Here is a 142005-nt window from a genome sequence, read left to right as displayed (position 1 = left end):
GAAGCAACCCCCCTCCCCCAGACGAATGAAAATAGACTGAGCCATGGACAGAATTTGAAAATAGTAAATCCAAACAAGTCATGACTGTGGTAATGTTCCCTTCAAAACTAAAAAAAATAGCCATTATGCTTGCAGTGCTTACTTTTATAAAAAGTGCAAATATTATGCTCGTTTTCCAAATTATGCTAGCTCAATCGATAAGGGTCTTGATAAGTGAAAGGCCACTGGTCTCCCAGGCTAGGTGGGGGATTGGTGAGATGCCACGGGTCTCCCCAGAGAGGTAGGTGGAGGGGGGATAGGTGAGAGACGGTGGGTGGGGGAATAGGTTAGAGACCATGGGTCGAATGCAGTTTACCATGTGATAAAATTAAAAGAAAAAAAGACCGAAATTTACAAATATCAAAAATCCAAAAACTTTACAGGAATATGTCGATATTGCGACATATTATATTATATGCATATAGAAATTATCATTGGAGAAGATCCTGAGTATTACGGAAGAATTGCAAAGCAGTGAAAGTTTTCGCATGCAAGAGGAAAGTTTTATGAATGTATCATAACTTATTTTGTAAATTCAATTTGCCCTTGAACGACAATTCCGGCTTCCCTGCCAGCAAACACAAGACAATCGAAGTCATCCAGAGTTTGTTTGCTTGAATGTGTACATTACTGATTAAACACGGAAAGAGCTCTTTATATTTTTCACTAAAACAACACTTTAATCGAACCTTAAAGAATTGCAGTCGTCAGATATTTCTATTTGTAATAAATGACAATATCGTTTTGTCTTCCTGAGGATTATCTTTCCGACATTTGAAGAACATGCTTTTACCAAGTTGTTTTCCTATGCTAAAACGTGTTGACGTTGTGGTTACGAGCGTTCTTCTGGTTAGATAATAGCCCCCACTGTGTAAATAGCTCACATTGAACTGAAACTATACCGCTTCGTTTCTGAGGAAACGAAGCAAAAACACTAGTGCTAAAGCTTTAGTTTACTTTTATTATAGTTAATGCTCATTTTTTTCTGGGAGTGATCCAATTAGTTACAACTTACCCAGAAAAGGTGGCACTAATCGTTAAATATAAAAAATGTATTGGTCATTTTGTCAAATTTGTCATTCGTATAAATCTGTCTAAATCTTCCACATAGTCGTGTATTTTCTTATTTTTCTATTATAGGAAACTATTGAAGAACTTCCCCAATATTTTAAAAACTTGCATCAGATAGATCAAAGCTTTTGCCAAGGAAAGCATCTGCTCAAGTATTTTTAAACCTTTCTCTTGTGTTTGCATTTTTTTTGCCATTTCTTTTAGATAAGCTGGCTTTTCTCTTTTTTTCTTCACATCTAATCCTCGAGCGGTGGAAAAGCCTGGTTGCAGGTTAATGTATCTTTCAAACGTCAAAGGCATTGACTGCAATTAATTCATGTGCAAAACGTAACGGAACAAATACAAAACTCCCATACCAAAAACATTAGTTATCTTTTGAAAATTAATGGGTATTGGAAAACCCTGCCTATCTTCATTTCCGTCGTACTAGCCTTGCAGTTAAAGTTCAAGTTATTTCTACCTTACAGGTACTTATATAAATGTAAGAAATTGATATTTGCGAGTCATTCCGCCATTGTCCAAATGAAAAATAAACAGGAAATATTTCAAAAATTTACAAATTATCTAAAAATGCCGTTTTGTTTACTTTCTTGATACCCGTGACTATATGAATTAAAATGTTTTGTTCTTTGCATTTCATTATACATGCAGGCGTCTACTATTTGTTTTTCTCCGGTGAATTGTTCATTACAAAAGAAAAGCAAAAGAAAGAAGGTTGAGACCACCAAAAGGTGAGTGTGACCAAGAACATTAAAATAACCACGAATTTACGCAAACAAAATGATCAACAGAAAAACATGAAAACGATGCCAAAAATTTATACAAAGTGAAGGAAGCTGTTCGACTAATATTTTTTTTATAAATTGCAACAAGGCATAACATCGGATATAGTCTTTTCTGCCTCGGATGTCAAAAGCCAAACTTATGAATGAGAAAGTTAGAAAAATATATATTTTTAGAGTTTCTTCACAGAAACGCAAACATAAGGGTTATAGATCTCGCCGAAGTTAGAAAGACTCTTAAATGTTTGCATAACAGTCAAGCCTCGAACGTTTGTGCTATTTTGATGTCCGAAATGTGGGTTTCGCTTGGATGAAATTCTAAAGTGTAACAGTTGTTTCCCTCCTTCTTATTTTAATGTTTTTTAAATAACTAACATAGAAACGATGTTTTACGACCTTCGAAAAACAATTGAAATTCATCAGTGTGCAATAGTCGCTCTAGAGACCAGCATGCCATTAAAAATAACCATCTATAACTAATTGATGAACTTAGTTTCGTTAATGTCCTTAAAAGTTTTAATTTTGATTTTAATATGTCTCTCCATACAGTTACAAAAGATCAAGAAAATGCTGTGGACTGTTCCTTGTTTGCTCATGTTCGGTTCGATAATGAACTTCGTAACTGCTGATGATCGATGCAGAACAGAAGTTAACATACCTGGCATGGCTCTCAAGGGTTTCGTCTTTAAAAAGATGACAGTAACAGCCCCTCACAAATGTGACGTCAGATGCGAAGGAGAAATCACCTGCCAGAGTTACAATTACGACAGAGAGGAAAACTTGTGCGAACTGAATAATCGCACCAAGGAGGCAAGACCCGAGAATTTCCGTTCAGACCCTGCACGGTTTTACATCAGACGCTTGAACGGCAGGGGTATGTACTCAGTTTTAGATACATATTACTGGTCCAAGTTTCTGTAATTTTACTGAACTGTTATTTCGTAAAAGATATATGAGTATTTTTTTTATTTTCTTTAAAACAAAAGTTAATAGTATCATCTACGTGACTCACCTGCGATATTTTTGCAACAATTTTACAAAATGTATACTCAGAGTTACCGTAAAGTTCGCAAACAAACGATTTCCCAGAATAAGGTATTCAGCGCTCGATGCAATCGATATAGAGATTCAATCGGCATATAGAAATTAATTTCAGAACTTAATCGAACAATCAGTAGTGAAAAGCAACCATAACGAACCACTGGATTATGCTTAAAACATAAGCCTGCTCTCTCTCGGTTTCCGTGTCGGCATGCCAACTATCACCCATTACATTGGGGAGCAGGGATAGCGTAGTTGTGATAGCGCTTGCCTCCCACCACTGTGGCCCGGGTTCGATTCCCGCACCCGGCGTCATATGTGGGTTGGGTTTGTTGTTGGTTCTCGTCCCTGCCCAAGGGTATTTATCTGGGTTATCCGTTTTCCCCCCCCCCCCCCCCCCCACAAAAAACACACTACTAAATTCCAATTCGATCCGGAACAGTTGGACGTAGAGCCACTCTGTGGAAGTGCCACGACAAATTCCCATTTATTATTTTCATTATTATTTACAAACTATTCTTAGACATTTACGAATAATTTTTAGATAAATTTCTCATTTTCTTATCAAAGCTCCTCTGGGTTCCATTCCTGAGCTACCGGCGCAGTCGTGTCAGGAAATTAAGGCAAGCGAAGGCAAAGACACCATTAGCAGCAAGTACTGGCTGGATCCAACTGGGACTGGAATGGCAGTTTTGGTTTATTGTGACATGAACGTGGAAGGTTAATAATTAGCTTAGTAATGTCAGTTCTGCGTTGTTTTAAGATTTTGTTTTGTTGCTGTTATTGTTGTAATTTTTTTCAAAAAGAATTCTGGATTTCTTTTTGAGTATCCGGTCTTCTGATTTTCAAAGGTTTAAAGCGTGTAATGTTTTCTATTCCATTTGTTATGTAGATGTCGATGAATGCATCACTGGTAACCACGACTGTGACGTGAATGCAAACTGTACCAACACTGTTGGTGGACATAACTGCACGTGCAAGGAAGGATATACTGGAGATGGACGCTCGTGTTCAGGTAAATTTACCTTACCGTAAATGATGGATTAGCACCGCCACTCGAATAATCACCGCACCCTTACCAAAAACAATTTAATAAGCGCCGCTCTCGAATAGGCGCCGCGGCGCTAATTTGGGTATTTACAAAAAGACTGTGAAACTGCGTTACACACTGTGTGAGAAAGTAATGTCGTTTTTGACTTACGTTCAAGATTTCTTTATTTTCAAACGAGGGCCGGGTCTATTATAAAAAAACTTGAATTAATTCAAAAATCCTATTTTTACAGAGCCCTTTGTTTCTCGTGCCAACGGCCTGCCGGCTAAGAGTAACGTAAAGGGCTATGGAGAGGAGAATGGAAGCAAGCCAGTAAGTCAGCTCTTCGGTGACGTCACTGCTCACGATAGAGCCCAGACTCCCTTAAGTCGAGACCGCCCGGCTGGCTGTTCCGTCTCCCGCCCAGCGCCCTGCCCCGCTAAACTGTCATGTTCTGATTCTTAATAAATGTTTCACGGGTAGCCATGATAGCATGTCACGTGAATGTCGTTGTAGCTGTAGTGTACATAATTGTAGCTGTTCGGCCAAAATGTACACTACTTTAGCAAGCAACAGCGTAACGTAACTGAAACGTTAAACCTGTGTAAATAAGAGGGTTGATCTGGACGCTAAAAAAGAAAAGGCGGCGAAACGCTCCCTGATCTCATTAACAATGTGCGATTTCTCCACCAACCATCGATTCCGACTTGCAACCATGCTTTGAATTTTGCTGCAGTCAAGGGCTCTCGACCCAGTCCTACTTCGCATCACACATCGCTCAAGAGAACAGGGCGCGTTTCGCTGCCCTCCCTTTTTACGCCCTAGGTATAATTGAACTCACTTTAGCGTATTAAATCACCTGATTTAAAATAAACTACTTTAATCTCTTGTGTATCCATTGTTATTGTAGTTATCGATGAATGCAGCAATGGCAGCCATAAATGCGATGTGAATGCACACTGCACTGACACTGTTGGCGGACATAATTGTACATGCAAGGAAGGATTTACTGGAGATGGACACTCGTGTCCAGGTATAATGACTTTACTGGAGCGTGTTAAAACGACAACTGACATCTGTACTTCCCTAAAATGTCAAAATTAAAACGGTTTCTCTTGTGTATCCCTTGTTACTGTAGATATCGATGAATGCAGCAATGGCAGCCATAAATGTGACGTGAATGCAAACTGTACCAACACTGTCGGCGGACATAATTGTACGTGCAAGGAAGGCTATTACTGGAGATGGACGCTCGTGTTCGGGTAAATTGAATATCCCCTTTCAGCGTATTAAAGCAACTGATAACTGGAGTTCCCTGAGCCGAGTTTCAAACTTTAAAACGGTTTGTCTTTTGTATCCCTTGTTACTGTAGATATCAATGAATGCAGCAATGGCAGCCATAAATGCGACGTGAATGCAAACTGCACTAACACTGTTGGCGGACATAACTGCACGTGCAAGGAAGGATTTTACGGAGATGGTCGCTCGTGTTCAGGTAAACTGACTTAACTCCTGGTTCAGCTTAATAAAGCAACTGTCAACTGGAGTACTCTGAGTGTCAAACTTTAAAACGGGAAGATGCGATGGATGGATGGAAGAAATCTTTTGGATAGGAGAAAGATTTAACACATGAAAGATCATACCCACAGCCTCTTCGTTACCAGTGCAGTTCTCTTTACAGCTGTAATGTCAAACCAAGTAGCAGCTGGTCACTCTAATTTGTGGATTCGTGATATACCCGTTGAAGATAAAGATGTGAAAGAAAGTATATGAAATGTCAACGGGATAAAAACACTTCGAACCCATGACCTCTGCGGTACTAGGGCAGCTAGTACCGACTAATTACCAATGGAGCTATCAAGTCAACTGGGAGCTGGTCAAAAAACATAACTGCGATGATATCTTTTTTAATTTCTTCCTCCCTTATTATTATATATTTTTTTTTTTTTTTTTTTTTTTTTTTTTTTTTACTGCCCCCAACCCCCCCCTCTCCTTTTTTTTTTTATAGGTAAAAAAAAGAGATATTTAAACCCCCTTATATAAAAAAAAAATTCCGTCGCAAAACAGCACTGACTTCGAAATACACAAGCAGTCTAGCGTAAAGAACGATGCTACATTTGTAGAATTATGCTACGTACGTAGATAACGTTACGTAAGATGTAGGGTATAAATGAAAGTGAACTGTTCCAATAAAGTTTTCTTTATTTTTCGTAACTAGAGCGCACGAAAAGCACTGTTCACTGGTTTGGTGAAAAGCAATTAATGACGCGTCATATTTTAATCATGTTTTATTTCCAGCATTCTTTTCATGATTGCTGTTTTCTCCTGCAGACAAGAATTGCGCTGACATCTACAAATCTGGTGAAAGAAGAGACGGTGTGTATACAATCAAACCTGACAACTTGTCTGCATTTGATGTGTTTTGTGACCAAACAACAGCCGGTGGAGGGTGGACAGTGTTCCAAAAGAGACTGGACGGGTCGGTAGATTTCTACCTTAACTGGAGCGACTACAAACATGGCTTCGGCAACCTGAGTGGCGAGTTTTGGCTTGGGTTGGAAAAGATTCATCGCCTGACCGCATGTGAAAACGACACACTGCGTATCGACATGGCTGACTTTGAAGAAAATACTCGTTATGCCGAGTACAACAAGTTTGGTGTTACGAATGAGAATGACAAATACAAGCTGATCCTCGGCAATTACTCAGGTATAAAGCTTTTTCATTCATGTTGCACTGTTAAAAGTGGTGCACGTCTATGGGAAATAACTTCCAAGAAAATTTCGTTTATAGAGAACACAATCTTCTTAGGTTTGGGTGGCTTTGTACAGATCAATTCCAACATTGCTCTAAACGTTTATCGTGCAAAACAGGTTTTTTGTGCAGCTTTAATTTATAGAAATTAGACGATAAATGAGTGTTCTGTCACTACTACCATTGTTCAAATATCTAATATTGACAAAGCGGTAAAATTTGTTTACTTGAGATTTTTATGTACGCCAGATTGTGCCTGGTGTTAAATACAGCGAGTTCATTACCGTGTGAAAATATCAAACACGACAGAAGGGTCTAAATTATAGGTAGTGAATGTTTTAGTTTGATTGGTCTGTTTTATTTGTTTTAGTATAAATTGTTTTGCTCACAAATGGTAGTCTAGCCTGTTTACAGCCGCCTATTTCTCTTCAAAAAAAAATCTTGAGAAGAGCGACTGGCTATACAGAGGCTGATTATTGGTTTCTTTTTTTAAACTAAATGTTTCAGGAACTGCTGGTGACTCTCTCACTTTTCATCGCGGTCAGAATTTTTCAACTCAGGATCAGGATAATGATAACGATTTGGATGAAAACTGTGCCAGCAGCTGGCATGGAGCCTGGTGGTACACCAACTGTCACTATTCCAACCTGAATGGAATCTATCGTCTCGAAAATCGATCCTTCCGCGAGGGTGATGGTGTGAACTGGTATCACTGGAAGGGATATGAATACTCCCTGAAGAGGACCGAGATGAAAATAAGACCAGTGGATTTCTGATGGAACTGATCTTTATGTTCGCTTTTAAAAATAGTTGAACAGATAATAACGAGTTTAAAAGAAATTCTAAACGCCCGGGTAAACGTACATTACTAAAAGATTTGTAAGAATCAGGTTAAATTTATTAGTATAATAAAATAAGTGACCATCAAATGTACCCAGTGTAAATTCATTTTAAGCAAGTTTGAATAACTTCAGAGAACCAGAGCAGTAAAATTAGAGAAATGTTTGATTAACGGCTCTGTATTGTGCCACATGCAAGTTGCGACGAGCAAACTGTCAATTAATATTGGTACATTGCGCCGCAACATTGCAGAGTTCCCATCAAAAAAACACCCGGTTGACTGTAAGCTCGGTCACGTGTCGTTTCTGACCGGTCAAAATATATTAAAAATTGTAATTTTAAACAACCACTCGTGTTTGCTGTTCGTTCAATAGTCTTCGTTTGCGTGAAATAACAAGACCCGCTAAGTCTTCACTGTTTTTAATTTGCTGCAAGATTCTTGAATAAATGGCTTCTCGATGTTCTTGTTAGACGTGATAGATATGATATTCTTTCTGAATCCGTTTTTTCCAAAATTATTGACCTTCTAAACCTCGAGGTGACGAGTCGTTAGAATTAAATTTATCGCTTAAAATTTTAATTCGTATCAAAAATGTTATTTCTTTTTTCCGTCATCAGTAATTATTTTAAAAAACCATGTACCTGACCAGTCAAAATTATCGGCAAACCGAAACTTTGTCCGGACAAAAAGGCCAACTGGACCGGACATTTTCTACGCTTTGACCGGCCGTTATTTTGAACTGTTTTTGAGCCCTGGACGCTAAAATACGTGCGATAACACATTTTCCTTTAATAGAGTTTCCGCCCCTACAACCACTACGGCCATTTGTGTGTCAGCGCCAGCTGGAATATACACATTTTTTTTTCTTAGACTTCGTCAACTCGACATTTGTTGGTACGATTAATATGCTTAAAATCTTTCTTCCCTGGAACGTTCATCGTTCTAACATTCCAGGCTGCAACTACCTTTCTACTCCAGCCGTCATTAAAATAAACGAAACATTCTCATTCCGTGTCGCCATTCTGTGACAGATATCGATGTCTTTGTTGGAGATATGCATGCTGAGAACATTTCCGAGTTTGATGATTTTTTCGGGAATATTTTCTCGGAAATACCATTTATTATATGGCTACAATAGTACGCGCGCTCTGATTGGCTGCTGAGCGGGCATTATTTTCTTGTAATGACCGGGCATTATGAAAATTTTTCTCGGCTCGATGGTTTTTGAGTTGTGAGTAAAAGCTACTAGCAAGGGGGCAAAAACAACAAAAAATGCCGACAAAATATAGCTATCTTTTCAATAACTGAAAAGCATACCGATACTACTTTGGTGTGCATATGAGCGACGAAGAGAGCCACCGAGAGCGAGAGCGGGTTTTACCTCCATTGTTCTTTCCCATGATTATGCTCTTTTTTTGAATAGTGCTTAAAGGCCATATAATAAATAACTTATTAACCTCGTCCGTTCGGTCATTACAGGGGAATCTCAGACCTCGACCTTGATGTATTGACCTCGCTGTCGCTCGGTCAATACATCAAGGCCTCGGTCTGAGATTCCCCTGTAATGACCTCACTCTCGGTTAATAAGTAGTATGTATTTCTAGATTGTGCTTTCTTGTGTATTGTTCTAGATCATCTGTTTGGTTGATTGCTGCACCTAGGTCTTTATTTAGACTATCCATTTAGGTCAGCAATTAGATCCTTGGCACTACGCACTGCAAGTTTGAGTGAGATCGCTTCTTTCTTCAGCGCTTTGTTCTCTGTTTCTAATTTCTCTACTTGGTTGATGTGAAATTCTAACGACTTTTCTAGATCGTCGTAACGAGTTCTGAGAGCGCGGTTTCCTTTAAGTAGCTCGTCCGTGTTACTTTGAATTCTGTTGAGCGCAATCCATATGCTTGACAAATCAGTTTTAGTTGGCGAACTGCTGTTTCTAGGTCTCTCGCCTCGCTTTCTCCCAACAACAAGAGGTGCTTCATCACCTTTGACTTCTTCTTTTTCAGTCATTACGTTATGGCGCGGAGCGAACCTGCTGCCGAGCATGTTGGCTCTGTCCCCGACGCTACTTGCTTTTGTATTGAGAACGGTAATTTAAATGAATTTATATTAAGCTAAATCCCGCTAGACTGTTTGCACGTTTCGTACATCACGGCTTTCAGTTGCTTTCAGAGTCTGGAGTGTTTTTCACATCAACCGCAAGATTAATTAACTGAATCAACAATTTCGAAAATACTGATTTCGTTCAAATCGATTTTCTACCTATGCAGAGCTTACTTCTTTTAACTTTGCAAAGTTTAACTATAGCGGTGCCTTTCCATCGGCAAGACCGAGCAAAATTCACTGACACACAAGTTTCAAAAGTCCATTTATCTGTTCGTCGAAAAGAAATAAAGGGAAATCACTGTCAGTCGGAACTCTCGCCAAAGTCGGCAATAATGTAAGTTTATTTTACATGAATACTTTGTTTCATCGTATTCATTTTCCTCATTTTGTAAAATGATTTTCAGTTTCACGATATGCTATGACAATAATGAAGGTCCCTATTCGGCGGGATTGAGGCATGTTGAATTGCATGCACAGAGTTTCAAATGACGTAGTAACGTGCGTGACGAAAATCACTGTGTGACTGAAAAAAAAATGAGAAAAAGGTTGAAGACAGTTACCGTGACAATGTTTACAGCTAATAAAAAGCACAAACGTGCACGTGACAAGACCGAAAGGTGGTCTGGGTATTCACTTGAATTTTGCATATTGGCCAAGAGGAAATGTACAAGTTTGTATTTTTACATGTGAAGATTTTGTTTTTCCTCTCAGGAGGCCTTTTTCTGTAGCTTTACTTTTACTGTCGCATGTCTTTGAGTTTTGAAAATTCTTCTAGAATTCTTTCCTTATGTCTGAAGTGCAAGAAAACGTGCAAACTCGCGTTTGTCATAGGCCGTTTTACGGATACGGCATTTTGCCCCCTTCGCATCCTATAATGCTTATAAAAATGATTTATTCTTTTATTGTGATATTCCGCTTACCATAATAAAAGAAAAATTATATATAGGTTGCGAAGGGGGCGTCCCGTACGGCCTATGTCGCCATCTTATTAGTATTCGCACGTGGTTGCTCTCTCCTTCCACCCTCCTTTCGTCTTTCGCTGCATTTTGTGCAATTTTCTGACAACCTTTCTCGAATTAGCTGTATACGTTTTATCACAACCCTATTTTTACTGTCTAAGATGTGCTGAATTGCGTTTTAAAATACCTTTTTGTCAGCACGTATATACCGGGCAGCTTTGTACAATGCGAATCATAGGAAGTTACACGTTTCAACCCTTATGGGTTTCTGGTAGTACTCTACTGATAAACAGTGTGTTTCAATGCTGTATATCAATCAATTTAGATGCAAAGACAAGTTTGGGCCTCATTTTAGTTACCGGACACTTCAAGCTGTCAGTGGAGTCATAAAAGTGACGCCATAGTGGTGACCTGAAACCCTGTTAAACCACCGTTACGTTGCACGGAGCTTTCTTTTCAGCGTTCTGTCTCGCGGCAAGATTTGTTTTGATGTGTCCCATATTATAAGCGTGCGCAAGGATACTGTCGGCCCAGGCCATCACTTTTCGAAGTGAGTTATAGCGAAAGGGCAGACCCTTCGCTACGTGTAACATTTCGACTCAGAAGCGTTGCGTTGATTTTCCGGCGTTTTGCGATACTATCATCGTTTAGTCGCTTCGGATCTTGCAAAAATAGTTCTCTTAAAGTTGTTTCCTCAGTTTTTGGACATTGCGAGCCGGGTCCCTCTTCCCACTTTTTGCTCGGCGGCGAGCAAGGTGTTCAGAAAACTTTTAAACTAATTTTAACGACCCAAGTGAAATCCGACAATACGACGTTAGATATTACACACAAAAGTGATGTCGTGGCATAATCTGGCAGAAAGATTTTAATTGATCAAATGGAATGCTGGAATGCGCGTCGTTTTACAATTTTTTTCGACTTTGATTAATAAAATCGTTCGCAAATTAGTAAAGTTACAGAAAGTCTTCATTGAAATAATCTGATATCCAGTGGATAAAAGTGTATTTGGGCCTCTAAAAATGAATTATGTTTCAATGAAGCTTAGCAATTGTTTTCCTGTCTAAAGCATGGTAAACGTTCATAAAAAAACGCTCGCTTAACAATTTTCTTTTCAAACGCGTAACCGTTTGATTTAACAAAATCTATCCTAGACGCGCCGTCAGCAGTTGTTATAACTCGTCTTTAACATTATCCGGCCTATGGTAATCCACGCCATAAACTTCCTTCAGCCGTTTTCTAAACGCCTCCATAGCATAAGATGGAACATCTAAACTATCAAGGATGGCTTTACGTTGATGCTCAAAATCTGAAGAGCGCATCGCGTACTCGTAAAATTGCACGGTTTTTCTAACTGCATGGTCAAGCATATGCGGATTCCAGCGAAGATATTTATCCGCCATAGAAATATCCAACGGGCCGCGCTTTACCGAGGGGTAATAGCGGGTACCCCTGTTGTTAGATTTATCAAACTTGACCTCAGGGACACCAAGATGCTTGGCCATGGTTTGAAGGAATTCTTCAAGTGTCACCGTTTCTCGGAAAGCAAGGTTGTACGCAAAATTGAACACGTTGTCGCCATACTCTGGTAGGACTACCAAGAGGTTCGCTACATCTTCAGCGTAGACAAAGCTCAGGGTTCTATTGTGGAGGCTTGGCGGCAGAGCGAGTGGTCGATCAAAGATGTCGTGAAATCTTATCCACAGAAGGTAATGCCAGAATCGATTGGTGTTATCCCGGAGCCCAATGACGTCAGGCAGGCGCAGTATCATGTAAGGGATGTTCCATAGTTCATTTTCTCTCTTTATAACCTCTTCACCTACAAGAGGAATGACCCCTTATTTAGCCGGTTGACAACTCGGAAGTGGGTTATTGCTTTTTATTCCTCGCTGTCTCAAGGTTAGATCTCTATATAAACTCTAAAGACCTCAGTCTAAAGCCAATGATACACAGTTCAACATTTGTTGAGAAACATGCAAATGTTGCGACTGCTGTTCAACAAATGTTGAACAGTGTATTATGTGATGTTAAATGTTGAAATATGCCATTCAACATGTTGAACGTCGTTGACTGAACGGTATAGAGCCTGGCTCTATTCCGTTCAATAAGTTCAGTGAAGCATTTGTTGTCGCAGCATTGTCAGCATTTGTTGCTCAACAAATGCTGAATAATGAACCTTGTGTCATTTGGCTTAATATTGGCAAAACTATAGCGACCTAAACCAACGAGAATCGCAGGATCGGTTGTAGTAAAAACTTTGGATAATAAGTATAATCGGAAAACTGATCCTCACGGCAGGAATAAAATATCTATACTCGTTTGTTCGTGTTAAATCTTTTTGTGATCTCATGTCGGATAACTAGGACGTTTTCACAGAGATAATTTATCAGCCTCAGGGTAGTACCAATTTCACCAGGGAGGGCGAAAAGCTCATCAGGCCCTGCTTCACCAGCTCTTTAACATCAGGGACGGCTTCACTAGCTCTTGACTTTCCACTGATGAAGGGCTTAGCCCGAAACGTATGGAACTGTGAACTGTTTCATAGGCACTTACTATTCATACTTTTCTTAATTTTGTACTTTTACAAGTTTAACGCATCACACGGAAATTAATTTTTCCATTTATCATTGATCTTTTTACTGACACTGCTATTTTTTGCAGTCTTTTTCGCGGTCATTCGGGGACATATTAAATCTAAAGTAGTCAGGTGTTACTTACAGTCCAACTTGGCACTGCCGTATAGGTCCTTCTGAGCATAGGCCTCTCTTGTGTTAGGATCCTCTGGGCGCACAGCGTCCTCCTCAAGCGTGGGCCCATCGTGAGAAGGCTCCTTGCAAACCTCGTACACCGAATCAGTACTGATGTAGATGTATCGTCGAATCTTGCTTCGCATCTTGCGCATAAAATCCTGCGGAGATTAACCATTACCTTTAGTCAGTGGAAAGACGAGAATTGGTTCCCTTATTTCTTAGCCGAATTTTTGCGGACTCGTATCAATCTTGAAGCGGCTAAATGGACATATCCGGCCACAGGTATCCCAAGGTCCTTGAGAGCCGTGAAGGGTGTCGCACGTTAAGAAAATTCTGGCACGATTGAGAGATTTTTGGTATTGAAACGAATGGGAAGATTCCCGGTAAAAAAATAATTGTTAGCAAATGTAACAAACTGTTTGTAGAAGAACAGTAAAGTGCTCTACATTCTGTTTAACAAAATGTGTCCATTCATTTTAGGATGACCGAGTTAAATGGTCTATAGAGATCAGCTTAAACAGAATGTGACTAAGTTGGGATCGCAAAATTTACATTTACACAAAAGTGACTTAGATGGGGTCTATAATTGGCCAAATAATAAACTATAATGGGGTAGGCGCTCTGAGAGACCAGCGGCACATACCTAGCAAAAATTTACCAAAGAACACCCATCCCCCCCTCCCCCCCGGATATGGGAAATATGTAACGATCGTACACAGGACCGGGTTCAAAACTTCTGTTTGTTACTTGTGTTTTCGTGGCGTTTTGGGGCCGTTTTAAAGTGATTCCGGCGAGTGGCGAGTTTTAGTTCCGCAGTTTTAACCTCCTTATATCATTCCTTTTGGCCCCTGAACGCCACGGAAACACATTTAACACGCAGAAGAGGAAAAGTAAGTCATTTTTATTGAATTTCTTATCCATATTTTGAACTGCTATGTACGATCGTTTACGATCGTTTGGGGTCTGAAACACCGCGGTTTCACGAAAAAAATAGACATTTCCACAATTCGCATGGGGAAAAAGACTTTTCACGGATCACGAAAACACCGTTTAGCACCCTGTCAATGACGGACTGTGTTTGTCTGTCACACAACTGCAATCGAATTCTTGCAGACGGCCCGGGTTAGCTAAAATAACATTGACTTCTTTTCGGAGACAACGCGAAACTGAAAAGTTCAGATCAAATCAATATAAGTTTGCTTTACGTGAGCTCTCGCACGAGCGTTGCCCAGATTATGTCTAGACAATCAACAAACTGATATTGTACAGTGTATGCAACAAAGGAGCTCTGTTTACCTTGATATTGCTTGGTTTGTAGCCACTGAAGTCGATCACCGCATCAAACATGCCTTTTTCGCGTGCAATATCCCCCAGCTTATCAGCACAGTCGTTAAAGCGTTCCCGATCGCACTGGATAAAGTTGACCCATGGCTTGATTCTAAGCGCGGAGTCCCAGTACCACGTCCCTCGATTCACAACTGTGATGTCGTGTCCTCTAAGCTTCAAACGAGCTACTGTTTCGCTTCCTAACATGCCATCTCCTCCAAGGACGAGGATTCTCTGTTGATAGCGCGATTGTGCTACGCTGGTTGTAACAAGGCTAAGGCAAAACAGAAACAACACTGCTTGAGAACACATGGCCACGGATGCCGAGAATGTCTGATTGCAGAAGATGTCCACGCGACACTTCCGAGTCACAGAAGGGGCTCTATGAGCTGGCATATTTTCGACTGTCACACAACTTCCGGTGCTAATACTGTGATAAGTGTGCGCTGACCAAATCTGTCCGCAAAGCAGTTGAGCTGGTAACATAAATACAGTGTCATGTTGAGTTGCGCGCAACATTATGTGCGCAAATTTCCGTCTTTTTAATAGCCTGATAGGTCACTCTGCGAGGAAAACCGACAAATGATGACGTTCTGCCTTCTTGGCTATGCTCTGTCACGCTGCGCGCAATCAGAAGCCATGCATAATCCTTCAGGGATTATCCCTTCTGGTTTAATACATTCTCGTCATTGTTCAGCGTAAGGTCAAAACTTGCAGGAGTATATTTTTGTTGCGCATGTTCTGTTAGACTACTCTTTCCTTTGCAAGCTATCCAGACTCTGTTTTAAATCTGTGTCTGCATAACTGGCATAGTTCGGACATAGTTTTAGGGCGAGATATAGTACTGATAGTGCATAGAAAACACAGAAAACACAGGGAAACCAGACTCACAACAGTGCCAGGCTCGTTGGATTGGAGAGGAGTTTGCAACCTATAAACAACGAATATAGGTAGTAAAGATAGCTCTAGAAATGTTAACTTTACTGTCCTTTTATCTTGAGTAAATTGACGATTCTCATCGCGCGCTCGCAAGAGACCTCGACATACATTTTTATAGGAGTTTTATAGCCATCCGTATTCCAGTTGTCTTTGTGGCTACCAGCATAGTAGCCAGCCTCTATGACTTGTTAAACAAGTTATCGCTTTGGAAAAGCGAAAAAAAAGTAAACCAACAGGGTCTGACCCAGGAAATTAATTTGAACAAAATAAATAAACTCCCAATATATGTCAAGTAGGCCAAAAAAGTAATCGAGATCGAATTTAAAAGCTTTTCACAATGGAAAGTTTCCTGAATGGTATCGGAGAAAGTTACCAAAGACGATATCATCTAAAGCCGCTCCAACGAAGCACTTCGTTCGACTTCTGATCCCGAGCTTCGGATCACTTTCGTAAAGCACGCTTCGAGTAGTTGGGATAATTTGTGTCGTGTATATGAAGTATATATTTCTGTAGGAGTGGCGCTGTGCAAAACTGTTGTCGGCTCGTAAAAACATCTGCCATTTTCAGTCGTCAGCTTCTTGCAGTTCTTTCCTTCCTCGTCTGACCGTCTGGCCGACCTCCTCGCCCTTCCACTAGACTCGTAGTAAATGATATGGTTGCTCGATTTGTAGCTGCTGCGTGGAGCAATGTGACATAATGTTCTTCAGAGCATGTCTTTCTCTAGTCAGAGCAGTCAAAAGTAGCAGTGGGATCGTTTTTGCGAGAAGTCATTCAGGGGTAAGTGTTCGCTGTAGTTGTTAATTGGATAATAGTAAGGTAATCCCGCTGGGATTATCAACGTCCCAGCGGGGCGGACCCCGTTTTCTCGGTTTGTTTCACTGCCTGCGAGTTTTCGACCGGGTCATCTCTTCCCGCGTGCTCGACTCGTTCACTCTGTCATCCGACCACTCTCTGTTCCGGCCGTGCGGCTGCGTCTCGCGCCACGGGCGGCACCTGCGGTTCGACTGGTCACTCTCTTCCCCGCGTCGTCCTCCCGTCATCTTCCTGCGTGCCGCTCGGGTTTGTCTTTTGTCCTTTTCCTCTCTCTCTCGCCTTCTCGTCCTTTGTCGGCCCACTTTCTCCTGTGGTTCACTAGTTGGATCAGTAGGTTCCCGCTGGGATTATCAACGTGCCAGCAGGGGGCAGGATATCGTCTGCTTGTTTCCTTTCAATTTGCTTGTTTCAGGCTTTTCCATGATATTTTTGTGTGTTTCTTATAATTTACAAATGAACAATTAAATATGAAGGCGTTTGAATATTGTTTTATACAATTAAATACAAAACAATCCGAAATGTGTAACAGTAACAAAATTTAATAAAATTTAAAAGTTTAAATTTCTCGTTTAAGTGCTGCATTTTCGACCCCTTATGAAGTAATTGCAGTCTTGCCCAGAGTTAATATCTATTTTTTTTGCCAAATTAATATTGTACCACCACCAAAATTTGATCCAAGTTTTTCTGAGTTTTGCTCATGAGGTGCAGAGCCAAAGATTTATAACCTGCGAATACCTCATCATTTTCCAAAGCAATGTCATTTAGTGATTTCACAGCTTCGTTTTTTAAACCTCCAAATCTTAGTTTATGTGCAACTTCTATGGCCCGATTCCTAATTTACACGATGAAGTTGTCCACTGCAAACATGCTGAAATGTTTGCACTCAATCAATGCATTATTTTATGAATCTCCTAATTAGCAATGAGCACAATTAATCTAGCTCACGAATATAGGTGCCTTCCATCGTGCCCAACTTGCAGTGTCATTATTAGTCATTATTAGGGATAAACACAGATGTTGTCATTAGTCCGGAAATCCAATAAATTAGTGGATAACTAACGTCACTCATCAATATGGATTTTTTGGCTGTAAATCGCTAGCTTTCTCATGCCAAACCGAGTTGGAGTGATAAGAGGTGGCTGACTATTCACACTCGGGCGAAAAGACTTTCAGAAATGTTTAAAGAATAATGAAGATGTCACAGAACAGAACAAAAACATGATACAACTGTATTTAATATCTCCCTTTGTGGTGAAATTCAGGATTAATAAATTAACAAAATTGACATCTCAGAGTTTTTTATTTAGCTAACTTGAGTTTATAGATGCAATGTTAAATTGGCAGTTAAAATTATCATTAAAGCTATTTAATATTAACTTTATTAAACTGCCAGTTAAATGTAATGAACTGATTAATCAGATAATTAATTAGTGTACTAAATATGCACAGCAAAAACTTACTAAATCAGTGAGATGTGCTTAACTTTTCAGGGTACTGTTCATGCTGCAGTGATATTCTCCTCACTTGACAAGAAAGCAACTAAAAGGATAGAGGGTAACAATACATTGTATTTCTAATAATCTTACATTAAACCACACCATAAAAATAATTGTGGATGAAATTGACACACTTTAAGATTTCAAAGAAATTTTTGTGCTGTTTAATAATTTATCAGCTAAGAGTGATGTGTTCTAGCAAACATGCACTAGCAAGGCATGACTTTTACAGCAAGGCGCCCAAATGTGTGACCACTTTTAATTTATTCACATTCTTTCGTGCAGATTTAATCCAATCAGAAGTCAACTGCAAGCTATCCACGGCTTTTGATTGGATTAAATCTGCACGAAAGAATGTGAATAAATTAAAAGTGGTCACACATTTGGGCGCCTTGCTGTAAGTTACCTGCTGGTCATTGAGAATAAGGGTCCAATAAGTTGTTAAAGTATACACTGCAAAAACAGTAGCTTAAACAAGAATAAATTAAAAGGGAAATTGATTTGCTATCATCCACAGTTCTGCACATCAACTCCTCAGGAAACCTGGTGATCCTATTCTAGTGCAGTCTGAACACATTCTGATTGGAAAGATTGCAGTGCTCGAAGCTAACGGTTGTTCACTCACCAAAAACGAGTTAAATTTCCCAGGGGACAAGTGAAATTTCCACTAACTCTTAATTTGCTCGTGGACGAGTACACTGTTCCTTCCCTTCATTACTGTTTGTTTTTGTATATCTTTATTTTCCTTATTGTGTTCTTTGTAAATTAAAGCAAGTTATTAATTATGGGACCAGTTAAGTTTCCTCTAGGTCCAATATAAACTTCCGAGTCAGTTCACTTGTCCATGGAAGACCACTCACAAAAGTTAGTTTCGAGCACTGGATTGCATTTAAAAAATTAAATTTATAAGTCACTACCAAATCGTTCTGTATGTTAATAGTTGGAGGAACTTCATTATTTTTTTTAAATCTGATCTTGTATCTTATTATTATTTTTTGGTTATTTTCTTGTTGTCTCAAGTTGTACAAAATGACTTGACAAAGGAAAATGTTGATGCCATTGTGAATGCAGCAAACTCTTGGTTGAAACATGGTGGAGGGGTAAGTATTTGATTTATTTTTAACATTTCAGGCCCAGATAGGAGTGCAAAAGAGAAGGGGTCTATACAATTTCTATACAAAGTCAAGATAAATACAGTACTTACCCGCTTATAAGAACCCATTTTTTCAAATTTAGCCTAAACAGGTTTTTAGGTAAATGGTACTTAGTGGAATTTTAGGCTACGCAGGTTCTTAAATAGGTTCTTATTTAATGGGAAATATATTATACACCTGTGAATGGTAGAAAGGTGGCATGTATATTAATTTAATGCCAAAACAGGCCTGGCCTTTAGACAGTACAGTTTGTGGCCATGACCCATTTTAGTAGATATTTTAATTCTCAGTATCAGGCTAAAAGTTGATTTAATGATATGAAATATATATATATATGAAGATTTTTTTAGGTTAATTTGTATAAGAACCTTTCGCCTGTTTCAAATAGGCTAAATAGGTTCTTATGTAATTGGGGTCTAAATTGATATTTTTAGGCTAACAGGTTCTTAAATTGCAGGTTCTTATAAGCGGGTAAGTACTGTAATTCAAATCTGGTGCCAAGTTTCAATTACTTTGCTTTAGTATTTACAGAGATACTACTGATTTTGTGTTTTTACACCAATTACTGTCAAACTTATGACGTCATCAGTTATCTAATTTGCATAATACAAAATCGTTAATATCTCTGGAACGAGAAAAGATATCAGGAAAAGGAAAACACCATCTTTCTTCAATTTGAAAGGCCTTTCATATGAGTTCAACTTGGTTTTCATTTCATAGGCACTTTAAAACTTTTTATACTGTCATCACACTTTTCTAACCATTTCAAAACACCCAAAATTAATTTTCTCCAACAGGCTTGCACTGAAACATTCAGTGTTTTTACTGTTACCATTACAACTAGAACCATAAGCAGGGAATGTGTGCAGTCAGGGTTAGGCATCACGAAACTTGGAAACAAAATTGGGCTTATGAGAAGTTTATTGGATTTTTGTTACACAAATTTCTTCCCATTTTTAAAATCCGTATGCATGGTATGCTATACCCTGTTCAGTACCACATATTGCAGATTGAGGCCCTCTTAGGGGTTATCGGGATACTGGATACTGTCTAGGTTAAAAACAAATAGGGATACGGGACATTTTGGGAAAAATTATAGGGATACGGGACATTTTGGGAAAAATTATAGGGATACGGGACATTTAAAAAAGTGAAAAAAGAGAGATATCAAACATCAAAGTTAAGGATACAAACCACAGAAATCAACGGGATACATAATATTTAGGCAAAAAAAATAATGGTATACATGATACTCAGACCTCCCCTAATGGGGCCTCCAGATTCGCTGCTCATTTCCCTTGAAGCTTTACCCCTCTGCCACTGCACAAGGGGAAATTTCCGCCAGCTCTGCAGGCCCTGCTTCCTCCACAGGCTTTCAACAAGCAAGCGTTAACTTGCCACAAGCGACCCACGTGTTTTCAAAATAAAAAAAAGAGCGAAGAAAGCCTTTTTGAAAGTCTAGCGAAGCGTGAGCGGTGGGTGATGGGAAGGGTAACTAGCATTTCCCCCAACGGTAGTTAGAACGGTGCACCAGGCAAAATATATACAGGACTTATTTATCATTATATTATTTACTTCATTACTTTACCAGGTAGCTGGAGCAATTGTTAAAAATGGTGGAAATCAAATCCAAATTGAGAGTGACGAGTTTGTGGCTAAGAACGGTCCGGTGAAGACTGGAGAGATTGCAGTTACTGGCTCTGGAAGTCTTTCGTGTAAAATTATTATCCACGCAGTAGGTAGGATATCATGTTTTATAAAAAAAAAAAAAAAAAAAAAACCAAAGCGATAACTAGTATTTATTGACTTTCTTGGCTTTGAGTAGAATTGAGTGAAAAGAAGAAAGATTAAATTTGCCTTGAGAAATCCTCAATTTTGTTCTCCAGAAATGTTTTGCACCACCAGACTTGAGAATTTTTCGCCATTCTTTTGTCGACTAAAGTTGAGATTAAATTTGACCTCCGCGGGTAAAAGCCAACGCCATATAAGGTCTATAAGTTCACATAAGGTCATAATAAGTTTTGACTGACGTGAGCCTATCACTTCTATCGCCAACTGCTCCTAAGAGTTTTGATTCAAAAATTCGGGTTTTACTGAAATTGATGGTAATTATTTGGAGCATGGCTCATTCGCCTGCCATTGTTTTAGCATGTTTCCCCAAGACAGTCTGCATGTTATAGGCTGCAGCAGGGCGCTAAAAAGAAGGGAACCTAAACTACATGTACTGAACTCTGATTTTTGTTAGGCCCAGTATGGGAAGGAGGCCAGAAGGACGAAGATAACAGCCTGCACTCGGCCATGTACAATTCCCTGTCTGAGTGTCACTCAAGGCTTCTCAGCAGCGTGGCTGTTCCCGCCATAAGCAGCGGGATCTTTGGCTTTCCGAAGGCGCGTTGCGCCAAGATTTTGTTCTCAGCCGCGCTGGAATTTTTCCGCGCAGAGCCCAAGAGTTCTGTTGAACTCGTTCGTCTTACAAACTTTGACAAAGCCACTGTAGAAGTGTTCAAGGAAGCTGCGGCTAATCTTAACGATGAACCAGATGTCAGAGTTCAGTTTGGACAAATATCCTGATGTGTTATTGTTTTGTTTGTTCTGCACACTTCCCAAACTTTCCCGCCCTTTTTTTGAAGCCGTCCGCCTTGCGTGCAAGCGAACGACTTTTTATCCAATCAGCAGCTTAGAATCTAATGACGTATTTCAAAATTCGCGCCCTTTTCGTTTTTTCAAGAACGAGGTAATAAGAGCAGCGAGGAGATGTGGGCTTTTGTTACAGGCTCACACTGCCAAAGGAACGTTCAGTTCAGCTAATTTTTTCTGTTCCTAGTTTCATGTTGTCGGTGCTATTCAAGTGTACCTTAATTCGCAATTGGTCGAAACATATGTATTGCTGGAGAGCGTTGCTCTAGGTTAATTTATTTTTATGTGTTTTTGTATAGACGATCATGATATACTCTTTCAAGAAACCTTTCTGTTCCGTAGCTCTTAGTTACGCTAAATTTTAATAGATATGTAATATATTTTTCTAAGAACCATGTTGGTTATTAAATGGTGACATAAGCATTGTAGTAACCCGCCACGCAATTTGAACAGCGAAATTAAAAGTCTGTTTTCAAGCAAATGTCTGTTTACAGAATTTCAATCTTTTTTTTTTTCTGTGGGCGTTTTTGTTAGAGTTAAATACACGCTTCCGAGATTCACCCACGTATGGCAGGTGTAGCAGCGAAAATTTTATTCGAGAGCTTGAACAGTAATGTGGGAGGAAATTTTTCTACGAAAAGAGACCATTTCCAAGACAACTATTTGTTACTCTCTCCGTTTTCTAGCGACCAATTCTTTTACTCCAACAACTAAGCAGTCAAACAGTCGGAGCATTTAGTTTTCTATCATCGTGAATGTTTGCGGCGCCTTTTGCATGTAGATGTCTTGGAATTGTTTGTTTTAACCCGTAGGCGAAGTGTAAACGGCCAGTATGACTTGTATGGCCTTTTGATTTCAGTTATACACGGTTTCAAGTCCTTCATGAGTCAAATATGAAGGCTCAAAAGTGGGTAACTTTTTTCAGATGCTTTTTTAATTACAAGAAAAGCTTTTACTTTACTAAACCACTTCTATGGAAATTTAGTCGCATTTGAGCCACGGTTTATGTCACGAAAGATAATGACATAAAATCGCCATGTTTGCTGCGTGCGGGGGAAATTAAAACAGATATGCGGTATTTGCTTGGTAAAGCATTATTACATGTCGTGTCAGCTAAAAAAAAGCAACTGTAACTCTACTAAAGGTTTGATATCATAACTATTTAAGTCGTACTGATGGCTTTTCAGTTGCGTGTTGTTAATATTTTCTAACCGCAGGCATGAAATGGGAGGAATATAATATTTTCTTAGAACAAAAAGACAAAGTAATTTTACTAGAGAAATATTAATATATGCCGGGTAGTTCAAAGCCTCGCTTTTATCACAAAGTGTGGGTTTGCCTCCACGTTATGTACACAGAATTTCTTTTTGTTTGAAAAGTGACGCTTTTTAAGCAAAAGGTGTTCAAACATCGGTACGTTTTCCGACGTTATATTAAAAATTTTTAATTACAATTTGTATATGAAGGGTTTTACTTCATGTAAAAAACGTCTACTTCTGACGCTTAGATTATAAAAAAAATGAATTTATTTGGGTATTCTTTGAAAATAAAAATAAAGTTGCAGTTGTTAATAGCTGTCAACATCTTTTTGTTTTTACTTTTCAAAACATCCGTGTGGTTTAACCGTGTATATCTTTTGCAAATAACAATAGTGTCTCCACCGTATGGTAATATATTCTAATTTAGTTGTGTATTGTTGTTCCTTGCCCCATTTATCGACCCTCGACTTTGTTTTTATTTAATTTCGGATATTTTTGTATTCGAATGAAAACTGTATCCCTATTCTTTCTGTCTTGGTCTCTATCTTGTTCCCTGAAGCGGAACTTAAGCGGTACTGGAAAAACCAGTGAGGGATTTTCTGGCAAATGGAACAGTAGAATTTTCCAACAAACACAACTGTACTAGCTTGCGTTGCAGACGAACTAAAACCCCGGTATAGTCTGTCGGACTATACCGGGGTTTTAGGGCCTAATTACATGGCGAATTTCAGCCCGTGCTGAAATCTCAGCCCGGTTTTCCGGGCAAACGGGCTGAAAAACCTCTTGTAATCGCATTCAAATTTCAGCCCGGGCTGAAAAGTGAGTTACGGATGCGCAGTGAGGTTTTCAACGAAAGAAAATGGCAGCCACGATGATTTTTCAGTTTTCAAAGTGTTCAACCCGGGCTGAAATTCGCCATGTAATCGCAACAAAATTCCAGCCAGGCAAACCGGGCTGAAATTCGTCATGTAATCAGGCCCTTAGTTTGTCTGCAACGCAGGCTAAATTGTGCGGGGCGAATATGTACCATTTGAAAACTTCCCAGTGGAAAGGGACTTTCCATTTCATTTCCCATCGGAACAGCCGGCTTATTTCATCGAGAAGCATGGTAATTAATTAAATTATTGCGGTAACAGCAAAACTGAGAAGCAAAATGGTACAGTAATAATATTCCGATCGAGCATTCCGGTAAAAACGAGAAAAGAGGAATACCTCTGAAAGTATTCCACTGTTTCCGGAAAATTTTTTTGGTGGGAGAGACCGTTCCATCTTATTTTTCACGTTCGAAACAACTGGTTTCTACGTACAAATGAAAAGCACGGCAGGTTTGCCCTAAGATTTCGCCGGTACCCATACTAGGTTGGGGGAAGAGAAAGCCCTAAAGCCCCCGTTCATGATACAGTCGAACCTCTCCGTACGGACAGCTCTCTAAAACGGCCACCTCTCTAATACGGACAATCTCCGATCTCCCAACAAAATTCTCATATATTTTCTTCGGAAAAAACCCTCTATAATACGGACCCTCTCTAATACTGGCAACGGACATTAAATCTCGGCCCCAGGGAACAAATTCATATAAAGTTAACCTCTTTACAACGGGCACTCCAGTGATCAGGTGATGATATTCTGTGTTGGTGATGAAATTTTTCTTGTTTGTGGTTACAAAAACAACAACGTTACACTTTATTCTTCTTAGATGTTTTCGGATTTGTGCTATAACAGGGCTATAAGTGTAAATTTTTACCTGCAGCATTGCGTTACAGAACATTTTGAGTTACTATATACTTAAAGCTGTCAATAAAGTCAAAATTGACGTCGTAGTGGGGATCTTCGGTGTCCGTATTAGAGAGGTTCAACTGTATAAAAATTCAAAGGCATCACTGAGGCTGTCTGCCCAATAATTTATATTTGTTTTTGTTTTTTTTTTGTATCAAGTCTCTTGTGATAATTAACAGACGAAGGAATATTTAAAATTTGCATTTTTAGTCGGAAAGCCTCGGAGTCATGTTAGAATTTTGATATATCGACCCAGGGGTGTACAAGGCTCGATCGAACGTGACTCTCGATCCGTCAAATACCACAGTTAATGTAATGTGGTCTTCGACATGACCGTGATACTTGGCCGGTATCAGTAAAGACATGAAGTCATCAAGTTGCGATAACAGCAGGGAGCCAAAAGGGGGTGGGGATTTAATTTTTATTTTATTTTATGATCTTTCGAATTTTCCCGGTGAAGACCACCAAATAACAATTTCTGCAACTCATGGCAAACTAAAAACTTGAGTTTTGTTTCACGGCTACTTATCAAGGTAAATCACGCCCCAGGCTTTTTATCATATTCACATAGAAAAAAACACAGTCATTGCCATTTCAAGCTAAAAACTATAGTCCATTTTATTTTACGACTCACAAAAATAATCTCAAAAGAGTCAAAAGAGCGCGATAGCGAACTGAAAGAAATTCTTTCGCTATTTACCGACCAGAATAAGGGTTAGACTACAGAGATGATATAAACAACCGAATATCTCAGCCGATCGCGAAGCTTCGTTTTTAGCTATATAGAGTTAGTTTTTAAACTACAATGAGAAAAGACTGAAGATTTTAAAAAAGATGCCCACTTAGTTAGTATGCGGCCGCCCTGTTAGCGTCAAATAGCTTTTGTCTTACAATATTAACATGTGGTGTTCAGCAGATTTGGTAATATCGTTAGCTCTCGCTTTGGAACTCACTTGTTATCACTCATAAATTTTTTGCCATGTCTAAAAATATAAAAATAGTACTTAGATATTGGTACTTGATACCATACTGAGTCATGCCTTTATAGTTTTCAAGTTGTTTTTTTCCTAAAAAACAAGGCCACTGCGACGACACGGAAATTTGCATGCACAAAAGTACAGGTTAATTTCTGGAATTATTAGCCAGTTGTTTTTTGTGTAGAATTTTGAGAGTTCTTGACTCTACTTATCAGATCCTGAATTCTCCAATTTCGCTAAGCTTTGTAAACGGATCAAACCGACCTTGGCAGAGGCAACGGGGATTTCTCTATGCGATTCTTGTATGCGTACCGTGTTTTACCCTGTTTTCGTTTCTTCAGTAGCCCGTAACGTGATTGGTCAATAGACTATAAAATAATTCTGAGTCAGCTAGATTAAACCTTAAGTACTTTGTTTTGAACGAGTTCAAGTTGTTTTTGTGGTTATATGTTGTTCTATGTTACTTCCGTACCATGCAACACGCAACAGAAGATTGAAGACTGACCTCGGAACAAATGTTCACAGTTAGGGAGTTACGTATGTCAATTGAGCAGAACCTTTTATAGTTTCAAAAACAAACAGGTTTATTTTTGAAATTCATGGACTTTGGACCATTTCGAGAATTTTGCCTGACTCAATTACTCTTGTTTGTCACTGACTCGTCATTTCACATATTACTTATGAACCCGCGTACATGAAAAACATCTGTGCAAGCGTTTCACTTTTCGCTTCTGTTGCGATGTATAAATGCGAAAGTTTATCGATGAAAGAGACGTTTTATACGGGCGTTCTTTCAGCTCTTGGTGACCTTGGCTGAATAAAAAAGTTGTTTTGTTTTGATTCTATATTTTACCTATTATTCAGAGAACGGTAATTTACAGGGGAGGGGCTAGTCTAAACGCCGCAGGCAAAAATAACAGTTACAGTGCAAAAACACGAAAACACGAAATAAAACACCGGATATCTCTTAACCGGCCTTTGAGTTGCCCTTTGGAAATGTTTAAACGCGCTTGTTCGTGTAAAACACAATATTTATAGAGCCGATGAGGTCAAACCCATTCAAGCGTACGGTTTGTCGCGTGATTTTTAACTTAAAATTTCTGTAGTGTACCTTGTTCGATATTCCGAGAGGAATTTTTTATTTGCTAACCTACGAATTTTAATAGTAGCATACAGTGTCCGTTGCTGTAAACGGATAATTTATGGTTTATTTTCGAGGGCAGAACTGAGGTTTTTGTGGCTGCGTGACTTGTCGTTGCTATTGACGGCGCGCCAAAGAACTGGAACTAGCGTCTCCCACCCTCACAACACGACAACAGCATGCGAGGTGAAAAACAATAGCAGTCCGTTGACAAACAACTAGTACTTTTCAAGGTTTCGCCTCGAACAGGCTGCTTAACGATGTTTACGTACAGTTCCACGTCTTGTTACTCAAGGGAGTAGATTGCCAACACTTTTTGCCTCTTCTTAACGCGTTTCGATGCTCACGGGGAAATTTTCGGACGCCAGTGTAATTTGTGGAAGATGAAAGTTAACATGGCGAGTTACGTGGAGGATTTGGTCAAGTGTGGCTTTCTGGAGATGAAGTTGCCGCGAAAACAGAGAAAGCTCACACACAAGGCAAGTTATGATAATTAAGAATTTTTTCTGTCGTTGATAGCATCTGATAAACTGTTTCTTTCAAAAGAAAGTCAGGCGAGTGTTTTTAATATATTCTGTTCACGTACAAGCGAATGAATGACTGCATAAGTAATGGCTACTGTTTACTCTGATTTGTGTCAAGCACTGCACATTTAGTTCGTCTTCTTGTGCATCTAATTCAAAGCAATGCCTGTTCTAATAGATAAAAGCAAAATACACGGGTCAATTCTTGTTTGCAAATAGCAGCCAAAAATAGAGAGAATCGGCTACTCTTTTAGCCCTCACTCGACGCGTTTTGCTGGTAAACAAGTTGTTCAGCTGCTGGGACGCATTGTAAATTCATCGACATTTGAAATTTAATATTGCTAGTTTTTACTTTGATTAGTTAGGTTCAGTAATCGTTTGAGTCAAAGCATTCAAGACTGATTTCGAAATTTTGGAGTCGACTTTTTTTCTTGTTGAAATTCTGACTTAAAAATTGACAACTTTGATTAAAATGGTACAAGATCTTTTATCGTGAGATAAGCTTACTTCTGCGAAAACTGCTTTTAGAATCCTGGAGAACAACTTGCAGAACTCTTAAATGTTATTTCTAAACTATAGTTAATGGGATCCATGAATGAATTCGCTTGCTTTCGTTTCAAAGGCGATAAGTTTCGGCGTGTTCGTAAACAAGTGCAGACTAAACCTTGGCGGAGGTCGAGATTTATAACCTCTCGATATCAAAATTCCTGTTGGAAATTTAAGCTTATTGTTCCAGTCGTAATAAACAAAATTCGGTTTTCATGATAAAGACGAAGCAAAAATTTCCTCCGAGTTGTAAGCCTTTAGGCGCATTTGTTTTTGTGTGTGTGGAAGACCTGTACAGTTGACATATATCTTGAATGAAAAATGCATGCGCTTCGTGAACAAAAGTTCGGAAAGCGTAAACATCGTAAAAAGAATGCACTTTAATCTATATTGGGCTTTCAAAAGATTTCCTTTCGTTTACGTATGAGAAGTACACAGATTTTTTTTAGTCTACGTACATGCATGAAACAGATGAAAGGTTGCGACACCGCTTAAAGCTATTTTTTGGTACAGAAATACACAGAAAATTGATATCTTTTACATGTCTAGGTGTTGATGTATTTCGCTAGCTAGTCGCCAGCTCGCATGCAAAATTTTCAGTCACATATATCATTCGGCACAAAAATATTTAATTACAATTTTCAATAAACAACCTCAGCTTTCCTGTTGACTTCACAGTTTCTGAAATTTACGCTGGATTTAAGTTATGAGTAATTTCCTTTAATTTTCTTCTCAGGAGGTGGGGGGTAAAAAAACAAGTTTGAACAAACAAAATAACACTAAAAACAATATTCGTAAAGCATGTGTGAGAGCTATGTTTTTGTATCATTTTAGCGTCGAATTTATTATGGCTAAGACTGTTTTTTTTTTTACAGTAGATATTTTTTGACAACTAATCGTTTCAAGGTTTAACTTGCAAATTTAAAATTGTAACTGGTGACCACTTTTGCTTCCAGGTTTAAACTCTTTATTTTCAAGACTGATTGACAGTCAATATCTCTTAATAATATTTATTAAATTGTCATCTAACAAAACGAAACGTGATAATTATGGGATATTGTCTTGATGTTCAAGCAAATAATTCTTAGAACTAACCAACATTCACAAGAAATATATTCTAAGGAGAACTGTAATATTTCAAGGTAGGAGCTAAATGAATTAATTTACTCTTCAAAAGAACAAAAATATCTGTCATTGAAATTGTAACTCTCCAATTAGTGCACACAGTTGTTGTTTATTGTCGGCAGGTTGTTGGCTGGTGCTTGCGCCATGTTTTTATCTTACACCTGGCCTCATCTACTTGTTGTTTTCTATATTAGATTGGCAAAGTGCCATTTGTGCACATGTTTATTGTTTGGAATAAGCCAAGACATCTGTTTTGTCAAGGGGTTAGGTCACATGCTATTTAAAGATACCTAAATTACAATGAATTAATAAATGAAAAACAAAAAAGAAATTTATTTATTACACTAACAGACAACTTTATGACGTCTCCAACAGATGGCAACGTTAATAAGGGGTGTCTTATGGTAAATTCTAGACTTGCAAAACAGAAAGATTGATATCTTTTCCATGAGCTTAAGGCCCAGGTTGCACTTCAGATTTCATCATGACATGTTTGTCTTAATAACCAATAAAGATTCCTGTCATGATTCCTGACATCAAATCTTTAAAGGGGCCATCGTCCTGCTTCAAAGCAGGTCTTTTTACGAACAGCAAAGTTTAACAAAAAAGTTCTTCTTGTGATACTGTACATGTAAGTGTCAATCAGTTCAACCGAATATTTCCATCCGTTGGGAAATCAGCTCTCACCAAGATAATTCAAATGAAAAGAAAGATCAATATAGGCCAGGGCAACTGTTGTGTAGCCTCTGCAGTCTGAATCATAATGCACATGCAGCATTTTGCTCATAATTTCCCGCTAATGGCAGTGCCCTTTCAACATGTCCTGTCAGTGTTCGGTGACGTACATGTACAACCCACCTTCTAGGAACTTCCACATCGTTTCCAACACTTGCATTAAGAAGGTAAATACAGAAATTTGTGTTGATTCGATTAAATGCAACCCGGTCTTCTCTCCCTTAATTGAATATTATTTTTACAGTGATGGGTAATTTTGTGTCCGAGTGCCACTCCAAATACAATGTTTCAGATTGTCTCAGACAAGGTCAAGAAAAACATTGTCCACAACATCCTGTTTGTCCCAAGTGCCATCCAGGGCCATGACTTTCCAACCCTTGCAAAAGAAACTAAAACTCTGATATTAAAGGCAACCCCAAAGATTTTGATAAGACAAGACCCATGAAATTGGCTAAAATTCTGTGAGGCTACATGATTGTATTTTGTTGAATCCATTATAAAGTGTTTTTTGTTTTTATTTTGATTTGGTTTCTTTGTACAATGTCAAACTATAATTTTGTCGGGCAATTCAGTTAAACAAATGGTTGGATCTTAATGTTTTTTTGGTACATTATTTATGTGTCTATGTTCAAGGTCAGATAAATAATATACATGTATATTATTGACAATTAATTCTCTTTTATTTAACTTTTAATTAAAACTTTGTTCTCTGTTTTAGATTTGGAAAAGAAAATGGTTTGTTTTGAGACGGAAGTCTCCTCGAGGACAACCTCGTTTGGAATATTATCTGACAGAAAAAGCTTGCTCCGAGGGTAAACATCGCACAAGCATTTCACTGGAAGATTTAACTTCAGTGTCACAAGCACATTCAAGGACTCATAGTTATAGCTTCTTACTTGTGGGAATAGAAATCAAACTTTTTTTGAGTGCAGATACAGAAAAGGAAACACTCGAATGGATTCAACTTATTAAAGAACTTGTACTTCCTGAACCAAAACTTTACCCATCTGTGCAAGCTGGAGATATTTATGGTGGGTATATACTTTACATGTAATTACACTGTATTATAAGTAGTTTTCCAAGCCTTTTTGCTATCATTTTCCAGCATCACATTTTTTCCTTGTCAAATCTTTTACAAGTTAATTCTCCCAGTTCCTGCAATGTTGAGAATCCTGCTTCCTGCCTTCTCTTCTCCCACTTCCCATAGACTTCCCATTTTAAGGGGCCCAAACCAAAAAAAAAAAAAAAAAAAAAAAAAAAAAAAAAAAAAAAAAAAAAAAAAAAAAAAAAAAAAAAAAAAAGAAAAAAAAAAAAAAAAAAAAAAAAAAAAAAGAATACAAAAAATAAAAAAAAAAAAAAAAAAAAAAAAAAAAAAAATATAAAAAAGAGGAAGATCTTTACTTATCCCCTGAGTTCCCTCCCTCCAGTTCCCCCTTAATTTATACCCGGTACTTAATGATAACTAGGGGTAACCACAGGTTAGGAAGTACACCTGGGCCTTGATATGATAATGTGACTGAAAAGTTGTCTTGTGAGGGGTCATGAAAGGAGAGGAAGTACTCGAGCGAGTTTGCACGCTTTTGAGATTGGACCAGAAGCAGGATCCAATTTCATTTTTAAAGCAAACCCTAAATTGGCGATATCTCAAAAAAGTGAAGTTACAAATGGCTAAATAATAATTGACAACGTAATAATTGTCAAAACAGGATAACCCATCAGTGCAAAGAACACTGTTTTAAAGGGGTGCTGTTTAACAATTAAGTAAATAGAGATAAACAAAGATTAATCTTACCTTTGGTAATTGTCATGTCTTTGATAATTAAAGTATCAGTAGTGACCATTTTGAATTTTGAAAACCAGCTCTTTATGACCATTGGTGGTTAATGATTTTTTGCAAATGTGGTTTTTAAACCAAGTTGAACGTAAACAGACAATACTATGATGGCATGTATATAGTAATTCAATGCAAAATCTTGTTTCTTTCACAGGACTTTATGAAGTAAATGTTATTCCTACAGAGGACTCAGATAAACTTGAACTTACAGGCAACTATCTTATGACAGTTCGCAAGGAATATTTATGCCTTCATAGTGCGAAAACAGGAGAAAGAGTATTAGAATGGGAGTTGGATCATCTTCCACGATTTAGACTTCAAAGACTTTCCCATCTTCAAGATATAGACAAAGTGTTAACATTTCAAGCAGCCAGGTAAGAGAGTTGCCATTTTGTCTGGAACTTAACCTGATAAACGGTGAAAGTAAACATACTAATAACACAGTTTATAAGCTAAGAACCTGAGTCAGTCCTGCCTGGGTGCTCTCTGTAACTGTTTGGCACTATGGGGGGGGGGGGGGTGTTTGCCATAACTTTTGGAGATAGAAAGTTGTGTTTGGTACCAGACCCGTAAGGTGTTCCACAATTTCAAATTTTTACATTTGCTACAATAATGCCTCCTAAGGGAGTTAGTACATGTACATGTACCCCTCAGTCCAGGTCAAAGTGAACTTTAGCCACACCCAACCCTCCCCCCCCCCCCCCCCCTCAAAAAAAGAAAGAAATTTTTAGACCAGTATCCACACCGCTTTTATAAAAAATATGCTAGTCTATGGCCAGCATACTTACAGAAAGTTTAGAACGATGTTCATGGTGAATTGAGTTGTACTTGATCAACACGACATGGTACTGTAGAAACAGCCCTTGCTAGGTGATGTGTCTGATACATGTAGAGGCAATTTTCTGTGCATTCCGGCTGACTCCAAGACCTTTTTGCTTTGTTCTTTTAGAGGCTGTAAAACAGGTGAAGGCCATTTTCAATTCCTGACCCAACAGGGGCGGGAAATCTTGGAATGCGTCAAACTGCAAACTCAAAAACTTGCCAGCATAAGGCACCTTCAGCATGAGAGACACAGGAGACCTTCCTTGGACTCTGTACCCTGTACAAGATCGTCTGAAAATGAGACTGTGGATAGTCTGACTAGTAACTCATTCTCGTGATGGTCACTGCAGTATGGCAATTAAGCTACCAGTCAAAAGAGATATGTGTCTCAGGAAAGGCAAGGTCAAAATTAATGACCCAGCAACACCAGCATCGATAGAAGCAAGTTTGTTCCTGGAACAAAGAAAACCTTGGCATAATGTTTCAGTGCTTTTAAATGTTTCTACCATCCTGTGCTGCAAGTTCTGAGTTGCTTTAAGCAAAAACGACGTTCTCCCACGTACCCAATTCTTGCTCAAGACACATTTGGGATCCTTGTAATGTCTCTGATTGGTATTTTCTTGCACATGAAAACTTCAATCGTGCAACAACCAATCAGAAAGAGGGGATGCTTTTAAAGTTTCCAGCTGTGTGATGGACGGCTTGTCTGTCTGTCTTTACAAATTACAGCATTTGAGTAATGAGGTGCATTCGCAAATAAGAAATAATTAAACTAAATATTGGCAAAAACATTTCAAACTGGACTGATCGAACAGCGTCTGCAGTTGCGCAAAAAAGAGGCTGGATAAAAATTTCTCTCTGTACTGTTGAAGTGTTTTAGAGCATTTAAAAATGTTCTGCAGCCACTGGTTCGGTGAGGTGATGCCTTTGATAAATAAAACCTGTGAATAATTTTGAAGTAAACTTTTTGAAAACTGCTTTTTTCAATGCAGCTGAAATTATTTCTTTGATCTGCACGCCTGGAAAAAATTGCTCGTGATTAACGATAAGAAAAAAGTCCTGAACGAACTAATTCAGTTGGGTTCAAATTCATTATGTGACAGCAGGATGGTTGTCCTGTGCTTTCATCCACTTGGTCATACTGCAACTAACTCACAAGTCGTTCAAAGTTGTTTTACATGACAAATTATTTAAATAGTTTTTAACCTTGTATATATTTATTTTAATTGTCATTCAGTTTTTGCAGTCTGGGTTTTCAATACCTTTGATTGTGTTCGTCACATGAAATGTGTTGTAAAGTTACGTGCAACTTACGTGGAGAGAAGAACTTTTACAAATAAAAGTGAAAAAATCGGAGTAATTTTCCCAGCCTCCTTGATCGTACCCTGGGCGCCAGAGGTTTTTCTTGCACGGTTTCCAGCGTCGGTCATGTCTCGCCGAGTTCCACCCGCGCGGAAATTCCTCTGGTCCTGGGTACCTCATACCAAAATATTTAAAATGGTTGAAAGACCGGAACGGGCTTCAAGGTTAACGTACCGTTGTTTTTATAGCGTGTGAAAATATTTTTTCTTTGTCCCACGTCGCTAGTGGCAACTAAATTCACATCGTTTACAATAAAATTTCTGAACGAAAAATATACACTTGGCGCCCCATAACCCGGAGTGTACCCGAGTGAAAACACTTCACATTTTGAACTGGAGTTCACGACTCCTTTAGTGATAAGGCGTTGGCGATGCTAATCACGAGTTCACGGCGGACTAGGACTCAGTTTTACTCGTGTTTCGTGATCATATTTTGCCAGCTACAATAGCTCCTGGTTTCAATGAAAGATTCAAACATTTGATTGTCAACTCTTACATTATACGAAGGGCATTGCTAAAAATCTGGAAAAAGGACTTATTTGGAAGCCATTTCTACAGGTAATATCCTGAGCAAGGGACAAAGACAAAGCAGGCATTTTCTCTCAACTTGTAAACGGTCATTCAAGGGAATGCACACAGGTGAGGCGAGCAATATAAGCAAACAGTGACGTGCTTGCGCTGATAAGTTTTGCGAAAACGTTTGCCCAGTATTAACTCTGGTTTGCCACAGCCAATGCGTGTAACTTTTTAGTCTGCGTAGCGGAGCAAGTGTTCCTGTTTGGCGCGCGAAAATACCAGGTGGGTGAGTTCTTTATAAACATCCTGGGCGAGGCGCGGAACAGGAAACAAGAATTTAAAGTAAATGATCGGTTCAGTAGGTCATATTAAAATTGTGACCGATTGTTCGTAAGTAAGGGCGAGTTTTTTCTTACTTGTAGCGGTTTTCTTGTAGGGAAAAGGGATCTTTTTTGTCATCGCGAAAAAGGCATTTTTCATGTTTTGCGCTTCCTTCCGTACTCGATGAAAAACGTTGATCTCATTTTTTACTTAAAACATACACTTTCCAAACGCTTTCCAAGCAGTGCAAATGGCAGTGTTTTAGAAACGAAATTTTTCTTCCTTTCGTGCGGGACGCCAAATCTGTTGTTAAAAACGGTGATGGTGACATTGAATTCCGACGCCGGATTCGATTCGCCGCCAGGCTGTGCTACCAGACAGCAAGAGATCGGACTGTCTAGCTAGTAAATCAGACTACATACAAAAATAGACATAATGCATTGTTACTCAGGCATGTACACGAGTAAATACGACACCAAACACCGATCTTCTGTTTTCCATAGCGTTAAATTATAGGTTTTCAAATATCTCCGTTTTTGCATGACGTGGATGTAGTTAAATCGATCCCTATAGTTCATCACTTTTATTGAATTTACCGGTAATAATCGAAAACGCACTCTCAGTCGCAACATATATTAAGCCGCCGCGGGCGGGTTATTTCTTATCAAGACCATTTTCATTGGGGGGAGGGGTGGGGCGGAACCTTACTTCGAAAAATTTTTGTTAGAGCACATATGAATCAAATAATGGGGGAATTTTTATAAATGTGTTTAGTGCTGTTTAGTAACGCACTTTCACAAAATACTAATTATGAAAAGGAAATGTGGTGGATGGATAACAAAGATGTGAAGTTATCTTGTTTTCTTATTTATAAATTGTCATCATCTCTACTATCCAGAGGGAAGGGCAGGGGGATAAAACGGGGGGGGGAGGGAGGTGTTAAAAAAACTATAACTGGCTTTCAGACGAGGGCTAAAAGAAAAGGGGTGGCTTAATAGAGCATTCTGGAAATCAATTACTGAAGTAAGAGAGTTTCGCCGGAAATAAGAGCGGTGACTGACTAACATAGCTATAATAACGTGGGAAAAATCTTATTTTAAACTGCCCTAGATATTGCATTGCTAGATATTGTTTTCAGTGACTTGAACTGAGTTTGGAATAAGCACTATCAAGTGCTCTTTAAGTTCCATATTTAGTTTTTTGAATGTAAACAGATATTGTCATATTGATGTACACTTAAGTTAAAAGGAACACTTCTCACTTGAAATATGGTGAACATTTTTTTATTTCAGTACATATTGCTTCGGCAAAGCATCTAAATCTGAATTGTCCATGTGTACATTAAATACACTTTGCCATCGATCAATCCACTCCTGCAATGTATGCTACGTTACAAAGAACGCCATGAAGGGCCAGACGTCTGCCAAATTCAGATGTAATCAGTTCAATTTATCAGCCAATGTTGTCCATGCGTGCCTGAACAGGTTGGTCCTATCCAAACTATAATCTCCAAATTTGTTGATGTTGTCCCCAGCGATCAATAAACTAATCCGGCTGGAAGAGTTTTGTCGCCGCCCTTATATATAGACACACGTTTATTGGACTTCTGAAACACGTGAATACAGAAAAAAAAAATTCTCGAGTGCAAACGGCCGGGAAATACTACAGGCTTAAATTTCTTCGTTTTTGAATTCTTTCCTGTCCATTTTTTTTTATTGCGACCGCTACGCACGCAAGCTGCTAAACTGCAGGCATTTGTGAACTGAATTGAAGACAAGTGAAAACGGGCTGAGCTTCAAGCTAAGGCAAAATAAGACAAAATAACGGTATGTGCACAGATTGCTTGTACTAACTTCAGGTGCAACTATGCAAGACTAAACGCTCGAACCGGCAAGGGTGTACTTACAGGTCCCCGCCCAACACAAATGATCCAAAAGGACATCAAATTGAATTCATATCTTACTAGACATTTCAGTTTGTAGTATCATTGTATATTTTAACGAGTCTTGCGGTATTTTCAGTATTTTGGCGAGCCCGTTGGGTTGAGTCGAAATACAAATTTGTATACAAATGACGAGTAAAAATGTACAGCGACACTAAACACAAGAATTGAAAAAGCGCACCCGTTTTCTTTTTCCATGGCAACGAGACAACTAACTGTTCAAAATAGCAAGCTATACAATATCGCAGGGTATTTGTGTTCAGTTCGCACGTTATTTCAACTCTGTTTAATGCTGTTGGGTTATAAAATCAGTTATCAATATTTACTCACAACGGAAATATTTTATCTTTTTTTTTTTTTTTCTGTAAAAGGTATATGCAAGAATCAAAAGGTGCGAAGACTAAACTATTTTTTGTTTCATCTAATTTCTTTGAGCGCAGGTAGCTAAAGATCAAGAGGCATAATCTTCGACTACAGTCGCAGTTTCGTGATCAGGCCAAGTTTGATCGTCTGGTGAAATTCCGTTTGATATTTTTCAATTAGTGAAAGGGTCATTTTGTTGATGATAAAACAATATCAAAATCAAATAACTTTCCAACTGCCTAAACACAACAAACTCGGGAAAACGGAACTGTGATTTTAGAAAACCACTTTTAAATGATTGTTGACAAGCACATTAATATTAACAATACTTTATTCTTGTTGACGTTGTTTTTTGAATTTGAGAAAGAGCTTCCATTTATTGACAGTACAATACTGTTAAGTCTTAAAAGAATTCTACATTAAAACTAACAAACACAAGTATAGAGGCAAAGTCGATCGCTATCATGACCTGAACAGAACTCTACACGAACTTATATCTTAGTAAAAACAGAAGATTCGTTTGTCTTTACTTAATAAATAATGCTTTAAATTTAAAGACAGTGCATATAAATATTACTATACATTCAAAACAACTGTGTTTGAAAGTACGTGCAGAAAATTTAGATGGATATTTAATAACAGTAAAAAGCCAATTATAAATAAAACGGTACGCTGAAGAGCGCTACTTTTGAAGTAGACATCTAGAAAATTCTGAATCGAGATCACAAAATATTAACACAATAAAACCCAATTCATGGCGATAAAATTGTCTTTTCTTGACGATGGACTTTTCTTCTTTAGAATTATCGTACAATCCTATGTATTATACAATCTATTCAGAAAATAACTGATTTACGTGTAAATAGCTACTCTCTTAAAAATGAAGGCATGATTTTTTTTAATGTCTATTTCTTAATAAAACTTTATTTATTTAACAGGCTCTTGTGAATGGAATAAATATTCTACTATTGAGCAATAAGAAATAGATACATGTACTATTAATTTCAAAGAGCCTTAAGAGTTTCGCAAAAATAGGATTCTGGGCTACTTCTTGAGCCCTGGCATAAAATTGTTCGATATTTTCGTAATTCTAAATACCTAGCTAAAACGGCAATTTTATCGATAAGTATGTAGTGAGTGGGATAGCCAGGGAATTTCTCTTTAAAACTTGTAAAACAAGAACTGCAAGCAGTTTATAATCGTGCGGGTAATGTTTGACCACCTGACCTCTTTCAGTGCTTTGGCTTTAAGGCACGGCGCTGCACAGTAAAATCTTTAGAAAAGCAGTCACTTGAGAAACACACAAGTCGTGTTTGCGTTAGTCACGGAGTGAACGTGACATGAAGTTCCTTTACCACATCATCTTTTGCTTTTTAAAACCACATGCCGGCCTAGCCGGAAAAATGCCTGCTTACGCATGCAAATATTTATTTTGTTCCGAATGTTCAATAAAATAAACCCAAACCAGTTCATTTAAAAGAAAGCCAAATCACGTCAAAATAAAGAGTAGACTAAGGCCATCCTACTGTGTTTCTCCGTTGAGTGTCTTTCGACAGGCTTTTGGTAATTCCCCTGGCGCGATGACGTGTATCCCGTGCTTTGACATATTCTTGCTGAGCTTGCAACTTACGTTTCGATTCTCAAAATACCGTAAACTCAAAACAAAAATTGGGATATCCAGAAAATAAGTCGTCGTTTTGCAATATTTAACACGTTCCGGGTAAATTGTACGACTTGTACTAGCTCCGAGCCAAACGCTTGAGTAACACAACAATAAATATTTCACACAAACAGAGCGCAGAGTATTCAAACAGAAAATAGGTGAATGATTATTTATAGCTACAAGCGAGAGATCGCGTGACATGGGTCTGACATAGTGGTAGTTTTAAATAGCTTGAACATGTCCAAGCGGTCTTTGTTTTCGCTATGTGATTATATTCAACCCTCTCTTCTTGTAAAATATGGAATGGAACAAAATTATACATTTCAGAGAGCAGAGTGTTCATGTTAAACGCGAGTGATCGGCTGATTGCTTATGCTATTAAATATTAAATCTTGCGTGACTGTTACAGAAGAGCCGGCTGGGCCGCGTGGGTCTGGATCGATTTACCGACAAAACAAAAAAATTTGACACAGATTATGAATCGGGCCCAGGCCCCGCCCGATTAATAAAGTTAAAATATACCTTAAGATCGCCTAGTAGTTCATTTATGTACACTCAGTGTACACCAACAGTCATTTGATGGCTGAGATGTTTTCCTTTCCATGAAAATTTTTTAATTTAATTCTATAGGACCATCTCTGTCCTAATCTTCAAGTTGTAAAGGCGGCAGAGGCCGCCTTGCAGGGCGAGTTATAACAGGAGGCAAGCTCTCTGGCGCAGAGCTTTTAGCCTTTTTCTTCTTCTTTTTCCTCGGAATTGCAGCGTCTACATTATCTTGTCCATTATTTACATGTCCTTGTGTGCTACCTTTAGTAACAACCTCAACGAGTTCGCACTCTTCAATGTTTCCAGTCCCTGTGTTCAATCCCTCGTCGACTCGAACCTTCCTCTTTTTCTTTTTCCGAGGACTGGGAACGAGTTCTTCGCCATCGTCTTCAAACGTCACCCCACTAGGCCCCGGTCGGGCTGATGACGTGTTAACACTGGATTGGTCGATGGGAATTCCCGCGTGTCGCTCCAGCGTGGAAGCCATGCCCCCGCTTGCTGGCTGTTGAATGACAATCCGAGGGGTGGTGGGTGTAATTTCTTTCAGGGACTCTTCTGAAGAGGCCGGTTCGGTGATGCCTTGAGGCGAATAGCCTTTTATGACCGAGGGTTGTTTAGATGGTGAATCCTGGCTTTGTGACGGTTCTTGTTCCGTGCTGGATTTGTGCTGTTTAGCAGCGGCCTGGTGTGAAATAAAGAGAGATATGTGAGTCCTTGTTTCAAGAAGGAAACGCAAACATTTCAGTCTTCCGGGAGAAAAATCAAGTAGTGTGCACATGGAAGAAACAATAATACTGTAAGCCAGGGTCGTAACCAGGTATATGGGATCAGGGATCACAGCCTTGGGATCGGGATCACAACCTCGGGATCGGGATCATGGACCCAGGATCCCGGGTCACAAGTCATGGGATCTGGATCGGCCAATCAGATGGGATCAGAATGGAATCAGGGATCAAATGTTGCCACATTTTGGGGATCAGGGATCAAAATTCAGAGCTAAAATTTGGGATCAGCGATGAAAAAATATACCTGGTTACGACCCTGGTAAGCACCCAGGGAAGCTTAATTCCCTTCAAAAACTTTGGTGGTGAGAGAAGGCTTATCAAAGGCGGGGGTATTACCTAGCGCACTTGACATTAAGTTTTATTTCTGTTCAATAGCGCATCTCCACAGGTGTATTAAACAGTAAAAAAAAAAAAAAAAAAAATCGGCGGGGTGGGGGGAAGCGGGGCTTAACAGAAGGGGGACTTACTGAAAAATTGAAGTTTGAGAGAAAAGCATTAGACAGAGGGGAAATGTAAAATGTACTTTTCCGGTAGGCAGCTATCTATAAATCGTCTTTTGCCCAGGCAACATTTGGAAACGGGGCAAAGTGGTACCTCGAAAATGGGACATTCTTGATAACTACATATTGAGCCGGTTTTGCTATTGTTGATCAACTCAAATAAAAGTAACCAATACGTGGATGTTTAATTCTGAAGTGGCAAATAAATGATGATAATGATGATGTTGATGAAAAAAAATTAGCGTGGGAGGTGAAGTATTCAACCAATCCATTGAAGTTGTTGTTGTTTGCTAGCTCCCTGAGTATGAACTTTAAGAAACTAACAAATACGACAAAACATTGTCAAAACTGAACCAAACATTTCAGCGAGTGGCGATGAGACAAGAAAGCTAACTACATGTACGTACATACAAGCACTACGACCTTTCTATTAGGTAAGAGAACACATTTTTCAGCTTGCAACCAAGAAACATACCTTAGAACTGACTTCACTTATAAACTTCACAGTTGTCTCGTTGGGAAGGGTGTCCTCGGATCCCTCTGATCTGCCGTTATCACTTATTTCAAACCTGGAAAAAATTGCATTGAAGAAAAAAATGAAAATGAAATAATAAGAGCCCTAAAAATAAAATGGTTAATTGTTGTTGTTGTAGCTTAACCTTCTTAATATTAAGGGGTTCCTTTAACATATATGCTGACCACACAAGTGGTATCTGAAATAATAAATAATAATAATACTTTATTCAAAACACACAAATGGTATCACACAAGTGGTATCTGAAAAGGCGGACCATGAGGTCATCCCTATTTAGGTCCCCTAACTAATATTACAATCTAAATTTAAAATTTAAAATATCTACTTCGTAAATAATTAACAATCTAAAGGTTTTCACTGCATGGAGCAGGCGAAAGAAGTGCAGTGGAAGCAAAACAGTGAGCGTAAACGAGGAAATAGTACTTGCATGGGCATGCACACCTGTTGACATAAATTCTCCATAAACTACATTGTAAGTCACACTCACCTAACAGGTTCAACACTTTCTCTTCTGTCTTCTTCAGGTTTTACTTTATTCTATAAAGGAATAAATTGAGACAAACTATAAGCTCACTGAATAGCTGATATATGCAAAGTACTACAAAAATTTCTGATTTATTATTAAATCGGAGGGGTCATCACAAAGAACAAGGGAAGCGAGGCGTGCGATCCATTCGAGTTAGCCTAAATAGCAATTTGGTTAGCTTAAATGGCACAACAGTAAGCCTAAATAGCACCCTGGTTAGCTTACAGTTAGCTTAGGTAGCTTACATATCTCTGAAGCAAACAATACCTTAAATAATTTTCTACTTGCTGGAGACTTGCTGCCTGCTTTAACATCAGAAAGATTAGGTCTGCTGTCTCTTGAACTGACTATGAATTCATATGTAGATATTTTATGACACACTGTTGAAAAGAGAGATAAAAAGAAACATTTTTAAAAAACATATATATACGTTTACTTTCTCCCTCTTGATACTTAATGAGGTGTGGTGAATGGTCTTTTACATGTATGAGTACTGCTCAAATGTAAGTAGACAGGCCCTTGAGCCTCCAGAGTTAAGGATAATTGAGTTTGTGTTTTTAGTCTTGGGACAAAATCATTATTGTATTTTCTTAATAAAACGTTGGGTCCCGAATAAATGCTGGGACTCAGTAAGGTGGAGTAGTCATAAATGAGCCCCTCAAACATTTATTCGAGGTATAATAAGTTGCAGGTACAATGGAAAGATACATGTCTGTCAAAAATAATGACTAAAAACCGTTACTAAATAAATACCGGGCAAGAATTATCTGCAGAGTCAAATTAACACTAGGTCCACCAGGTCAAGTTTGAAATAAACGCTGCTATCAGCTGTAATGCCAGCAAAACGTTTGTGCATAATTAGTTTTCATCCCTTTGGGAGTGACTTCTCACATGATCTATAAACATTTGATGCTGATACTATGGATTTATGGATGAGTTGATGGATGGAAGAATGGACGTATCCATGGGTGGATAGATAGATCAATCAATCAGTAAGTCAATCAATCAAATTTGTTTCACTTGGAATTTGAACTAACATACTTTATGTTGTTATATACCGGCGAAGAGGAGTACTTACTTAAATAAATATGAAATCCTAGGAGATGCCCTAGAAGAGCTATAGAAAGAAGCAACAACGCCACTACAACTCCAGCGTATGTCACAAATGCAACATCTGACGTGATGGGTACAAAAACTTTGAATTGTCCTCCTGAAAGATAAAAAAAAATAAACTTAGTAAATATGATTACAATAATTATAGCACAAAAATTAATAAAAAAATAATGCTATACTGTACATCCACCTGAAGTTTTGATATTTGCTATATAATAAACATAATTTTGTAAAAACAAAATGTCAGATTGGAGAGGTCCTAAATGGCATCCATATCATGAACGTAAAAGTTCATGTCTTATCACTAGCTATTTCTTTTAGTATTGTTAGCATCACAATCACAGTAATTAACCAACCTTGCTTCATGGAGTCCAAGTTCAAGGCCCTTAATATTATATAATATAATATTCATATAGAACTATATATATACATGTATAGCACAATTTCCAGGGGATTCATTAAGGATTGGAGCAGATATAGGCATCAGGGTTTTGCACTCGGGCAAAGTATCAGCAAACAACAACAATACAACAACAATACTTAATTTAACCATGCGACACCCAGGAGTGCAAGCGCTCGTTAAAATGTGTGCGTGAACGCAAAATTGTATAAAAGAAAAAAAGAAAATTATATAATTATCTAATATGTAAATATGTATTATATAATAGGCGCCTAAAAGGCCCTTCCCTCTTTGGTAAACTCAAGTCGGTTCAGATGTTGGGCAAAGAAGTGTTCACAGCTGGTCAATTTGCCGGAGCCTGCCCCATGAATTTTACAACATACATTAATCATGGTAATTTAGCTGTACCTGTTAAGGACTTCAAACTGTCTCTGTCTACAAAGTACATGATAAAGATATAAAGAGTAATTGCAAATACCAATAATGCCAAAACAAAGGCACTGGCAATGCAACCAATAAACAATCTGTAAAGCAAAGAAGAGGAGGAGCATAAATAAGGAAAATTTTTTTTTACATTTTTTTTATATTTAATGTTTTCCAATATTATTAAATATAAACGCTTTCCATAATACTATACCCTAAAACTCTGGTCAATGCCCCTTCCTCCACTCCATGCCCCCACTGACTGCCCCAATTAAAAATTATTAGGGGTAGTGAATAAGAGTACTATTCTTTCTGTGAGCCCAACACTTTCTTAGCCTTGCAAAAGAAATTGAAACTCTATGAAGGCATCACGAAAAATCCACATATTTGTTGAAAGAACAAAATCAATGCCCATTGGCTCCATGTTGCATGTTTGGTCATTGTATATCTGTCAACTCTCACGCCTTAGACGTGAGTCTCACGTCTGCAAGTAGAAAACTTTGATTTCACCCCAACTTATGCTTACATGTATGAACCAATTTCTCATGTCTAGTCGAAAAATGTGAGTTATTACAACCATAACCGACCCACTTTCCAAAAAATGTGTACTAAACTCAAACCAAACGTGAGAATGAAAAATTCATGTATACTAAATGAGTAAATGACGATACTTTCCCCGAAATCTCAGAGTTTTGACACGAAAAGTATTGGGAAGGAAGATGTGTTTAGCAAAACACGTTCACGCACTGGGATCGGGATATGTTCAGAACATCTGGTCGTATCGTCCTTGGAAATCCTGGCACTCTTTGGATAAAAATCTCACGCCTTTGGCAGGTATATCATTGTTGGGTGTTTAAAAAACAGTTAAATTGGTACATCCCAGTTCCAGTTTAACAACTACTGTCAACATTGACCAAAGAAACAGTTTGCTTACCTATAATTCTGGCCTCCAACACAGTTGTTGAGCCATTTACAATGATGATCAAAATCAGATACACACTTGTTACAGACAGAACAATGTTTGCTTTTGGGGCCACTGTTGAACAAAGATATAATTTTAATAAAGAAATGATTTCGATTTAAAACATACAACTTTGAATAAGACTTTTGCTTTGGAATACAAGTGATATTCAGGGTATCTGTTTTCAACCACAGGTAATCTTTGCTTACTAGGCCATGCTCGCTCACTTATTGTTTTTACATGTATGGTTAACAATGCATGGGTAATTTAAATCTCGAGAGAAGTTAGAGCCGTGAACTTGCAGTTTTTTTAAGCGTCTTGCGAGACGAGTGTCTCGTCTCGCGAGAGGGTGGTAACTTACTTTTGAGCGGTACTGAACTGTATAGGGTTTAAACTTAAATATGTATACAATCTGTTAAAAGAATCCCAATTTTTAAAACCTCTAAAGAAATGAAAATTTGTTTCAAATATATATATCAGGTAGGGGGACATTTGACTGTATTCAGGTAAAGTGCATTTCGACTGACTGTGTCGAGTGGTGGCTTTATGTTGCATTCTTGGGCTGAAGACGCTTTTACTATCATTATTATGCTCCATCACAATGAAAAATTGGATACTAGCAAAACATTAGGAGAAACCTGACATAAGAATTATTATTAGAATTTTAAAAACATATCTGTGTCATTTTAACTATCTATCGATATATCTATTTTTATAATATTAGTATTTTTATATTTTATATATATTTATCTATTTATATAATATTAGTGTTCTTATATTTTATATTTTATATCTATTTATATAATATTAGTATTTTTATATTTTATATTTTGTAAATTTATTTTAGTGTCCCCAATAAGCTCTTTAGCAAAATACCATTGACACTTAAATAAAGTTTATGTATGTATGTACAAATACAGTGTATGTATGGTGAGGTTAATGAGCACAAAATAAACAAGGAAGTGTCCACTTACTTGGATGGGAGGATATTTGAGATGTACAGTACACAAAGTACTGTTTGTGTCAGGGTTATATGAGGCCCTGCCAGGCTAAATTCCAACGACAACCCTTGCGGAAAAACTTACATTCCGACAAGGACAAGAAATTTTCCTTCAATTTTACTACCCACAGCGACGCGAAGTTTGATAAAACAGTGACACGGCGCATTTTTAAATTTAGACAAGCGACACGGGAATTACCCCCTTGGCAAGGCCTCTTATATCGTTGAACTTATAAACTTTCGGGAGGTGTGCATTAGCAACGGATTGGATGTAGTCAGAATGTTTTTTGAACAATTACATTGTGAATGAAATCTGACGCAGTCACATAACAAAGGTGACTGGTAGATTGTCATTCACCCAAATGATAAAAGATCGATCTTCTGTCATATAGAACAAGAAGTGCATTTCTATGATCAAGTAAAAAACTTACACATCTGCTTGGCAAATATAACAATGGCAATTCTCAATGACATGTTGATGTTGGCTTCTGTCAAAAATTGCTTTAGTTTTCTTTGTACCGCCTCTGATGTTAGGATCTGCCGGGTCAAATGTCAGTGCCATCAGGTGATATATGATGTGTATAGCACAGATGCCACCTGGAATCTAAACTCACTGGTCAAGAAATATAATTATTACCCTTTTTCTCCTAAAAAGATCTGTTGCTCCCTGACAACTTTTTACTTTTTATGAATTTTCAACCAGCTTAGTCTCGATCATGCATCTGTCATTTTGTTTGTGTCAATTAACAATCTGCAGTACTTAGTACTTCCCTAATGCTGATTACTTTTTAAACGGAATGATTGGGTTTTCAATTTTAGTAAATTAATACTATAACATTTATTTCTTACAAATTAGATTCACTAATAAAATTTATAGATTCACCAATAAAATTTATTAGAGCTTCAAATTTGGCCAGGATCATCAATGTACATGTTTCCCAAATAGTAAATTTAATTTGTATGTATTGTGCAATTATTACCAATTGAAACCAATATTTTTGCATTATTTTTTAAATTTACAGGAAATGATGAGAATGGGAAAGTAATGAGTTCTATACTGAAAACTAACGTCAATGTTAGAAGACAATTGATCTTATATTGAACTTATGTACACAAAATTTTAAATTAACATAACATATTAACATCCTGCAGTGCTAATGTTAAGCAGTTCTGTTTCAAACAAAAGTAAATTTTCAAGCTTACAGATTTCTTATAACATTGATGCAAATAACTGCAACAATGTAACTGCAACAATGTTGGCAATGAATCTTATTCCCACATCCTTTTGAAATTAAAAATGTATTTAAGGGAGCTAGCTAGCTGGTATCATTAATTAGAAATTATTACTAGTACATTATTTTTTACTTGTACAGTAATACCTTTTCTTACCAGGGCGGTCATTAAGAGGGATGTTATTTAAATGGTAAATGCGAGACTTTTCGGGACGGCGAACCTTGACATCTTTTTTACGAGCCAGAAACAACTGAGGTTTCACTGTATATGTCTTGGTCAATCTTACTTTTTGGCCATTTGCATTGGCAAGCACTCTACTACTACTACTACTGAGTAAAAATAATAAACCACCTGAAAAAAAATCTATCAGAAATGATTTATTATACATTAACTATTGAAAAGTTATGCAAATGTTAAAAACTGAGCTTCTCATGTACATGTACAGTGTACATGTGCACAGTCTTGTTTCAGAGCACCGACATCCAACAGAATCTAGCACTGACAGGGTGTATGCATTGTATTTGTGTCAGCGATAACATTTTCCTCACCAAATAGGCAACAAGTGGCTTTGAAATGAGCGAAAAAAGGGACATCAGACAACCCCTTGGAAGGCCTCTTATACTGTATGGTATCAGCTGATAAAAACCCTGAGCTTGCAGTCTAAGTCAAAACTGTAGGATATAACTTATCTTCGATTCTGGTTCTACAAACATCCAGAATCCCATACCATTTCCTTTACCTTGCGTGTGTGTCTGTATGTGTGGTCTACCATTGATTCAGCTTATTTTTTAATATTTCCTTTTTCAGGATGTTCATTACTAGTACGTATCAAATAACATTATAAATGCCCAATGTACTTAAGCTTCAGTTCATTTAAAAAGTTATGTTCACACCTAAAAACACAGTGTTACAAGCGGAGGAAAGTGACTTATCGCCAAAACATAATTTTTAAGCATAAAAAATATTTTTCTTTCTTTTTATACATGTAGTTTTAGCTTGTAAAGCTAAACATCAAGTTGACACAAAAACATACGAGGAATACCAGTCTTTACACAGTTTATAAACGCGAATGATCAAGAAGAAAGATCAATTTTACATCACGAAAACATGTTCGAAACCAAAACATAAGATTACTTCATGGAAATAAACTGAAAAGTCATTGTTTTAAACATATGAATACATGTACATAAATGGTGTCTTACATTCATCATGGTCATTAATGACTCTGTTATATTGATTCCTTATTCCAGCTTTTCAGAAAGTCGAGAGAAAAATTAGTGTACCTATGTGCTACATAACGTCCATCTACATGTAAAACTAACTTCTTGATGTGCAGACATGTATAAAAAACTTCACGATCAGTCATAAGCTTGAAAGTTAGAACAATCTTACTTATAAGCTTTTAAAAATAACATGGGCAAGAAAATCAATGGATTTTATTATGATTCACGCCAACATATTTAAATCGTTTTTAAACTTTCATTTATCATCTTCGTGGCAAAAAGCGCACATTGCAGACTGATCACAGTCGCAAAAAGGCTGCGAAATTAAAATCTAACATCACAAAAGGATACAATGATTCCAGCTGCTTGCCACTCTTTCGGGAGATAGAAGACAAACACGCCGAAGTGAGATACAGAGAAAGCGAAAAGGAAAAACCAAGCAACGAACTGTAAAGGATGCCATGGACATGACCAGCCATTTATCCGTTCCTTCTGGTTCATAACAACTGTCGACGAAGCCCTTGACGAAGTTGCCGTCCCGTTCGCTCCGTGAACAGGGGTCATTATATTATCCACGATCTGCAATGAAAGAGAAAATCGGAAAATCGCACCTTCGTGTCTGGTTTAAATCAGATACAATCGAATTTTCACGGCCTAGATTATCGAAAGGCATCTTCTATGAAATAAAGCAAGAGTTTGGATACTTTGTCAATGAAACTTACAAAATATATCGAAGATCGGCGTCCGTTATCGTCTACAAAAGCTAACTAATTTTCGCTAAATGAACCAAGCCGCCGATCGCCATTGTCACCATGGATGTTTATCTGCGAAGAGGGGGTGGACGAGGGGGAATGGACCTTTGTTGCTATGGAGATTGATAAATAGAAAAGGAAGCCATTTTGACGTATTTGTGACGTCAATAACGGCATCATCGAAAGAACGAAAATACGCAACCTTACAACAAAAAAAAAATAACATAAAAACTATGTAGAAACTTTTATTTCCGAAATTTTTGAGACCAAGCGAACTCAGAGTTGTTTGTTTTTTAATTTAGCGCTCGATAAAGACAAAATACCGTAAAAAGCTCTGTAAGTCCCCAGGGGGCTTATTACTTTCCAAGACCTAATAAAAATAAAGAAATTAAGTGGGTTTTTTTCGTGTTTTAGTGCTGTCTAGTAACATATTTTCACAAAGTAGTAAGTATAGAAAGTAAATGAAGTGGATAAATAACTTTTAAAATATAACGTTACCTTGTTTTCTTGTTGCCGATCAATTGTCACGATGTACGTACCATGTACGGATGGGAGGTGGGGGGGGGGGGGGAGGGGGTTAATGAAAAACCCTTGGATCGTGGTTGCGGGGGAAGGAGCTTTAATATCAAAATGAACATCCAGAGGGGGCTTATCAGAGAGGGGGACTTAAAAACAGATGAGAGGTGGGGTAAAATAATTTTTATGGTACATGACTAACTGCGAATCACTGCTTTCTTCATATGTTGCAGAAAAATTAGCTACAGCTTTATTGCTTTACTTTTATTTTTTTTCTTCTTCATAAGTTTTCTTTAAGGCTGTACACAGTTTTTTTTAATTAATCGTATATTACCTGATATAAATGTGACAGTAAGAGCTTTACTTTAGCTCTCCTTTTCTTTAGTCATTAAGTAAAGTAAGTATGCCGTGATTTTACAAAGACAACAAAAAGAATTGTTTTCTTGTGTTTGTGCTTACCGTATGCTTATTTCCATGTACTACTGAGGCCTACTGAGAACACTTATCATTGGCTTTCCCGGGGGTTGACCCCCGGGACACCCCCGGGAAACCCCGGGAACATGCGGGGAATGGTGCATTTTTGAAAAAAAAAATTGTCCCGCGGGGAAGGGACATTGTTTTGTTTTGGAAACGAACGCGTCAAGCCCTGGGATGCACCCCCAGGATTTGTTTGACACTGGTCTGTGGTACACCACTTTCAAAATCCCGGATGAACGTGTAGATGATCGACCGTCCCGTCATTTGTGATAATTGTATGATATTTTTTGGAGGTCTGCAGTGTTTCTTGCGGTATTTATTTATCGCAATGCCGTTATACAAAGCGTGGGATATCACAAGAAGGAAAAGAAAGTCTATCCTTGCCGAGGGTTTCGATGAATTTTTTTAAAAAATACTAGTGAGCAGCACACAGCAACAGATCTTGTCAACTTGCTTTATTTTCTCCAATTTTTTTATTTTCTAAAAAATACTAGTGAGCAGCACACAGCAACAGATCTTGTCAACTTGCTTTATTTTCTCCAATTTTTTTATTTTCTAAAAAATACTAGTGAGCAGCACACAGCAACACATCTTGTCAACTTTATTTTCTTCGACCGGTTTTGTCTGGATATGACTAAAATCCTGCAAATGTGCAATGTTTAATTTTGGGGCTTACGTTACGGATTTAACGTTAAATTTAAAAAATTGCCAAAAAAATAGACAGATTTGTCTGTTTTTATTGTAAATGAAAAACGTAATTTGCCTTCATCTTAGCCCCTGGGGAGGGGAATTTGGTGTGGATTTTATGCCCCATACCCCAGGGATATAGAAGGATTTTGTTTGAGCCTGAAAACAAATCCCCGGGGGTGTCCCGGGGTCAACCCCCGGGAAAGCCAATGATAAGTGCATAACAGCATGAGCAGAATGTGCTACCGAGCTACCTGGTCCCCAGGTGCGAAGCCACAGACAAAGCCGCCAAACGAAAGATAGAGAAGTAAACGTGTATCGCATCCTTTAGTTTCGGGAATTTCGTAGGTTTGGTTGGAAGTCCACTCCGGGGTCTACACGATCGATCGCAGCGCGTACATAAAATTTTCTCCTCGACACCATGTATGCTGATCGGCAAACATTTTTTTCTTCAGCTAATAGTAACAATAAAGACTCTTTGCGGCTAAAAATGTCGTGAAAACGCGATTTTCTCTGAAAACTGGACAAAAATAGACTTCGACAAAAAATTTACGCGCCGCCATGTTTGTTTTTCTTTTTCATGGCTGAAAATTCCCGCGAGTGACGCGCGTGATTCGCGAGGTTTGGACCCAGGCCTCAGACGACCGTAAAACTCAGTTGTGAGCCTCCTTAAATAAAATCGCGTTGAAATCAAGCGCGAAAAACCACTTGAGTAAAACCGCCTTTGAAATCGCGCGCGAGAGATCGCGCGGAATACCTATGCTGGTCCCGTTTCCCGTGTAAACATAGCCTAAGTAAGTTCGCGTTATCTCGATGGCATCACCGGTGGAAAAATCCACCGGTGACGCCATATTTCAGAATTGGCGCGCTGCAGGTGAGACAAGTCGCTGGTTCCGCCACGATCCTCCGCCATTTTGTTTCTCATGCCCGCGCGCGCCCTCCGTTTCTGTATCCAGCGGTCTCCTGCGAATCTAACGAGCGACTTGGAGCAAGTCTAAATAAGGATTAAAGCTATAAGCGTGTGGGGCCGTGTATTCCCGATCGAATTGGAATTTGGAAGTGTTGCATTGGTTTTTGTGGAGGGGGGAAAACCGGAGAACCCGGAGAAAAACCTTCGGAGCAAGGACGAGAACCAACAACAAACTCAACCCACACATTAAGCCGGGGATGAGCACTCTCACCACTGCGCCATCCTTGCTCCCCTAGCAGGGAAAAAAAAGTAAAAAAAGAAAGAAAGAAAGAAAGAAAGAAAGAAAGAAAGAAAGAAAGAAAGAAAGAAAGAAAAAGCACTCTGAAATCAAAGAGTTTATCGTGTTTGGACGCTTTGATAGTTTCCGCAGATTGAAGCCATGTGAATTAACAATTAATGGAAGAGGTTTTGTGATATCCGGAGGTAAGCCGGTGTTATCAGTTTCAGCCTTGCTGATAACTTACCGAGACCTTGATAAATCGATTCCGGATATCACAAACACCGACTACTAATAAATTGTTTCATTATACATTTCAGTAAAGAAGATAACGACCAAAATATTGTTGCGCGGAACACAGTCAAGACACGTTTACTTGTCGCATGTTTACAAAGATGGCCACGATCTCTTAGCACACGAGCTCTTGCGAGAAATCAACAGATTATCACATATTTGCTTCTAGCTGGATAATTTCTTTGTAAATGTAATCACATGCATAGATTTTCAGAATTAACTGTGAGGCTGTTAGCCAATGAGAAAAGAGATAGTAACTCTAATGCGGATAACAACAATAATTATTAAATGGTAAATTGTCAACATCAGATCAACAGCTCACGTAGCCGCCCCTGGGGTAAAGCAGCGCTGAAAACACTACTTTATAGTCTTCTTATAGGACCAGCATTTCCTTATAATCATTAATAGGAGTCTAAAATTGACTCCTGAAAGACAGAAAGTCTGTCCACTGTCGCTGGCAGTAAATCTGTAAACCTTAGTGTGTGGTCACGCCTAAATTTGGCCAACCGTTCAGGGGAAAGCGGTCAGGAAATTGTCCGGGAAAAAAAATATTTAGAATCCGCAAAAGAATAACAATGCTTTTTTTGATTACACCCCACACGCATAGAACTTTCACTACAACATGTACAAGGTCCAAAGTACGCTAGGCTTGGATTATCTGTGCTCATTTAGTCAGACAGGAAAGATAGCATTGCCGCCAGAACACACCAATCTGTTCAATTTATCACACAAGTGAATCCAGTACTGTGATTAATTCATTTTCTTCATGGTTGTGTCTTCTTTTCTGTTTTTTTTTTTTTCATTTTTGTGCACCGAGAAATTGAATAAAAATGTAAGAAATGCGTTGCACCGTGAACTGAGATGTAAGGGGGACTGAAACTTGGGTTTTTACGCAGTTGTAGACACACGCGGTAACTACGAAAATATCAAAAGCCAAGCGGCCCAATCAAACGGGTTATGAAGGTTATTAAAAATTGATTAAAATATTAACAGTGAATCGGGAATGATTGAATAGATGATTGAAGGTTGACAGATCAGCCATATGTTGACAGTTATATATATAGGACTGCGGACCCGGCAAACATTCTGGACCGAACTTGCACAGATAATCGTCAAAATTACAATACAGGTGGGATTTTTTATTGTTTACTTACACAGTTTTATTTGTAATGTTTTGGAAAAATTGGAAAAAATACTGTATACGACATAGGCTACCACTTTGAACAAGCAATAATTTGACCATTATATCGGTTATTCTTCGTGACAGAAAGAAATAGATTCTTTACCAATTTTTATTTTTTGGTTGTAGTCGTCTGTTTTTTTTACAGTTCTAAGGGGGAAGACCATGAACGTAATGGCGCTTCTGTAAATATCTAATTGACTTCACCGTTAATCAGTAGGATACCTAAAATGCGTTCAATTCCACAATTGGTTTCGGCTCTATTTAACAAATATTCCACAAGCGCGCGTTGGATATGAGATGGTAGATAGCCAACTCGGCGTTATACGCGCCTCAGCCAACGATCTCATATCCAACAAGCGCGAGTGGAATAATTGTTTTATTAAAAAACGCCCTAAGATTTGCAATACAGTAAAAAACCCGCGAGTAAGAACCTAGCATTTAAGAGCCTGTTAGGCTAAAATTTGCAAATTAGATACCATTTATATAAGAACCTATTTAGCCTAAAATTTGGAAACAGTTTCTTAATTTCTAAAATTGATTTAAAATGTTTACTTTTGCGAAAATATTGATATGATTCAGTTATTGCTTCATTTGTGGTATGCAAATTTTATACAAGAAAAAGGCCGAATACCACTAAAATATCTATAACAACATAGAATTTTTTCCATCAGAAATTAAAACCAATTAAGAACCTAATTAGCCTAAATTTGTGTTAATAACCCTTTATGTAAGAATCTGTTTAGGCTAACCTGAAAAACAATAGGTTCTTACTCGCGGGTTTTTACTGTATTTGAGCTCCCCAGCTGTTTTCGCTGACGCGTATCGGCTACCATTTTTGTGGTCAATGGTATATGAGCTCATATACCATTGTCTGTCAACCAATGAAAACTCAGGAATTGCAGTATAAAATAATAAATCTTATACCAATTGTAGAACATTTTAGGAAGTGCCACCCACAATGTGAGCGCAGTTAAAGATATAATAACAAGGAAATTAAATTCTAATAAGGCCAAGTAAAAAAAAAACGAGTGTTTCTCGTCAGGATTTCTATAAAAAAGAGAGCGGGCGGGCGGTTTTCTTTTGGTCTGATTTTTTTAAATTTATTATCTTGTTGCATTCCTTACCTGTGTTGTTTGAATATCGATGTTTTTTTTTCTTCATCGTACAAATTCTCCAGAAGCGAACTTGCAAAATAAATCCTGAAAGGTAATTGACCTATCCAGTATGGACCTAGCGTACCAAAGCTTTACAATTTTTGCCTGAGTTTGTATTAAAAAGCAGACAAAAGCCAAGTCTTGCAGAATTTTCGGATCAATTTAGGTTTCTGGGAAACTGCTCACCTACCCCTCCCCAAACCTAACATTTTGCCCAAAGCGATAAGTAAGGGTTAATGTTAGGTTTGGGGAGGGGTAGGTGAGCAGTTTCCCAGAAACCTAAATTGATCCGAATTTTCAACTACGTACAAAGTAAAAGTAACGCCAGCCTTGTTGGTCTTTGTTCGTTCCAAATTTTTTAATATAAACAAATAGTAAAAAAAGGAGAGGCGGCCCCAAAAATTGAAGCGGGCGGGGACGAGAAACATTTGTATTTTTTTACTTGGCCTAATAGTAAATTCTGTGTTTTTTTTTCAATCGGCGTGATAAGGCTCCAAGAGGATCGAAGAGAAACAAGCCCTGATCAGAAAATTTGAGCGGTGATCATTTCGACAAGTCCGCGCCTATTTTATTTAAGGAGATAAATGTTGACATGTGCAATGCCTTGTTAATTAATGTATTAATGTAGCTGGACATTCCCTAAAAGTTACGTTTTACATGATGTGAAAATTTTGCAAGTTTCTTGGGCTAGTAGCTCGATTTCTGTACTCAGAGCAAATTACGATCAGTTCAGCTCATACATAAATGTATAAAATTAACAAACTTTTGATAGCATTCGTTACAGATTAAAGATATCATACCATTTTTAAGAAATTCTTTCTGTTTCCGAAAGCTTTTATGCGTAATTAAATATAGCGAGTCAAAATGCAAATGACGAGTAGAAATGTACAGTGATACTCTCTAAAATAATAATAATAATAATAATAATAATAATAATAATAATAATAATAGTAATAATAATAATAATAATAATAATACTAATAATAATAATAATAATAATGGTAATAATAATAATAATAATAATAATAATAATAATAATAATAATAATAATAATAATAAACTGTAAACTACTAACTATGCTGTAAAATTAAAAAAATTGTCCAACGTTTTTCTTTCCTGAAAACCACTGTGCCAGGCTTTATTCTAAGAATTTTATTGGCAAGAGAGGAGGCTTTCCATCACATGCCGGAGTGACCGGAGTTAAACAATAATTTTCTTTGTCAGTTGAGATTAGTCGCGTATAGCTAAAACCTCAGTTAGTACCTGAAGAAATAACTTGTGTCCGAATAGCTAGGTGTCGTACCTAAGCTGTTATAATCGGGCGGGTAGGTTATTACAGCAGGAAGTCTGCTCCAACGCTAACTAGGCAATTGTGAACAATAAATCGAGCAAGATATTAACCGTGAAATAAGTAATAGTTATTTTTTTTCTGCATTTGAATAAAGTGGTCATATAGATGAAACTATCGATAATTCCTTGTTCAGGCTAAAACAAAGAAATCTATTGTACGAAAGTCGACAGACGCTCGCCACATCGAAAACTCCTCAAAGATAAATTTTTCAATATAAATTGTTTTAAAATCCTTTCTTAGAATGCAGATCATGATTCAAAGTTTTCTTGGTCTCAATTCAGAACAAGTCGTTCAAAACATCGCATACACGTTTTGAACTGAACTGTGTGAGATAGCTCAGAATTTTCGGAATCACGGTACTGCTAAAAACAGCTTACATTATTTCCCACTAAATGCACGCTCCATACACTTCTCCCCTTGAGCTCTTGTTTCAAAATTTAATAGTTCTATATTAAACTCATGATCAAAAGAAGCAAAATGCTATCTGGAAAGCCATAGACAGGGATACATGAATAAGTTATCACTTAGTCATTAACGACTGTCAAACGAGAAGACAATAATCTAGTCTAACTCATACATTGTTAGTATATAATTCTTCCCACATGCAATGTAAAAATAGACAAGTAGCGACCGGGCATTTTCTTTTGTTTTACCTTACTCCAGCAGAGGATATCAACAGACTTCTTTCTCTGCATGGTTTTAAGCTATTTCATACTGACAAACCAAATGTGAAAAAAAGTTACTCGGTAATGTATTCTTGTCACATTTTGGCTAAGTTGATCCGGAACTAGCTACAGGCTAAAATGAAATTAAAATGATTTGTCGATCGATATCGGCTGAGAGAAGAGGAATTATATTAATTTTAACACAATTACTAATTGTTAGTTTTGGTTGACTAAGGGCGCTTTCATTTTTAATTTTAGTTGAGTATTGAATTATAATTTTGATTTCCTTTCATTCGCCCTGTTTAATAGCAACGCATGCCTGGATTTTAGTAACATTTAGTAACATTTTAGTAACATTTAGTAACACGTAGATTTCCCCCGGGCAGTTTTTACTCAATTTAATGCTCGTTAAGAATAAATCACTAACTGATGTTCACTTTTTGTTTCATCTCGTCTAATGCAAAATATTTAGATTAATCGTTACGAGTTAACTAAGCCGCTAATTCATAAAAACGCTCTTTATACTAAGAATAGGTTTACTTCTTGGGACGCGCCTTAAACTGGCTTTGAAATTGAATGGTTTACTTACCTTGCTGCCGCGCGCTTTGATGGCTTTCGTCTGTGCATAATAATTTATTTCTAAGTGAACTACAAATGAATTAAAAACAGCGTGATAATTTTGACAAATTTGAGAACAACAATTTAATGCGGCAGGTGCAAATATTGTTATGAATTCGCACTTCTAGCCGTAAGCTAGGAGAGTCCGATATGCCCTCAGTAAAACTTGTTGAGAAAGATTACTCTATCATTTCATCATTTATTAGTTTCCTTTTTCCTTTAGTTTCGCCGGAACCTTAATTTTCTTAGAACAGAAGACTTTTAATTACATCGTTTTTCCAGCTTTTTACGAAAGACTGTGGGCGTAGAACACATCTTCTTGGAAATGACTTATGCTCATATTTGACAAGGTGACGAAGAAAAAGAATTGGGTTTTTAGGGAGTTATATTGCCGGTGACAGCTTGACAGCCTGAGTAGGAAATCAAAGTGATTATGGAAACCTTAATTAAAGACGATATTAACTGTGCATGAAAGACCCGAACCATACAACGATTTAAAGGTCTTCAGATCCAACTGTCGAGATCGAAGCATCACAGAAAATCAAAAACAAGGTGAGCTCACTCATTTGTGAATGGTGAAACATTTAAGCTTACGATGTTCGCAAATTTACCATTCCTGTTTTTAGATATATGATACTGACTTATCATGCAGAAGGTTTTGGCTTTGCCTAATATCTAGCGTAAATTGGTTTGGCCGCGCAGTTTTCCCCCCTTTATGTATTTCTAACTAGCAAGAACTTCACAATCATCTTTATCGGTTTGTCGTCCTCCCAAAAAGTTTTGCTTTAATTCTGCCCTGCGTAAATATAGTCTAGTTTTCGCTTATTTTTTCTACCCTGAAAGAAACAGTGGCCTCAAAAAAAGGCTCCCCAGAATCCCATCCCAAATTTTGATCATAGAGAACCCAGTGCTTTGAAATGAAGCTTAAACGTGAAATCGAATAATCGAGAACACCAAAATTATTTTTTATGCATGTTTCCATTTGCCCAGTTTTTGTTGATTAAAGAAGATCGCAAAGGTTTTTATTTAAAATATTAGTTATCTGTAATTTCTTTTTATTCCAAAGATCTTTCTCTTATATAAAAGCGGACCATACTTTTCTGTCTTTATTTACTTGCCCAACGAAATAAATTTTCGATGTGCTTCAGTCGATGACTGATCGGATAAAGCTGGAGAGGAAAATTGTGATTACGGAGCTAATACCTGAGGCGAATGTTTGCTCAAAACGCTTTAACCACTTTTATGAGAAACAAATAATGTAACACGTTACTATCAATTGTTACAAGGCCTGCAGCTGAACAAATTTTGAATTATACAGTGTCAAACGAAATTGTTAAAAAAAACGCGACGCAACGAATGAAAAATTAATCCCGCTGATCAGAAAATGCGTGGAAATTTGACTGGTTTTAGAGAATCTACTTAGATTTTTTTGTTAGTTATGTGTAGAAAATGTTTAATTTTTTCTAAACTGATGATCGGTGGATCGATAAAGCAATAATAAAGAATATCGCAAAAAAATGCGGCGGAAACGTGAGTGCTTGCGACATGGCAGAATGGAATTAAAATTGAAATCGAAATCCGGAAATCGATCTTAGTTCAATCGTCCGTTAGATTGAATGTGTGCATGGGAGGAGAAAACGCAAGGACCATTATGAGTTTCTTTTAGTTCATTTTAATTAGAAAAATCGCATGTGACAATTTTCTCTTCGGATGGCGAAGCTTAAAATAACCGTCTTTCGGTTTGACTGATCGTTCAGAGAAGGCAGAGCATGGTGTATTACCTTTAAACTATCGCGACTGAAACACTGACACTTTTCAAATCACGCACATTCTGAAAAGGGTTTTCTTTAGATTTTTACCACGAGTTATGTGCAATTAAGAACTTTATTCAGTTTTTTTTCGTTCAGCTAGCTGCATATTGTGAAGAAAAGTGTGCCAGGGGAAAAGGGTCTTAAAATTAACGTAAAACAATGTTACTAGTACTTTTAGCGGTATTTTTAGGTATCTAATAACAATTTTTCCTTCCTCTTTACTTGCCACCTTTGTTATGCATAAAACTGTTAAAACAATTTGAGGACATGTCAAAAAAAGTAAGGAAAGAAACTCAGTTTTAACAATCGATACTGTGCAATGCACTGAAAGGCAACTACATCAGTTGATGTTATATATATTATAACTGAGAAATCACGCTGAAAAAGCGTGCAATCAATGAGCGGTTCGATTCGGACTAGTAACGGTCAAATAAGTCATTATTTACAATTTTGCAAAAAAATAAAAATAAAAATAAAAATCAGGCTTAAGTAAAGCAAACGCTCCATCAAATGGTTAATTGACGTCCGATTTTTTTTCATTTTTGCAATCTGAATTTTTAAGTTACCTCACTGTGTAGATACCCGCTTTGCGTGTTGAACTATATCGGTGTGACTCGTTTTAATTGTTGTACGGGAAAGCGCAATCGACCCTCACTGTACACTTTTGAAATTTACTGCCGAAGAAATTATGTCAATTATGGGCTCTTTTCAGGCATGATTCACCTGGCGATTCGCTGCATAGCAAACGAAGGCCAAACATCTATGATTATAGCTCACCGACCTCGTATTCGGAATACCGATCAAAAAAAAAACTTCGTTAATATCAGCATATACAGGGAAGTGTTTTAACCTGCGTCACTTAAGAAGTAGAAAATTAAATGACGCACGCGTTTACAAAGCACCTGTATGACGCTGGCATGAAGATTTTCAAACAACTTTTTAGTATATTTTTACCCTCCCTAGTAGTTTTTTATTTCTTTTGCAAATGATAAAGCCAACAAAATGAGGTTATGAGTCATGTCACTTAGCCTCAGTTGGAAAATGTCTTGACAGCCAATCATAGTGCTCGCCATATGACAAAAATGTTATAAAGCCCGGATGCTAGTGCTAGATGGACTTAAAAACTAAATAAAGTTACCATTAAGGCTCTATTAAGCGCCCCCCCTTCTCTAATCAGGCCCCTTCTGGAAGTTCATTTGTTAAATAAGCCCCGCCCCAACCCCTCCCCCCCAAGACGGTGGACCAATAGTTATTCGTGCACCACATTTACTTTTAATTGTTAAGGGGGGGGGGGACTTAACGTAAATTTGAGTGAAGTTTATAGTAATTTATTAAAGGAATAAAAGGAAGAAAATTACTTCTGGAACACCACCAGACAGTTGACCCCCACGCAAGATCACTCCAGGTTGTCAGGGGACTGTCTGGTGTCCGTCTACTAATTTTAAACTTCAAATTCTAATTTTAAAACTATATCAAATCTTCAATATTTCTTATTTACCCAAATTTTACAACTCCTTTAAGAAAAAGTATCTCCTTCCAAAAAATCTCCAAAAATCACCCAAATATTTACACAAAACCCTTAAACATAGATTTATGGGACGAGCATAGGGTTTTTGCATTGCTTAACTGAAGCGAACGAGATATTTCCAAAAACCTCATGAAAAGCGGCAGAAAAAGAACTTTATGTAAAGTCCCGCCTTAAAAGAGGTTTTACTGTACTTACTTAGAGAAAGTAATGTAAACTTGACCTGCAGGCGAGTAGACAAGTTTTACATACGAACTTCCGAATTCTTCTAAACTAACTTGAGTGTTTGCACAAGGCGTGCCTAGAAACAGCTTTATTTTATTAAATAAAGCCGAAAACATGATAATATACGTCACGACCATGTTTATACGATCCCTGGCAAAACGACTGTACAATCTAATGGAGAGCGTTAGGTGAAGAAAAAAAAACATATGGTTGTTGCTTAAACGCTTTTTGGCACACTGATGGCAATGACAGTGATGGAATAATATTTATAATTTCTGGCTTCCATTAATTTGGCGTCAACAAGTCCGTGTTGTAATGACTTTTCAGACGAGTTCCATATTCTACCATTACATAATTACAATCGTTCGGCTTCGTATTAGATGGGTGCTGGACTCTTGTACATCTAAATGGCTTATTTAAATATTCTTTGCCGGTCTGCTTAGATATTTGATATTCTCGACAGTTTCCGAAAAGTAGTTATTTTAAATAACGAGCCACTATGTATTCAGCATCTCCATGAAACGTTTTGCGTGCTTCGAGCATATGGATGTTTTAATCAATAAAACAGAAAGTGCTTTCTTCGAAATTAGCTTTAATTTATATTTAACAGTGCCTTTTTTTCGTGTTTACTAACTAATTGAAACAGTCGTGGCATTTCTTTTTAGAACTAAAATTGTCGCCAGTGGGTCTGCGCAGTTAAAAAGCTTGCTGCACTTTAATAGTTCTATTCTGAATACTTATGACCCTAAAGGATTGATCTTGTTCGCGACTTTTATACTTCACAAAGGCCTGACGAGCAAGGACGTCGGTGTAGCGAAACTTCCGAAGGTACTGTCGGCGTAAAAGAAAGTGGTTCCTTGAAAAAAAAGGCGCAGAGTAGTAAGTCATGTTTGTAATGATTTTGTAATAGTAACAGTTAGGTGATGAAGACACCCCTGTGATTCCTTGCAACAATTCCAATCCAGGTGGCAGAGACGACTCTTTTAACCTCGCTCATTCACCAATTTATAGTTCGACACGACAACAGCACGGGCTAAGGCTTAGGCCAAACGTCGAGCTTTACATGAGGCAAGCTAAACTGAGCGAATTACGTGCACGAAAACACTACCAGTTGAGTTCGTCCGACTGACCAACACGTTCTATCTGGATGCTTCAGACGGATAGCACAGACCAAAAACAACAACAACAACAACAACAGACAACTTGAAACAAAAATCAAGGAACAAAATTGTCGCAACCCAAACGTAACAAAAACAGATGAACGCGTGTGCTTAAACAATACCAATTGTTTTAAGATCTTGCTAAAAACTTTGTTGCCATTTTTGCGTTCAAATTCTCAAAAGTTACTTAGAAAACGGTTCGAGAACACTGAAGTCTAAAATGTTCCCCTTGCACAAATCAAGACCATTTTTCTGATTCCTTTCAAATTGAAGGAAACCTCAAAATATTAGTTTTCTAACATAGAAAAGGCAACAAAGGAGTAACAAAAAGGCGAAAATAACCAAGAATAGTTTTGACTAATAAAGATTAAGACAAATTTCGAACGACAAATTTGAAAACTAACCAATTGCCAATTTTCTCAAATGTGTTGTCCGTGACCGTAGCTCCTTTAAGCGCAGTCCATTTGATTTGATTGACATTCTCGACACGCATGTGTACAGGTGTTCATTGAAGTTGAATATGAGCGGCTTGCACTCAAACGAGAATTGTACTCCTGTTACATTTATCGTGTAGAGTTTTTGTCACGGCTTTCGTAAGTTTGTTTGAAGGTGCAGTTTAGGTCAACAAAAGGAACCCCGATCATCTGGTTTATGCTGCCATTTCGGAAATATTCAGTCGCTGTACGAAGCCTTTATGTTTCCAAACCTATTTGCGGTATTTTTCAATTTAATCCATTACCGGTTATTGCTCAGTTAAAAGCACGGTTATTTGCCCTCGTTTCCGTTTAAAGTACTCATCTATCAGTTTATAGCCGCGAATAGTTTTAATCAGTGTTTGTTCTAGCTAGGAAGTTACGATGATAAAAGATTATTCCTCTTTGTTTTTGTACCATTGTTGCTCTATAGGTTTCGTGTCAAATGGTTTAAATGATTTTTTTCTTAATTTTTTCTTTTCCTTTTATTGTGGCGGGAAAACCGATGTGTCGTTCGATAAAAAGAAAGCTAGCATCTATACCAATATGAGAGCATAGAGCAATTTAAAATTTGGGTAGAAATAATAGGACTCTCAGTCGTCAAAAAGTTAGCAGGATATAAGTTGCGGCCGGCTTTATTGAAACATCGCCGATAAAAAACTAACAAAAACAATTACACCGCTTAAGAATGATTTCGGCACACCAATTACTCCACTGTTAGCTTTAAGAAAAAGTTATTTCTTTTTTTTTTTTTTTTGCAATCGCTTCCCGCCAAATCTACCTAACTCCCTGGTATTTAATTCAGTTAATTTCAATCCGCGCATCGCAGCGAAACAATGACAAACTTGGAAATCAGACATATATTTTCTCCATTTTCACTTGAATATTATTATTTTACTGATAAGACTGTTCGCACTCTTGGGATAACAACACCAGATTTATCGCTCAGAAGTAACAATTTTCTTACGCTATTTAGACAAAGTTAAAGCCGGTTAATTAAAAGTTGTCGGCACACCGATACATCTTAACAGCGGAGGAAATAAAATTGTCAACAAGCTTATAATTGAAACAAATATTAAAACCTGATATTCCACTTTTCCTTTAGTTCTATTCTATAAAAGCCGCACTTCAAAAAAGCTCATTCTGAAAAAGAAATCTTCGTTTAATTCGGTCGACGCTCAAGAAAAAGGTCGAAACAAGCCCTTGCGCTGTACTTTAACGCCAGGTTTGTAAATTTTAGATTTATTTTTTCTAAATGCACCTACAAATACACCATTTATTGAAATCCTGTCATCCTCAATTGGTCTTCATGTTGCCTCGACATTATTCGGTTTATAGTGCTTTGGAAACATGAGGATTCTGATTTCACATTTTGAAGCCCGAATGATGCTAGGGCCAGACATGGAGAATTAACATCGATCAATGAGCGCTCTCATGTATTAAAGGAAAAAAGATGTTAACAAATCGACAGGAAATTAAATTCTCAAGTGAAATCTTAACTTAAATCTTAGTTTTTTAAAAAATTAGCAGAGATAAGGTAAGGCGGTCGATTACTCGAGCCTCAGATTTTTTTACAACGGTTAAGACTTTTGTGGTTGTTAATAAGGGTTTCTATCTGATCATGAATCATTCCCCTGAGAAGGTTCGTGATCACTCAAAAATCCAGAGTAAAAAGCAAAATAATTAACAATTATTAGACGAGGTCGAGCTGAAAAGATCGTGATTTGTCAGTGACGAGCAGATCAATTATTTGCTCCAGCCCTTGACTTCGTCAAATTATTGATATGCTCGCAACTGAAACAGGGTCTGCATGTTGTAGGGGGTCGCACAATCCGCAAACCGCCATATTTTGTTCACCCTAGACTGTAAACTCCCCTTTGTTTTCTCCTAAAGACCGAAACCGCCATAATTTCTTGACCGTAAACCGCCAGATAAATACGAATGTACCCGCAAATCGACACTTAAAATTGCCTTAAACCGCCAATTGCCGAAGTCGAAGGCTGAGGCAATAACTGAAATAGTTAACGAAACTCTGATGAATCACGATATTTTGCGACAACTAAGTTCAATAACTGTTGTATTATTCGATCACTGAAGTATTTTTGGCTTTGTAGAAATTTCAAATCGTTCTCCGATTTTGCTCATAGAAAACTCGGGCTCGTAGTCTAATTGTTTAATAGAAAATTTTTTTTACCATCTTTATTATTTACAACGTAGGCTATTGTTAAGCTTTACAATGTTGCTCCTCGTCTCCAGATAGAGATCTTAGCCACAGACCCCGACGACTGAGAGAGACAATGGGGCCTGGGGAAGAGAATGCTATCTTTCCCGGAGAAATTAGGAATAGGCTAAATCTCTTCACATTTCAGACTTTTTTTATCAAATCAGTTCTAATGTTCAAAATTACCTATTAACTTCAGATAGTTTGACATCGTGGTTCCATTTTGGTGGTTGAGTTCGTTAAACAGCAAGTTCTTACAAGATGGCAGTACGCACCAGTCTCCTCGTGGTTGTTGTCATTCTCACGCTCCTGTTACTTGGCTTGGAAGCTAAGCCGCTGCATGAGACCTTTGACATCAATGAGGATAGTAATCTGATTGAAGAACCACGACACTTAATGGAAGAAAAGAGCCAGAAAGCGTCCTCGGCTACAGGAATACTACAAAGATTTCAGAAAGCTAAAAGATGCAGATTTTTACACTGTCAATTTGGGCGCTGAGCCCGAAACTGATCACACTTAATGTAAGACTCTTCGTGATCTAATTCATGAAGTATCGATTAGCACGTCTTCGATGTTACAAATATAAGTAGCAAGAAAAAACCATAGCATTAAGGAGAAATGCCCAAAAACTAGTGGGGGGAAAAGTGTCACTCAAAAAATTAATACAAAGAGTCTTTAATAGTTTTCATAGTTATAAGAGTCAAAGAATTTTGTCAACGGGCTCTAGAGAACCTGCTAACCTTATAAGAAAGTTGGTGTCACATTCTTTACCTCTGCTAGTATTACAAGGGTAAATTATCAAACGTAACGGTAATATTAATACTTTATTATAATGCTGTAAACAAAATACATATCTAGAAAAACTAAATAAACAAATTAAGTTAAATATCAAGTAAAATCTCTATTCGTGAATCGTTTAAACATTAAATAAAGGAACGAATCGAGCACATTAATAAGAGGGACCTAAAGATAGCAGTATGAGTACGAGATCGAGTACAGGTACGGGTACAACTTTCGAATTTCAAACCAATTACGTTCCAAAAGCCTTCATTCCACCCTGTACAAGTACGAGATCGAGTTCGTGTACGAGCGGGTATGATTACGGGTACGAGGTCGAGCACCAGTACCAGTACGATACGAGTACGAGACGAGTTCGAGTACGAGACGAGATCGAGATCGAGATCGAGTACGGGTACGAGTACGAGTACGAGTACGAGTACGAGTACGAGTACGAGTACGAGTACGAGTACGAGTACGAGTACGAGCACGAGTACGAGTACGAGTACGAGTACGAGTACGAGTACGAGTACGAGCACGAGCACGAGCACGAGCACGAGATCGAGATCGAGTACGAGCACGAGTATGACGTTCGAATTTCAAACCACTTACGTTCCCAAAGTCCTCAGACTTCTCTGCTGCTGACCAGTTGAATGTGAGACTATCGGTAAACGTTGGTGTGAAATGTGAACAAACCTAAACTTAAATTGCAAGGCTGGTACGATGGAAATAAAGATAGGCAGGGTATCTTCATTTCACATTTTCCACTGAAGAAGGGGCAGTAACCCCGAAACGTATGGAAACAATTATCTACCATCTGGCGCATTTTACATTTACATTTTAAATTATATCACAATTTATTGACCATCAGAAATAAATTTCAGTTAATCAATAACTCTTGTTCGAGCTTTGAACTTTGTCCAGTAATCTACCTCATGTGATCTTTTCACGTGAGTACCCCAGGAAACCCATCATAGACCAATAGCATCGGGCCTTTTGTAAAGAGCATATTCAATGCTCATATTGTCTTTGTTCAGTTTTAACACGAGCAACACTGAAGTCAGTACTGTTTTCAAGCAGTTAGTGTTTTTATTTTGTGCCTGAAATCACATCCAGAGTCCTCTTATCTCTCGCCGTTCGTCGCTGTGAAGCGCTCTCGAACTTGTTCATCGCATCTTTGAATGCGTAATTACGGCAAATTATGCCTCCCACTCGAAGGACTCAAAGAAGACATGCCGCTGCGACCGACCAGGTCAACGCCATCCCAGCCGACCTCGACCTTAACAAACTGTACCTTAAGGATTTGCGAGCGATGTGCAGCCGTCTTCGCCTTTTTGCAGCCGGTACTCGAGCTGCACTAGTGAAACGCCTGGAGGAAGCCCGGCAAAACTCCGCCAATGCAGCGACTTCACACGCCAACCAAAATGGCGGCAGTGACATCGTGGACGGCGATCATCGCCTCCAGCAACAATTCCAAAGTTTGCAACAACAAGTCCAGGCATTGCTGGACCGGGAACCTTCGAACGAGCAGCTGCTTTCACCGGACCAGCTTACCCAAGTCCAGTCCTTGATACAATCAAGTATGAACGAAGCCATCGAAAAAGCTGCCACCGCAGCTGCTCAGGCCGCCGTGAACGCCTTTCGTGAACCTTCGCCTCCCGCTGCCATGCCGACAAATGGCACGTCGGCTGATGTGATAGTACTGCCGCAGTCCGAAGAGCAAGATCACAACCCATCCACATCCAATGCAAGTACCACGGACTCAGTACACGAGCTTCCCACGAAACTGGTGAAGGAAATTCTCTCCGGTGAGTTCATGGAACTTTCGAAATTATTGCCGAAGAACTATAACTCCCTGAAGCCTTTACATGACGAGCCACTAACCCTTACATTAGAAAACTCTGTAATCAGGGTTAATAAGGCCAGAGCCACCTCTATCACTGATATAGAGGAGTGGACCACCGCGTTCACAGCGTATATGAGTGTCATCATAAGTAAGTTTCCATCTCGTTCTGCAGAACTACTCGAATACCTGTCATTAATCCGCTATGCGGCAAAATATCATAGGGGGCTGGGGTGGTGTGTCTATGATATTAAGTTCCGCCAAAAGGCTGCATCTAATAAGTCCCTTGTATGGTCGGCCATCGACAGCCAGGTATGGCTTAAAACATTTACTGTCGCCCCTTCTCTCATGAAGGAGGAGATAGGAGTTTTCCTATCAGGACCCTCACAGCAAAGGCACAGTACAGGAAGGAACGACCGTACGTGCCACAACTTTAACAAGGGTATCACTTGCTCAAGAAACCCCTGCCCCTATTTACACAAGTGTAACCGCCCAGGGTGTGGAGGGGATCACATTGGGGTCAACTGCCCCAGTCTCTCTGGGGTATCCAAAGCCCCACCCCCACGGGCTGAAAAATCCCACCCCCAGCCTCATGGTGCCCGCCACCGTGACAAGTAGTTTTGGGGGTGTAGTTACCCCAGTTAATGTCCATATTTTACACCAGGCTCTATCACACCATCCTAAAAGGGAATTTGTTCAGAAATTGTGCTCAGAACTGAGGGAGGTCCTCGGTTCTCAAAAAACTTGCCTACTGCCTCTCTGAACCCTGGGGTAGTTTCTGCAAATTTAGCAGATAAAGTCTCTAAAGAGCGTACTGTGGGTCCCTTCCCTTCCCCTCCTTTTAAGAATTTTCAAGTTTCCCCCATTGGCCTTGTCCCCAAAAAGCACCCCCAAAAATTTCGAACAATTTTTCATCTGTCCTTCCCAAAATCTGGGACATCCAGCATTAATTATTTTATTGAAAAAGATGACTTTTCACTGCAATATATTACCATAGATAATGCAGTTGCCGCTATTCAGGAGTTTGGTCCCAGCTGTTTCATGGCGAAAACTGACATTGAGTCTGCTTTTCGGCTTTTCCCCGTCCATCCAGATGATTGGGAATTGTTAGGGATGTTCTGGAATGGGTTTTACTATTTTGACAAAGTACTCCTTTTTGGGCTCCGCTCAGCCCCATTTATTTTCAATTAATTATCTGATGCCATCGAGTGGATTTTACTTAATAATTGCTCAATCTCCTTTGTATGTCACATCTTGGATGACTTCCTTGTAATTGAACCACCCGCCTCTACCATGCCCTTTGACTCCCTTTGTCAGGCGAGTCTTTCCAGCATGATTCTCACCTTCAGGAACCTTAATATCCCCATTTCAGTGCCCAAAACTGAGGGTCCTTGCACTGTTATACAGTTTATGGGAATAATTCTGGATTCCAAAAAAATGGAAGCAAGGCTGCCTGTGGACGAGGTTGAGCAAATCAAAATCGCTCTCCAAGATTTCCAGTCCAAGCGTTCCACAACCCTTCAAGAACTCCAATCTTTGATTGGTACACTAAACTTTGCATGTAAGGTCATTCCACCAGGGCGCCCTTTTCTCCAAAGAATTATTGGCCTTACCAGAGGTGTCAAAAAACCCCACCACCACATTAAGCTTACTACTGGGTTTTATAAGGATATTCAAATGTGGAGCTTATTCATTAATAAGTGGAATGGAGTAGGGTTGTTCCTGTCATCTTCGTGGGACACTTCTGAGATGCTCTCCCTGTTTACAGATGCCTCTGGCTCCACCAACAGTTAGGTCAACCTGGCATAAGTATCTTCTGGCAGGAACTATTTGCCATCAACATTGCTTGCCATTTGTGGGGGCCCCAGTGGACCTCTAAGCGCATAAAGTTCTTTTGCGACAATCAGGGTGTGGTGGAGGTCATTAATTCCAAAAAAATCCAAAATTCCCCGTATTATGGACCTGGTTAGGGACCTAAATCTCTGTACCCTCCAACATAACTTCTTTTTTCGTGCAGTACATGTCCCTGGGAGAGATAACAATATTGCGGACTCTCTTTCTCGTTTTCAGATGGAGCGTTTCCGTCAGCTAGCCCCTCAGTCCAATGCAGCTCCAGACCCCATCCCTGCCCACCTGCACAGTCTTTGAATAGGGAAGCTAAGTATTACCTGGGAATGGCGCTTTCTCATAACACAAAGAAAGCATATAGTTCCGGTGTGCGACAATTTTATGCCTTTTGCTCACAAATGAGAGTTTCTCCCAAGCTCCCCCTCGATGAGAATATCTTAATAAACTTTTCGGTGTGCATGGCCCGTTCCGTACAACATAGTACTATAAAGAATTATTTATCTGCAGTAAAACACCACCACTCTAGCAATGGTCATGAATTGAACCTTTCCAAATTTTTTCGCCTGCAGCTTGTTCTTCGGGGAATCAAACGTTCCCAGGGTGTGCATTCTAGAGTTCGCAGACCAATCACATTGGGCTTATTAAATTTATTTTATCATCTTCTCAATGTCAAATATACTGACAACAGGGACTCCCTCATGATCTGGGCAGCTATGACTCTGGCCTTCTTCGGTTTCCTTCGTATTGGTGAACTGACATGTAACTCTAATTTTGATCCAAAATGCCATCTAACTTTTTCGGATGTGACCTTCATGCCCTCCTCTTCCCCCAAGTATATGCTGGTTCGTTTAAAGGTTTCAAAGACAGATCCCTTTAGAACAGGGCAGTCTATAGTAATTGGGAGAACTAATTCAAATCTATGCCCTATTTCTGCTATGTTAGCATACCTGAATTCTAGGACCCCATTTGCTAATACTGGGCCCCTTTTCTCCTATGAATCTGGCTCCTTTCTTACTCGGGAAAACCTTACAAAAGAAACAAGGCTCCTTCTTTCTAAAGGGGGGGGGGGGGGGCTGGATTCCAAAGAATACGCTGGGCATAGCTTTAGAATAGGGGCAGCCACCACAGCTGCTTCAGCCAATTTGCCTCCATGGCTTATTAAGGTTCTGGGTAGATGGTCTTCAGACTGTTTCGAGAGATATATCAAAACCCCGCCCTCAGTTCTGGCACAAGTTTCCCAAACACTAGTGGCCTCTTTGTAATTTCTTTTGGACTTTATTACTTTTGTTTATTCTACTGTAGTGGCTCGTCAATGGGGGAATGCTTTGCATTTTGTGGGGATAAAGTGCTCCTCTTGTCACACTTTTGCCCCCATAGACTCGATATTTTTGGAGGCCAAACTCCCTTTATTCTGTACTCCCTGGATTTAGGTTAGTGGAGGCCCAACTTCCTCCAATCAGAGATGAGGCCCAACTCCCTCTTCTCTACCCAGGAATGCTCACTGTCGGCCCTGAGAGGTGGCCCTACTCCTTCCTCTCCATCCGGCGTGTGCCTCTCCCTGGGCTGTAGGTTTTGTTAGCTTGACACTCCAGGAGTACAAGGGGCTCACATATTTTTGGTGGAGCATTTTGTCACCCACTTCCCCATTTTCAGCCACACTTAGTTGTTGTTGTTGTTGTTTTGTTATAGCTATGCAATAATCACCCCCTTTGGGCCCTGATATTGATAAGCAGATCTCATTACCTCTAACCCTGGCGAACCGTGAACCGCTGGCCATTAAATAAAGTATGTGACCTCTTGTTAACTTCCCCCAGCCTTACCATAAGAGTTAGGCGGTGACCAGCTGCAGAATTTGCTTGTTGATATTCAGGGTTTAAAGGGTTGATATAAGAAAATTACCTTCAAGTGTAACTTCTCCCAACCATATCAAAGAAAGGTATGGGACCAGTTAGGAGAATTTGTTTGTTGATATTTTTGCCTGATTTTATATTCATTCCAAAACATGAGGAATTTGATTAACGTTTAAATACACTAGTTATATGCGCTACACAGTCGCACGAAATTTCCGTTGGAGATTTCTATGTTACTAACTATCTTCATTTCAGTCGTACTAGCCTTGCAATTTAAGTTGTTTGCTCTACACTTTGAGTGACGTCTATAAAATGCATCCCTTTGAAAGATCCGACAAGAAAGCTACGAAATTATCTAAGCGTCGAGTCAATTTTCAAATTGTGACATACGCACTAGGCTGGCATAAAAAGTCGTATTCATACTCATTCTCGTACTCCTGCTCGGATTAAAAACTAAACTTCTACTTTCTAACTTTTGCCCTTACATGAAAGTACTCCTTTCCCTTTTCAAACGGGTAAGGCCGTCCCCAGATAAACCACCAACACTATTTTGCGACCTGCAAGCATCCACGACTTTCCAGCAACCGCTAGAATAGCAAGTCTTTTATAATTTTAATATCGCACCTTGTTTTTGAAAAACCCCAAAATTTGGGTCGATCGGACAACGGCAAACAGAGAATCGAAATAAGGGGAGGGCCTAATGAGTGTAAAGTCAATACAAGACAGCAAGAAGAACAAGACAGCATCTCCGCCGTATGGCTAGTGCCTTACCCCTCCGCACAGCCAATACTTGAGGAGTGGTAGGCATGGACAGCATCTTTATCCTTTTTAACCCCTTCTTACTTTGGAAAATGGCAAGGCCAGCAAATTAGCTGCTTCCGATTTCTGGTCAGCAAATGCAAGGCCAATTTCGCTCCTGTTCCCTGGTTACTTCGCTCTGTCCGTTAATTTCGAGCCCAGAGTCGGCTGACTCCTTGGTCAGCGGTAGGTCGCCAGCACGGTCTCTGGGAAAATGAAATTGATCATGCTAGAAATCTTGTGTTCCGGATTTTATTGCGCATGCATGCTTTAACTTCTAAGCGGAAGAAAAATCTCTCAGAACGGAAGGGAATCAGGAACATTGAACTTATTTCTAACACTCGTTGAGAGAACTGAAATTTACCGAAAAAACAATTATGTTGGACTTCTACAAGAAAGATGAAGGAAGAGCTGAAAACAGGATCTGGTTCTTTCGGTAAGTATCTTTCTTCAGTATTCTCATATATATGTAAAGGTAAAGGTCTTGTGTGCGTGTGTGCGACACTATACATACCGGTTTGCGTCTTGTGTGCGTGTGTGCTCCTTTTAGCGGTTTGCATGTTGTTTTGCAGAGGACGGCTTAGACATTAACAAACTGAAAATAATCGGTACAAAATAGTATCGATAAAACCTTTTCTTTTGTCAAGTTCTCTCGCACACGCCTTCCTCGCAATGTGCTGCTTCCTTTCTTTGTTTGTGTGTTTTTTCGTGCTCTCTCTGATTGAATATTGCTTAGGAAAATTGCAACGCAACAAGCGTTCATTTTGATTTTCTGAAGCTTGTACAGACTTATCTCCCCTGCCAAGGTCAAACTAATTTCTCCAGCATTGTGTGGTCCCCAGTTTCCTTTCAAGTGCTAATGCTAAGAAAGAAATTTTTGCGGACGGGTTGTTTCTAGCACTAAAATTATTTTGAAGTAAATTCTCTACTTTCTAATTTCTACTATCAGTGCTTCGGGCGCAACATTGAATTTCCCAATCGTACCGTTGATTTCTACCTCCCAGATCGAGCGGTCCAGGTTCGACCCTGGCCGGGTTCATTGTGTTGTGTTCTTGGGCAATAAACTTTTCTCTCACAGTGCCTCTCTCCACCCAGGTTTATAAATGGGTGCCGGCGAAATAATGCTGGGGTAACCCTGCGATGGACTAGCAGCCTATCCAGGGAGGAGTAGATGCTACCGAAACCGGGATAAGCTCCGGCAATATGTGCCGCTTTGCGCAAGGCTTACCTTCTTTTAATCTAATATTCTAAGAGGGGATCCTGACATATGAGAAGGTTGCGCTAGTGTGATAACTGTTTTGAAGAGGTACTGAAAACGCTGTTCAGACTGGAGAAATTTAAAATGGAGCCTTTATACCATATTGTCAGTGTGGACGGTGAAAATGTACTCGGCTTTGTCGATAAAACTTCTTCAGTGTGGAGTGGGTCTTAATAATTGAGATTAATTTGTAAACGATAAGGTTCATATCATCTTGCTTAAATTTACGTTTTTATTTTTTCTCAAGTTAGTTATACAAATGAACTGTTTTTCAGAATATTTATGTCATTATGCATTCGTTAAGTGAAGTCGTGAAGACAGCAGTTAAAGTCGTTTTTGAAATATGCCACATTAATGTATTAAATTAAATGCGTGAAGGTAAAATCGTTCACAAAATATATGATGTTTGTCAAGGTAAATCCTTCTTATTCACTGGAGCGATCTGCATCAGTAGCTTTCTTCTATTTCTCGTCTAAGATTTGGTTTGCTGGCCTCGTCTTCATTTTGTCCTTGGCATAGCTGCATGGCGGTTCGACAAAAGCCTTGAATATCTTGTCTGGACTGTAGTTCTTCCTGCAAGGAGAATACAATTGTAAAGCTCAAATACTGAAAGAACAGTTGAGAATCACTAAGGGTTATAAAGAAAAAGGGGAGGGAAGTGGAAGGAGAACAAGTAGGGAGTGGGTTGGGAAAGAAAAGAAGGACCCTTCAGTGCACGAGAAAGGATTGGCGACCAGCCTTGCTCCAACCATAGAGACGGAGGCGCTTGAAAATGAGGCTGGAAAGCGTAATTCCCTGGATACTTTAAAAAGATATATATGTAATTGACCACTACCCGAATGGGGATTTTCAAGGCCAATGTGAAACAATTATTGTAAATAAACATAACATGGTTAAAACTCCCAACTGGCAGGAGGCAGACCAGTTGGCTATTTACAAGCATAGCCGATGAGTTGGACTCGGGTGACCGAGGACAAATCCAGCTAGTGGCCATGGTCAGAACGGGACTTGAATCCGCGACCTCCGGATTTCAAGTCCGGCGCTCCAACCACTCGGCCACGCTGCCTCCTAGCTTATTACTAATTGTTATATATATTTCTTTTGATGTTATTTCTGAGAATCCGGGTGGCGCAACGTAACACTATGGATTTGGACTGGACTTGTGATCATGCCGTAAAAGGAAAACATTTATTTGTTTTCCAAGTAGATAACCGCAGAGTCTTCTGATTTAAAATTATCCGTTTAGAGAAAATACCCTGAGTATATCTTAAAGCTTTTTCGGAAAAATTGTCATCTAAGGTTTTCACTTACATCAAGCTAGCTAGTCGTATCATTATACATATACCTTACACTGAATAAAGATTAATGTACAGTCATACTGCGCAAGCTTGCCTAACTGGAATGACCAAGTTTTTCGTTTTGTGAACAACGTCTTAAAAAACCAATAATAAACTTTTTAAGGCAACGGACATTCACTGGATAGGCGACTATGTTGAGGAGGTGGCTAAGAAACCGGTGTAACCGGATGGTGTCAGATTAATGGACTATCTGCACTCACGTTTCCTTGTGACTTAGCAGTAAGGATCAAAAACTGATCCTAGCCTGGTACGTTAACGGTGATTTGGTAAAAAAAAAAATACTTGTCCATTACCATTAGTGGTATAGTTAAATATTGAGAAAATTCTGACAAAGGCCTTTTATCATTACTTAATATTATTGCCGTTCTGTTTTGTTAAAGTTTCCTATTCACGCAATTTTGACTAAGTGAGTTAAACTAACTTCGAAACTCGGAGTTCTGAACGGCTTAAAAAGAAGACATTGTTAGAGATGCAGGTAAATGATGTCAACACTGAGTCACTCTTTCTGAGCCTCCAAAAAATAGTAAACAAAATAAAAAACGTTTGTCAGTTTAATCACAAGATTTCCAGTCTATCTTGATTTGATGTACGGTTTGACGTTTTAATAATTGGATTGGAAATAAACTACAATATTTTGCAAATATTCTGTTCATGTAACTTTTTTTCTATCAAAATGTGTATTATCAAGATCATTGTCTGTAAAAACGGAAGATGATGATAATAGTGATACAAACAAATGGCGAACACATTACCTTAACTGTTCTACGGAGGCTAGATCTTTTTCCAATTCGAGAATTTGAGCTGAAAGCCTCTGAGCAGTTCCAGGTACAGAGTACAACAATTACAACAACAATAAGCTTGAAATCCATGGCTTGTATGGTAAATAACGTCGTTTTGATATTCTCAGCGTTAAACCACGTTCACTGAAGGTTTGCTTGCTTATGTGAGAACTGCTTGGCTTTTCCCAATATTTATAGAGCGTCAGGTCGTCCGTTTATGAATGAAGATAGTTCTGGCTAAATTTCGTAATTTGAAGGAAGTGCTTTTTCCTCCCACTAATAATTACTCTTGGATGTGTTGACTTACGCCTGAGGGTGATTGATAAATGCGTTGATTTTCCAGAGCAGATGTTTAATGACTTTGCAAAGACGAATTATTTTTTGAGTGGTGACTCATTTTTCACAATTACCGGTATTGTGAAACAAGCTAATGGGCTATCTTCATTAGGCGAAACACCTTTAATTCAGTGCATGAAGTTACTTATCTGGGTTCTTTACTACAAGGTTTCTAAGCTTTTTTTTTTCAGTTATTTGTCACATGTTCACATTTCAAGTCTCTAAAATATCCTTACTGAGTAGCATTGTTTATCTCCGTCAGCTGTGAAAGGAAAACCGTATCTTTACATGTCTATACAGATGTTGCTACAATAAAAATTAAAAGATCGATGATTTTTAAAAGACTCTTGAATATTTTTTATTTAAATCGTTTTATGATGTTCGTACGCCATTTTATTTAGTCACCTGAACGAAGCTAAAAGATCTCACGGTTAAAAGAATAAAATAACTGAGAATGGAAAAAAGAATTAACGACAACAATAGGCGATTGCCGAAAATTTAGCGAGGCATTCTAAGCAAACATTGTGATCTTTATAAATCAAGCATATCTCTTTTTTTGACAATCTTTCCCACTCTTTCTCTTTTGTCTTAAATATGCTTTCAATTTGTTCGCGTCATATTTACAGGTACGTTTTATCCGATTACAAAGAAAAGAGACTAAATATTTTGTGTGGTATTTTCCGGCTAAAAAACACTCCCTTCTTTCTTGCTAGTAAGAAGTTGGAAGTTGTGAAATTCAGAAGAGTACATTCACCAACACAAATTTGTAAGGCCATTCATGTGACCGTTCAACTCAATTCAACTCAACCCTTACAAATTTTAAACTAAGTAGGAGAAACTAAAAACATTATATTTACAAAACGCCGAAGTTCACTGACGTCCCGGGCTTTTAACAAACACAGTAGCAAACAGTAATAACAGTACTATTATTTTAAATTCACTTATAATCGAACATTAACTTGTAAACCATTTTATTGCGGGCCTAAACGCACAGCAGAAACCGCCCAGATTAAAGCGATTTTAAACTGATCTGAACTACACAATTCATATGAATATCAATCCATTGAACTATAATTGTATGAAACAGTGTCATTGGTGTTTTTTCTAAATGTAGAGTTTCTATATCGCTGTTAAAATGGCAAAGACGAATCTAAAGCTTATGTATCATTCTACTGAGTTTTCCCTATCTGTTAGCTCATGTCAACAAACTGAAAAGGGCGGATATAAAATGGCTGCTTGTCTTCTCAAAGACATCTGATACTTCATCGGCGAATTATTTAATTCTAAGACGATAGGGTGTTAATGACGAATGACAATCAGAAAAAAATTATACTAAGGATGAAAGTAATTCTGATTTTTCATGTAAACACAAAGGACGCCGAGTCCTTTTATATTTACACTTAGCAAAAACGGCTTTTGTTTGATAATACTGACTCTACTTATTAAACCATAGGCTAGGATATCTTTTTTTAGTCTGTACCTGTCTCAGTCATTAAATATAAGAAATATAATCTTAAACACGTTTTGTCTTAAAATGTTATAAACGTTCAGTTAATTTTGTTACAATGGACTAAAATTAAGACAGCGACGCAAAGCTAACGATTTACCTAAATTTATTCTCATAATTTGTCGATTTGACAACATTTCTGTGATTTTTTAAAAACCTAAAACTTCGCCAGCACTCTCAAATGTTCTTTAATTTAACGGGTCAAAGATGGTTTGAAGGGTCCTGTTTCCGGACCAGCCGTTTTAAAGCCAAAGCGTTATTCTTTATGACTACTTGGTCGAGGGAACTTGAAGGAGCCGTATGCAATATCATATCCACCAAAAAGTGTTACTAAAAGCACTTTAAAAAGATGATTCTTCCGTTTGCACTTTTAAGACGTTTTGCATTTACGTCCATTTTATATGACTGTCATCTAGAAATGAGGCGGAGCTATTGTTAATGTCCAGCAGGAGAAAAGAATACTGCATGTCAGTAATAAATATAAACTAAGGAAATTACTAAGTAAAAGTCACTTCTTTCGTTGTATCGATATTGATCATAGGTGGTTTCCGTTTTAACATGATTGTATCAAGCTATTGCTGAGCTGTTGGAAAATTAAAGGACTTAACTTATACCCGGTAGATCAATATACCACCATCAATTTCGATGAAAATTCCAGTCCAAACCTGCGGCATACCTTTCCTTAGCGTTTTCGTTGACTATAGTCAGTAAAAAACGTATCCTTCACTTTTTTCCGACCTTTTTTTTAGCCATTTCTGGTAGTTTCGGAAGCAATCTGAAACCCCCTTATTTTGTCACACATTTAAACCTACAATTTGACTGTTTTAACAACCAGTTTAAAGTCGAGTCATTGTTTCCACGGTCCCGCCGCTCGTTTTAGTCTCTTTTTTTTTTTTGCCCTCGCAACAACGAATCGCCAAGCTGAGCTCTACAGGCTTATTATGAAATTGCGGTACTTTTTAATTTTTATTTTTTTTTTTGCGGTATTGTGATATTTGCCGATTTGTTTTGCGGTAATGCGGTGTTCAGCAACCCCCAATGTCCCCCTCTTGCCGTAAAATACGGACAGTTGCAGGTGCTGTCATTGAGTCAACGTAATTGTCATGACTCGGTCAGGTCTCTTACGCTGACTAAAAGGCAGTTGAAAAAAAAATAAGATTTTTTCCATCCATTACCGACATGCATTTCAGTTTTTTGTAGATGTGTGCCGTATAAGGAATGGAATTTGTGCGTGTTTTTATCAGTGAAAAATAGCACTTATATCACTTGAACTAACCGTAAAACGTATAAAAGCTAGTTGTTTCATACCACCGTGAAACGCATTTCCGATAGCTAATATATTCGAAAAAAAGCAAGCGTTTCCTCAGCCGCACTTAGGCATATTTTTTAACATTGGCTCCGGCCACTTTCACTCGGCGCATAATAAAGAACGGAATGATATGCATGAAAATTGCAGAGATATTATCTTGTACATTTTATCTTAGGAATATTTCCCTTCTCGTCGTGGTGTTTTGCCCTCACATCAACATACAAATTATCTTTATTGGTTTATGCATTTCTTGTAGTACTTGTTGGGAGAATGTGATCCTATTCTTGGTTTTCACGGTACGTCATCAAAATTCTAAAACCCAGAATCGCAAGACCCCTGAGTTTTTATCCTTCACTGGCTATTAGACGCCAGTCCTTAATACATATCTTGTTGAAGCTCGATAGCAGTCGCCGCAGTTAAGATAGAGCATTTTGAATTTCGGAGAGTGTCCCGCCACACGAGATCAAAGATGACTGTCACGTTTTCTTAAAAAATGCCTCATCCTGCAATTTTTAACAATCTAAACAGCTGATGTTTTGCGAGAAGTCTTTATGTGAATGTTTACTTGTTCATTAGGGTGATCTGACCCCTTTATTTAATTTTTGTAGCAGAATTAATGCCACATGTTTTCATTGATTTCAGGCGTTTCCATACCGTGCTCTCTAAATTTGCGTGAAACATTTTGACGGACAACTTGAGTACGGAATAACGTGCAGACCTGAGACTTGACCAAGTAGTTTATATAGTTTTCTACAACCTGTAATATTCTTGATTTTTTTTGACTCAATAGTTTTGGTGACAGTAAAAACCACCTATATCATAAATGTCTTTTATTGATAAATTCATTCCTCCCCCTTTTACTTTATGTTAATTTTGTAACAAGGATCAATTAAAGGTGGCTCTGCTACCATTTATTTTATAGGTACAATACATTTAAGTCATTAAGCATGAGTTACCAATAAAATATTCAAGAATCCATGACACATAAAACAGTGAAAGTGTTGTTAGCTTTATCTGCATTTCAACCTCACATGAAGTGATATGAAATCTAAGTCCAGGTTTTATTTAACTGATATACACAAGGCCATAAACGGCCCTTTGGCGGAGGCGAAGCAAGATCATGCTAGGAGGTTCTGGGGGCATGCCCTCCAAAAAATGTGGAGAATTAGAAGCTCAAACTCTTTCTTAAACATTTTTCATAAAGTTTTTCTTGAAAAGAAATCAATCTTGTTCAACTGGGGATTACTTTCCCAACTTAACGATATTTTGTGTTTCCAATTTTGGTTTAAAACCAGGACGAGGCAAGTGCCTTGTCATGACTCTTGCTAGTTACGGTCCTGATACACTGTATTAACGGTTTCCGAAATAATACAACAGAAAAACATTAAATTTTGCGCAATTTGACGTGAGTACTGATTCTGTGTCTCGAACTTCGGTAAACAATTCATTCAGATATTAAACGACAACCCATTTTTGCATTTCACCTCAGCCCCTAAAATAACTCCTTTACAATTTCGCGCCTTCCCCCTAATTTTCCATTTTAATCATTAAAAAATGAAAATCTGAAGTGAACAACGACCTTTCTTCCTTCACTTCTCCTCGTCTCACTCCGTCCTCTCTCCCCATTTCCGTCCCTTTTTTCATTTTATGAGTACTCTGCTCTCTTCCTCTCCTCCCCCTCTCCCACCAGTGTCGGTCCGGTGGTCTTCTCCCTTCTGTCGTTCAGGGCCTAACTGGTGACAACACTACCTTTCTACATCGTTAGATGAGACGCATACAATATTCACTACACTTTCCCCTTCTCCAATTCCCCGACCCCCCCCCCCCCCACAATCTCCTCTCTTCTTTCCCCTCATTCGCCACGACTGCCCCACACGTTCCTTTCCTCACAATTCACCTCATCCCTCTCCACTTCTCCGTCGCCAAACACCACAGTGTCTCCACACACACAGTTCTCACATTCTCAGTGTCACCGTCTCGCCTCATTCATTCCCAGTGTCTCCTCTCATTCACTCGTCATTTCCACTTTCCGTCACTAAATCCGATTGATCCGATCCGAAACGTGTCGCGAAAATTTCATGTAATAAGGTAGCTTGACCCGCAGGGCCGTACCAGACTTTTAGCATAGACGAGGGCAAGATCTTGCTGGGGGGGGGGGGGGGGGGGGGGGTCTTGGGGCATACATCTCAATTTGAAGTCTAAAGCTCTGAAACGGGTTTTTCAACATTTTAAATAAGTTGTTTCAGTCTTGAGAAAAAAAATCAATCTTGTTCAACTGGGCGTTATTTTCTCAACTAAACGTATTTTGTTAAAATCTAGACAAGGTAAGTGTCTGGTCTTACCTCTTGCTAGTTAAGGCCCTGAACCGGTTAACTTCTTAGACAAATAAGGCGAGACAGATCCTCCTTACCCAACGGCAAGGAATTTCTAACCTGTTTAATGCTCTATTTCAATATCTACTGAGTTTTTTTCCTTCAAGTTAAACGCTGCTGAGAGCAGGTGTTAAAATATGAAAGCGAAATCTCTTTCAGTTGCTTGTGTGTTAGGAGAGTTTCTTTCATGAATCCGTTTATTGGTGAGCTAGACATTTTATCTGTTAAATCATCATCATCATAAACTTATATGACCAAATTAAAAACAGGCACTGCCCACGGAAAGCATTGGGGGAAGTAGTAGTGACGCATAAGTATCAAAAGAATATATTTCATTTTTTCTTGTAAGTACATATTGCTAGTCATAAAAAAAAAACAGAAAGGTGACAGAAGTCAATGCTTAAGTCAAAGTGTCGTATTTGTTCAACTTCAGTATTTTCATTTTTTAAAAGTTCTTAGCTATAACTCCTTATTTTATTTTATTTATATATTTTTCTAATAATTTGATAATGAAGATTAGTGCGGAACTTTAGTACTCAGTACTTTATCAACAAAATTTCTCTTTGTTCAAGTAAAGGAGATAAAGTTTAAGCCATATGTTTTTAGTAACCGGAGTTTCTGACACTATAAAACACGCACATATTTTTTTATCTTATATACTTTCTACGACTACCACATTAAAGTCATTTGAAATCATTTGCTCGTTTTATGCTTTCCCTGGCCTTCCACCAAGTTATAGCCTAACAAACTCATCAGAAGAGAGATTGATAATTTCCATGCGTGTAAATATCTACTAACTTAACTATCTCAGGCGGGATCAGTGCAATTTCCGATACACTAGACATTGACCGTATAATTCCGCGTTTATAGGATCCCTTTTTGAAAACAAATAGCCATGGCTGAAATAAATAGGGGATGTGTTGCCAAAAGTATGTGCTTATATAAAATTGATTCTATACTATATATATAGTGAACGATCGACCAATATCAAGAAACCAAAACGATTGCTGTCTATTTTCAAGCAACTACTGATCCACAGTTAAAGTGAAATTCTTACAAGTTGTTTCCATTACAAGTAGAAGGGTTAAAAGTACTCAGTCCTGTGTACGTAGTTAGGTAGGTAATCTTTTTTTAACACGGTTAAAACATCAGCTTTAAAATACTACCAACAATCCTTACTAAACATAAATACTAAAATTCTAAAGATAAGCTATTATAAAGAAATAGCTGCTTTCCACGAATGTCTTTAAATTGTCCAATGGACTCTGCTTGTCTTACGTTGGAAGGAAGACTGTTCCATAAAATTGTGCCGCTGTTTTCATGTCATGGAGGCTAAAACGTTGTGCTCACAGAAGATGGCAACCTTATGTTTTTAAAGTGACGGTTTGTTTCAGTAAGTTCAACTGAAGCACTCTTTCCTACAATTTTATCAACCAGGCGAAGTATTTCCAAGTACAAAACATATATTTAAACACAACTTATTCATAAACTTGTTTGTGCGCAGACAACTAAAGATCGAATTTAGTCTTGGCTAGTTCGCAAAGTGCGGCGCCAGGGGTTACATACTGACCAATCTCGGAGATGGTCAAAAGATGTCGAGAAAAGAATAAGTAACGACTTCAGTTTTATTGTTGGATGATCAATTACAGCGTTTTTTGTTTCCCATCCCAGCGTGTATGGCATTCAGCTGTTAAAAGGCATCAAGAAAATACGCAAAAGAGGTATTTTTTTGTTAAACTTAATCGTGGAAGCTCTTACAATTACAACAAGTTGACGGTAATCACCGATAAATAAAGCTTAAAGAGCAGCAAACATTTAAATGTTTAATTATGATAAATTACGCCCTCAGCGTGTAATAAATAGTGTTCGGAATCAACGAATTTAACAAGCTGGCTCCCTTTTTGACGAACGCCTCTTCACTTCAATTGTCTGATGCAAAAGATAATTTTCTTCCGTCCTTCGCAATTAGCGCGAACAAAAAATGGAATTGAATCAATGCTTTCATTGCGAACCTCATGTTTCGACTACAAAGAAAGCTAAATTTATTACTTTGTACGGTACTGAACCCGCTGTTAGATTTTATACACGTACCAACCTGGATTTTAGTGACAATACTGAACTCTCCCACGCATTTGATTGTTCGCTTAAGGAAAAAACGAGAAAGATTTTGCGCCGTCTTTTACAATAATCACATGTTGCGAACGGAATCGAAATTACGTTCTTAATTGCTTTCAATGGGCAGGTAAATAGAAAGAGCAAATTTTCGTCTCTTTTGACAACTCGTTAGTTTATTTTTTTACCCAAAACAGAAGTTTGAATTTTCCGATGACACTCCTATCTCCCACGCGAAAAACACCGAGAAGCCAAAAGATGGTTATTTGGACCATTAGGGATTTGATTAACATCAGATCCTTTTTTCGATTTCAAAGGGTTTCCCATAGCGAGCGCCGGAGATGAATTGAAAGTTAAGTTGTACAGACACGGGTAATATTGAATCTGTTTTGCAAGCAGGTGTAATCGCCATTATCAAACAACACGAGGTGTTCAACTAAAAACCCAAACAACTCAAGTAAACTTACACCTTTAGAATACTCTCTTGCTACAATTTTCTTGCCTCCTTACCATTTCTATTTGACACTTTTTCGCGTCGTTTTTCACTTGAACTGAGTTTACGTGTTTGAAAGTGATCGTGAGCACTTCTTTGAAAATAAAATGATTTCGATATCATGTTACATCTTCCCTTAATTTCCGATATATTGGGGCATTCATTCGCAAGAGCAATTTTTCAAAAAAAAAGCGTTTCATTTTGCCCGGAAAAAATGAACTAGTTGCTTTTGCTTGATTTTGAGGTAAAAGTAAGGCCACTATATGATATATGTTAGAAAGATCAGAATCAATAACTCGGATAATTGACCAATGAGCCATGAAAATAACGTGCACAAATAAACACAAGATAGATTAGATTAAACTCATAGTAACTGTCTGGCCATTTAATCATTCTCAAATGTTTGAAGCAACTTTGCGAATCAACAAGTGGCTGCTATGTTTAAGGAAAATATAAATCGATTTCGCCCGCGCGGAGTACTAAAACCATATGGGGCATGAATTATGAATTGATTCGTGATATAATGCCAGTTAAGCATTGTTAGTGTCAATTTCTTTGGCAAGCCAGATTTGAAGCGTTTCTAGTTTCGAATAATGTAAAATCACCTCGAGGTCAAAACTATTCAAAAGGTAAAACAAAATAGATTCGCGTGTTTTAATTTTCTCCGTTGTTTTGTTATATCACCTTGTGACTGGGACATGAAAGGTGCTAACGAGCGCCCACCCCAGCATCAGGGGGCCGGAACAATTTCGAATGAGAACAGAGCGACTTCTTTGATGCTTTGTGGTTGAAAGATATATAAATGTGAATGGGAGATAAGCGATTTATTGACTCCACCGCTCGACTAGCTAAAGTTAGGCACACCTATCTCCTGCAAGAGGTTCTACGTTTTTTAAAAGCGTTATGGCGACCACAAGATGTATCTCTACCGTGTTTTGCATTCTTCTCTTATCCTCGTTACTCATTTCTTCAGAAGCGTTTTTCGGTCAACAAATTGGTAAAAGATCTTTTAAGGTAAGTTTTGATTCTGAGTACTTTGCCGAATAAGTGACTTTGAATGTTTAATAAGCTTGTTTATTATCAAGATCACATGCAAAATGATAAGTGTAAGTTTCAACAGTTCTGCTCACCTCAGACCGCTAAGCCGCAGCCGGCCAAATTTCTTATCAAACGCTAATGATTCTAAATAGGCCTTATCACGGTTTTCGACGCCATTTCGACGAGTAGGCAAAGCGGGTAGAAATTACAGTGTTTGTTTGGAAATCCGACGGCAAACATCTTTTACAAAAATCGAATTCTGGACAATTTATGGGCTGTAAAGTTAAGATACTTGACAAAAGTTTTTATTCGCCAAGTTTGAAGGATGTATCTAGGCTACAAAACGTTCAGTTACGTTTTTAATTTACCATACATTTGTCTATAATTTTTTCACGCGAACCACGTCAATTTGCGGACAAATGTGTGGGAAATTAAAATCGTAACTGAACGCTTTCTAGCTCAGATACATCCTTCAAACTCGGCGAATAAAGTTTAAAATTCATAAGTTGTCCAGAATTCAAATTGAAAATTTTGCCGTTGGTCCCATACAAACACTGTCATTTCTAATCTTGTCGCCTCCCGTCAAGATGGCGTCGAAAACCGTACGTGATAAAAAGGTCTATTTGCCCGTCTTTTTCGAAATCCATTAAAATAGCCTCCCTATAAACTAAATAGTTGAAGGAGAAGCGAATTACTTTCATATTTGTATATGCTTGTAAGATTTTCCTTAGCACCAACAACAGAGTTTATCTGGCAAAAAAGAGACTTGATAGAATTAAAACAAATAAAATAATAAAGATGGCGACCCTTATGAACAATTTCTCTCATGTACTGGCCAGCTTTTTCATTTGTATAAAGATCTTTCTCCATGCTATTGTTAAACGAATTCTTTTTTTTTTATCTTGTAACGCGTAGTTTCAAAGAACGCTTCAAGATGTCTGCCAATTCGCACTAGGACACTGTGGTGAATTTGATTCCCAGCAGAAGTCACGTGATGCAGAAATGACCAATGAGAGGCCAGAAAAGAGGAGCATCGAGTATCTTCGTCAATGATCAGGAAGCATGCTGCGATTCGTCACGTCGCCAGAAGGAGCTTATGCAAAGCTTTAATTTCAGCTTTGTTAAAATAACGACCTTGAAATCACTAAAGTTGATTCAGAACGATCAAACGGACGTTATGTATTGGAAATAACATCAGCCTACATAAAGTTGTAATATACGTTGTAGTACATTAAACGTAACTTGAAAGAAGAAAGCTTCCAAGAGTTTAAATATTCTTGTTGATTAATAATTTTCAAAGCTGGTTTATTACTTATTTTCTGTGATAGGAACAAACCAATAGCCTGATGAGAAGGTTATGCTGTTAACGTAAAGAGTTTTTATTATATACATAACATATATCCTGCGATATACGTAGTCTGCTAAAGATTGGTCCAAAGTCTTGTAAAGCGCTGCATAGCCACAGCTTTTCTAGCTGTGAAATTCGTTGTGCTAACAATTTGTTAAATGACAGAATAATTATCCTGCTCAATCTTGCAGAAATTTGTCATGTTTTAACTAGCTTGGCAGATGGTCTCGTCGTCTAAGTACCAGGCGATACTCCGTGCTATTCATTCAAAGGATAATTAACACTTATCTGAGTTCTAGCACGTGTGTCTCCAAGCTCCGGGAGATCCGGCAAAAAATTGTGCCATATAGTCTCCCTTGTGACGTATATAGAGAAATTGAGACTTCGATGTATAATAATTATGAATGTTAAATTTCGCTTCCCTGAATGTTTCCTCCTTCCAACCTAAAGGCAATACCCCAAAGGCTGCTTTGCCTGAGCTCCGTTAACTGGGCCACAATAAATAACACCCGTTATTGTTCGAGTAGTTACGCCTACGGCTATGGGCAAAGGCTCATAGCCGGTTTTATTAACTGACAATGAAGAGATCATGCTACAATCAAATATTTATAATGAGGGCACTAGCAACGCCACGACATCAAGGAAAAAAATATTTAAGTGGGAGGCTAAGGGGAGGAGGGGGTTGAAGCGAACACGTCTTGACTTTAATTCGAGCTTCAAATAATGACAGCGAGATCTGTATGACCTACTAGATCACATGATGAGCCCACAAGAGGGGTTTGGGGAACCACACACCTCTTGCCAATATCCAGTCCCCTTAGAAAAAATGCTCACCAAGATGATGTCGGAGAAGGACATAAAATTCCTATTTGCGAGCAATTTTTTTCTATATCCTTTCACTAAAATCAGAAATAGCGCGCAAGGAATGTCCAGACAACATAAAATGTAACCTGCGATCAGCCTTCTTTTTTTTCGCCGCAAAAAAGAACACCTGATCGCAAGTTAAATAAAATGTTAAGCAGCTACTTTCAACCGAATATGAATCATACGCCCACACAGATTATACCGCAGGTCAAAACACTGACAATTACACAACAAGGGCTATATACTGCCTACACTATAAAAGCCATTTAAATCAAAGAAGAGATATATCAGTTAAAGTACATGTAATATCAGTAGCGCGCGTGTGTGGCCAGTCTTAATTTTTATATATTTATAATGTAAGAGCATAGAGACTTTTAGTATTATGCCCCTATTATTATTATTATTATTATTATTATTATTATTATTATTATTATTATTATTATTAGTGGTTGCTTTTACCACGCGAGTCTCGACCCGGACCGCGGGGAGAATGGGTGAAAGCACGAAAGAAAAGAATATCACCCCATACTCCTCACGGCTTGGATATGCCCAGGCCCCCAACAAGCCTGGTGAAGTGGTCAGGCATATAATTCTAGCTGTTAGTAAAACAGTCCCCTGTGTGATGTTTCTTGCTGCAGTGGACAGTTGTACTAACATAGTTTATTGTCTACAAACGTTTGAATTTTACGATGGCACTCCAATTTCCTATGTGAAAAACACTGGCAAGGCAAAAGATGTTCGATTAACATCAGTTTCGGTTTCAAAGGGTTTCCCATAGCGAGCGCCGGAGATGGATTTAAAGTGAACTTCTACAGAAACGCGTGATATTGAATGTGTTTTGCAAGCAGGTGTACTGTCAGTTTAACTATTTTAAAAGGGTATTGTCACCATTTTCACAAAAAGCACGAGGTGTTCCAGTTAATTCTTAGACAACTTAATTCCTAAACGTACACATTTCCAACAATAACCTTTCCTCCTTTCCTATTTTTATTTAACATTTTTTTTGCCCTTACCGCCGTGACTAAATCTGCGTTTGCGTGTTTGATGCGAGCACCGTTTTAAAAATAGGTTGATTTCAATTTTACATCTTCCCGTAATTTCCGATATATTGGGGCCTTCATTCATGAAAGTGCTTTGTTAGAAAGGAAGCGTTTTATTTTGCCCGGAAAATTTAAAACGGCTGCTTTTGCTCGCTTGTGATGTGATAGTAAGGCCACTTTATGATATATTATAGACAAAAGTCAAAAACTTTTGATAGTGGACAGATGGGGCATGAAAATAACGCGAGTAAATTAACACAAATTACAACTGAACATAGATAAATAACGTAATTCCCTGAAGCAATTTTGTGAAGCAACAAGTGGTTGCTACGAAATCTGTTTCAGTCGATTTCGGAGTGCTTAATCCATATGGACAGAGGTTAAATACCATCAACTGTGCTTGATGTTGTGAACGGCAGTTTAATTGTCATAGTAAAAGTCAATTTTTTGGCAAGACAAATTTGAAGCGTTTTAGTTTGGAATAATGAGATCGCCTTGAGGGCAAAACTATTCAAAAGGTGAAACAAATTAGACAAAAGTGCTTTGTATTGTCATACCACCTTGTTACTGGTTCAAAAAAGGTTCCAACATCCGCAAACCACGGCCTCAGGGGGCCGGAAGAAGCTCGCGTGAGATCAGAAAGGCCTCCTTGATGCTTTGTGGTTTGAGGATATATAAAGGTGAAAAAAAGATTGGCTAATCATTGACTCTACAGCTCCAAAAGTTGAAAGGACGGCTCGCATCTACCTCCTGCTAAAGTTTCTACGTTTTTTGAAAGCACTATGGCGACCACAAGATGTATCTCTACCGTGTTTTGCATTCTTCTCCTATCCTCGTTTCTCGTGTTCTCAGAGGCGTTTTTTGGTAATAAAGTTGGTAAAAGAGCTGTCAAGGTAATTATTTGATATATTAAGTATTTACCCGAATTAGTGCGTTTAAATTTTTCATACACATTTTTTGTTTACTTTCTCTTTACTAACCTTATCCAAATCACAGTCAAAATGATTTTTCCGTTTGACCCCATTCAACTTTAAACATGGCTAGCTACCCACAAGCCGGTAAAATGTCTTGTCAAACTCCGATGAATCTAATTAAATTTTGCTCGTCATTCAAAAAGTCTATGCATTAAACTGGCTTTCCTAATTAATAGCTGAAATCGGAAAGATTCACTTTAATTTCTTTGCAATAGCAATAAAATCTTCCTTACTATTAACAAAAAGGGTTAAGACGTGTTTATTTCCCTCCTTTTACTAACATCAAGGCAAAACAGAGCACGAACAGTAAGTTTTTTACGGCATTTTATGTATTGGCCTTCTCACTTGTATAAAGATCTTCTGCCAAGGCACTGTTATACGACTAACTTTTTTTATTTTTTACCACGCAGTTTCAAAGAACTCTTCAAGATGTCTGCCTATTTGCGCTAGAAAATTGTGGCGATTTTGATTCCCAGCAGAATTCACGTGACGCAGAATCGACCAATGAGAGGCCAGAAAAGAGGAACATGGAGTATCTTCGTCAATGATAATGAAGTCTTGTTTCGCCACTTCGCCATTGGCTTAGGAAGAACATTTTTATAGCTTATTCAAGTTGCGTAAATAGTTTGTGTTTAATTTCAGTTTTTTTAAAATGAGAAACAAAATCATGAGGATCATGACTATCAAACGGATGTTATTTTATGGAAATAACAATTGTTATAAACATTATAGTACATTAAAGTTGCTTAAAAGAAGAAAAGTTTAAAGGGTTTTATTCTTGTTGTTTTATAAATTAAAGTTGGGTTCTGATATCACATGTCATGTGGTAGAAACAGGTCAATAACCTCATGAGACGGGCATAGTGTTAACGGAAAAGAGCTATACTCGACGTCAAATATTAATATCATGTGTATTAAAGGCTGTGTGAAGATGTGCTGTGTGACCCATTAAATGGTATATTTTAAAGTGGAGTAATTGATTTCCATGTTTTACACAAAGCGTGAAGTATATTCGTTCTATATAGCTATAGAAATCATTTGGAAGCGTCAAAAGAAAAAAATAAGGAGCTCTTCTAGTTTCTCGTATGCGTGAATCGTGAGAAAAAAGTTCTTTCAGCACGATTACGTTCAGCCAAAAGGATAATTTGTTAAATTTATTTTCTTTGAGGAACTGCTGCACACCCCCTCTCCTCCCCCCTCCCCCCCTCCTACACCTTTAGAGAAACCGGAACAACGAACACGAGTTAAAAGCGAACTTCTTGCTCTATGACATGATAAAGGTTGAAATTAAAAATAATAATATCTAGATCGCCTATCAAGCTAAAAGGAATTTCTATATTATTCCTGTCCGTAGGTTTCACGTAATTGAATACTCAAAAGCTTTGGCTTACTAGCATATATAATATTTTATTGATTTTGACGGCACATAAATAATTGATTCAAATATAATGAAAGTTATCCTACGTTTCAATTACATGTTTCGGAATGAATCTTTATCCTACACATACAAACTTTTAAATAATAGCGTTATTGAATACCTTTTTTTCAGTTGATGAGTAACATCTCTTTGCTGGAGATGACGATTCTTCCCCAAAACAGCCGCAGATCGAGCGCACATCCTTCTTTTAATTCCTTAATTCTTATCAAACCTACGAATTGCTAAAGCTTCCCAAAGCAACTGTCATTTTTTTTAGACGGTCAAAGATTAGCTCTTAGTGAATCCTATACAAACTTTTACAGACAAAATACTGATCGAATTCACTTTGTAGCCATAGTACAAATTCAGTTCCTCGCGCGAGTGGTGTGATAAGCAGTTTTATCAAAGACTCTCGTGAAAGTTGGGTGAATACCAGACAGCTGTTGAAACACGTGCCGTAGGCTGTATTTTCACAGCTTTTCTTGTCTTCGCAACGTGGAAGTTCCTTCTTGTATATAGCAAATAAAGCATGGCTCTTGACCAATTGGAAGTCGAGAATTATGACAGTTATCGTCTAAAGAAAAACGAAAGGTTGGCGACTCATTGAGTTCACCGCTTAGCAAGATGAAAGGACCATTTACATCTATCGGTGTGCAGTAGAAGGTTCCACGTTTGGAAGAATTATGGCGGATGCAAGATTTATATCTACAGCGTTTTGCATTCTTTTCATGTCTTCTTGGTTCGTGCAGACAGAAGCTTTTACTTCTAATAAGCGAATTGGTAAAAGAACTTTTAAGGTAAATATTTGATATTGAGAATTTCACCTACAAGTGAGTTTGGATGTCACTGAGACGAGCAAGCTTGTAAAAAGCATTCAAAACAAATAAACCAAGGCAATGTAAAGGCAGCGTGAAATATCGACCAATTTAATAGTTCTAGAATTGATGGAAACAATTCACTGACTCTGGGCTCATTTCCTAAATAAAATTGTTTGTGGTTAATTCGGAAAAGCCGTTTTCAAATCATAAAGAACGATTGAGTAAGGAAAGCTCCTTCTCTTCTAAACTGTATAGTACAAGGGTCCTCTTTCATGCAACTGTATTATTTTTGCTTTACTACTGGCAGATCCAAAGAACTATTAAAGATACTGGCAACTCTGCTTTCGAACACGTCGCGATTTTGATTCCCAGAGGAAGTCACGTGACGCAATCAAAGACAGTGCAACGTCGAACAAAAAGACATTTAAAATTTTCATCAATGAGAAAGAAACAAAGAATTCTGGGTCATCATGGCGACTGAAAGGAAGAACTCTTGAGACACATTGAGTTAACAATAGGTTATGTTTACATCATGAATGAAGTTGTTTTTAATCAGCGGCTTTACTGTTAAAGAAAGGAACTCATCACAGTTTAATACCGCGATCTGAAAGATGACGATGATATCCTTAATCTGTTATATGTATTGTAAATAACATCTATCATTGCCATGAAGATAATTTAAGAAGAAATTTAAATTATAATTGTGGGAGACATGTGACTGTATTGACCGTCTTGCATCTAGAAGGTCGTGCCATTCACCTATATCCGGGACCCACATTCATTTCCAACTGAGATTATTGAGTAATAATATATATCCTGTAAGTAAAGTAAAAGTAACCATAATTGTACCTGTTCCGGTACAGTCAAAGGGAGGAAAATGCTGTCCTCAACCCCTCCCCTCCCCCACAAACAAAATATTATCCGTTGAATAATATTTAGGAAAAAGTGCGAAGAGCGCTGGAATCCCAGCTGCCTGCAAATTTTGCTGGTCTCAGCTGAAAGTTGAAAATGCTATCAATAGGCCATTTTCGAGTTTTAAAACGAGTCTACGTGCGAAACCATTCATATAAAAATGAGTTTCACCTATAGGTCCATTTTCTTGCAAATCAAACTGATTTTCATTTGAATGGTTTCGTACGTAGACTTGTTTTGAAACAGAGGCAAAAGGTAACTCGGAAACAGCCTATTCGTATCTCTCAGCCGATCCAGTCCTTCCTAAAAGCCTGAAGCATGCCTACTCAGGTTACAGTTAGTAGCAGGGGTCATTCAGTAATCGGAAGGCCTTGGTGGGGAGTCCAGAGACATGCTTCGGTGGGGAAGTTTATGATTGGGTCGTCTAAAATATCTGGGAATACATCTAAAACAGCTACGGTTTATTATCCATTTGCATCAAAGCTTTTAATATTATGGTCAAAAAAATCTGGCGTGAAACTCAAATATTAAAATTTAAAATTGTTTCAACTTTGGCCGGTTCTCTTTCTGTCTTAGATTAACCATCGACTGGTGTTCATTGGATCCTGCTAATAACCCTTCCTTTAACTAATTTTCAAACCAAATTCACCCCCTCAACCCAGCCCCCGTCCCTTACCAGCCCACCAACAAAAATGAAAGTAAAACACACTTTCGACACCAAAAAAATGCAATTTTATTATTTTATTTTAGCTAAAAGCAAGGCCCTACACTTCCACAGCGAGTTTGTTTTATTTTCTATTATCATGCGTTTTAGTAAATTTAGTTGAGGGTGGGGGATGGGATATGGTGGCTTGCGACCCAATCCACCTCTTCCCTCCCCCGCCCTAGCTCAATACTCCTCTGTGAGAATACGCCACATGTTGCTTAGTAATATAGGTGATACAGGATCAGTCAATATTTAGCCCGCAACTGATAGTTGTTCAACTGGTGACACCATCATTGACGAAATGCTTGAAAGTCCCGCCTTTCGTTCGGTCTTGCATTGGCCGTAACCGCGTCACGTGACTTACGCTCGGACGCAATGTCACCACAGTGCTGGAGGGCGAAATTGCAGATATCTTGAAGAGTTCTACGAAGCTGTAAAAAAAGAAGAAACGAAACGAGTTCTTATAAATAACAAATGCACTTGAAAAAAGTATCTAAGTTTACACGATTACTTTGGAAGATAAAGTAGCGAGGGTCTTAGAATACAACTTAAACTCAAATTGTTCATTTCATATTTATCTCACAGTGCACTTCCAAAATATCGGCGATGTTTAGGGTTGGATTGAAGGAACTAATAAGAATTGCTCTCAGCATTTTATTCCTGAATTTAGTGAAATGAACACTGCACTGAAGAAAAATTGCATTATGAGTAAAGTATTCTACGTGTAATTACCTTAAAGATAGATCCTTTTTCAACACTACTTCTAGCTGGCACAAACGTTTCTGTGTACACGAGAAATGAGCACACCAAAATAGCGCAGAACACGGCAGAAATAAATCTTACAGTCGCCATACTGCTTCCAAACGTGGAGAGTCTAGGTTGGAGATCTAGATACAGTCTGTGAGCAGTGACACGCCAGCGACCTTTTCGCTACAAACGACAACAAATTGTGCTTTGTTTTTCAAGTCGCGAAATAAAAAATAGCAATGTTTTCCAAAAATATTGCAAATATCATCGACAGGAAAGTGTCAATCAACTTGCTTTTGAAGAAAAAATTTACTTAAAACGTCTTAAGGTTTTTCTTTGAAAACAATCGCATTTGCGTGATTGACATTTTCCCCCATTTACCATACAGGCAATACAAGGACTTCTATGGTAGCCGTAAGTTAAGTGCTACGCGATTTTTGAAACAATATTGCCAATGTTACTTAGGCGGGTTATCACTGGGCCGTTAGCACAAGCAGCAAGCGCAAACATAAGCACAAACAAAATGACAAGCACGAACACGATCACGAGCATAACATAAACGTAACTAGATCAGAGGCGGATCCAAGATTTTTCTTAGGAGGGGTTGCACCACTTAGGCTTGTACCGAAAGTGCTCGTAAAAAAAAGCATTAAATGCTAAAAGAAGTGCTCGTTTTTTGCCAAAAAAAGTGCTAAAATAATGCTAATTTTTTTAAAAAGTGCTCGTGGGTGCTCTATCATAATAATGCTCACTTTTTTCCGATTTTTTTAAACATAGAATATTACATTTTTCAGATTTTCAGTTAGCTTTTTCAACAATAAAATATAACGATCAATGTTTGACGTCAGAGTACGCTCTCGAGCTATCTCTGCCTTGGCTGGCTGACTTCCATTGTTCCTTGATGACAACGTGGATGACGTCATCTTGGAAGGAGTGTGATGGACTGGGTTTCTAGAAGGCAATCACTGACGTATCAAACCGATCAAACCTATTCCCCAGGCCTCCTCGGCTCCTTTGATTAAAATGAGGGCATAATGCATCTTTGGACGCCATAAATGAAGTCAGATTGTGCTTTTTAACACAAAATTATACAAAAAATCAGTCGAAAATCCAAAATAATGCTAGCAGTGCTTTTTTGGATAAAATGTAAAAAAAAAAAAAAAAATGCTCGCGAAGCCAAATAATGCCAAAAAAAGTGCTAGAAGTTTCGGTACAAGCCTAGCACCACTAAGTATAGGCGTAACTAACTTTTTTTTGCAGAATACCAGTTGTGCTAGAAAGCCTCAAGTCAGGGGGTGGAGGACACCCTCCCCCAGATCCGCCCCTGTAGAGTGCAATTGTTCTTTACCATAGAATCCACCTGTTATTATATAAAATTAATTTAAATGTTCCAGAATAGGCAAACAGTGAAAGAGCGGTTCGTATCTTTAAACAGCGTTATCTCACGGTAGTTTTAATGCACACATTACGCAGCAAAGGAACCCATTAACAGCTTATTGACTTGTGTCCCTCATATAACATGCTGAATAGCATCAATTTTATTTCCCTCTCAACTAAAAGCTTTTTTCAAACTTCCCCATCAGCTAAAAGCTTCCTTTTAATTATAGGTCAATATCGCAAAGGAAGAAGTTAACTTCAAATAAATGCATGTAATTAGAAAACAGTATATTGTACTCAGTACTTAAACCAAGCAGGGGTGTTTTCAACTGAAAGCACTCATTCGCGCTATAACTTTTCGCCAAATTGACGGAACCGCATTTCTGCGTGAGGCGTAAAGAAAGCAAAATAAAGAAAAAGCTCTAAAGGGGAATCTTGCTGACATGGGTTACTCTGATTCGAAATTTTTACCCCAGTTATGCTCCGCTCCGTTAAAATTGTCAATAGCACCTGCTGAAAACTCAAAAAACTTTTTTAATACAGGTCAATAAACGCGAGTCTTAAGTTTATTTAGTTTATTTAATCTCCGGCAGTAACGATTGGCAGAAGATAATAATCGTACTCTTAAGCTAATAATAGTTTCAGTGGTGATGCGATAATTATAGTTTTCATCTTTTGCCTCTCAGTCCTTTCAATATGTGTTTTAAAATAAATATTATTGTTCGCGACTGGAATTTCTCGCCTTCATTCAATAGTTTGACATTGGCAAATTGAGGGTTTCGTTGTAGTAGCGTAGAAAAACAAAATTTACGATTAAGTAGAATAAACAAAATAACAGGACCTTTTCTTTTAAACCCAACGGTTTCAACTTTTTGTTAATGATTGCGACAATTAAAGTAAAAAAAATAAAGAAGACAGCTATAGCTAGTTACTTTTGACATGCGTGCAGTGTACAATAATAATAAAAATCCTTTATTTCGACACGGTCGGTAGCACAGCATGCCTGTGGGCCGTGTACTAACTAGCATTGGCTGCGGTCACATCTAGACTGCTAACTATAGTTAGGACGGCGTTAACTATAGTTAGCTATTTCGGTAATGTGACCGCTTCTCTGTTCGCCCTAACTATAGTTAGAAAATTTACGCCTCGCTGATCCAAAACAATACACACTAACTATAGTTATACCCAAGCAGTTACCCAAGCAAGGTTCATGGGTTAGTCTTAAGTTTACAAACGAAAAGCCAATCAGAAAGCGACAATTCTTTTCGCACGTGCGAGATGAACATAAATATGCAAAACTAAGCGCCAAGGGAAGGAAAACAAGAAAAACAACATGCCAAGAAATTACATATCATCAGTGTTAGCAAAAACAAAGCTTGAATTCTTCGGTTTCTAGCATCCTTACTTCATTTTATTCTCTTCAAGGCCGAAATGCCGTGCAAAATTAGAAAAAAATAGAGGAACAACTGGACACAAAAAAAAAACAAGGGCTGTCTGAACTAATTAAAATACAAAATTATTAAAAACCTAAAAAAAATAAAGATAATTAACTGGATTGGGGGGACCGCAAAGACGAAAGAAAGAATAAATATAGTTAGGTATGACGTCACGTAACTTGAGGCTAACTATAGTTAAACTTTAGTTACGTCGTAGATGTGACCGCAGCCATTATGATGCAACACTTCTCGCTCAGTGGATAAGGAGAACAGTAAATTTGAAAGTGCGCATGAAATCACTTGCTCTGTGATTGGCCGAAACGTTAATAAAACAATTGGAAACGAACTGAAAGCTGTTAACAGTATGTCAGATGTTGATCGTTAAACATTAACATGTCTGCATTTCCCTCCAAGAAAAAGAACTCAGGTGCTGGAATCCAAAAGAGCAACCACAAAAAAGGGGAAAATATAATTGTATTTCAGCCAATAATAAATTTTAGAACCCTTTTGTAACGCTTGTTTGGTAACACTGTTTTTTATTTCAGAGACAAATTTCCGTTTGCTCTTGAGAAACTTTACACGTTCATTCGACGACTCTTTGAATTGTTTGCCTTGAATCGAACTTATTTTTTTCTGAAATAACAAAGACATGTACAAAGAGGTTATAAATTAATAAAAAAAAAGGGTAAGCACAAATAATGGCACATGAGTTGAATACTCAGTTTACTCGTTTAAAAGGTTGAGGATTATAAAGTTGTGCAGGTTATTGAAGTTTGATCGAAATTTCTTCTGTCTGTCCTGCCAAATCAACAAAATTTCACAGACACGAATTTTACACTTGTTACCCGAAAATCTCCTAATATAATGTTTGCAGACGACTTTACGGAAGAAGCTTGCATGTGGAGCACTAATAGTCATCGACGCTTACGAGTTATCGCCCACAGAGTAATGATAATTGTTAATTTTCTTTATCTCTCTCTTTCCGTGCGGGGCCGTCGGCTATTAACAATGCGATTAACTTCCTTTTCCATTTCAGTTCGATTTGAAAAGCCTTCCTAAATCCCTTTCAGTTAACAGGTGACTTTTGCTAAACAAAACGAAGAATTTTCGAGAACCACAATTTTTTTTTTTTTTAGCAAAAGGAGACCTTCTCTGCTTTTAGTTTATATTTTTACACTTCTTTTGTATTTGCTCGTTTTTGATTAATTCAACTCCCCCTACGTGAAAAGTGGGAGCGCTGTTTTAAAAATACTCTCGCTTTGTAATATTTTTTGACGATATTCATTCAAAAAACAAAAACGTTATTCATAAAGGAAGCTTTTTAGATGAAATGCAAATTTTTATTTAAAAGAACTTTTCCCCTTTTTTCATGAGGTAAAATCAAACTATTATACACTATTATAAAAGCAGTCATATGCTAGACTCACAAGTCAAACAGTATATATAATTAATGGACTCAAAGACTGTACCGTTTATGTCTCCAAACGACAGATATATAACAGTTATCAAATAGATTAATCATAAAATAAGCCTCTTACCATTTAAATAATTCTTAATCTTTTGAATTAACTTTGTACAGCAACAAGTGGTGTCTGCGTTTGAAACTGTTCCGTGACAAAAAAGGGTCAGTATAAATTACAAACGAATTGTTAATGGCATAAAGTCTTTTTTTCGTCGGCCCACTTTGATCTCCTTATTTACCGAAAATTAAATTGAGTCTGGCAAACCTACATGTTCCGCGGGGTATTTTTATAGAACGGAATTGCCTCGAGGACACATAACAGCTCTTTATTAGGCCAGAAAGATAAGTTGAGGTATTTTGTTTTTCTTTGTTTCATTACATTATTCGCCTATGCCTTAACTTAGCCACGATCTGCGGAACAGGATGCGAACGTCTTTTTGCTGTGATTCTTTGTAGATCAAAAGTATAAAATGCTAAAGGAAAGGTTGGAAAATCATTGACTCATCTTCTCGGCAAGTTGAAAGGAAGACTCACATCTATCTCCTGGGTGAAGAAGTATGGCGACTACAAGGCTAATTCCTGCCATTTTTTGCATTCTCCTTCTATCGTCGGTTTTCGTGCTCTCAGAGGCGTTTAATTCTAATCACCGAATTGGTAAAAGAGCTTTTAAGGTAAACATTTCTTCTGAGTAATTACTAATTTAAACTAACAAATGAGTTTTACTATAAAATGTATAGTGCTCATTGTACAGGTTTTTTGAGTCCCTTTCACCAATCAATGAACCAAGTCAGGGATTTAAATCTTGTTCAAAATGTCTAGCCTAGACATTTTAAACAAGATTTAAATCCCTGACTTAATCCTTTTTCTTTTCTTTATTTCTTAAATAGCTCGTCGATTAAAAACCATTTAATCGTTTAAAAAGAAAAAACTAGAGCTTTCTTCCTGAAGCTTTTAAGCTGTTAAGGACCGACACCAACGCAAGATATGTAATACTAGGTAGCAGGGATGGTGCAGTGGTGAGAGCGCTCGCCTCCCACCAATGTGGCCCGGGTTCGAATCTCGGACTCGGCGTCATATGTGGGTTGAGTTTGTTGTTGGTTCTCATCCTTGCTCCGAGGGTCTTTCTCCGGGTAATTCGGTTTTCCTCCCTCCAAAAAATCCAACACTTCTCAATTCCAATTCGATCGGGAATACACGGCCCCACAAGCTTCTACCTTTAATCCTCACCGTGTCTAAATAAAGGTAATTTATCATTTATTTTTTTACTAGAAGACTCTCTTGAAAATGGCTACTAACTTGGTTAATTTTTTTTTGCTTTATTGCTGATAGGTTAAAACGAGAACTGTTCCAGATCTTTGCCAGTTCGCGTTCGAGCACTGTGGCGACTCAGATTCACTGCAGAGGTTACGTGATGCAGACACTGATTATGTGTGGTCGAACAAGAGGAACGACGAGTATCTTCATCAATGATAACGTAACAAAGAAATACACTGCCCTATGGAATCAAAATAAAACGTTTGAAAATGGAATATTTTTATGTTGAAAGTTATTTTTACGAAACGTGTCACTGTAGCCGGTTAAAACGGTTTTACTTTGTAACTTATGTTTAATAAAGCAGTTGAAATGTACTTTGATCTTAACCCTATCCAGACCGGGGGGGGGGGGGGGCGGAAAGTGCCCGCGCCGACGTTGAACGCTTATAACTTTTTTAATATTCAACCAAACGCTGCCAAACTTTGGGACTTTATCTAAAATTTATCTGGGAATAATTTGGTAGGGTAGGTTGTTGTGTCAAAAACTTGACGTCACCATGGCAACGGCATTTTGACAGGCATGTTTTCCCAAATTTGTAATTTTCCTGTTTCTATTAATGAAAAATAACTTTAAAGCAATTATTTTCATCTGTTTACGGGTTTTAAGCACAGTTTTATTGGTTTTGAGTATTTTCCAGTAATTTTGGGCGGTTTTCTGACGTTTTGAAAAAATTCGAAATCCAAGATGGCGGATCCAAGATGGCGGCTGTTTTGACATTATGATGTCATTGTCACGTGATGTGACGTCATCATCCCACGTGACATATAGCAAAAGATAGATTTTGGGACATACTATATATCCTGTAAGTTTCATTGTGATTGCTTAAATATTCTGGAAGTTACGGAGGGGGGGCGGAATCCGCCCCCCCCCCCCCGGTCTGAAAAGACCAAAAAAAGCCCGGTCTGAATAGGGTTAAAGACTGCTGATTTATAAAGTTAACATTTAAAGATGCATATACATCGTAAATATACTTTTGGTTATCATTATAACATTCAGTATACTTCGAAAAATAAAGTTTATAATTACGCAAATTGACGCGGATCGCGGGAAAAATTATAGACAAATGCATGGGAAATTAAAAAGCGAAATTAAAGAGCGAATTAGAACGTAAATAAATAACTATTGCCAGCGCAACTATTATCCTTTTATTTCTGAGAACTGTCCAATTAAGGATTAATTTTGGAAAGCTTTAATTAGACTTTCAGTTAAAAATACAGAAGCTGTCCTATTTAAGAAAAATAGGACAGTTTGTCTCATCCAATGAAATCCAAGAAAAGACAACATGTGATAGAGATCAGCCAATCAACACAAAGCTCTGTAAACTTGTTGCATTGTTAGGCCCGGCTCAAACGTCGAACTTTTCATGAGCTGAACTTATGATTCGAATTTGGACCAGCCCAAATTAACAAAAGTACACCTTTTAATTCCGACGTCGAACTTTTAAATTAGCTGTTCCTAAGGCCAAGTTAAAAAAAATGTTTCTCGTCCCCGCCCGCTTCTTTTTTTTGGAGCCACTTCTCTTTTTTTAATATTTGTTATTGGGTAAAGTTGAAACGAACAAAAACCAACAGGCGTTGCTCCTCAATTAAGTACAAAGAAAATTCTGTAAGACATGGCTTTTGTCTGCGTTTTAATACGAATTCAGGCCAAAATTTTAAAGCCTCGGCACGCTAGGTCCGTACTGGAGAGGTCAGGATTTATTTTGCAAGTTCGCTTCTGGAGAATTTGACGATGGAGGAAATTAAATAACAAATAACAAAAAAGAGCGCTCGCCCGCTCCCTTTTTTATAGAATCCGGAAGAGAAACTTTTTTTTTTACTTTTTTTACTTGGCCTAATAATACAGTTCCATGAAAACCAATCAATATTGTCAGCGGTTTTCAGGCAAAGTTCAACAGTGTTCAGACTACGGCAGACAGGCATATCCAGATTTGTCTTCCTATTAAACTGTCGAAAAGTTGCTTCAAAATATGCCAAAAAGTTGCTAAAAATTGCTTAAATTGTAAAAAAGTTGCTATTAAAATCTAAAAAGTTGCTCTGAAAAATTAATGTTTAATTTTTTTCTACCACTATTAAAGATTTCTTTCCGCCTTCGGGGAATAGAAGCTCTATCAGGCTCCAAAAGACGGGTTCCTTTGTCTATTGCAAACTGAATGGGGTCTTTTATCACTTCTTTGCCGTCACTCGAAGAAGACAACGTTCCGTCTGCCATTCTGTTCTGTTGCAACACATGCATATTTGGAATTCATCGCCACAGGATAGTCAATAGTTAGCCTATCCGCCCCGGCGCCATCTACCCTTTCCTCTTAGCAAAAAGGCGCTTTTGATATATAAAAATAACATGTTTCTAAATTTTACATGGACCACATAATTCACAAGGAATGATTAAAACTTAAAAATTCTAGCATTTTAGTTCAAAGTTGTGCTTAGAAATAGCCGAAACTGTGCTTACTTCTGGAAAATTTGTTCGAAGTTGCTCTCTTTCAAAAAAGTTGCTCAGGATCTTAAAAGTTCCTTTAATATTGCCGAACACACTGATCTTGATATGCTTAGCTGCTCAGTCCACACACTTCCATACCCCACACGGCTTCCGCCGGCTTATCTCTCAGTATCATTGTTATTTTCGAAGGTCGAATACTTGTTACAAATTGGTATCAGACATTTTGGACAAATATACTACCAATGCCCGATCTCCTCTATGGTGCACGCCTGCAGGGAATCATTGTATTTGTATTCATGAAACCATAAGCGAGATTTAGCAGCGATTAATATATACAACTACCATGATTCCCTGCAGGCGCGCTCCATAAAGGGAATCAGGCATTTAAACACGAGCTTCAAATTCTTTGCTGCGGCTGTTTTTAAGGCTGGCTTTCCATGCCGCCGTGTTGAACGTCTGATGATAAATACTCTTCACGATGCATGGATCGTCACATCAAAAGCTGCAAAAGTTCGGCGTCGTCTGAACATCCAAACCCTAACTAGCAACAAATTTCAAGCCGTTCCAAAGTCGAAATTCCCGGCCCACCCTGGATGACTTTTTAAAGGCATTATTTACTCCGGAGTTTTACCTTTTTTTATTTTAGATTTATCCCATCTGGAACTCGGATTTTTTTCCGAGTTCGATGCTATTTATATCTTATTTAATATCCACACAGCGGTCAAACGCAGCGCGCGTGCGCAGTTCGTGTGTAATTGCCGCCAAAATTTTCCATACAAAGTCTTAAATTTTCCGTAAACTTTTGCTTAAAAGCCAAAAGTTAACGCCGTCCCTGGAAAGTTAAGGTTTATACGCCGCTTATGGATTGGAAATTTGATAATTCATCTCCACTGAGTGTCCCAGCTTGAACTGTTCTTTCACCGTACCATTTCTTTAACAATTTCCTACAAAAGTTTGCACACTTTCGAGACAAATTCTCAGAAAAGTTCGAGGCGCCGAAAACCGGAGGTGACGTCATTTTTGCGTTTGACCGCTGTGTGTTTAATATCTTTGTTGCTCACTTTGGAGGTTGGTTGGTTGCATCTTTGATATGCCTTAATGTGACTCAGTGTGATACAGTTATGAATAATATTAGTCGTACTCAAAAAAGCAGAGGGGCATTCTGTCTGCGCATGTGTAGCAAATGGGATTTCATGAAGTTATCCGCTGAAACGCGCCTGCTCAAAAATAAACATGGCGGTCCGTGCAGCGATCGCAAAGAACTTCTTTCATGTCTCGTCTTCTCTTTTCAATCGCCAAAAATGTGAAAAAATCACAGAACAGCCGTGCGATATGTGTAGAAAAAGTCGCAGTAATTTAATTTTAGAAATACAAAAACCCGCGGATGAATTCAAGCCTTGTTTTCGGTGTGGAAGTCTGCAGACCAGGAGATCTCTGTGAAGCTGCTGTGAGGGTTACAGAAGGTTCTTCAAGAACATAGACGGAATGGAAAGACATTTTAGTTTCTTTCAGTTTTTTTCTGCGTACAACCTCGTCTATAGGTACAGTTTAAAGCTGCCAGGAATTTACTCGCAAATACGAATGATGTATTTATGTAAGCATATTATGGAGTAAAGAAATTAAAGTAATATGCCTGTCTTTAGTTTAATGAATGTTTGTTAGCATGAACGGGAATACCCCAGGACGACTTGCTAAAAAAAATGGCAGTGTTTTTGTCAAGAAGCTGAACTAAATAGTGCTAGAGATGTTGTAGTGTTACCTGGAGAAAACTACTTTCTTAGAGAACAAGTAACCTTTGCCTTTCAAGTGTAGCGAAGTAGGACCTTGTTGTTGTTTGGTTGCTAAACTATGGCTTAAAATAACCTTTTAAGTGTCGGGCATTTAGACAAAGTAAGGGTGGCTAAAAGGTAGCATTGACACTCCTTAAATTTGAATATTATAGACCAAATTGATAGTACTTCTGTTTGGTTCTTCTAAGTAAAGATGCTAGAGTCCATGGAGTATGTTCAGATGATTCCCACTGTCATGACAGTTTTTTTGTAAACATTTTATGCAAAAATGCAAACAAAGTTACATTTAAAATCCCTCTGCTTACAACTGGAAGAATCATTGCTCACACAAGACAATTATCCGAAACTTAAAGAAGGGATCAACACTGCTTACAGACACTCCTCTGCCATTTTACCCTACCAGGCCACATTTTTGCATTTCCCTTCATAAAAGGTAAAATAAAATGCGGTGGTATAATTAAGTGTTTTTACTTTCTGTATTTTAAAATGTTTTAATAGGTTGTTCTTAGTGCTCCGTTTTTTCAAAGTGCAAGAATTAAGAGTTGCAAAAAAAAAAAAAAATGAGAATGACAGCTCTACAAGAGTTTGGGTGGCAAGCAACAGCATTAACCATAACAACTGCCATATACTTTGTGGTTCCACCAATTCTGTGCTCTCTTTCAGCATAGGGAAAAGACGAAAAAATGGTCATGAATAGTACAATAATTTGGACGGTTAAGGTGACAATCCACTACAATGTTATTGACAGTGGTAGATTGTCCCCTTAACTCACAAAATACAACTGGTAATACCACAACAGCAGTGTCAGAAACAGTTCCATTTATTAATCAAAATGTGCTACAGGGTTTGCTAACACACAAGGATAACCCTTTGAATGTATATATTTTAATTTGCATATGCTTAGGAGAGGCTTAGGTAATTATATGAGAACGTTTGTCGCCATTCAGCCTGGAGATTACATGGCCAGTTGCCTGTTTTACTGTAGACCAATTATATACCAGTCAGTTAATAAGTTCATAAGTTGCAAATTATCCATTCCTGATCTGGTCAACACCCTTGAGGAACATTCTCTTATTACACATGATCATTCCATGTACTCAATTCCATCTACTTCAGTTTCTGGAGAAAGTTGTATTTATGATAGCTTGCCCTCGAACTTGACATTGCAGCCATCCATTCTGTCAACGGTCCCAACAATTTTTCCTGCTGTGCATTCCCTAAAACAGTATAGAGAACACATTGTTAGTTTCTTTTCACCCTTCTTAAAAACTGTATTTCCAAGAAGCTGCACAGAGCAAACATGGCTGTGTTAACTAGGTCTAAGAAATAAAAGCAATGATGTAATGGCAAAACAGCAAAATAGCATTTACCGGTACATGTAAATAAACAATAATTGTTTATTTACATGTACCGGTAAATGCTATTTTGCTGTTTTGCCATTACATCATTGCTTTTATTTCTTTTATAATAGCTTTTTGCCAATTATTGGCAAAAAGCTATTATAAAAAGATTTTGTGTTTTAGAAATACATGTATGTACATTTTGGTAGGCTTCTTTTAGGGAGGTATGCCTCTATTTGCTCAATGTATTTATTGCAATTTACCTATTGCCCATGATGTGCTGAAAAATTTAATTTTTAAAGAAAAACACTGTTTTTGGACAGGAAAAGTGACAGAAATTAGACAGTAGTCATGTAAACTTGGACTAGGCTATTAACAGTTAAAAAATATTCACTTTTTTTCTGCAAACGTACCAATGTTGTATAATTTTCATTCTGGAATTAACTTGATTACATTTATTTTGTATTCACTTTGTGTCAAAAGAAAAAATATATTTAAAAAAAATATCAACTGCACAGAACAGAGAAGGATTTCACACATGTATAAACAAGGAACAGTGAAAGTATTTTGTTGTCAACTCTTTTGTAACAGTACAATATTTTAAAATAAATATTCACACACTGCAATAAGGCAATGAATTATTGGTTTCAGCTCAAGCTCCAACAAAATTCTTAATTTCTTAGTGAAGGGCTTTATTAAGCTTCAAAGGCCAACTTTGACTGAAACTGTTCCAAATTAAAACATTTCCTTCTGCTATAAACCAGACTGCATTCTCCAAACATTTTCCTTGCATAACTACCGTTGTCATTAAAAAATAAAAATCGAGCGAGCTCCTATGTATTGCTAGTCGTTTGCAAGTAAGAGGCATTCCAATGAAATAAAGCTTACGCCATTCGGTTCGAAATCTACATATTCGTACACAGAATGACCATCTTCGACTGCAAACGCCAGAAGTTTTGCTTCACAAAATAAGGTGCAGGCATTTTTCTTGGATAAATAAACTAGACATAATGAAAGAGGAACAAGCAAAGAAAGTCTTGATAGTATTGCGGAACTTGGGGGCGAGTCAAATAAAAGAGATTTTCACTTGTTTTTACTCAAGAGAGCACTTGAAGGCAAAAAAAATGCAACGACAAAATTCCCACTAAAACGAAGGAAAAAATAAATTTAAGTCAAAGTGTGACATAACGAGACTGCAACCACGGCAAAGGTAAATCACTACATACCTTGTGCAAAAGATTTGTAGAGCTGCAAGACCAAAGACCTCTGTGATCCACGGCTTGGAAAAACTACTAAAATTTGCCGAATTAAACTTTACCAAAAGCTCTCATAAGAAGATTAAAATCTTGCACACTGGAACATTTTTTAAAGCCTGGAGTCCTATACGGCTGTAAAGAGAAAGGAAAGACAATGTTGTCTGGAGTGATTTGAAACTTGGGGGCGGTTGGAAAGAAAATGCAAATTCGCTTTGAAGTGGAGACAAAATCAGATCAAATTCCAAATTTCCTACCTTGAATAGGGCCGTGTATCTGACGATCGTCTTAACAGTATAACCAATGATTTAAGCCCATAGAACCTCAACATCTTGAGATTATCCTTCGGTGTCTTTCGTCTCCTATGGACATCTTGAACTTTCGTAAATCAAAAGTCAAACTTCACTGTTTGGCGGATTTTTCTTGTTTTGTTCGCAGTTTGATCGTCAAAATATCCTCATCCGAAGACACGGTAAACACCACGAGTATCCATAGTGTTAGACGTTTATGTAAACATGTTATTCTCTTTCATATCTGTTCATGAAAGCTTTCCAAGTGCGTAGATCACTCAGCTGAAAATCCACCGAAGCGCGCTCACACTTTGAAAATGGCGCCGACGATCTGGAATTCTGATTTATCTGGCGCATGCGCAGACAAAATGCCCATGTGCTACTCAAAAAATGACTGAGTTGAGTCCAAGTTGGTCTGTAAACATACGAATGATTAGCAAAATCGAACGACCGCGTAGCGGGAGTCTAATTTGTTTATTCAGAAGTATGAACTTTGAATACAAACCCATTACAGACAGCATTGAACTCGACACAAAGTCCTATTACCAGTTAATTAAACATTCGAATTATAAGCTAAAAAGGCGAAAAGTTTTAATGTCAATGAAATTCTGAAGAAACCACCATCTGCTGGCAGAGAAAATGAATACACTCGAGCTATCCTGACGGACACTGATAGAAAACAAAATTCGTTATTTTTTTTCTACTTGAATTTTTAATTGGTTCCTCTGTTAACAATGGGGGAACACATGAAGTAAACACACATGAATAGACCTCATTGAACGGGGAAATGGACTGATGATGGACTACGTATTAATAGTGTTTCTATATAAGTTATGTACAAAGTTAAATGGCGCTTTTTAAATGTCTTTGAACGGTTATTTGAGCAACTGCTCTGTGTCAGACAAAGGTTTTATTTCTTTGGTGAATCAAAAGTGAGAACGATCGCGAACTACTTCGTGGCTTTTGTGCTTTTGTAAACAGATGTTTCGTTAGTCAAACAGAAATGATAAACATGGTACATACTTAGCCAGTTTTATTCAAACGTTGGAGTGATACAAAATGGCAGTTAAAAGTAACTCGTTTGGAAAGTGAAGCTTACAAAAGAACTGTATTTGACGACAAGTAAAACTCAGGCATTATGGTAATTTTCTACCACTGTTGACTTTTCAGTTTCTTTTTCAATTTGAAAATCCGATTGAAAAGGCAAATCTTCCCCTCCCCCAAGATGAAACGCTAGTCTATCAAAGGTTTATACTCACCAGCATTCTGTCAGGCCTGTCCTCATATAACAGATCGCTAGTACCTTTTTTTTTTTTTTCTGTTGTACGAAAAGAGGCTAGCTACTGAAACCGGGTTAAGATCCGGCCTGATGGGCCACTAGTCTCATACGCAGACTTAACCGTTTTTTTGCGAAACGAGGCTAGGTACCATTTATGAGACTTTCAAAATTGTCTTGCCCAAGGCTGAAAACATAACACAATTACCAGCCTTCAGACCATGATCGCTCTATCCAACGCGCTAACCATTAGGCCATCGCCTCCAAACGTAAAATTTATTGTTCATCACTCAGGTAATACCGAACCCAAAGAACAGTAAAAGCAATTCGACGTCTTACTGAAGACATGAAACAACACCATTTTGTTCCTTTTGTTGTAAAATGACTGTTTCAAATATAACAAAACTTTTGCTTTAGATATAGGAACTATTTTATTATCATTGTTACATTTCCAACGAACACAGTTGTCAGCACCGATTCCCCAAAGCACCGTTCGTTTTCCCCGTTTGTTTATTCTCAAATGTGGATTGGCGGTATTCCTGCGCGGTGGAAAAAAAAAAAAAATAGCGCGAAGTCCGGAGGGTAAACTGTTCTTGCTAATGGAACTATTTTTTCTGTAAATTAGCCCTTTGTCCGTTGATTGTCAAGAGAAGACAGATTTAACCATGTCGAAATCACGGCATTTTAACGACTTTAAAAAATAAATAAAGAAAAGAAAAGAGTAATTCAATGCAAAACTGGCTTTAGAAGTCTGTTATTCGACAGCTATTTGTTTAGCTGCTATGTCACAAGCAAGGCAAAAATTGCGAATTGTATTGCTAAGAAAGTTTAATTTACGCTATGTCCACGGCGAGTTATTTGTTGGGTCAACGTGTTAACATAACACTTAAAAACCTGAACGTATATTTGACCAGACGATATACAATATTTTTTAAGAGGGCCGCAAAACAATATAAAAGACTTAACTTATTATTTTTCTGTTCACATATATCAACAGCTGATAACTGTTCACTGGCCGGAGTTTCTCAGAACCAGGATTAAGAAAAGGTAAGTGCTAGAATTTCTGAGAAAAAGCTAAGATGGATTACGGTGAAAGTTCAAGCAATGCGTGCAAAAATTAAGTACCAAAAATCTACTTATAGTTCGGTAACAATTTATATACTATTTGAAACATCTCACTGAAATTCATTCTCTTAGTGATCCGGCCTGTGATAAAACTCTAAAGCATTCTCGAGAAAATTAAAGTCAAACCTCGTAAAAACGTTTAAAACGCATGCCATTTTGTTTTAAACTGGTGTGAAACATCCGTTTAAACTGAAATGCAGATAATTTAAAAAATCCATTTCTTCTGGCGGGGTCAGCTTTTTGTCAGCTATACTCAAACTGTTACCATGCCATGAGATCTCTTTGGTAACTTTATTTTTGCCTGTATTGCTCGAATGTTCGGCGAAAACCATCCAGACCATCTTAATGTTTCAAGCCGCCTAGGGGTTAGGCCAGCACTTCAACAAGCACAATTAAATGCAATTTATCTATATCTTTCCGACGATACTCTAGCAGTTTTGTGTTGTGATAATACTCATTTGATAAAGACACCGATCGAAGAGAAATATTAATAGTTTGATGGTGTATGACAACAAGCCTGAGCCTCAGGGTAAAACGTAACAGAGAAAAGCAAATAAATTTATATATAATGAGATCCTAAGCTTTTTCCGAAGCTGATTTCCTTACTGAAATGTACGAATATGTTGCCGTTTGTGCAGAAGTGCCGGGTTAAATTTAACGGGCGATTTAATATTCACTGCTCGATGAAACAATTTTTCCGAAACTCGCTGATGATGTTCATTATGAATTGAAAATGTATTACAACAACCAAAAGCGGCGGCAAATAGTAAAGACATTGTAAGACGTCGAGGCTAATATCTTTCCGGCGAGGGTAAGACTTTCCTAGCCTTGCAAAAGAAATCGAGACTCCGATACGGTGTTGCCAAAAAAAAAATCGAGACGGCAACAGATAGCTTGGACTCCTTCTAGACCATTTGTATTTTTTGTCTATTCGTCACGTGATCAGAAATGAAAAAGAGAGTAAATTAACACAAGGAAAAACGATAGCAATTCTGAGCCAAATGAGAAATGTGTTGGCGAGTTTCACTCTGGAAATTAAATAAATAAGAAGTTGAAGGGTAAGCTAGCAAAGAAAAATTATACCATTACAAATAATACTCGAGGGCAAGTTTAATCACACATTTGTTTTCATTAAAATCAAGCTGATTTTAAAATAAAAGGTCTTGCATCAGCTGACACTGTCGCGTGAAGCGGTTAGCAGTATTGCTACATCCCTAGGATGAAATGCCAGTGCATCGAAAAATTTTTCCTAGAATTTTGTCAGGATGTACTAACAGTTTCCATGCATTATCTTGTATGAAAAGGAGCATGCGAAAGTAATGTCTTGCCCATGAACAAAACACAGTTACTCCGGCCAGGGCTCAAACCCGGACCGCTCGAGTCCGGTGCGCTAACCATTAGCATATTAAGTTCTCAGGTCACAATTTCATTGCGAGGCAAAAGATACGAAACACCGCCATGGTCTTTATCCTGCCATTAATATCTAAAGAAAAAAAAATGGACTCTTACACTTAAAGCCTTAGGGACTTTGACACGGATTTAAGCCGAATTTAGTCATAGAAAATGACCATCAAATTCGGTGAAATATAAAAATAACCTCTTAAAACAGTGAAGGGACATTTCAATAACACAGCAAATACAAAAGAAGGTACGAATGGACAAAAGTGACAAAGTTAATAATGGATTGCGATATGGGTTTTTGAAATATTGTTGGGCTGAAAAGTTTTCAAAGTTAGTCTCGTTTACTTTAAATTACAACGCCCGGGAGACACATTTGGCTGCAATAAAGCTACGGTTCTGTCATTAAGATCCATATAAGTAATTTCTTTGCAAACATGAAGTTTCATTGCAAGTATTTGGCAAAAATGAATAAAATAAACTTAACTTAGCCGTGACAAACTCCCTTCAATATTCTAACATTTTATGCATTATAATTTCACCAACAGCTGTGAGCCATGGAACGCATGCGTAACGTCCTGTTTGTGCTTGCTGTCTTCTCATTGGTCGTTGGATTGAAATCCGAGGAGGAAGCTGAATGGGAGAAGCGACATGAACACGAGAGACAATTTTGGGGCACGTTTAAGATCACGCCAGCTGCAGCCGTTGAAGACGGATGGAGGCTGACCGTTAAATTCTCCGAGCCAATCAGAAGACTAGAAGTCTGGCAGGCTAGAATAGTATCCTCCAACGATAAAACAGAGTTTGTACTCGAAAATCAACACTGGAATGCGGAATTGGAAGAAGAGAAGACGCTTTCGTTCCCCTTCACTGTTACCAAGAGAAACAGAAGGCCTTTGCCGGACTTTGAAGTATCTTTCGAGCGTTTAGGAGAGGGTAGCGGCTTATATGAGGAATAAACAGATCCTACTTCTTTGTAACATGGCGTTTATAAGATGCAATAAATGATTGTCACAAACCATCAGTGGCTTTACTTTATTATATTAATGTTGAGTGAGAAAAAACGTTAACGTCAGTCAGTCAGTCAGTCAGTCAGTCAGTCAGTCAGTCAGTCAGTCAGTCAGTCAGTCAGTCAGTCAGTCAGTCAGTCAGTCAGTCAGTCAGTCAGTCAGTCAGTCAGTCAGTCAGTCAGGTAGGCCCAATTATTTCCGCATTATAAAGTATAATTATTCTTCAAAAAATTCCGAGGAAGCGCGAGCTCATTCTAATGGCTGGGAGTATACGAGTAGCTCTACCGATCAGATTATCGCATTTACAATTATACTAGTGGAATTCCACAAATACAATATGGAATGAAGTTAACAGTCTCCTCTTTTTCCCGTGTTCGTCGAGATCCGGCACATAATACTTCAAGCGGCCGGAGAGAGTGCCAAACCATGCAGCCGGGGGGGGGGGGGGTCCGGGGGATGAGAACAGGGTTTGATGTAGGCGTACGATTTAAGAAAAAAAACAGGGACTGTTTCCCCAGCCCAAATTTGGCCCAAATTCCATTACCCAGCATATTATATTTTATTGCTTTTCTGGCTGTGATTTCCATTCCCAGTGACCAAATCCCAGTCCCAGTGACCTAAATCCGATTTTCCCAATGAAAAATCGGAGTTCCCATTTGACCCCTTCAAGCCCTTCTTCAAACACTGGTTTCTCTGATGTCAGCATTCAGTAAATTTTCCCTAAGCGGAGAATTAGTCATATCAAGTCGCTTTTTCTTGTCATCCCTTGCAAGCCAGCAGGAAGCCCAAAATGAATCACTCACAAGAATTCCAAGATGAATGATGATCATTGGTATGCTGATGACACCCTGTTGAGCATGCGTGAAAGGTAGATACCCGACGACGGTCACAGCGACTGCCATGGATTTCTGACTGGCCATAATGACTACGGACTTCAGAGCAGGTTTTTCCAGTTTGAGAAGCAGAGATGGAAGGAGGATGATAACAATAAATAGAATATGCATTGTCATACCCCAGGCAAGAACAGCAAAAATGCTCCCAGCCGAGACACCGCTGAACGCGTTCTTATCGCTTGCTTGACTGACTTTAATCCAAGGTACCATGCTCAACAGTACGATGCTGATCATTTTCAGAGTGTTGCTGTATTTCATGACAAATGGCTTTACACGAGGAACATACCTCACACTTTTTCCAACCTGTTATGGATAGGAAACAAAGCTTTGTTCAGTAATAAATTAGACACGCTCCGCATCGAGAGCTCTGGGTCCGAGCCCTGGACGGGGTGTTGAAGTGTGTTCTTGGATCAGGGTCGATAAGAACAATGTTCGCTTCATGAAACTGATGTTAAGCGTCGGAATCAACCGATAAGTTTGCATATTGAAAATGTTAAGGTCATTGCCCTGAAATAGAACTGAACACAATTTTTTAACCAAACTTCGCCTACTGGTTTATTACTTTAAGGGAACTTAAATTTTGAAATAAAAAAGGGGGTCACCAGATTCGTTTAGGAGCAGGAAGACCTTGTATCTTCCATATAATTCCTTTATAATTCCTCTGCGAGTACTGCCAAAGTACACTTTTTTAGCGATAATTTATTTTTTAAACACATGAATTGATCTGTTTTCATTTTACAGAAAGAATTTGATCGCTACACCAAAAATATGAGAAAAAATTGATAGGTCACCACACTCGTTTAGGAGAAAGTGACAATTTACTTCTCTCGCGGACCAAGCCACATACAAAAAAGCCGCCATTTTGTTGATGTTCGCGCGCGCGCGCACTAAATACGCGTAAAATTCTGCGCAGTAAGGATGCGCAATGCAATACAGGGCAATGACCTTAATGATCAATCTGCAATTCTTAATGACCGATCAGAAATAATGTCTCATCATGCTTGCATTTCCTGCCACCAGGTTACTTAGCATCATCCCTGTCGAAACCCAGGATTCTGATCGAAAAAAGGTTTCCTTAGACCAAAAACATTAGATTGAAGCTCACGGTAGGTTTCTGTACATCACGCAATATCACGCAATGCGACAGTTAAGTCACGCTAGGTCACGTTAATAGCTGCGCTTGGTTGCGCTAGGTCACGTACGATAACGCCAGGCCACGCAAGTTCACGCTTGTGATTGATCTTTCTAGTTCACGCTATTTGAGGTATCGATAATTCAACAAGAGGTACAAATGGACAAATTTAGGACAAGATATTGAATTTAGTTTCTCTGAACTAAACTTGATTCTTTCAGTGTTTTATAGTCAAAACTTTCTCTATAATGGTAAGAAGTCACCTTTGCTCGCTGTATAGCTGACATTTTATCGTTTAATGGATATTTCAACATTTAGAAGTTTAAGCTCAAAATGAAGAAGAGGTGCAGAACTCTTTAAACACTGATGATGTAACACCGTAAGCATGGCCATGCAGGGACACCAGCGTGAAGGAAAACGTTAATGTGACTTACCAATAACGGTGGCAGAACTGTTAAGATAAGCTTAATCAATAGTTTGATGGGGTCCAATTGAACATTGTCAAATGCTATTATCCATGTTATGAGCGGTGGAATAGTGAAAACTGCTGTGATATTACTGATGACCGTCAACATGACAGCCAAAGCAACTGCTCCTCCTGCCTGGGCTGACTGTAAAGACAATGTAAATAAAAGCATAAGGGACAGGGCTATAACATAATTCTTTAGAGAATCGGCGCCTGGTATTGTTTGTATAACTAAGCTGGACCAGTAAGACGGTCTTATAAACTGAAAAATCACTCTCTTGAACTTTTTTCTATAATTAAAATGTCATTCAATTCGACAATGGCAAATTCACTACTAATTTGATCAATCAATCAATCAATCAATCAATCAATCAATTAATCAATCATCAAATCAAATTTTATTTATACATGTGGCACTAAAGAGTACATGCATTTCTCGTTAGAAAGTGCACGTGTGAAAAAGTAAACAATCTATAGATAAAAAAATATATTTAGAAATCTCTTAACTTAAAAATTATCATCGATATTTACAACTAATATTTACATGTAAAAATTAAAAATATATAATAAATGTCGCAAATTACAGGTACTAAAGTTATTTTAATTTAAGCCATATGTTTTTTTAGAGATCGCTTAAAAGATATAATATATAATGTCACGAGATTCTCTTACTATCGTAGGCAAAGCATGGAAAAAGAAAAAATCGTTAAAAGGAATTGAAGGAGGCTATAAATCAAAATAAAAGACAACTGACTTTGTCGAGATTTTACGACTTAGTCTTTCGACTTATGGTGCAACAACAACAACAACTACAACAATAACAGCAACAAAAACAACAACAAAATTATGAGCAGCAAGGACAGTAGCAGCACTTTAATAGCTACACTAACACCAACAACGACAACAACAACAAACATCAACAATAGCATTAACAGCAACAACGCCATCGCTATCTCACTAATCAAAACAACAACAACATAAGTAGCATCATTAACAACAAAGCCTAAAAAGAACAAAGCAAATCGACAAACATAAACAAAAACAGCAAAACTCACCAGTATAACTCCAGCTGATATGGTACATGGTGCGATGAAGTAAATCTGTATTGCTGTTTGAAATAAAGTTGGGCCGAGAATTGAACCAACACTCACGTGATCTCCAATTGACCAATCCGCAGACTGAGTCGTATTATTAACCGAGTTATTGCTGCTCATATCCAAACCATTTTCAGTCGGCAAATCCACAGACGCATACGGCAACAATCCGGTAAGCTTACCTCCTATCACTGGCGTAACAAACAAAATGCATACAACTCCCCATAAGAGAGCCTTGAAAGACTTCAAGACATCTTTTATCTCTCCCGTTTTAAGTTTAACTCCGCTGTGAAAGAAAATCAAAACTATGCAGATGTAGTGGGTTGGGAGCTCACTGAAGAAGACGCCCGGCTTCGGAACAAAAATTCCAAAAGTAACGAAGCACACGAGACAGATTGACAAGAAATTCTTAATCACCACAAATTGTACCCTTTTTAACAACGATGTTTGTTTCACGGATTCCTTAGAAGAATTGAGATCCCTTTTTAAGCTTGTGGTGTTCATACTTAATTGAGCGAGGAATGAAATTCAGTGGCTACAGATCAAGGTTATGTACCAATTGGTTGCATTTAAGCATGATGAAGCTACGAAATGCGCATTTTACAAATTTAATACGAGTCAGCTAAGTGGAAACCACTTGCAATAAGTTCCTTTTCAGCCACAACAGGGCGTGACAAATGACGTCAAGTCACGACATGTTGGCAAGAAGCACGTCCTGAGTGATCTCATCGCATTGGAGAATAAATTAAAATCAATAAATCCAACCTCCAAGGGAACAAAAGGGTTGTTCGTCTGTTCCGTCAGTGAAATTATGTGCCACAGTCTATAAATAAAGTTGTATCTAAAGCGGAAGAAGAAGGTCGGGAAGAAAAAAACAACAACAAAAACCACCGAGAGTATAGTTCGACTAAGAAACAATTTCTTCTTGCGACGCCGGCTAAGTAAAAGCTCACCAGAGTGACTTTGAGTTGATCGATACTGAGTGAGTGGTTTTGCGGTTAGCCGTGAAGGATGTTGCGCAAATAAATATTTGCATTAGACCATTTGCATTATGACGTAAAAGCGCAAAGACTTCTGGTAGTTGTAGTTAGGTTCGCGGGAAATTTTGAATCGTCATCAAGCCCGCTTGCCCAAGAAAATCGTGATGGAGGTAAAGAAAATTACTCTCACCGAAGAAGACGTCCCAGTGGCTTCATTTAAAGGGCAAAAAGCAAGCTCTCAGTATAAAACCAAGTCCGTTAAAATGAAAAAAAAAGTTATGCAAGAAATTGTATATTTTCTGGGTTGCGTTTTGTAGTCAGGTTTCAACGAGTGTTTCCTCCACTCGAGTCTGCGCGGTTATTTAATTAAATTCCTAAAACTTTTGCTTGCCAGGTATTTTCAAATAATATACGAAGACGAAATATTTTACCCTTTCTAAACATGGGGGAGTACATTACATGATGTCTACACTCGTTGACGTAAAAATCTTTGAGGCTCACCTTTTGAGTCTCACAAGTAATCGTTCATCAACAAGATTATGGAAATAAAATTATATTTGCTCGCACGGCCCTTGCTCGGATTGAAACCAAAACTGCTACTCGACGAGTTGACATTTCGAGCACAAAAGCAAGAAAACTTCTTTGTTAAAGAATATTGCAATTACAGTTCTAATTTGACGAAAACAGAAATACAATTTTAAGATAAAAACAAATAATCTGTATTCACCTTCACAGGGTAGTTTTGATTGATCAGCTTGAAAATCCTTTATGATTGACGCTTCATGATTCATCGATGAAGCTCGATTGAACGAGGAAAATTATTTGACTCGTTTCTCTGTCTCACTGTAAAAATAAATTAAACTGACCGTCTCGCCGAGCAATCATGATATATGCAGTATATGGTAAATTTTCTAAGCTTTTCAGTGAAGAATTAATTCACATGCGATCGATGGAAGCGATCGTTTGTTGAACGTCTGAAAATAGATGATGAACAAAGTCAATGGCTTGCCTTGCTTTCACTTGATTCCACACAAATTTAGTTATATCCTTGACTCGTCCTTTTAAGCAATCTGTTTCCAGTGCGCGATGTTTTGAAGCTGTGATATTAGGCTAAAATTATTTACGAAGAGAAGTTGTCGGCCGCGATGAATGAATTTCTACCAAGTCAACTCCGTCACACAACGTACATATAAACTTACTTGAACACGAACAACATTTGTCTGTCTTGGTTAAAACACAGAACTCAGTCATTTTTCATTCCAAAGCTATCATCCTGTTTTCTATATTTTTGACAGGTAACTGAAAAATAAATGTATAAACAAGTTTCGAAGTGACAAGAGCGTAAACTTAGCAGCTCAACTTCAGATCAAAATAAAAGTCCTGGATGTCCACCTTCACGCGTGGCTGCCCTTAGCCAATCATAAGCCAGAAATGGTTTTTTCCCGCGAACTTAACTACAACTACCAGAAGTCTTTGCGCTTTTACGTCATAATGCAAATGGTCTATTTAAGTTGGGTTGTGTCGCATTCCAAAACATTAAAACCAGCCCATTTCTTTGATGCCTTCGTCTTCGTATAGATGATCGGGAATAGTGTTTAACCCTCGGTAGCAAGTTTTAAAACGCGCCTTTTTTTAATTTAAATCCAGGATTGAATATATTAATGTTTGGTCCAGAGGTCTGATGCATTTTAGTTGTTAGCTAAAAAAGCCTTACCAGAAAACTCAGTTTCTTAGCTGGTACTTTTTCTACCAAGCCAACAAGCTGTTGCTATATAGATAGATGGCGCGAAATGTGGGAGTTACGTGGGTCTAAGGCCACCTGAGAAGGACTGTAGAGACTAACGACAGATTTTCGGCTTCTTACTGAAAAGATTATGTCCGTAAACAAATTACTAAAACTCAAGTTTAAGTGCCTCTGATGAGGCAATAATATTTTTAGTTAGCTATGATAGCTTTTGACCTCTCGGTTCCTATATGTTAGTTTTTTGTGCGCTGAATCTTTTGTAAGAAGTCAGTTTTTTGAAGCCAAAATGTTCGAGTTGAATGTTCTATTCGGTTCGGCCGAAGTGATTGTGTTACAAAGCTGTCACCGTAACAGGCGTGCGATGAGACACGAGACTTTATCAGAATGGTTGCTGATATTTTAAATCTTTAGTCAAGGTCACGTTGACGATACGAAATTTGATGCACCGGTTTTGCAAGCAGTGCCTTTACCCCGTCTCTCGGCACCCCCCCCCCCCCCCCCCCCCCCTCTCTCTCTCTCTCTCTCTCTCTCTCTCTCTCTCGGCTGAACTCGTTTTAAAAATTCGTTTCGGTTTGGTACAAAATATACAAAAGATACCGGTAAAGCTATTTTTGCAATAGGTTTGTGCGCGGTATATGTAATGGAACATTGAATTTGTTCTGAGAGTCCCTTAGGTTGTAAGTGGTTTCACTCTTTCAAATTTAGTGCATAGATAGTCCGGAGCCAACCCGTACAGAGACCTTAATAAACCATGTATCGCGGCTCTTTGAGTTTGCTGCTGGCGAGCTTGATCTTTCCGTCATAGTTCGAGAAGGTCGCAACACAGGCTACTCTTTTTTGTAGCTTGTTTTGCAAAGTAATTCCACAGTTTTTCCAAACATTATTGCACTAATCGAAATGCAGTTGTGATTAGAGCTCTGTATACTAGATGCAAGGTTGCTTGAGGGACAGGTGCCTTACTCGTTTTTAAGGCCCCAATCCCAGAAGCAATTGTCTTTGTTACTTTGTCGATGTGACTAAACCAATCAAGTTTGTCATTGATGATCACTCCAAGTGATTTTGCGGAGGGTGACCTGGCTAACTTGAAAATCATTGAATGCAGTTGTCGGGGAATCTCTAAGAGTACTAAGCCTCTGCCTAGAGCCATTAAGCATAAACTCGGTTTTATGCTAATTGGCTGACATCTCTTCGTCAACTCTTCAAATGGTATAAGAGCATGATTCAGTGTGGTACTTTTATAGCAAAAGGTTACCAAGCTCATTGAAATTCTCGCAGCCTTTTGAGTTCCATCCTTTTTAAATGACACACGTGCGCAAAAATGGTTCTGAATATCAAACTTTACACAGTACAACTTGTTCGCTCTTAAGTTTAAAGAATGGAACACTGTTTTAGTCTCTTGGATTTAAATAACTTCAATAAAAAAGATTACCAAGCTGATTGGAATTTTTGCACCCCTTTAAATTTCATCCTTTTTTATTGACACACTTGCGCAAAATCTCTTGACAGTGAAAATCACGCAACACAATTTGTTCGCTTTCCAGTTTAACGAATGAAACATTTTTTTTGGCATCCTGGTTTAATTTCAAATAACGTCAATGAAAATCTATGCTACGCAATTTCTACTATAGCCTGTTCCAGGCTCTCGGTAGTTGGGTAAAAGCGAAAAACGTGGACGTCAGCAACAAAAAATGAGGGGGATGAAGGCGAGCGACGAAGGCGAGCGTTTTTTCCTGTCTTTCCTCGCTCGCCCGCGTTTTTCGTTCTCCCCCAACTACAGAGAACTTGAAACAGGCTATTTCTACAATAAAGCTGTATTCGTCTATCACATGCAGTTTTTATTATTTATAAAGGTGTTCAGGCACAGAACAATGCGAGAAACTTGTGCAAAGGGAACTACAATTGTAGTTCGTATTTGTGCAAAGGGAACTAGTTCAGTTGATCTGTAAGGTCGTCTCCGCTAATTTTCATGTTATTAAAAATCTTAAACAATAATAAAAAAAAAGATTTCAGGCTAGGGATTCCTTGAGCATGACTCCAAATAGTTCCCGTCATAAGAGATTTGAAATAAGACGGAATCACAGGAGATTGAGGGGACACAGTGCTTCCCCGCTATTTCTTATGTTCCCGTTTTATTTGGAAAAGAGAGCTTAAGTAAACTGCGACGGCAACGGTGACGAGAACGTCACCAAACAACCACTATCCACTGGATAGTTTCATCAACAGTTAATAAAACAACATCCACTGGATAGTGGTTTATCCGGCGGATAGTGTTATACACCCTTCGAACAACCAGGGCCAGCAAAATAAAACTGCATGTACGTTTTGAATCTTAATACATTTCATAGCCGTTCTCTGCAGAACAACAACGTGCATGAAATGACCGAATTCCGCCACGACTGCTAATTTTTGTTTTTCTATTTGGGGTTGAACGCTCTCTTTGAATATTCAGCAGGAGCTAGTTTTTAATGGGATAAATAAACAGAATAAGTTCAAAAAATTTGCGAGATTCTCAAATAAATTATACATTCATTTTTCACCAGACGTTGTTGTCGTCTTTGCTTAATCAAGCTCTCTTATCTTTGGCAACAAAAACGATTTCTTTCATTCGAAAGTTCGATCGTTCGTAAGGTCGGTCGGTCGGTCGGTCGGTCGGTCGGTCGGTCGGTCGGTCGGTCGGTCGGTCGGTCGGTCGGTCGGTCAAAAAGCTGCTAATTAATTTGGAGACGTTCACTGATTGTTCAAACAATGGTTTCTCTGATGTCAGCATTCAGTAAATTTTCCCAAAGCGGAACATCAGTCTTAGCAAGCTGCTTCTTATGATCCCTTGCAAGCCAGTAAGAAGCCAAAAATGAATCACTTACAAGAATTCCAAGATGAATGATAATCATTGGTATGCTGATGACGCCCTGTTGAGCATGCGTGAAAGGTAGATAGCCAACAACGGTCACAGCGACTGCCATGGATTTCTGACTGGCCATAATGACTACGGACTTCAGAGCAGGTTTTTCCAGTTTGAGAATCAGAGATGGAAGGAGGATGATAACAATGAATAGAATATGCATTGTCATACCCCAGGCAAGAACAGCAAAAATGCTCCCAGCTGAGACACCGCTGAAGGCGTTCTTATCGCTTGCTTGACTGACTTTCATCCAGGGTACCATGCTCAACAGTACGATGCTGATCATTTTAAGAGTGTTTCTGTATTTCACAACAAATGGCTTTACACGAGGAACATACCTCAGACTTTTTCCAACCTGTTGTAAATAAAAAAAGATAGAACTTTTACCAACTCTGGTTCCAGAGTTCAGGGTTCCAGCCCTGGCCGGGGTTGTTGTGTAGTAAACTCTCACATCGCCTCCCTTCATTCAGGAGTATTTATATTTACAGGTTAATTTTTAAAGAAATTCTTAAAAAAATGCCAAGTGTGCAGTGCTTTAGTGCCTACCCCCTCGCTCCCCAGAGGGTGCTTCCTATGACAAACTATGAGGATAAAACATAGCCAAGTTAAAAAAAAAACTGTCCTTTGTACTTAAATGCCGAGTCTTTCAAAATATCTGGAACAGACGCCCCTTTTGACCGATTCATTTTAATGGATATCTTTAACTTTTATTTGATTGGAAATTTATCCAATTAACCCAATCAGCTTTCGACTTTTTTTCGAAGTTAAGTTTCAAGCTAGCTATGCTTTTAGACAGCACCAGGGTGCTGACCACAAGGATCGCGGCCTCTGAGGACGAGAATTTTTGCAGACAAATTGATTTGACTTTTATTTAGATTGATTTAAGATTGATTTGGACAATGAATTCTGATCACGCTCGCAAGTCACATCACTCAGTGACGTCATCTGCACATTTGTACTTTAAGAGATCACAGATTTAACCAATCATAACGCACGCAGTATCTTGGTTTTGTTATGATTGTGTTACGTTTAGATGTGTGAAGTATCTCATCTTGAGGGGGGAGGGGGGATGGCAACGCTTCTTGTCCTTCATGAAAATGGAGTTAAAGAGCTGGCACCGATGAGCTTTCTTGCACATTGCAAATAGAAATGATCATTGCTTGTTGTGTAGATGGAATGTTGTCGTAAACGTTTGATGCGTTTACAGCTCATAATAAAAGAATCACAAGATGAGCGATCTTCTCTTACTTGACGTGACACTACTTTGACCATGCCCCATTTATTGCGTGACAGTAGCGTGATTATGGCCCACTTAAATAGCGTGACAGTAACGTGATCATACCCCACTAACATGATGTTACGATAGCGTGGTTATGTTCCTTTAAAATGACGTGACACTAGCTTGGTCATGCTCTTTGTAACGTGACATGCAATACCTTGATTGTTGCCATATAACATGACGTGTCGCTGGGATGGCCCAACTCCTGCCAATAGTGTCTGCAAATATTAATTTGACTTACCAGTAACGGTGGCAGAACTGTTAAGATAAGCTTGATCAATAGTTTGATGGGGTCTATTTGAACATTATCAAACGCTATTATCCATGTTATGAGCGGTGGAATAGTGAAAACTGCTGTGACATTACTAATGACCGTCAACATGACAGCCAAAGCAACTGCTCCTCCTGCCTGGGCTGACTATAAAGACAATGAAGATAGAAGCATATTGAGCATAAATATTCTGTGATTGGTCAACACTTTGAAGAAGACCACAAGTTGCAAGGCTACAATGTACAAGACCAGTTTTCTGTTCTAAAGAAATGTCGCATGGATCTGGACTGCTTAATTTACCAAAAGCTCTTTATCAGGAACTTAAAGCCGAAACTAAACTCAACACACAATCAGATTTCGTCCGTTCTAATATGAAATTGACTCAGTGCTAATAGGTTATCACACTCCATTATCCGATCACTCTATAAGCTTCAATTCTTTATTCTGATTTTAACTTGATAATGTGACATGAATTCATCGAAACGTCGTTCATCTTTCTTATCGCTAATATTTCTTCTCACATGTTTCACAAAACTGTTGCCAAATCAGGTGCCAAAGAAGCTGTGCATAACTGCACTGAGACCAGTCAGACATTCCCACCACGACACAAACAATCAAACAAATGAATAAACAAAACAATAGCAACAACAACAAGGACAACTGACTTCGTTTACTTTTGCCACAGTTGGCTTGTGGCTCGTTCACTCCCTGCTTATGGAAAAACAAACTTCTACACTCAAAACTCTCGTAAGCAAACCCCTCAGGACCCCTCAAGTGGCTGGGCGTTTATATTAAAGGCTGGTTCTCATACAATGGAAAAAAAGACCAACAAGATTCTATGAAGTATAGTCTTCTGGTTCGTATTTCGACGTAACAACAGCAACAACAACAAAAACAACAAAAAATTCAAAGAACAAAACAGAAATACAGTGGAACCCCGATATAACGATCCTCGATATAACGATCTTCGATATAACGATATTCCCGATAAAACGATAAGGATTCAGCGGATCGAAAGTAAAATCTTCCCCGATATAACGATACAATCAGTTCACCGTCATAATTTAATCAAAACGTCGAATTTAATTGAATAACATTACAGTAATCGAGTGATCTCTAACGTTTCTGTAAACAGCTTTGTAGATGATATACGAAAATGATCATTACTATGTTCTAAACCTCTTTATCAACTTTACCCACTTTATCCCTCATTAATATGCAGTAAAAAAATTAAGTTCTTGTTAGGTTTACCCCGAAATATCGATATTTTCGGTTAGCCATATCGTTTTATCGGGAGTTTCGATATAACGATATAATTTTACTGCTCCCTTGTCATATCGTTATATCGAGGTTCCACTGTAAACAACAACCGAGCAACAGCAAAACTCACCAGTATAACTCCAGCCGATATGGTGCATGGTGCGATGAAGTAAATCTGCATTGCTGTTTGAAATAAAGCTGGGCCTAGAAATGAACCGCTTCTCTGGTGATTCTCATTTGGCGAAGACGTGGACTGAGTAATATTACTTGTTGAGTGATTGCCGTTGATGTCAAAACCATTTTTTGTCGGCAAAGCCAGTGACACGTACGGTAACAATCCAGTGAGTTCTCCTCCGATGACTGGCGTAACAAACAAAATACATGCAACTCCCCACAAGAGAGCCTTGAAAGACTTCAGTGCATCTTTTAGTTCTCCGGTTTTCAGTTTAAGTCCGCTATGGAAGAAAATCAAAACGATGCAGATGTAGTGGGTTGGGAGCTCACTGAAGAAGACGCCCGGCTTCGGAACGAAAAATCCAAAAGTAACGAAGGACACGAGACAGATAGACAAAAAATTTTTGAATATCACAAATTGTGCCCTTTTCAAAAACGGAACACGTTTCACTGATTCCGTGAAAGAATCACGCTCAACCTTTTTTAGGCTCGTGTTGTTCTTCATTGATACCAAGTTCACTGACAGCAAATGGCTACTGATAAAAATTTCATACCAATTGATTACATTTGAGCATGATCAAGCTATTATGTAAAATTTTACCATTTTTTAGTCAGCTTTGCAGGAACTACGTGCCAATAGTTCTCGACAGTTCCCTTTCAGTGATAGCAGGACGTAGCAATAAGCACTTCCTAGGCGACCTCACTGTCAGGTAATTTCGAAGCACGTTTCTCACAACCCTATACATGACGAGCTTAACAAATCGCACTTCCTGCCAAAATATTAAAGAAGAAGAAGAAGAAGAAGAAGAAGAAGAAGAAGAAGAAGAAGAAGAAGAAGAAGAAGAAGAAGAAGATTGATTGTTGTTACGCAAATAACTTGAAAAAGAAATAGTAAGTGCCAATTTTATTAGAATGTCTTGTGTGGTCTTCCAATAGCAGCAGTAAAACTTGTCCAATTTTAAACGAAAAACGTATTCTTGTCACAAGGTCTGTAAGCAAAGCTTTCGACTATATCACACAGTCCAATTTTCTAGTTTTTTTTTATGTCTTCCGCCTTCGTCTACAGTCAAACAGGATGTTATTTTGCGCGAATTCCGCCAAAAAATAAACTCAAAATGCACACACAAACTGGCAACTTACTCTGTCAAATAGAACATTGCGCTTCAACATTACAAAGTTCTGTACACAAGAACATCCGGTCTGACTGTTAAACGTCGGCAAATGCAGTCACGCCGACACGTACGTACAAGTGGTACAGGTCGAAGGGCAACGAGGAAATAAACGCCAATTTTTTTTCATTTTAATGTACTCTGAATTTTTTTTCGCGGGGTTTAGGTGCCAATTAAAACTTTTTATTTGTCACAATAAACTTTCTCAATCCGAATATGGGAGTTTTAGTGAGCAGAACGTTTTGTAACAGGTATTTTTCAAAACGGGAATAGTTACACGACACTTATTTATTTATAAAGTAAGCCGGCCTGGCTCACACTAGCGACATAACGACATAAAGAAATTATGCGTATGTTATGTTGTTCACACTGGTGACATAAAAATCAACGTGAGGTGTTTTTTTGCAGTAGCGTGACCTTGAAGTTATGTCGTTATGTCGCTAGTGCATGTGAACCAGGCCTAAGCTTAAAGAATACATTCGCACATCAGTGAAAAGTTCTCGAAAGAAGAAGAATATAGGAAATAAACGGACTCTCTCCGAACAGCTTCGTGTGTTCTGTAAGTTTCGACAGGCTGAAGGTTGTTCAGTGTTAAGCTAAGGAGCAACTTGGTAAGAAATTTAATTGACACACAAATTCAACACAAAATGGAATGGACAGCTCTGTTTAACTCGCATTCATGATTTTCCTTTTTATCTTGACCATTCCTTGTTCTTGTGATTTTCAGAAGCCACGCTTGTAACCTCTTACAAAAACATGTTTTCTTAAAGTATATCTGTAGATATTGATTCTTATTTTTGAACTTGTGGCAGAGGAGTTTACAGAGCTTACTAGGTAACGTTCTGTTTGATACTCGCTCGAGTTATTTTAACTGATTCAGCTGATTGAGTTGGGCTTCACTCTAGAATCGATCCTGAACGTCAGACTTCCGTTCATATAAAACGTGCTTTGTGTTACCTAGTATCAGCTCATTTTAATCGATGATCCAGCATTATCCGAGTTCTCGGAGATTCGCACGTGCTTTTAATTTTCTTCAAGCAGATGATCCAAGAGACGTGATACTTACCAAAACATTCCTTTTAGCGAGAGCGTCAGCGATTGTTTTTTTCTTCTACGAAAAAAAAAATTATCTAAGGACGGGTTTATGTCGAGACTACTTTAAGCGAAACGGTTAGCGATTATTGCGGCAGTTATTGTGATACTCGTGATAGTAATAAGCACGTACACTGAATGGCTAACAGGGAATGATTGGTGTTTATAGCTTCCTTGTTTTAAGTGTAGAATAGCAGTGTTTCTAATATTTGTTGCTTTACTGTCTTATTAAAGGTTATAATGTCAAGGTGTAATGTTAAACATACAAAATCATTTTACTCAAACTGCCGATGATCGGAAACCTTGAATTGTCGTTGAAGAACTATATGTTTTTACAGTGGAGCAGCCACACTAAGCACGTGTTTTAGGTGACTGTGAGAATTCAAACAGGTCCTAAAATCGCATGAACTTACCTACTGTGTTGTGTATTTTTTCCTTTCGAAATAAAGTTTCGTGATTTTCGTGCGATTCCAGGAGAACTGTTAAAGCTAATTTGACTCTTCTCGTTGACAGCAGGGACATTACTACAATGTTAACAGTGCAAAAAAAAAAATTATGCACAGCAATTCCCCCATGATTGTGTTTTTAAGGTTCATTGTGCAGGTTAATAAATGCTATTACAAATTCTAACGATCAAAAGCCTTGTGGTGGATTTAAATCAAGTTTAATATGGCGGAGAGTGGATGTCAGTTAAGGGAAGATCGAATTTGATCGCATAAGAAATCATCAAATGAGCCGGGGATAAAAAGCTTTCTACAACTTTCTAAGGTCTTAAATGAAAGCGATTGAAATTACCATGTATTTGTAAAGTTGTAAAATGGTTTTAGTGCGAATACAGGAAAAAAACAAAAGTCAATTTGACTATTCTGCTTGTCAACAAGGTGCATTTAATACCACAATAAAGACAATTTACTCCGCATTCTTGAAAGTTATATTATGCAAGTTGAATAGTGTTATCTTAAAAAATTCCAAGTTAAAAAGCTGTTCACACATTCGGTTTTTGCACTGAATTGCTTGCTCGGCCAAACAGAAGTGTAAACGATCTGGTTCACTGCTTTAGTAATTGTCTTATTTTACTTCTGTCTTCTTTTATGTACAACCTTGTCAAAGCAATTAATTTTTTTTTTTAACTACTCAGCTCGTTTAGTTTATTTCTATTCTGAGTAGTTTTTTTGCCTATTTTAGTTAATTTATTTTATGCTGTAATTTATCTTCTATTTAATTTGGCAAAATAAAATGGTTGGTTGGTTGGTTGGTTAGTTTGATCGCCAGTTCAGAGTGCTGTAGGATAATGTATTAAATGGTTGGTAAAAATTGAGGTGTTTCATAAAAAGAAATATATCGATAGTTTCTGGCAAAAGACGTGATAACGATCCGATTCGCAGTTTTTAGTGTTGGAGCATAATATGTTTGAGGGTTGTTATAACGACGTGTTTAACAGACGTTCAGCTTTATCAACAAACAACAAGACAAGTGATAATGTACTTTGAAACCTATATTGCTTTAGAATGCTGCAACAATAGACCGCAACACGGTTCTCTGGTCTTGTGGAAATGATAGTAAACAAATCAGCTTGTTCATAACCCTCAAGGGAGGGTAGAATCACATGAGAATCACGACGCCAAAAGTGGCAAACAGGATTCCCGGCCTAAGAACTAGGATCTCAGAAACTATAAGCTACCCTGCAGCACATCCCTAGTATGTAGCTCACGTAAGGGAGTAACCCCCCTCCCTCATCCCCCCCCCCCCGGTTCATAACGGGCACTATTATCTTCGAGCCAGTATGAAGATTTTGGCTTAAACATTTCTTTGACGAATTCCCGAATTTTTTTGGATTCAAATCAAACATTTCCGTTAATTTACAAGAATAATTAACGGATATAACGAATATCGGACGACTTCTACCATGGACAAAGTGCAACTTTATTCCTTTCTATTAGGTTCTATTTTTTGAGCAAAAGAAAGAAGCTGAAAACCCGTAAAGAACACAATTCCACCAAAAGTGGAATAAATGTATTTTGAGATGCCTCTCAGCGACTTGAGACAGAAAAAATAAATTGAATAGAAAATTTAAGGCTAGCTTGTGAGGCCTGCGATTCAACAGTTATTTATTTAGCTGCTATATCGCAAGAAAGGCAAAAAATTGCATTTTGTGTTTCTAAAGAAAGTTTAATTTCCTCTATGTCTATATTGACTCCTTTGTTCTGTCAGCTTGTTTACGTAACACTTAAAAACCTGAAAGCTTTATTTGACCAGACAATATTGGTGATACAAAAGATATATCAAGGCCGCGGGACAATATTAAAGACTGACACGCCGAGTTATTACTCTGTTCAGTACCGACGGCTGATTACCGTTCACTGGAAGAAATACTTGAGACCACACAATAGGGGTCAAGAAGGTGAGTTCTTTACGCGATGTTTTTTTAAAAAAACGAACGTTTTCCAAGGCCTAAACAAAAGCAAACACAAGCATCACATACTAGTTATTTTATTTCCTTTTGTCGAAGCCTTTTTTAGGACTCTTTAATGGTTTATCTATTATAAAAAGTGTATAAGTTAGAAAGGTTTTTTTTTTTTGGAATATCAGAAGAAACTCTTTCGCTCTGTGGTTACCTCTGTTTTCTCTTTGTATACGCCAAATTTTGTTCATTGTACATTCGCAGAGAAACTCGACCTTTCAGATTAGAGTGCTAAAAGCCAAATGAACTAGCAGGGACGTTGTCGCGGTCTCTAAGGACGTTTCAGTAGATTCTCAGAGAAAACGACAGAGAAGTTTTAGTAATCAAACCGGCTGTTAGTAGAACGAATAAACTATACCATGTATGCCTTTTGTTCAACGTCTTTTATGAATTCACTGCAAACAGATACTAAGAAGATAACTGTATCATACGCTTTGTTTGTTCAACGGTCATTACTTCGGGCGCACAACATGATCTTCAATAAAAATTTCTTTCTCTCCTCGTGGACAATAAAGGCCTTCTAAGGGTAACTTTCAACAACAAAGCAAAAACAAATTCATCAAGTCTGGTTCTAAAGACATTAACGTTAATTTAAAGAGTGATACTCACGGGTATTTTTTCCCGAACGTTTTGCTACAAAAAAAAAGCTGCCACGTTATAGAAGGTTGACCACAAAACATTTAGCCTATCGTTTTTTCAAATAGGTGGTTCGTAATATAATTCATATAAAAAATCTTCCGCATTCTTGTTTTTTGTTTGTTTATTATTACCATTTTTGGTATTTAAACTGAAATTTCCTTTGATTTGGAAGTAATGTTAGACAACCAAAAATGGCTAATAGATCATAACATAAAGGAGATAAAAATCTTAACACCCTACAGCAAGTAGCTTGCAGAAGAGGCAAATCAAAAGCAAAGTAAGAATACTATATACCACATCGATCCAGATCTTAAATATATTTTGCATGTGAAATAAAACATCTTTCACACAACGCCCAGGCTGCCATTGAGCGATTGCGCTTCGATAGCGCTTCGCGCCTCGCAATTTCCCCCTTTCCCTCCTCTTTAAACGCCTGTCACGCAGGCTACCATTTTGCTGTTTCCAAGAGAGTTAATTATTTAACCAATATGTGATAGGGAAATCTCTAGTCCGTCAATAACTAATCCTCAGATAATACTCTTGGCGTAGGTTAACATGAAGTACACATTCACCGCCCTGATTGCGTCTCTGTTACTTCTTTACTTGCACTGAGTTCGATCCGAGGAAGCTGAGGTGACGGTCTTCAATCAGTGGCCCCGGGGATTCTACGGAAGTATAGCTGTTGACATCGAAGATGCTGTGGAAGATGGCTGGCAAGTCACCCTGACTTTCTCAAAGCCCGTTAAACGCGTGGAAGTGTGGAACGCAGAAGTGGATTCAGTCTCTGATGATAAAACGGTGTACGTCCTGAAAAACATGTTCTGGAACGCACGATTGGAGGCCGGACGTCAATTGAAGTTTCGTTTCTTGGGGTATAAAGCGAAGTTCCGGGAAAACAAGCCGCGTATATCGGCAGAGTTTGCTCGTCTTGGCGAGGGAAGCGGCTTCTGAACAATTTCGGACATTGCAAAGCACAGTTATCTGTTAACATGAAAACAAAGTGATCAATAAAAAAATAAATATAAACAACTTTCTTCATTGTGATGCAGTTTTCTGTGTTATATGTACTTCTGCTGTTTTGTGATTTCCTGAGTAAAAGAAATATTCCTGTCTAAGATTAACTTAATCGTGAGATTCAATCAGAATGCTTTCCAGAGAAAATCCTCTTGATCATTATAGAGCTGCCATTGTTAATCTCAGAGAGAACTGTTCTCTCCAGGATGGGTCCACCTTTCTGTTCCCCTCCATTTCCCCTTCGGTAATGTTCTTCTTCGAAAGTTTTTCCTTAAAGGGGTGTCTGGACTCTGACTCTACTGTTCAAAAGTTTCATCTAGGGCCAGGGACAATCATCATCATCATCATCATCATCATCATCATCATCATCATCATCATCATCATCATCATCTCTCGTCATCATCATCATCATCATTTTTATTGGTGACATTAGAAGAATTATTAAATACAATTTGAATAGTTCAGGTAGAGCGAGGAGACCTCCAGGGAACCACCAGGCTTCCTGTCCTGTCATACTTATGCCGCCAAATTCGCAGGACTAGTTTTTAACTCGGAAAGAGTTGTGTGGGCGGGCACTCCTCACTCCTCCTCGTTCCGTCCCCTCCGTGTGGCCTCGGGCCTCCCCCTCTTCCGCTGTCCCCTGTTCGTCTCGCTCCGGCGTCCTTCCGTGCCCCCCTGCGTCGGCGCTCGACCGCCTCCCGGGGACCTCTCTCCTCGTCCCTCTCGTTCTCGGGTCGGCTCTGCCCTTGTCGGCCTCTCTCGTGTGCGGCACTAGATGGTAAGGCATCAATTAACAAGAATAAAAAAAAATCAGTCTACTGAAATGGGTACAACTTAAGGGTTTGTAAGGGGTAAATTCTGAACTTTTGAATTTTTGTACAGCTACATCGGGAAAATATAATAAGTTAAACAAAGAGAGGAATCATTCTAAAAAAATAAATGAAGTTTCTTCAGTTAGTCTATACGGGGTGTACGCTTCAATTAATGATATAATAGGGCCTGGCCACGCTCCGGAAGCTTGGAGGACAATGATAAATAATATCGCGTGGAAAAAAACGGTCTTTTTTAATTTTTTGCTTGTTTTTCTCTTTAAAATATAATTTGTAATTATTTGACTCTTCATTTTGACAAAAAAGTGAATGACTACAATAGTGAAAAAAATATTCATAGGCAATTCACTTATTGTTCTTTAAAGTTATTGTGCAAGTTGAGCAGGTGTTGAGTAGCGCTATATTAAAAAATTCCAACTATAAAGTTGTTCTAACAACTGTGTGAATCCAACGTACGCGTTTGTTTAATATATTTAGTGATAACGTCAAATATAAACTGATCCACTGTTTTGCAAAACGTGGCAAACAGAGACGTCAGTGATAAAAAAAAGTTTCGCAAGAACAAGTGAATCAATGGCGCAAAGCCGTAGCACAACAAAATCCCCTCCCCCCCCCCCCCAAAAAAAAAAAAAATAAATAAATAAATAAATGAAATAAACAAAAACAAAATGAAAACATCGAAAACGATTTAAGTCATCTTATTTTGTTGCCTATAAGCTTTACTTGTTTTTTGGTCTGTTAATTGCAACAAACTTTTATTTATACAAGGCGGCCAATAAAGCTGTAAAGAAAGTATCCAGAAATGCCCCCTCATCTTAAACATTGCAGTATGATAAGAGGCTAAAAATATCCATCTCGAACAAGAAAAAAAAAGCACTTTTTTAAATGCATTTTTACAACTTAAACAAAATCACAGATAAGTAATAAAAATTCAAGGCTCCTTCACCTGTGATGCAATAGTTTATTTAGCTGCTTTATATCGAGTAAGGCAAAAATTTCAATATGTATTTTTAAGGAAAATTTTATTTCCACTATGTCCATGTTGGATTGGCTTATTTACGTAACACTTGAAAACTAGGAAGCCTTATTTATCCAGACTATATGAATCTTCTACAACATCTGTATATAAAAGGTTTAAAACGCAGTCAGTATTATTACTCCGTTCACATCATATCTACAGCTGATAATTGGTCATCCACTGGAGAAAAATTTTAAAAACCGAGTTTAAAAGAGGTACGTGTTACCAAGAGTAAGGGTTATACTTAACAAATTTTCCGAGCAAAAAGACCGTTTGTAATTTGGTTTTTCTAGAACTCTCCCTCAATTGGCCATGTTCTAAACGAGCAGGGGACTGGGTACGAACATATTTTTTTCTTGGTACGAATATTCAATATTGATTGAATTTAAAATGGGGCACGTCATCTGAAAGAGCGTCGGAAAATTAGTAAATTTACCAAATTTGATAGTTATTGGTTTAAACACAAAGGCATGGTACACTTTTTTAAAATAAGAGAGCATAGTATGGAGGAGAACGCCTGTCCCTCCAAGCTCCAATCCATACTAAGTGTACCATGCCGTTGGTTTTCTCCGTCTCGCTCATTCTTTCAGATGACATGCCCCATTTTTCAATTCAATCGATATTGAATGTTTGTACCGAAGAGAAAATATGTTTGTCCCCAGTTCCCTGCTCGTTTAGAACATGGTTAATGGCGCTGGGCTGTCTGCTTTTCAATTTTTTTTCTTTATTATTATTTTTTGTAGTAATAAAGCCATTCAGCTCGATCGAAGAACATTTCTATTCATTACAGAAAATGATTTGAAAAAGGTTTTTAAATCCCTTTATTTGTTTTATTATATTTTTGTTGTTCTCTGCCTCTCCGTTCCGGTCTCCTCGGCCGCGGTGCGCCTCTCCTTCTCTCCCTGCGCCCACCTGCTGCGTCGGTACGGTAGATACCTGGGAACGGGCAGATCAGGCTATGCTCGCGGTTTCGTGCAGCTGCTTAATTTGGCTCCTCACAGGGATGTCCATGCATGTGGGATTGGCAGCCATACAGTACGAGGTAGTGGGCTGCTCGATGTCGGATCCATCTCTCATTTGTCTGTGGCACTATTTTACCTTTGCACGTAGCAAAAATTTACATGGCAAATACTAAGCAGTGAAGGATAATTGCAAAATATATAATTAAAAAGAGACGAGAACATAAATAGTCAGAAAGAATATCGTTTACTGATCATGTGTTGATGATACCTTTGGTGTAGGTTGACATGAAGTACACATTCACCGCCTTGATTGCCTCTCTATTACTTCTTCACTTGCACCGAGTGCAATCAGAGGAAGCTGAGGTTACGGTCTTCAATCAGTGGCCCCGGGGATTCTACGGAAGGATATCTGTTGACGTCGAAGATGCTGTCGAAGATGGCTGGCAAGTCACCCTGACATTCTCAAAGCCTGTTAAAAGGCTGAAAGTGTGGAATGCAGCCGTGGATTCCGTCTCCGATGATAAAACGGTGTACGTCCTGAAAAACAGGTTCTGGAACGCACGATTGGAGGCTGGACATGCATTGAAGTTTCGTTTCTTGGGGCGGAAAGCAAAGAAAAATGAAAGTGTGCCCAGTGTGTCAGCAGAGTTTTCTCGTCTTGATGAGGGAAGTGCTGGAAGTGGCTTCTAAACAACTGCCAGCAAATGCATCAGAAATGTTGTAAGAAAGTGTTCAATAAAAATTTATGTTACCCACAACTTTCATCTTCTTTGTTATTTTGCTGTCAATAATATAACTTGATACAAAGGAAGAGATTTACCTGTTACCTCTTTCCCTGCGGGTTCAAACCATTAAGAGGTGTTCACCTAAGAAGAGAGCTGTTTCCTTATAAGGAGGTGAAAATCGCATAAAAAATCTTCCGCTAAGGAGGTGTCTTTGTACACAAAAAAGCTTAAAAAGGGCCCCAGTTAGGAGGTGCCGTTTGAAATTCAAGAGCTACTGTTCTTAGGAAGCGCCTGTCCGTAAAGTGGGATAATACTTGTAGGTTTTAAGAAAAGAGCCACTCACACAACTAATGCCCAGTCAATGTTATGAGCTGGCTGTTTATGAGCATTTTTATTGTTCAAATGCCGCATCAGACCGTTTTACACGAACAATCAGTCAGTAATAAGAGAAAAAGAAACTTTTCTGAACTGCAGCGAGCTACCTTAAGGTCCAAACCCAAAAACTGAAACGGTATTCAGAGGTAAAACCATAACTTATAATAGTGCGAATATGCTGGCTTTATTTTTTTTTCACGATGTTGCTGGTAGTTCTTTTTTTAGCGGACCATATTTTTTTCTTTTAGCCGAACGCTTTTACGCAATGTAGTTTTATCTTATACGATTTAAAGGAACCCTATTTAAGGATCACACTGGGAGCAAAAATTAATGCCAAAACGGGAAAGTATTTTTTAAGAATAATAATGTAAAAAATAACATACGTTTCAAATTGATAAAAAAAAACTGCAATAATGTTCTTGGAGTTACCAACGCAAGGAAACGCGTTTTCACCGATAAAAGAGCGGATAAAAGAAGATTCATTTCAAGTCTATCTTCAGAAACTGGGTTGATGTGTCCATCCGTTGCTGTTGTTCAAATTTATTTTAATTCTGATCTATTTTCAGATTAAACTAAGCTTTCACTTGAAAGTCTTATTGTCAAACAGAAACGATATTTATGCATCAAAATACTTTCTCCGGTTTAAGTTCAGGGAAATGTAGAGTCAAAGTTACATAAAATCTCCACAAGCAGTACTTTTTCACATGCATTTATTGTGTTTGAAAACTTGCGAACGGTTTTACAAGTAGGGAAGGATTTTCTATGCCTCGTTCAAGCCACTACCTTCTCCCAAACGTTCAAAAGACACTTCAATGGACGGTGCGTCTCCTTTGTCTGCCTTTTGACACTTGAAGTTGAACGAATACTTTTCTCCCTCTCTCAAATTCGCGTTCCAGGACATATTTTCGAGCACGAACTCTGTTTTCTCGTCGTTCTCTGATACCACAATTGCCTGCCACACTTTCAATTTCTTGACTGGCTTGGAGAGTGTAACGGTCAACCGCCAGCCGTCCAGCAGGGGCCCATCTGGAGTGATGCTGAATTTACCGATGAACCCGCGTCGCCATTGATGGTGAATCTGAGCCTCGACCTCGTCCTCAGATCTCAGTCCAACAACCAATGAGAAGACGGCAAACACAAACAGGGCAGTGCGCATGCTCTTCATGTTAATAGCTGTTAAATTAAAGGTTTAAAAAAAGACCCCGCCATGAGAGGTAAAGCAAAATAATACTTACAACGAAAATTATTACATTCTCGCTCCCGATTTACATGTACTTTCTTCTTCAATTTTGAAACTGCGATCATGTATGTTAGGCAATGAATGCTCTTTTACATAACTTGATTGTGAGATAACTTTTGAGGAAATTAATGGCCAAATGATAACATTAATATGTCGTCGGGTTATTTTTTGGGGAAGGATCCTTGACAGGTCTTTTTTTTTTATCTCTTTTTGTTTTTCCGTTATCATTGTTTTCTGCTTCAGTTAGTTTCACGAACGAATTCAAGTTTTTTTTATTACCTGCCAAGAAAATTTCTTAAAACTCTAGAATGCACATATGCCTTTAAGTAACGGTTTCGCAGTTTGATTGAAAGAGCCGGTTAATTTTTATAGCAAAAAAACCCCAAAATCAAGTCCGTAATTGCGTTCATTGCAAAAAGGGATCCCAGACTAGCCACTAGCGAAATAAACGAGCGGAAATCTGAATTTAATTTATAAATTGAAGAACAAAATTATACTTACGATTTGAAGACAGTACTTGTTACTACTGTAGGCTGTACTGGAGTGTTTTCTTAAAGGCTCACGCACTATTTTATTCTTATTGTTCGCCTCCACATTTTCCATATCATAAAAAAACTTGATGATATATTTGCTTGCTTGTTGAGCGTGTCAACATTTCCCTGTTATAAATTTGCACCTTTCCGCACCTTGCAACAAAATGTCATTAAAACAAACAAGACATGAACAAGCATATTTGTAAAAGAAAATTTGGTCAAGGTTTATTTGGCCTCAGGTAAACATGGATGACAGATTCAAGGACAGAAACACAATATGGGATAATGAATTTTAAATTGCGTTGGTTGTTGCTCACGGATATACAAACAAAAATTGTTAGATATCTGCCTCAGCAAATACAACTGTCCAAGTACAGTGTTAACGTTGTGTTTTGTTTGTAATCACGAATTTTATTCAACATAATTACATTAAAAATCAGTGTCCTCAGCTTTCCGCGACTTCTGGACAAAGTGGAAAGTGTCTCTTGAGATTAGAAAGTTTAAATCTTCCATATGCATGTTAATCTTAACTAGCATTAAAACGACAGCTTAAACTATTAAAACCTGGAATTTTATGTGCAAGTGCATTAAATTGTAGGTTTTGAACTGCAAATCCTTTAGAGTTTCTACTAAAACAGTTAAACTACTCGCCCTCGTTTCCTATGAGCGATAGTCGACTCGGCTGCGCCTCGTTGACTATTCGCTCATAAAAAACTCGGGCTTGTAGTCTAATCGTTAAATAGAAAACTACGGGAGAACGAATCCGATTCACCGCCATTTCCAATAGATCATGACTGAATTTCTACTAAATTGTATTAGTAAATTTCTAGTAGTATACTTATGCAAATGCGACAATGCCATGGGTTGAGCTTTTCGTATGCTGTCAGGCGCTAGTCAGGCGTTAGAAGTTGGCGCTAGCTCGGAATATGTGAAAATAAATTATACTTTAGAATGCGGAAGCTATTGTAACTGGAAATTGTTCAGCTGGACTTACTGACTGACTGACTGACTACTGGCTGACTGACTCCTGAACGTCTTTCCGACTGGCTCACTGTCACATTAATATCGTGAACAAAAACAAGTGATGTATAATTTTTCACAATCGTTTATTGCATTTTATTAAACGCCATGTTACAAAGAAGTAGGATCTTCTAATCCTCATATAAGCCGCTACCCTCTCCTAAGCGCTCGAAAGATACTTCCATCTCCCTCAAAGGTCTTTGTTGTTTCTTTTGTTAACCGTGAAGGGGAACGAAAGGTTTCCTCTTCTTCCATTTCCTTATTCCATTTTTGATTTTCGAGCATAAACTCTGTTTTATCGCTGGATTTAGATACTATTCTAGCCTGCCACACTTCTAGACTTCTGATTGGCTTGGAGAATGTAACGGTCACTCGCTCGCCTCCATCCGTCTTCAACAGGTGCCGCTGGCGTGATCTTAAACGTGCCCCAAAATTGCGCACTCATGTTCGTGTCGCTCAACCCATTCAGCCCTCATCAGGGATGGGTTCAATCCAACGACCAATTAGTATGAGGTTAGTAAAAATTGTATGTATGTATGTATGTATGTATGTATGTATGTATGTATGTAGTATGTATGATGTATGTATTATGTATGTATGATTATGTATGTATGTATGTATGTATGTATGTATGTATGTATTATGTATGTATGTATGTATGTATGTATGTATGTATGTATGTATGTATGTATGTATGTATGTATGTATGTATGTATGTATGTATGTATGTATGTATGTATGTATGTATGTATGTATGTATGTATGTATGTATGTATGTATGTATGTATGTATGTATGTATGTATGTATGTATGTATGTATGTATGTATGTATGTATGTATGTATGTATGTATGTATGTATGTATGTATGTATGTATGTATGTATGTATGTATGTATGTATGTATGTATGTATGTATGTATGTATGTATGTATGTAGTAGTGGTATGTATGTATGTATGTATGTATGTATGTATGTATGTATGTATGTATGTATGTATGTATGTATGTATGTATGTATGTATGTATGTATGTATGTATGTATGTATGTATGTATGTATGTATGTATGTATGTATGTATGTATGTATGTATGTATGTTGTAGTATGTATGTATGTATGTATGTATGTATGTATGTATGTATGTATGTATGTATGTATATATAACTGTATGTATGTATGTATTATAACTCAATAAAGCACGCGCGTGATGTAGCAGCGTGCTTTAATGGACTATTATGAAGTCAAACTGACCAATCACAGCGCGCGCAATTACTCGGACATTTTATAACTCTCATAAAGCACGCTGTTTAAACCAATCAGAACGCTCGTTAGATCACTTTATTATAATTATTATTAATGGTTAGCGCATCGGACTCGAGCGGTAGGACTCGAGACCAGACCGGGCTTATCGTGTTTTTTTCTTGGGGGGGGGGGGGGGTGAGACACTGCTCCCACACTGTGTACCTTTCCATACCAGATAATACAATGAAACTGTTGCAAGACCATCCTATTCTAACCATTTTAACTTCAAAAAAAAAAAAAACAGCGGTGTAAATAGAAAGAAACGCAGTGGAAAAACGAAAGATAATTTTCGTTGCTACCACACATCTTCGGAATGCGTACAGATTACATATCATTGTGTTCCTCGCGCAGTCCACGATGAGCTGAGGTAGAGAGCAGGCCTCACAACAAGGATTACTGGAGTAGTTCACTCCTTCCCATGCCCCTTCGCTGGTTGCCGTTCATCCCGGTCCAGCTCAGGTTGGGCTTCGCCCGAATCATCGACGATGATTCGTGAGCTCGACAGGGAGAATTCGCTGGAGGGGGAGACCTATGAGTCAGTTACGGCTACGGTGGCGGAAGTCAAGGGAAAGTGGCTGCGGTCCAAGGAAGTGTCTTTTGAGCCATTGACGAAGAGGACAGCGGCTTCACCATACAACCAATAACAATAAAAAAGTGTCATGCTGATGAGGTTAGCGTTGTCTCTGTTTTTTCTTTGTGGCGTGCGTGCACTGCCCTCTCTCACATTGCTTGGTGGGCATTGTGATCATTGGGTCCCTGTATTGAAGATACAAAATGAATAATTTTAAATGACGGCATGTTGCTCAATCCCACCTTTTCCTGTATGAGGGAGACATCATTGACTTTTTTGAACCTCGCTCCTCCATTCTTTTTTTTTTTTCCCGTCCGTATACTCTTTCTTCGCACTTCCATTTCTTTTCTGATGATGGTGATTCTGCGTTTTCTTGACTCGTAGTTCGTGCATGTGCTGTCGTGGGTGCGTTCTATCTTGTGGAAGTATGTAATTTTCTTTAGGTTGTACAATGTTTATCCACTTCAATCTTTTGTACAGTGTTGTACGAGCCATTGGGGGGTAGCGCCAGTGAGAAAAAACACGGCATGACACAAAGGTATTCCTTCGGGCGATGGTTTCCTTCAGTCACATAAGCATTGGGCTAAGATTACCAATAAAGATTGCATCCTTCAGTCAGCAAATGTGTGGGTATGCAGGCTTAACTTCAGAATGCCGCGCTGGGCAACGCTCCTTGATTTGGATGAACTTTGCCTCTTTTAGGGCTTATGCCTTCTACTTGGCAAACTGGCGTAATGTTTATCACACAGCCTACGATTTTTAGGATTTTCCAAATCAGTTAGATCATAAGGGCTACGTTTTAGTTCATACCATCATATGTTCGAGAACACCTTTATACAGCACTGGACACCTCCAATTATCCGTCCATTCATTACAATAGTTCCATTATTTCCTTTAGTGAAACAAAATCAGGTAAAGGTTCGCCACCACTATAGCCAGCCCAATACAAATCACCTCTAATGTTAAATTTAAAAACTAACTGTGCTCTCAAATCAGAGAAAGTGGCATATCGTGCAAAGATAAAGGAACGTAGCTTTCTTGCTACATCTACAAGGAAAATAGATATCACAAACCTTTTTGATCTTAGCACTAAACTCAAGATTAAGCCCGGGTGCTGAAATTCAACTATCTGTAGACATGAATAACCCAACTGCATACCAAGAATGACGCACAGAATATAAAGAAAAGTTTTCCCCCCATCGCTACTACAGTCACCATAAATGACACCACAGATCAAGAATAGTGTAGGGCAGATAGCACCATAACGAGAGCAGTAGTTACCACATAAACAATACTAAAAGTGGCTGCCACTCTCGGGTGCAGTCGAGCACACAGGTTGCTTCATTTTCATTGGCTTGTCGGCGATCCCTCGTCGCCGCGGTGGGTGCTGTCGCGGTCCTGCTGATTCTGTTCCTCTCGGTGTGACTCTGTTATTGTTAGGTAGGTTCAGGGGTCTTTCTCGGCCCACTCACGCCGTCATTGTTCGGCGAGTGCGGGTGTGGGTGAATTCCTCCCTCTCTTTCCGAGTTAAAAACAGAATGAAGTTTGTGGTCAAGTAGTAGTTTTTGAGTTGTATCAAGGTTGATAAGAATGCAATGGAAATAAATAAAATAAAAAATAAATAAATGTGTTTATAGTGATCATGCACTTAGCTTCATATCTCTACGAAATAGCTAGTTTACAGTCATGCCACTGAAACAGAGGAAACAAAAGAAAGAGAAATGTGAGTCCAATAGTGGAAAGAAAAATTTTATATGAGAGAATCCAAAATATTACACCAATAAAATTATGAAGTTTCTTAGCTTGTAGGCAAAAATTTTAAAATGGCTCAAGCAGCAGAGACGAGCACAACTTCAATATGATAACGCCATAAAAGAGTAGGATTTCCAGTGAATAATTTATTTCTTTATTTTTTGCACAACATTTCCTAGAAAAAGTGGGTTATGAGTGTGATAGTAATTCTAAAGAAAGAAAACATGGAAAAATAAATTGGAAAGGTCAGTGTTGTGCACTTGTATTACTTTATACTGTAGTAAAAAGAAGATGACACAAGGGGTGGGGGCTTCCCGCAAGCACAATCAACTTTGGAATAATTTGATTAATTGTGGAGCACAGGGGACCCTGCAATGGCATGTGATTTGCCAGTTTTGTAAGCCGACGGGACATAAAGACTGCAATGAAGCATTGAAAGATTTGGAAAGGCTAGTATTTGTGCAATCACAGCTATAACAACAACGCAACGCATAGCGGTTGCCACTATATACACTGCAATGTGATGGCATTGTACTAAAAAAAAAGACAGGTTATGTTAAAATGAAAATCAAGGAGCAAACGTGATGTCACATTAATATGAAAAATGTAAAATATTTATCAGCATTCATGTTTATTATTGTATTTCTTTCATTAAATAATCTTTTGCTGTCCTTTTTTTAAAAATACTTTTTACTTAATTATTTTTACACTACTAACACTAATTAAATTATTATTTTTTTCTATTTTTTTTTTCTTTACACTACACTCCGTTTATTATGTTTATTATTTATTTATGTATTTATTTATTTATTCTATTATTTTTTCTTTCAGTTTTTGAGAATTGTTTACTTTGATCACTAAAATAGTTGTCAATTGCCAGCGTGGAGTATAACCCAAAACAAGCGTCCCTAGCGAACTAAGGGAAACCAAGAACTAACCAAGGCTATCCCAATACTTTGGCTTAAGCACACTGAAAGCAACCCAAAGAGACACACTGAGTTGGGCAATTACAATGAAAGTATAGAGCCACGCGTCAAGAAAAGCTACAAAATACAACACAACTGCAGGACACCAACAAATTAGTACACCACAATAAGCCAAGGAAATTAAATCAAGAAGAATTTGGTGATAAATAGTGAAGAATTTCCTCCTACTAACAGACAGGAGCTCGCGAAGCAACGATCAAGTAGCAGACAAATTTTGGATAAAACCAACAACTTACACTGAACTGGATTGATAAGAATAACGGCTAACTCAAGGGACACAAAACGACACAGAATTAAACGTATTATAATCGAGGAGTAAAACCTCCTATTATGAAGCTGATTTCAGGGAACTGTTTGGCGCTATAAAAAAGTGGAGGTATGAGATGGACTCGTTTTGCCCCAGCTCGGAAATAAACAAAATAACATATTACTAGGCTGCAAAACAAGAAAAGATCGAACACACCGACAGTAAAGACAATGTTGTCATTGTGGGTGGGTTTAAAGTCCTATATTAACAATTTTTCTTTTATTTTACAAAGTAAGTTAGATTTTCCCCTGTAACCGTCACTTCTGAAGAAGTATGCTGTAGCATGCTGCGAAACGTCAAGAAAATTTTAGGTTCTTTTTTTTGTTTTTTCAAACCATGCGTAGTCCATGTGTTATGTTTGTTGCAGCTGTTTGTATTTCATTTCTCTTCAAATTGAATCTCACTGTCAGTGATGAATCGGTTGCGCAAAGCTAACTGAAAACAATAGAGTCCTCCCCTCCCTACTGAAATAAGCTTAAAATGTTTGGTGCTACTACGTTACAAGCCAGAGGTGGGCGGCCTCCCGATCTGGTTTGTCTTTATTAAAGTCGCATAATAATTATGAAGAAAATAGATAACAATTACTAATTAGGGTATTCAGGAGTCATCTGATATGTAAGACTTTCAGTTATCATATTTAACTCATGTCATTATTTATTTTAAAAGATGAACAATTGAAATAGCCAAAACTCTCTTTAAAGACTCCTGTATTAACCGATTATAAATAAAACATATACAAACCGGTTTAATTTATAGAATCTTTTCTCTTTTTTTTATTTTCGGGAAAGAGTGAAAAATCGGTTGTTTTTTTATAATAATATATGACGACTTCCCATCGCTGGCTTTTTTTAGTTTTAAGCACATTTCTGCCGCCAATTGTTCTATTGATAACTGCACCTTGTCTGTTTACCAAAGCTCCATTTAATTACAGATTAAGATTGTAGTATGTTTTAACACATATAAGTAAGTTTTACGTAATTTAGTTCTTTTATTTCCCGAACCGCGTAGGTGTCAGTGCTCTAGGCGAAAACGACACTGGTACATAGACTTTAAAGCACCGAGCTGAGATAAACGAATTTAGCTGAGGCAGGAGACAGGTAAAAAGGCACGTCGTTAGAAAACGTTGAACAAGATCGACGAAGAGGATACATCATTCAGAACATGTGAGTAAGATAACTTCAAAATATTAGGGCAACCAAGTGACTAACCAGCTAACAGCTTACACTGACTATAGTCTGAGGAGGAGTTCTTACATAAAAGAGATTACTTCATCCATATATCTTGTTTTAAGCTAATCCACTTAAAATCAATTTCATTAAAAATAAATCGTAACCAGAACCCAACCAGGTGCAGGACATCAACTTTGCTGGCAATTTGCATTCATGCAACTAATCTAACTGCGCGAAACTCTTAAATCAAATGTAATTGGTTTGTTAGACTAGAGTTAAAAAGCACCTCATACAATTTTTCGTTTTCATGCAACTGAATGTAATTATTTATTTGTTGCAATAATCTTCTTCATAGAAAACTGATAAATACGCTTTAACAACATGAAGATTATACAGCGCTACATTACCGATCAAAATTTTTACTGTAAGCCGGCCGATTGTTCATGACCTAGGTGGA

At 38.1% G+C, this 142005-nt stretch overlaps 10 protein-coding genes and 8 long non-coding RNA genes across 27 annotated transcripts; 10 read left to right on the top strand and 8 right to left on the bottom strand.

Annotated features, from left to right (window-relative positions):
- The first annotated feature begins 2459 nt into the window (after positions 1-2459).
- Positions 2460-7493, top strand: LOC144649139 (uncharacterized). Its single transcript, XM_078508594.1, has 6 exons — positions 2460-2766; positions 3504-3653; positions 3826-3948; positions 5336-5458; positions 6295-6672; positions 7225-7493. The coding sequence occupies exons 1-6, from the start codon at positions 2460-2462 to the stop codon at positions 7491-7493; spliced, it is 1350 nt and encodes a 449-aa protein (XP_078364720.1).
- Positions 7494-11467: 3974 nt separating this feature from the next.
- Positions 11468-15188, bottom strand: LOC144652084 (uncharacterized). Its single transcript, XM_078512118.1, has 3 exons — positions 14664-15188; positions 13336-13525; positions 11468-12436 (listed from the first exon to the last, which is right to left on the bottom strand). The coding sequence occupies exons 1-3, from the start codon at positions 15177-15179 to the stop codon at positions 11790-11792; spliced, it is 1353 nt and encodes a 450-aa protein (XP_078368244.1). The 5' UTR covers positions 15180-15188; the 3' UTR covers positions 11468-11789.
- Positions 15189-16172: 984 nt separating this feature from the next.
- Positions 16173-23514, top strand: LOC144649137 (uncharacterized protein TM_0508-like). The gene is made up of 5 exons (XM_078508592.1): positions 16173-16409; positions 17936-17999; positions 18962-19041; positions 20687-20834; positions 21341-23514. Exons 1-5 carry the CDS (start codon positions 16329-16331, stop codon positions 21664-21666), a joined length of 699 nt encoding a protein of 232 aa, XP_078364718.1. The 5' UTR covers positions 16173-16328; the 3' UTR covers positions 21667-23514.
- A 3359-nt stretch (positions 23515-26873) lies between these two features.
- Positions 26874-33827, top strand: LOC144649136 (docking protein 2-like). The gene is made up of 4 exons (XM_078508591.1): positions 26874-27364; positions 30534-30846; positions 31804-32023; positions 32599-33827. The coding sequence occupies exons 1-4, from the start codon at positions 27269-27271 to the stop codon at positions 32807-32809; spliced, it is 840 nt and encodes a 279-aa protein (XP_078364717.1). The 5' UTR covers positions 26874-27268; the 3' UTR covers positions 32810-33827.
- A 3471-nt stretch (positions 33828-37298) lies between these two features.
- LOC144649135 (uncharacterized) lies at positions 37299-48730 on the bottom strand. Its single transcript, XM_078508590.1, has 10 exons — positions 48605-48730; positions 48234-48461; positions 45858-46030; positions 44400-44501; positions 43451-43566; positions 42608-42739; positions 41797-41909; positions 41491-41540; positions 40944-41037; positions 37299-39865 (listed from the first exon to the last, which is right to left on the bottom strand). The coding sequence occupies exons 2-10, from the start codon at positions 48444-48446 to the stop codon at positions 39281-39283; spliced, it is 1578 nt and encodes a 525-aa protein (XP_078364716.1). The 5' UTR covers positions 48447-48461; positions 48605-48730; the 3' UTR covers positions 37299-39280.
- A 4176-nt stretch (positions 48731-52906) lies between these two features.
- Positions 52907-66048, top strand: LOC144649133 (uncharacterized). 8 transcript variants are annotated; one of them, XM_078508585.1, is made up of 3 exons: positions 52907-52924; positions 63066-63185; positions 64381-66048. In XM_078508585.1, the coding sequence occupies exon 3, from the start codon at positions 65159-65161 to the stop codon at positions 65609-65611; it is 453 nt and encodes a 150-aa protein (XP_078364711.1). In that variant the 5' UTR covers positions 52907-52924; positions 63066-63185; positions 64381-65158; the 3' UTR covers positions 65612-66048. The 8 variants fall into 8 exon arrangements, with proteins under 8 accessions (XP_078364711.1, XP_078364713.1, XP_078364714.1 ...); XM_078508587.1 differs by lacking the exon at positions 52907-52924 and adding an exon at positions 56956-57318 and having other exon boundaries at positions 64385-66048; XM_078508582.1 differs by lacking the exon at positions 52907-52924 and adding an exon at positions 56962-57318.
- A 6721-nt stretch (positions 66049-72769) lies between these two features.
- LOC144652082 (uncharacterized) lies at positions 72770-74909 on the bottom strand. Its single transcript, XR_013570449.1, has 2 exons — positions 74666-74909; positions 72770-73128 (listed from the first exon to the last, which is right to left on the bottom strand). It is a non-coding gene; the product is annotated as an uncharacterized LOC144652082 (long non-coding RNA).
- An 8455-nt stretch (positions 74910-83364) lies between these two features.
- LOC144652081 (uncharacterized) lies at positions 83365-85378 on the top strand. Its single transcript, XR_013570448.1, has 2 exons — positions 83365-83835; positions 84775-85378. It is a non-coding gene; the product is annotated as an uncharacterized LOC144652081 (long non-coding RNA).
- A 2421-nt stretch (positions 85379-87799) lies between these two features.
- On the top strand, positions 87800-88845 carry LOC144652080 (uncharacterized). The gene is made up of 2 exons (XR_013570447.1): positions 87800-88004; positions 88496-88845. It is a non-coding gene; the product is annotated as an uncharacterized LOC144652080 (long non-coding RNA).
- A 3123-nt stretch (positions 88846-91968) lies between these two features.
- LOC144652400 (uncharacterized) lies at positions 91969-92902 on the bottom strand. Its single transcript, XR_013570528.1, has 2 exons — positions 92670-92902; positions 91969-92368 (listed from the first exon to the last, which is right to left on the bottom strand). It is a non-coding gene; the product is annotated as an uncharacterized LOC144652400 (long non-coding RNA).
- Positions 92903-97449: 4547 nt separating this feature from the next.
- LOC144652078 (uncharacterized) lies at positions 97450-98587 on the top strand. The gene is made up of 2 exons (XR_013570445.1): positions 97450-97630; positions 98289-98587. It is a non-coding gene; the product is annotated as an uncharacterized LOC144652078 (long non-coding RNA).
- A 4957-nt stretch (positions 98588-103544) lies between these two features.
- Positions 103545-105751, bottom strand: LOC144652076 (uncharacterized). Its single transcript, XR_013570444.1, has 3 exons — positions 105353-105751; positions 105069-105230; positions 103545-103719 (listed from the first exon to the last, which is right to left on the bottom strand). It is a non-coding gene; the product is annotated as an uncharacterized LOC144652076 (long non-coding RNA).
- A 1864-nt stretch (positions 105752-107615) lies between these two features.
- On the top strand, positions 107616-110205 carry LOC144652079 (uncharacterized). Its single transcript, XR_013570446.1, has 2 exons — positions 107616-107708; positions 109733-110205. It is a non-coding gene; the product is annotated as an uncharacterized LOC144652079 (long non-coding RNA).
- A 666-nt stretch (positions 110206-110871) lies between these two features.
- On the bottom strand, positions 110872-114283 carry LOC144648090 (uncharacterized). Its single transcript, XM_078507725.1, has 3 exons — positions 113741-114283; positions 112654-112830; positions 110872-111390 (listed from the first exon to the last, which is right to left on the bottom strand). The coding sequence occupies exons 1-3, from the start codon at positions 114281-114283 to the stop codon at positions 110872-110874; spliced, it is 1239 nt and encodes a 412-aa protein (XP_078363851.1).
- Positions 114284-119225: 4942 nt separating this feature from the next.
- On the bottom strand, positions 119226-123543 carry LOC144648089 (uncharacterized). The gene is made up of 4 exons (XM_078507724.1): positions 123527-123543; positions 122343-122667; positions 120923-121099; positions 119226-119757 (listed from the first exon to the last, which is right to left on the bottom strand). The coding sequence occupies exons 1-4, from the start codon at positions 123541-123543 to the stop codon at positions 119242-119244; spliced, it is 1035 nt and encodes a 344-aa protein (XP_078363850.1). The 3' UTR covers positions 119226-119241.
- Positions 123544-126751: 3208 nt separating this feature from the next.
- On the top strand, positions 126752-128767 carry LOC144652109 (uncharacterized). The gene is made up of 2 exons (XR_013570452.1): positions 126752-127048; positions 128297-128767. It is a non-coding gene; the product is annotated as an uncharacterized LOC144652109 (long non-coding RNA).
- Positions 128768-130715: 1948 nt separating this feature from the next.
- LOC144651326 (endoglucanase E-2-like) lies at positions 130716-132329 on the top strand. 3 transcript variants are annotated; one of them, XM_078511276.1, is made up of 2 exons: positions 130716-130824; positions 131851-132329. In XM_078511276.1, exon 2 carries the CDS (start codon positions 131857-131859, stop codon positions 132259-132261), a length of 405 nt encoding a protein of 134 aa, XP_078367402.1. In that variant the 5' UTR covers positions 130716-130824; positions 131851-131856; the 3' UTR covers positions 132262-132329. The 3 variants fall into 3 exon arrangements, with proteins under 3 accessions (XP_078367402.1, XP_078367403.1, XP_078367401.1); XM_078511277.1 differs by having other exon boundaries at positions 130740-130840; XM_078511275.1 differs by lacking the exon at positions 130716-130824 and adding an exon at positions 131256-131416.
- Positions 132330-133364: 1035 nt separating this feature from the next.
- Positions 133365-134538, bottom strand: LOC144651333 (uncharacterized). The gene is made up of 2 exons (XM_078511283.1): positions 134413-134538; positions 133365-133844 (listed from the first exon to the last, which is right to left on the bottom strand). The coding sequence occupies exon 2, from the start codon at positions 133834-133836 to the stop codon at positions 133432-133434; it is 405 nt and encodes a 134-aa protein (XP_078367409.1). The 5' UTR covers positions 133837-133844; positions 134413-134538; the 3' UTR covers positions 133365-133431.
- Positions 134539-142005: the final 7467 nt, after the last annotated feature.

The sequence above is a fragment of the Oculina patagonica genome, chromosome 4 (assembly GCF_052425735.1).
Source record: "Oculina patagonica isolate OP01 chromosome 4, crgOcupat, whole genome shotgun sequence".
Taxonomy (NCBI): Eukaryota; Metazoa; Cnidaria; class Anthozoa; order Scleractinia; family Oculinidae; genus Oculina; species Oculina patagonica.
Note: the sequence above shows the minus strand (reverse complement) of the source record. Positions and strands in the feature narration are given on the sequence as shown.

Bases quoted from the DNA above. Each gene is read 5' to 3' on its own strand.
- LOC144652084 (XM_078512118.1), bottom strand. From the start codon at position 15,179: ATGTTACCAGCTCAACTGCTTTGCGGACAGATTTGGTCAGCGCACACT. The intron at 13,526-14,663 runs GTAAACAGAGCT...TAATCTCCGCAG, and splicing joins ACAAACCAAGCAATATCAAG to GATTTTATGCGCAAGATGCG. The intron at 12,437-13,335 runs GTAAGTAACACC...TTCCTCTTGTAG, and splicing joins CGGCAGTGCCAAGTTGGACT to GTGAAGAGGTTATAAAGAGA.
- LOC144651326 (XM_078511275.1), top strand. From the start codon at position 131,291: ATGGTTAATGGCGCTGGGCTGTCTGCTTTTCAATTTTTTTTCTTTATT. The intron at 131,417-131,850 runs GTTTTTAAATCC...CCTTTGGTGTAG, and splicing joins CAGAAAATGATTTGAAAAAG to GTTGACATGAAGTACACATT.
- LOC144648089 (XM_078507724.1), bottom strand. The intron at 121,100-122,342 runs GTGAGTTTTGCT...TTGTCTTTATAG, and splicing joins TATCGGCTGGAGTTATACTG to TCAGCCCAGGCAGGAGGAGC. The intron at 119,758-120,922 runs GTAAGTCAAATT...TATTTACAACAG, and splicing joins CAGTTCTGCCACCGTTACTG to GTTGGAAAAAGTCTGAGGTA.
- LOC144649136 (XM_078508591.1), top strand. From the start codon at position 27,269: ATGAAAGTTAACATGGCGAGTTACGTGGAGGATTTGGTCAAGTGTGGC. The intron at 27,365-30,533 runs GCAAGTTATGAT...TCTCTGTTTTAG, and splicing joins AGAGAAAGCTCACACACAAG to ATTTGGAAAAGAAAATGGTT. The intron at 30,847-31,803 runs GTGGGTATATAC...TTTCTTTCACAG, and splicing joins GCAAGCTGGAGATATTTATG to GACTTTATGAAGTAAATGTT.
- LOC144651333 (XM_078511283.1), bottom strand. From the start codon at position 133,836: ATGAAGAGCATGCGCACTGCCCTGTTTGTGTTTGCCGTCTTCTCATTG.
- LOC144649133 (XM_078508585.1), top strand. From the start codon at position 65,159: ATGAGTACGAGATCGAGTACAGGTACGGGTACAACTTTCGAATTTCAA.
- LOC144648090 (XM_078507725.1), bottom strand. From the start codon at position 114,283: ATGAACACCACAAGCTTAAAAAGGGATCTCAATTCTTCTAAGGAATCC. The intron at 112,831-113,740 runs GTGAGTTTTGCT...TTGTCTTTACAG, and splicing joins TATCAGCTGGAGTTATACTG to TCAGCCCAGGCAGGAGGAGC. The intron at 111,391-112,653 runs GTAAGTCACATT...TATCCATAACAG, and splicing joins CAGTTCTGCCACCGTTATTG to GTTGGAAAAAGTGTGAGGTA.
- LOC144649135 (XM_078508590.1), bottom strand. From the start codon at position 48,446: ATGACCCCTGTTCACGGAGCGAACGGGACGGCAACTTCGTCAAGGGCT. The intron at 41,910-42,607 runs GTAAGTACTCCT...TCTTTTCAACAG, and splicing joins AGGATTTCATATTTATTTAA to TGTGTCATAAAATATCTACA. The intron at 39,866-40,943 runs GTATGTTTCTTG...ATTTCACACCAG, and splicing joins TAAGTGAAGTCAGTTCTAAG to GCCGCTGCTAAACAGCACAA.
- LOC144649139 (XM_078508594.1), top strand. From the start codon at position 2,460: ATGCTGTGGACTGTTCCTTGTTTGCTCATGTTCGGTTCGATAATGAAC. The intron at 3,654-3,825 runs GTTAATAATTAG...TTTGTTATGTAG, and splicing joins TTGTGACATGAACGTGGAAG to ATGTCGATGAATGCATCACT. The intron at 6,673-7,224 runs GTATAAAGCTTT...TAAATGTTTCAG, and splicing joins GATCCTCGGCAATTACTCAG to GAACTGCTGGTGACTCTCTC.
- LOC144649137 (XM_078508592.1), top strand. From the start codon at position 16,329: ATGTTCTTCAGAGCATGTCTTTCTCTAGTCAGAGCAGTCAAAAGTAGC. The intron at 18,000-18,961 runs GTAACAATACAT...TGTTGTCTCAAG, and splicing joins AGCAACTAAAAGGATAGAGG to TTGTACAAAATGACTTGACA. The intron at 20,835-21,340 runs GTAGGATATCAT...GATTTTTGTTAG, and splicing joins AATTATTATCCACGCAGTAG to GCCCAGTATGGGAAGGAGGC.